This window comes from Dendrobates tinctorius, unplaced genomic scaffold (assembly GCF_039654945.1).
Source record: "Dendrobates tinctorius isolate UK_male_01 unplaced genomic scaffold, ASM3965494v1 ptg000150l, whole genome shotgun sequence".
In the NCBI taxonomy this organism is placed as follows: Eukaryota; Metazoa; Chordata; class Amphibia; order Anura; family Dendrobatidae; genus Dendrobates; species Dendrobates tinctorius.
In genome coordinates, this window is record NW_027361817.1 from 2,852,767 (window position 1) to 2,993,144 (window position 140,378).

The window sequence follows — 140,378 nt, forward strand, 5'->3', positions numbered from 1 at the left end:
TTGATTGGTTAAAAAAAAAAAAAAGTACAAGCTGTTCTCCTGCGACATCTCCTTGCACTAGTGTTTTTGGTAGCAATCATTCTTACAAAATGCAGACAGAATAATCTGCCTGAGCCCGCCTGATTTGTGATGCTGCAACGTGATGGAATTACACAGGATAGGTTAGAGCATCTGTACAAGCAGCGTCAAGTGGTGGTGACTGATGAGATCATGCAGGAGGTAAGCTGGAGTATGGATTCTTTCAAATCTGCCATTGACAGCTGATGAGGGTTGCGAGTCACCTACTCAAGTTGTCAGTAGGGACAAATATGGCATCAACAATATCATCACCCTCATGTTTATATTGGAAAAAATACTCACAAGGAAGCAATAATAGAAGAAAACAGCAACTTCCACCCTGTTATTGAGGCACAGGGACCACTGGGGGGACCTCAGCAGGAGGTGGATGTGTTGGGATACGTTGAGTTATCCCAGACACAGGTATGGGATGAGGCTGCCAGTCAGAATGAAAACCAGTATTTGATGCAAAAAAAAAAAAAAAAAAGTATAAATGTTTCCACAATATTTTCTCTATGTGTTTAGAATGTACTCTTGGTTTTTGCTATTAAAAGATTCAAAATACCGACCAAGTGCTTAGTTGCAAATAAGGCCCTTGCACATTGTTTGTCTGGAGCAAATTCAGTCATGGATTTGGTTGGCACTGAGAGATGCAATAGGGGCATCATTTTGGCAATGTCGGTTATATAGCAATCTGGTTGCTTGATAGTTGTTACGCTTACATCTTTAACGCTATAATTGTCTTAATCTACTTGGAACACTTACACCAAAAAAAAAAGAAAAAGAAAAACATTTTCTCCTTTTTTATTAGCAGTCATGGCTGCCTCAGCAACATTCAGCTTGTTGAAATATTAGGCCTGGAAGTTCTCCCAAATTGCAAAGCTGATTGTTCAACGCACTTTCAAAAGAACAACGATTATAATGGAGGCCTCTGCAGGACAATGTTTTTATTCTTAATTTGTCTCATCTATTTTTTTGTTGTTAACCTGCAGCACAGAGCAAATACGATCTATGGTGTGAGCTGCACTATTCTGAGCAGCGTCCTCCTGCAGCGGTCTTCAGCGTTGTACCATCTCACTGCGCTCGCTCCTGCATGGAAAACCATGGCTACAAAGGTGGAGCTGGAGGCTGCATTGCTTAGTGCACCCTGCTCCCAGACCTCGGGTGGTTATTGCTGTCAGTTATCATACACCCCAAAAAGTGATTTAGAAAAATTAGACTACAGAGTCCTGCATCCTTCAATAGCAACCCAATAAAAATGTGGCTGGGCTACTACCAAAGGTAATACAATGTTCAAGTGAAGCGGATGACCATAAGGAAAGGAAGACTACTCTCCAGCAATCCACTATGAAACCAAAATGGAGATCTGATTTTTTTTTTTTAGCTCCCTAAAACAGGAATTCCATGGCAGGCATCCAAGCCAAGTGACCTGATATACCCACCGCATACCCGTCGCTGAAACCATTATGTAATACAGAGAAGATAAAATATTAGCTATGTCTTGTGCACAGAAGCTTTGGAAATTCCGTACAGAAAATACCATGAAGCTGAGCAAATGCACCACAAATGTAGCAGGTCTGGTTAGACCCTTCTGCTTCTGATGTGAGAAGATCCTGCGTATAGGGGGAGCACTGCTGGATGTTGGCCTGCTGAGGTTATATGACCAGAAATAGGTTTCTAAGGATAAATTACCAGTGGTATATATCAATCAGACGGGGCTTCACTCTGCTGCTGTGGATGTCTTGGGTGGGATCATTACTGAGCCAGGCATTTCCGGAATACATGCATGTATTTTATGTTCCTTAGTATATATGAAAGAATACCAACCAGTGAAGATCTCATATTTTAATTGTATCATTATTTTCAGTGACATGAGCTTGGCTCTCTCAAAGACAAGTAACTGGAATTACACTTTTGTAGGAATATAGGAAAAATTGTTTCTATTCACGGCTAGCTGGTCAGTGAAGATTCAGCGCACGTTCCTGCATGGTGTACGGTACTGGCGATCCCGATGCTTCATCGAGTCTTATCAGTAAGGCTTCTTCATCATTTACATAATTCTCAGGCCTTGAATGTAAGGCTCCAGGGTCTAGAAGTTTGAGAACAGATGACAAGACAATTCATTTTACCAATAATAATCTATAAGGAGCAAATGTCTGAAAATACATGACAAGGCTAATCTTAAAAGACTTGTATGTACAAACATTATTACCCCTTACTGACCGGGAGATTTTTTCCCTACCCTTATTCAAAGAGGATTCACTTTCTTTTTTTCCATCCCCATGGCCGTGTTTGCTTTTTGCGGGACGAGTTGTATTTTTGAATGACACCATACATTTTACCATGAGATGTACTGGAAAGCGGGAAAAAAAATCCAAGTACAGCGAAAAAAATGCCACTCCACAATCATTTTTCTTATTTACAGTATTAATTTTACAGTAAAACTGACCTGGCAATATGATGCTACAGGTCAGTACGATTACACAGATGCCAAACGTATAGTTTTTATAAAAAAAAAATAATGATATGCGCTGCCGTTTTCTGAGTGCCGTAATGTTTTCAATTTTCGTGATATGGAGCGGTGAAGGCTTTTTTCTTGAGTCCTGAGTCTATGTTTTTTATTGATATCACTCTGGGGTGGATGCAATATTTTGACCACCTGTTATTACATTTTATTGCAATGATATTGAGGCTGAAAAAAGACAAATTTGGCATTTTGATTTTTTTTTTTTTGCTCATTATGCAGTTTTACCAACCAAAGTAATTGATAGATTAGTAATTTAATAGATCAGACTTTTATGAAAGCAGGAATACTAAATATTAGGGTTGATCGAATAGCTTCGGATAAGTACTTATCCGAATAGCTATAGCGCTTACCGAATAGCTGCCTCAGGAACCCGGATACCTGGAGCGCTCCCGATAATCAGCTGTTCGGCGCCGCAGCTGCATGTGTCACGGATGTGTAACAGACACACAACACATGCATGGAGAGCCCAACAAACAGGCATTGCATTGGCACTGCTATGTATAGTGAAAAGACCAGTCTCCTAAGAACAGCAGCTAAAGGCTGCTTTTCACAAGAGTACCGCGATGACGGGCACAGGGGTATTCAACAGACCCTTAGCTGTCATGGCAACCCATCTGTGCCCCATGATCACGTCACGGGTGTGCAGATGCGAGTGTGGAATGATGCCCCCTTGACAATGCATGTTAAATGCCGCTGTCACAAACTGACAGTGACATTTAACAGCTTAACTGCCACAGGTGGAGTGGAGCTGTTAGACGCAGATGATGGCTAAATAACACAACCATCATCTGCCAGGAAAGATGCGGGCTTGGAGTGTGAGCCCACATCAAGGTCAGGGAGCCGGCATAGGACCTACCAGTACGTCAAATGTCGATAAGAGGTTAAAGGAGACCTGTCAGCTCTCCTGTGTCCCTAAACACTGTGACAAACCATTCCACCTGTCACTTAGGGTAACATCTTTCCCGGCCATATGTACCAATGGTGGAGGAAGGTTGAACTGGATGGACCCAGGTCTTTTTTCAACCTATGTAATTATGTAAAACAGGAACAGCATAATGCAAAGTTTACAAACCCTTTAAACATATCCTTATCTTACTGAATAACCACCGAGGATCTGGAGTAGTTACAATACAGAAGCACCGACTGCTGAAACTCACCTTAAAGTCCCAAATAGTCATAGCGCCATCAATGCCCGTGGTGCAAAACTTACGGCAATCAGATTTATCCCCATCATAAATGGACACCTGGCTGCAAGACAAAAAGTCAGAATGAATTATGAAATTTGCAATACATAATCATTTAATCCACAAAATTCAATACCAATAATACCAAAATGAGCAATAGTTGCACTTTTGAATCCAAAAGATTAAATTAACCCCTTACAGACATCTGCAATATATATATGGGGCAAGTTGGGAAACACAACTAAGCTTTGCCTCTGAAAGCTGAGCTCCGTCCATGGCTGTTAACCTGTTAAATGCTGCTGCCTGTGACAGCATAATTTTTTTTTTTAATTAAACCAGTTATTTTTATTTAGGTTTCAAAAGATTTTAAACAATAAACAGTGGATATCAATATACATGTAACAATTCACATATCTTGTAATAATACAATCAAAGCCACCCTCCCCTCCCCAATACTTGACAGCATAATTTACATTGTGCCAGTGCGCTAATTCACGTGTCCATCAGCCGCTCCACAAAACGATCGCTGGCGCCAATTGTTTGCTATGGCAGCCAGGGGTCTGCTGAAGACCTTGTTTCTGCTGAAACCCAGACTGACTGGTTTCAAAAGGAAACTGTGATTTTTACTATATACAGCAATACAATTGATTTATATAGAAGAAGCAATCAGAAGATTGTCAACTCAAATTCCCTAATAGGACTATTAACTAAATCATCAAGTAAAAACAAAATATCTTAAAGATTAAGAAAATAAAAAAAAATTGGATCACCTCCTTTTCCCCCCCATTAAAAATAAAATTATTAATAAAATGTAACTGATCTTAGGTTACACCATGCATTATTTGCTTCTCTTGTATGTAATGGGGGGAGGAGGAGGGAATTTCTGAAACTAATGACCATTGTTAATGTTGTTCTCATTGCGATTTTTGCTCTATTGTTTTGTACCTTGTATTTTGGTTAAATAAAAACTTATCTGATTTAAAAAAAAAAAAATTAATAAAATGTAAACATTTTTACATCAATTTTTTTTTGAGGGGGGGTGTCAATGCAAAATAAAAAATGAAATAAGAAGTGATCAAAACATCATGGTATCAGTAAAAAGCTTGGTCAGCAAAAAACAAGCCCTCACAAAGCTCCAAGGACCGAAGAATGAAAAAAATGCTCTTTTCACCGCATGGATGACTGAAAGCGAGCGGCTGCAGGATAGAGCTTAATTTTGTCCTTGCAGCTGTGCTTCCAGGAATCCTGCCTGACATTATTTATGTTATTTCCTGCAGATTACCAGGTAAATAGCATACTGGAGGAGCTGGTCACCAGGACAGGCCTCTCTCCATCGCACATTTACACCTACGTTATGCTGTTCTGGTGGAGGGTCTCCAGGGTGGTATTGCGGTCCTCAGTGGTTGCTCGCTTGTCCATATTTCTAAAGCGCTCCATGGCAGAAATATTGCGCTGAGTGCTTTGCTTGGGAATGTCCAGTTTTGAAACGAATGTCAGTGATCCATGGTCATCATAGGTGAACAGCATGGGACAGCAATCATGCCCCTAAAGCACAAGAATCTGGATTAAACACTTACAAAGTAAAGCATGGTTCCTTTAGATCTTCAGTGACTATGTGTATTTATCCCTTTCAATTATTAAACTGTTTCTTTGGCCAAAGATTAGATTAAAATAAAATACAGTACAAAGTTAGTCTTACACACAACAACCTTGTGGTGTTGTATCAATGTGTGATGGGCAGGGGTCTGACTTCCAAAAATCATTGTGCCCATCACTGGCAGACTATTCACTACCTGGAAAAAAGCCATGGGGAGCAGTGAGGCGACAAAGTGGTATTTCCAGTGCTGCGGCTACTTTACTCTCACTTCCCATAATCAGACATCAGTAGCACATCCAGCAATAGCTAACGTCCCTCCTGACAGCAATTTTTTGGAACTGAAAAAGTTTGCGGCTTTCTAACATAAAATCCCCCCAAAAAGGTACTTACAGCTGCAATCACACTGTTCTCCGACACAAATATGACACTTAGCAGAGGCAATAATTCAGTCTTCAGCTGGGAAACACTGCAAACAGAAATAGTCCAGTAAATATGGGTATATTATACATGAAAAAGAAGGATTTTTGGTACTCCCCATAAAATCTCTTTCTTGGAGCCTTCATTGGGGGACACAGGTAACCATGGGTGTATGCTGCTGTCGCTAGGAGGCTGACACTATGCAAATAAAGTAAAAAAAATGGCTCCTCCTCCGTAGCATACACCCACTGACAGGCAGGAAGTACCTCAGTTAAGTGTTAAAGCTGTAGGAGAAGCAACCAACAAACTCCACATATGTACTGGCTCAACAACCAAGGCACGTATGCCCAAAACCAGTACAAACAAATAGGGAGGGTGCTGTGTTCCCCAATGAAGGCTCCAAGAAAGATTTTACGGTGAGTACCAAAAATCCTTCTTTCTCTATCGCTTCATTGGGGGACACAGGTAACCATGGGACGTCCTAAAGCAGTCCCCAAGGGTGGGAACGGAAGGAATGCAGAGAAAAAAGGACTAAGGCCGGCCGGTGCTTAACCGCCGCCTGTAGCACCTTTCCTTCGTAGGCCTGCATCGGACTAGACATAAGTATGATCTTTGTAATACTTTGGCATGCAAATATGACTAGGTCCCGGCCCTGCAACCTCTAAAGCCGAGGCCTAGCAAGAAACTGCTCCAGGATTTATCCAGAGTATGGACGGGAGAGGGGCAGGAAGGACCTAGAGAAGAAAGGACAATGTCTGCACTAATGTGGAATGAAAAAGAAACGGAGGACGGCAGGATAATGCTGCCAACTCAGAACTCCCCTGATATCTCCCCTTGTAGCCAATAAGGCTAATGGAACCAAATAGTCGTACTTACACCACCTGAATCAGATCTTCACAAACTGTTGTGGAAACTTGGGGATGCAGGTTTTCTTGCCCAAAGCATGGCGAGAGTGACCTGATGGGAAAAACTCCAGTCCCTTTCAGAAGTAGGCTTCAAGGTCATGGCGTTAAACTTAAACGACTGTGAAAATGTGGCGGAAGAGAGACCTTGCGGAAGACTATCTGGACGGTCTGGACAGCCCCCAGAGGCGTCCATAGGCATGTACGCCAGCTCCAGGTACCAGGTCTGACTTAACAGCTTGTAGTTGTCAGGACTACTGGAAACCCTTCTGATATTTTTTTTTTTTTGACTCTTGTGATTAAGGGAAGAGGAGGGAATGAAGAGGCATCTGAAACTGGGACCTCAGAATCACAAGTGCGTCGCAGCCAACAGCCATCGGATCCTGGAACCTGGTAACGTACCGGGGAACCTTTTGGTTCGTTCGAGAAGTCATTAGGTGGGCATCCGGAATGCCCTACCTCTGACAAATTTAGCCAAAGACGGCGGTGTTGAGAGACTACTCGCCTGACGCTAACCCCCGATACACAAAAAAAAAAAAAAAAAAAATCGGCTTCCTAGTAGTGAACCCCTGGAATGTGGACGGCTGATATGGCGGGGACATGGTCATCTGCCCAACGCAGGATCATTGCTACCTCTACCCTGATCCGTGAGTTGGGAGTCCCATCCTGGTGGCTTATGTTCATACTGATAGGGAATTTAATTTGTAAGCCTCATTGAGGACAGCGATGATGTGTGCAAACAGTAAAGCGCTGCGGAAAATGGGAATATGCCAGCGCCATACAAAAATAAATACTATTATTATTACTACTATGCAAGCCACAGCTGTGACAAAGTCCGACTGACTGCGGACTGGCTTGCCTGCTAGGAGAGACTGCCAGCGGAGGAGGGCAAGAAGAATTGCCTTGATGTCCAAGAGACAGATGGGGAGGAGGGTCTCATGAACATTCCAGTGACCTTGCGCTGCGAGAATGAGGAAGTCCGCTTCCCAACCCTGAAGACTGGCATCGATGTTGAAGATCTGCCAACAGAGCGGGAGGAGAAATGACCTCCTGTGCAGGGCAGAGATGGACAGTGTCCAGGAAGAGAGGGACTGTGTGAAGCTGGGCATAAGACACCGTTTCTATGACCGCCGCCATGACCTCTGAAGGCCGTGGTAGCGGATGCCAGGCTGAACTGGAGTGCCGTGAACTGGTAAAGATGGTCCTGTATCGCAAAACCGAAGGAACCTTCGATGCCGTACACAATAGAAATGTGCAGGAAAGCATTCTGGATGTCCACAGAGTAAAGTAAGTCCCCTTGCTCCATGGAGGGGAACACCAAGCGCAAGGACTCCGTTCTGAAGAGCGAATCGGAAGGTGGCAATTCAACTGCTCGAGGTCAAAGATCGGTGAAAGAAACGTCTTTTTCGGGAGCACGAAGAGGTTAGAGTAGAAACCAGAAAAGACGTTTGTGCCAAGGAACGGGTACAACGACACCTGAGCTTAGGCAGGGACGAGACGGCTTGGAAAACCCATGAGAGGGTTGAATTGGCGGGAAGGAAAAATGTCTTCCTGGGGCAAAGAAAATTACATCTTGTAGCCGGGTATAAAGATCACCCTGACCCAGGCGTTGTCGACCGCCGACAACCAAGTCTCCGAAAAAGAAGAAACCTGCCTTCCACCCTGGAAAGAAACCGAGGTAGGGGTGACCCATCATTAGAGGAGAATCTATGATAGGGGGATCCGGAGGACTTAAGAGACGGGTCCTAGGCCTACAGTGAGGAATAGCTTGAAGGAAGGTTTCCTTTTTTCCCTTTGTGAAGGAGAACGGTCCTGCTGGACGGAACCGCCCTAGGAAAGGCAGAGAGGTGCTTTCACCTCTGGTGGCGTCAGAAGGGATCTGGACCAGCTTGGTCCAAAAGAGCTAGATCTGCTAGCTCCTCTGTAGGAACCGCCGCCATAATCTCCCTGTGAAGAATCCTGGCCCTGGGCGATATGGCTTTCAGCCCTCAAGAAGATGCGAAATTAGGTCAGAGAGAAGTGCATGACGCCTCTAAGACAGATACAGCTAAGGCCACAATGTCTGTCCATAGCATCCTTGAGAGACGCCACATCAGGGCTGGACAGAGCAGTTTGAGAGGCTAAGCGTGAAAAAGGCAGATCCACCTTAGAGGGATCGGACCAAATGCAGACACGGTCTAAACTAAAAAGGTCTAGAACGTCGAGACGTTTTCGTCCCGGGAAGCGTTTGCCGAGAAGTTCCCAGTGTCTAGAAGTGGTAGCCTCAAACTCTTTGGGAAAAAATGTTGGATGGACGTCTCACCGCCTGAATGAAACAGAGATGTCCTGAGCAGCCGCATGCTCCACTTCTACTTCGAGAGTTTGAACAATAGCCGAAATAAGGCTATCTACCAAGTCCCGCGTCCTAAAAGTCTGATCCACCTCCGAGTCAGACAATGACTGAAAAGCTACATCTGACCCAACGTCCGCCTCCGAGGAGGGGGAACGGGTAGAGAGGGGCATTTTGGATGCCGCAGAGGAGCCCGATGAACGGGATGAGGAGCTAGACAGAGTCCGCTTCCTAATTCCTTCTCCTGATCTGTCCCTGTGAAGGTCGTGGTCGGGTGCATGTGAATCACCATGGGAGGTGTTCGGGGCACAGGTGGCGGCAGACAGATGCGCATACATTCCAGGACCTGTACCAGGGACTGTGAATTTTCTAGTCAGGTCCGAGACTGACTGAGACCTGGCAACAGCCCACTCCGGAGGGAGGGGAGTGCTTTCATCCCGAAAATTGAATCTACTGTCAGGCTGGAGACCGGCTGGGACATGGCAACAGCCCACTCCGGAGGGAGGGGAGTGCCGTCCTCCAGGCAGATGCCGAGGGACCTGGTCTCGCTTCTCTTGTTCCATACCAGATATGTCCTTGTGGACATCGCAGACAGGTGCGTGCGAAACACCATAAAAGGTGTTCGGAGCACTGGTGGCAGTAGACTGATGCAAAAGGCGCTCCAGGACGTGGGTCGTGGACTATAACACCTCTGTCACTTCGGATAATGACAGACATGGCAGCAGCCCACTCCGGAGGGGGGTGAGTGCTCTCGATCTGGACGATAGGGGACTGCTATAGGGCAGACACGGTGGAAAAGCTGCAATACGGGCAAAAACAATGCAGACTGGTCAGAAGGCTACTGCTGTTATACAGATGGTGGCCAAAGGGAGATACGAAGACTGCTGCCGGGGATAGATAAGTCCCTATAAGGTAGAAAAAAGGCAACCAGCCTGGGCTGGTCCTACCTGAACCCGAGATGGCGCTGTCGCTGCTCAGGCTGCAGTGTCTCTCAGATCCTGTGCCGGATAGAGATGGATGCCTGCTGAGCCCGCTGGAGATGCACAAATCTTCGTCCGCTGCTACAGACAGAACACACTGCCTGCTGTGCCCTCTGGGTCCTGCGGCAGATGGCGACAGACAGTGCACAAATCCACAGATAGTGCATGATGCTAACTTGCAGGCCTTGAGACGCTATACTGGGGTCATGTCTCGGGTGACAGGGAGAGAGGGCTAGAGAGGCCCACTCACTGACTAAAGAAAACGAGGCCATCGGGAGGGGGCATGGCTAAGCCCAAGGCGCATGGCCGATTGGCCTGGAAATGCTCAGGGCACACACTGATTGGCCGAGGGACACTGACTGGCATGAGGCTGGCAAGAGAGCAGGCCCAAAGCCGGGGGCTCAATTAGCAGAAGGAAGCAGATAGGCCGCGCCATCTCAGGCTAATATGCCGGCCGGCGAAAACCAAAGAAAAGAGCCCCTCCTAATGGCTGACACAGCGGGGGCGCCAGTAGTGACAGGACCTGCCAGGGAGAGACAGGTAAAGCGCCATGCTGTCGATGGGCGTTATCCGGCCGGAGCTGCGCTGGGAGGCGTGTCCTGGACGTAGCCAGGATTATCTGACCCAGCGCCGCCTCCCCTCGGGCACGAAGGAGCGCGAAAGATGAAGCCGCGGCCTGATAGGCTAACAAGTGGAGGAGGCGTGTGCGACCTGCAAACGGCCCAATCGCTGGCGCCGGGGATGATGAGCAGAAGAATGGGGGATGCCCGGCGGTGGAAAAGAGCGAGATAATAAGATGGCACGCCAAGGGGCGTGTCCGGCATAGAAGATGGCTAGGGAAACTAAACACGCCAAGCGGGGGGCGTGTCTGGTCAATAAAGGCGGCTGATAGGAGACATGCCGGAGAGGGGGGCGTGCTCCTGACTTAAAATGGCCGAAGAGAAGAAGAAAGCCTGCAAAATGCCAGGGCCGCGCGCTATGAGAAAAAAGGCGCGAAAATTGAACCTGTGGACTAGAGAGGATAGAGGCTGTCTACAGCGGGGACCTATACATCGGTAAACGGGGGAGCTGCTGCCGGAGGAAGCTGCTGTGGGGGGGCTCGCTGGCTTACCACCTGCTTGAATCCGGCTCCTCTTGATAGATGAGGATTGCATCAGGAGCCCTCGGAAGTGAGAGGGTCCTGGAAATGAAGATCCTCCTTCCCGCACCGTCTCCGGATGGTGCAGAAGACGGTATCGACCCCTTATTAAAAAGGGGGAAGGCCACCACTCGTGACCTCCGTCTTCCTCTCAGCCCTCTCCGAGGAGAGGGGTGAGGAGGGGATAAAGCAAGGACTGGCCACCGAGAGTCGCCCTGAACCACTCCAAAGGGGGGACAGGGGACAAGTCCTGCCAGCGGGTCCGAGATTGGGTGATGCGGGTGACACCACACTGCTCTCGGTCGCTTAAATGTGGGAAAACAGGGTGAGCAATCTGCACTCTGTTACCCGACGAGCTGTATCTGAAAAACAAAGGGAAAAGGATTAATAAGTTCACACAGAAACCTGTGAAAGAAATAACACTGCGGATCTGGTGTTAGATCTAGGTCCGCCTCCTACAGACACTAAGCTTAAACTGAGGTACTTCCTGCCTGTCAGTGGGTGTATGCTACGGAGGAGGAGCCAGTTTTTTTTACTTTATTTGCATAGTGTCAGCCTCCTAGTGACAGCAGCATACACCCATGGTTACCTGTGTCCCCCAATGAAGCGATAGAGAAAGTGTAATTAACCCCTTAATAATGGGTCAATTTTTCAATTTTACGCTTGCTTGCTCCACACAATCCAACATGCTTCTTCATTAATATATTTGTCATGGGAAAATAAAGCCTTAAAGAAGCCCTCCCATTAAGTTTTTACTTCATTAGATATGTGCATGTAACGTAGTGTGAGTGTATTAATATAGTCCCAGCTGCTCTCTCCGGGATCCCGCACCTTTCCGCTCCTCCTCTTAGTGATGTCACCGCAGTCGTGACTAGCCGGCTCCCACTATGTTCTACGCTTGAGCCGAAGGTCTCTTTGACTGTAAGCCTATGTAGCCTTTTTCTGACGCTCCATAGGCTTACATTGTAAAAGTCACTTCTGGGTCACGCAGAGCGCTGATGTCACTGAGAAGAGAAGCAGAACAGCACTGGGCACCGGAGATGGCAGTGGTGGGCAAGTATAGTAACACGCTTACACTACACACGTATACACAAATTTAATGAATACAAAATGTAATAGGAGTGATTCTTTAAGAGAGAAGGACAAAAAAAGTGACTGATAAATGTGGGAGTTTTTTTTCTCTAATACGATATTACAAAGCTTCCTCCCTTCACTTGTACTGCTGAGTAGTGGTTTCACAGTAATTTGCAGTCACTAGGACTTTACAACATCACGAAACAATCACTGACCTCAGGGAGACCAGTCAAAGAAAACACTGCGGCAGCCAGCAAAGGCGCTCAATCAGTGAAATCTTAGGTGCATTGCTCCCTGAGAAATACAAATATGCAAATAAAGTCCGTGGAGCCTCATTTAAGAGTATCAAACATGGGACTAGCCAGATCTTCCTCTAGGGAAGGACCCAGCCAAGGAGTGGCTCCTTTCGGAAACCACCATGGTGGGTCCTTCCCTGGAGGAAGATCTGGCTAGTCCCGCGTTTGATACTCTTAAATGAGGCTCCACGGACTTTATTTGCATATTAGGACTTTACAAGACATACAACACCTGGCAACCTACCTCATGTTTTTCGATGCATCAACTACAGACACAATGCTGTCATGGCTAACCCAAGCCAGGCGATTTCCACTATCGGAAAAGCTGACGCTATGAACCCAGCCACCACTAGCTGCTCCTCCAAACTCTGACATCAGCTGGCCAAAAGGCATTTTCGATCCCCATGGAGTACTGGCGGGCTTCTCGTCAACCTCCTTAATGTATGCAGAAAACACCCTGGAAATGCAAGCAGTCCAAATGAAAGAAAATCTATGCTACAGTCACACCCTAAAAGATAGTGACAGCTAGAAAAATATTAAGAACTGGCAGATTCTGTGAATTCATGCACACAGCGTCGTGTCTATGTCACATCTGAAGACTGCAATCTCATTGTACCTGGTCTTGAAGTCACAGGATCCAGCAGCTAGAAGCACATTATTGGGGTGCCAGTCAAGGCTCAGCACAGTGGATCGGATTGGCTTCTTGATGTGTTTACTCACCCACCTATAGGAACAAATTAAGTTAGAAAATGTGGTCTTCTCTACCACAATAATTCACAGACGTAAAGACTACCATGTGTAGTAGATGGATTACTATACCAGTCTCATGCGCACAGAACAGCAGTGCCACCATGTCTCCTTACTGAGTACAGAGACCGCACTTTACGCCTGAATATGCCAGATGCATTGGGAAGAGGGTTCTTTATAAGTTATTAACTGTACAACATCTTATTGAGACCTAGACTTATACTCTTCTGTTCAGGCATCATCCTCACCTGCCGATGTACAGATACACGAACCACGGACATGTGACAACACCATCCAATCCATTTTCAAATCACCAACCAGAACAGCAAGTACAATTCGGTGTGTCCTCACACTCTAAAATCCAACATACATTGAAACACAAATGTATTCTTCACATAGAAGCCCAGCCAGGATATACAGTGGGGAAAAAAAGTATTTAGTCAGTCAGCAATAGTGCAAGTTCCACCACTTAAAAAGATGAGAGGCGTCTGTAATTTACATCATAGGTAGACCTCAACTATGGGAGACAAACTGAGAAAAAAAAAATCCAGAAAATCACATTGTCTGTTTTTTTTTTTCATTTTATTTGCATATTATGGTGGAAAATAAGTATTTGGTCAGAAACAAAATTTCATCTCAATACTTTGTGATATATCCTTTGTTGGCAATGACAGAGGTCAAACGTTTTCTGTAAGTCTTCACAAGGTTGCCACACACTGTTGTTGGTATGTTGGCCCATTCCTCCATGCAGATCTCCTCTAGAGCAGTGATGTTTTTGGCTTTTCGCTTGGCAACACAGACTTTCAACTCCCTCCAAAGGTTTTCTATAGGGTTAAGATCTGGAGACTGGCTAGGCCACTCCAGGACCTTGAAATGCTTCTTACGAAGCCACTACTTCGTTGCCCTGGCGGTGTGCTTTGGATCATTGTCATGTTGAAAGACCCAGCCACGTTTCATCTTCAATGCCCTTGCTGATGGAAGGAGGTTTGCACTCAAAATCTCACGATACATGGCCCCATTCATTCTTTCATGTACCCGGATCAGTCGTCCTGGCCCCTTTGCAGAGAAACAGCCCCAAAGCATGATGTTTCCACCACCATGCTTTACAGTAGGTATGGTGTTTGATGGATGCAACTCAGTATTCTTTTTCCTCCAAACACGACAAGTTGTGTTTCTACCAAACAGTTCCAGTTTGGTTTCATCAGACCATAGGACATTCTCCCAAAACTCCTCTGGATCATCCAAATGCTCTCTAGCAAACTTCAGACGGGCCCGGACATGTACAGGCTTAAGCAGTGGGACACGTCTGGCACTGCAGGATCTGAGTCCATGGTGGCGTAGTGTGTTACTTATGGTAGGCCTTGTTACATTGGTCCCAGCTCTCTGCAGTTCATTCACTAGGTCCCCCCGCGTGGTTCTGGGATTTTTGCTCACCGTTCTTGTGATCATTCTGACCCCACGGGGTGGGATTTTGCGTGGAGCACCAGATCGAGGGAAATTATCAGTGGTCTTGTATGTCTTCCATTTTCTAATTATTGCTCCCACAGTTGATTTCTTCACTCCAAGCTGGTTGGCTATTGCAGATTCAGTCTTCCCAGCCTGGTGCAGGGCTACAATTTTGTTTCTGGTGTCCTTTGACGGCTCTTTGGTCTTCACCATAGTGGAGTTTGGAGTCAGACTGTTTGAGGGTGTGCACAGGTGTCTTTTTATACTGATAACAAGTTTAAACAGGTGCCATTACTACAGGTAATGAGTGGAGGAAAGAGGAGACTCTTAAAGAAGAAGTTACAGGTCTGTGAGAGCCAGAAATCTTGATTGCTTGTTTCTGACCAAATACTTATTTTCCACCATAATATGCAAATAAAATGAAAAAAAAACAGAATGTGATTTTCTGGATTTTTTTTTCTCAGTTTGTCTCCCATAGTTGAGGTCTACCTATGATGTAAATTACAGACGCCTCTCATCTTTTTAAGTGGTGGAACTTGCACTATTGCTGACTGACTAAATACTTTTTTTCCCCACTGTATATATTAAAAAAGCAGTTCACCCTTGGTGCATACTGCTACTTAACCCCTTTCCGACGTTGGGCATAATAGTACGCCCACGTCGGAATCCCTCTCTTTGATGTGGGCTCCAGCGCAGAGCCCACATCTTTCCCGGCACATGTCAGCTGTTTTGAACAGCTGACACGTGCCTCTTAACAGCCGCGGGTGGAATCGCGATCCACCTGCGGCTATTAACCCGTGAAATGCCGCTGTCAATCTCTGATAGCAGCATTTAATTGGTGCTTACCAGAAGCGCGTCTGAAATCCCACCCATCGGTGACTCCGTCATGTGATCGTGGGTCACCGATGGGTCGGCATGACAACCAGGGGTCTGAAGCAGACCTCTATGGCTATTATTGCCGGAATTCTATAAGCACCGTCCGGTGGTTGGTGCTTATAGCAAGTCAGCAATTCTGCTACATACAGGCGATCTGATAATGGCCTGTGTGTAGAAGAGACGATTAGACAACTGCAGCTTATAGTCTCCCATGGAAACTATTGAAGCATACAAAAAGTAAAAAAATAAAGTTCAAATCACCCTCCTTTCGCCCCATTCAAAATAAGACAAAAATAAAAATCAAATACATGGATTTTTGTGAGTACTCACCGTAAAATCCTTTTCTCCGAGACGCTCATTGGGGGACACAGAGACTGTGGGTGTGTGCTTCTGCCGTCTGGAGGCTGACACTAAGTATACAAAAAAAGAGTTAGCTCCTCCTCCGCCGCATACACCCTCGCCCCCAGACCGGGCGTAACTCAGTTTAGTGCATAAGCAGTAGGAGAACGCGCCTTAAACTCAGGCAAGAAATTATATGTCTGAAAAAGGGGCCACCCTAAACCTTGCACAAGGATTTGTATAACTCAAAATAAGTAAATGCCAACTGGCTGATAGGGTGGGTGCTGTGTCCCCCAATGAGCGTCTCGGAGAAAAGGATTTTACGGTGAGTACTCACAAAAATCCATGTTTCTCCTTCGTCTCATTGGGGGACACAGAGACTGTGGGACGTTCTAAAGCAGTCCTCTGGGCGGGATCTTAGCTCACCCAATTCATGCTATTTTGCGCCCCTGATTAGAGGTGCGCAACTGCTGCCTGGAGAATCTTTCTTCCCAGACTTTCATCCGAGGATGCCTGGGTATGTACGTTATAATGTTTTACAAACGTATGCAAACTGGACCAGGTAGCTGCTTTGCACACCTGCTCCGCTGAAGCCTGGTGTCGCAGTGCCCATGAGGCACCCACTGCTCGTGCCGAGTGAGCCTTGATCCCTGCCGGAACCGGCGTGCCACTGATTTGATAAGATTCTTGGACCGTCAGGCGAACCCATCTGGCCAAAGTCGCTCTGGACGCAGCGAGCCCCTTCCGCCGCCCTTCTGGGACCACGAATAGAGAGTCTGTCTGGCGGAATGGTGCCGTCCTTGTCACATACCTCCTAAGAGCTCTTACCAGATCCAGGGTGTGCAAAGCCTTTTCTACCCTGTGCACCGGTGCCGGGCAAAACGAGGGTAAGACAATGTCTTCGTTGATATGGAATGCAGACACAACCTTCGGCAAGAAGGGAGGAGCTGGCCTTAAAACTACCTTATCTTTATAAAAGGTCAGGAACGGCGGTTTACAAGATAAGGCCGCCAATTCCGAAACCCGCCTAATAGACGTTATAGCTACGAGAAAAACGACCTTTCTGGACAGATAAGGTAAGGAGACCTCTTGCAATGGTTCAAAAGGAGCCTCTTGAAGGGCCCTGAGCACCAAGTTCAGGTCCCATGATTCCGTCGGCGCCTTATAGGGGGGTACTAAATGTGCGACCCCCTGCATAAACGTCCTAACCTGCCAGACGGAAGCGACTTTTCGTTGGAAAAGCACCGACAGGGCCGAGACTTGCGTTCTGAGCGAACTCGGAGCCAACCCTGCGTCCAGCCCTGCCTGCAGAAAAGCCAGTACGTTGGGGATCGAAAAAACTAGAGGAGCCACTTCACGATCCCTACACCAACGGAAAAAAACTTCCCAAGTTCGATGATATACTCTCGCCGAGGAAGGCTTTCGGGCACTCACCATCGTGGCCGCCACATCGCGCCTGAATCCTGCCTGTGTTAACAGCCAAGATTCAATGGCCATGCCGTCAAATACAGGGCCCCTAAGTTCGGATGGCAGATCGGCCCCTGGGACAGTAAGTCCGGCCGATCTGGGAGACGCCAGGGTACGTCCGCCACTAGTTGAACCAGATCCGCATACCAGGCCCGCCGGGGCCAGTCTGGGGCCAGCAGAATTGCTGGAACCCTCTCTCTCCTTATTTTCCTGATGACTCTTGGAAGCAGCGGCAGGGGGGGGGAACAAGTACGAGAGAGGAAACTGGCTCCATGGGAGCACCAGAGCGTCTGCTGCGATTGCCTGCGGATCGAGGGATCGAGCAACAAACCTTTGTACTTTGGCGTTCTCTCTGGATGCCATAAGGTCCACGTCTGGTGTCCCCCACCGTTGGCAGATCTGCTGAAAGATCTCGGGGTGCAGGGACCATTCCCCTGCCGCGACCCCCTGTCGGCTGAGAAAATCTGCCGCCCAGTTTTCGACTCCCGGAATGTGCACCGCTGAAATTACCACGCGGTTCTTCTCTGCCCAACGCAGTACCAGCCCGACCTCGCGCATGGCTGCCTGGCTGCGCGTGCCCCCTTGATGGTTGACATATGCTACTGCTGTAGCATTGTCCGACTGAATGCGCACCGGCCGGTGTCTCAGGAAACACTGAAAATGTTGCAGGGCCAAACGTATTGCCCGTATCTCCAGAATGTTGATCGGGAGAATTATCTCCTGAATGGACCACCGCCCCTGGGCTGTGTGACTCTGGAAAACTGCTCCCCAACCCTGCAGGCTTGCATCGGTCGTCACCACCTACCACTGCTCCGGGGGAAAAGGTTTCCCCTGGACCAGAGACGAGTCGCGAGTCCACCACCGGAGTGAACGTCGGACCAGCGGAGACAACTTGCACCGATGACTGAGAGACAGCAGCCTTCGGTCCCATGCTGACAAGAGCGCATGCTGAAGCGGACGGAGATGGAACTGGGCAAACGGGATTGCCTCCATCGCTGCCACCATTCTGCCCAACACACTCATGCCGTACCTGATGGATCTGGTGCCCGGCTGTAGAAGGTTCCGTACCCCTTGCTTGATTTTTCGCGCCTTGTCCTGAGGGAGGATCACCAGCCCCCGGGAGGTGTCGAAAACCATGCCCAGGAATACGATTCTTTGGGCTGGAACCAAGGACGACTTGTTCCGATTGATCAACCAGCCTAGACGGGCCAGGGTATCCAGAGTGATACTGACATTGTCCTGGCATTCCTGAAACGACGGCCCCTTTACCAAAAGGTCGTCCAGGTAAGGTAGCACCGTTATGCCCCGTGCATGCAGGATGGCCATAACCACCGCCATTATCTTTGTAAAGACTCTGGGGGCAGTGGCTAAACCGAAGGGCAGAGCCACAAATTGGAAATGTCGTTCTCCGATCGCAAATCGCAGGAACCTCTGGTGTGGAGGAAATATCGGAATGTGTAGATATGCATCCTGCACATCGATCGAGGCCAGGAATTCCCCTGGATCCATGGCTGCAATGACCGAGCGGAGGGACTCCATCCGGAATCGCCTGACCCTGATGAATTTGTTGAGGATCTTTAGATCCAGTACTGGCCTCACAGTCCCGTCCTTTTTGGGGACCGAAAACAGGTTGGAGTAAAACCCCTGCGTCTCTTCGCCCTGTGGCACTGGGGCGATGACCCCTTTGCGCTGTAGCGTCATTATAGCCTGTAACAAACTTTCCGCCTGCGAATCTGTCTTGGAAAGTCGGGAACGGAAGAATCGCTGTGGCGGGCGTCCGACAAACTCTATCTTGTACCCGGACGATATTAGTTCTGCCACCCAAGTGTCGCGTGCCACTGCGACCCAAACGTGGCTGAACCCTAGTAGGCGTCCGCCCACTGTGTCGTCCGTAGGTACGGAGCGCCTCCAGTCATTTAGCTGGAGGCTTTTGGGATCTGGCCCCCCTCGCCTTGGGCAAACGGCCTCGGCCTCTACCCAGCGGATTGGCCCTGTAAGAGGTTTGCTTTTCCCTACTCTGGCCATCGTTTGCGGAGGAGTATGCCCTGGCCGAAGTCCCCCCCCAGGAGCTACGAAAGGGCCGAAAACGCCTCTGCGTTTGCCTGAATGCCGGGCAACTTCTCTGCTGCGGGAGGAAACTACTTCTCCCCCCTGTGGCTTCTGAGATAAGCTTATCAAGCTTCTCACCGAACAGCCGATTGCCCTGAAAAGGCAATGAGGTTAAGGATTTTTTAGAGATAGAATCCGCTTTCCACAACCTCAGCCATAATGCACGCCTAATGGCGATCGCATTTGCTGCCGCCACAGCCGAACACTCGGCCGCGTCCAGTGAGGCGCTGACAAGATAACCACTCGCTCCTGATATCTGATTTGCCACCTCCAAGATCTCCGCGGGCAGATCCCTGTCTTGGAGGGCCTTATACAGAGCGTCCCCCCATGAAACCATGGCTTTAGCCACCCAAGTTGCCGCAAAGGAGGGGGCCAGAGCCGACCCTGCTGCCTCATATACCGAGCGGGCAAGCCCGTCCATGAGGCGATCAGTTGGGTCCTTTATAGAAGAAACACTGGGTATCGACAATAGCGATCTTGATGCTAAACGTGATACCGGTGGGTCCACTACTGGCGACTCTACCCATCCCTTATGGAGCTCAGGAGGAAATGGATACTTTGCTTGCAGCGCTTTTTGCATTGTAAAACGCTTATCCGGGTGTTCTCTATGTTTCTGGACTAGCTCCTCAAACTCCGGATGCGTGGCAAACCTTCTATGTGGTCGCCTGGATTTCTTGAAAGAGACCTTGTGACCTGAGGCTGTGGGTACATCGTCCTCGATCTCTAATGTCTGGTTGACTGCCTCAATGAGACTGTCCACCGAGTCCTGGTACCCCAGGCTTTCTAGATTCCAGGCTTCCTCCTCCCCGCCCTCATCCTGATCACTCCCTGAGCTCAGCGACGGGGAAAGAGATGCCCTAAAACCTGCCGCCGAAGTTCCGGAGGGCCCGGCCGACGGGGAACGAGCCCTTTTGACATGAGCTTGCCTGGTACTGGAGCGGCCTCTAACGGTTGGAGGGTCCTGAGACGAGGACGAGCTATCTTCCGCTGGCAGACCACCATCCTTGTCCCTGCCCGGGCCTCGAAGGGATTCAATTGCCCTTGTAAGGGACAGCATAGAATTCGATAAAGACACCGCCCATTCCGGGGGGTCCTGACCCCTGGGTTCTGAAACAGTGGGGGGCTCCTGGGCGCGCTCTGACTCGCAGGCTTCACAAAATTTACCCGCCTGTGCCTTTGGCAGCCTGACCCCACAAGAAACGCAAACAGCGTAAAGGAAAGAGTGAGCTTTCCCTTTGGCAGACATATTTGCACAAGCTGAAAGGCAGGGTAGAAGGAGGAGGAGGGTAACCCCTTCCCTGACTACCAGTGCGGATCTGCAAACGGAGTTGCACTTACCCACCGGCAGTGTCCCACTCCTGCTTGAAGTACCCCGGGAAAACTCCGCATGCGCGGATGCGAGGTGGTAGGGCGGGAGTCTCCGCTCCGGGACTTGTGCGCCCGCCGCTCTCCACCCCCTGGCCTGAGCCACACGAGAAGTCAGCGGGCGGGTCTTCCGGCTGCCACCGGAAGTCGGCGGGGTCTCGCGCGATACTCACGGCCTCCTCCTGCAGCGGGGGCCGCGGCCGCCGGCGGTCCTCCGGCCGCACTCCGGAACACACGGGCGTGCGGCGTCCGGGTGCAGCGCCACTCTGGGCAAACGGCCTCCTACCGTTACTCACCGGGGGAGAGAGGCGAATCTCCCTATTATTAAAGGTGAGCAGGGCCTTCCGCCGTGTGGCTCCATCCCCGGCAGGGAGGGGGAGGTTTCTGGAACCGGCTTCTTCCTGTACTCGGCCGCGTCCAGTGTCTAGATTCCTCGGCTCACCTGCGCCTCCAACTCAACCCCTGGACTCACTACCTAGGGGCGGAAGGGGCCTCAATACATTGTGTTGTAGGAGAGGAACAACGTGGAAGCTGACCCCTGGGTTCTGCTCACACGTGCTCGCCTGTTGAAGTTGTGGGGAAACCGCATCCTCTTATCAGGATGCGTTGCCGCCTCTTTACAAAATAAAAAAAAAAGAAAAATGGTTGTCTGGGAAAAAGTCCCAGATGTGTCCCTCGGTGCGGGAGAGGACACGTGGAGGGTTACTCACACGTGGTCGCCCGTTGATGATTTGGGGAGATCGGACCCTCTCTATAGGATCCGTCGCCCCTGTCTTATCTTCATAGAAAAAGAGAAAAAAAAAAAATCTAGTCTGGAGCTCCAGACTGCGTGTGCCTCCATCAGACACTAAGCAAAAAACTGAGTTACGCCCGGTCTGGGGGCGAGGGTGTATGCGGCGGAGGAGGAGCTAACTCTTTTTTTGTATACTTAGTGTCAGCCTCCAGACGGCAGAAGCACACACCCACAGTCTCTGTGTCCCCCAATGAGACGAAGGAGAAATACACATTTGGTATCGCTGCGTTCAGAATTGCCCGCTCTATCAATATAAAAAGAGAATCCAATCGCTAAATTACACTTTTTTGGTTGCAGGTACAGTGCAATAAAATGTAATAATGAGCGATTAAAAGATTGCATCTACACCAAAATGGTATCAATAAAAAGGTCAGCTCGGCGCACAAATAAACCTTCACCCAGCCCCAGGTCACGAAAAATGGAGACGCTACAGGTCTCAGAAAATGGCGTGGTTTTTTTGTTTTTAACCAAAGTTTGGATTTTTTTTTTCTCACTACTTAAATAAAAAGGAACCTAGACACGTTTGGTGTCTATGAACTCATAATGACCTGGAAAATCATAATGCCTGGTCAGTCTTAGCATTTAGTGAACATGGTAAACAAAAAAAAAAAAAAAAACTGTGGAATTGCATTTTTCTTGCAATTTCACCACACTTGGATTTTTTTTTCCAGTTTTCCAGTACACGATATGTTATAACCAATGGTATTGTTCAAAAGAACAACTCGTCCTGCAAAAAAAAAAAAAAAAAAAAGCCCTCGCACGGCCATTTTGACAGAAAATAAAAAAAGTTATGGCTCTGGGAAGAAGGGGAGCCAAAAAAACAAAACGCATAAAGAAAATACCTCTGGTCATAAAGGGGTTAAATGGACACTGCTGTAGATCCACAGGAGAAAATCCTGAATGCTGAGACACTACAAGGAGAACAGTACGCCCGCACACCATTGCAATATTTCGGGGATATCTTCCCCCATGCTTGAAGAAGACTAACCCTGAAACGTCACACACGAGTGTGGGCGTCCTGTTCTGCCTTCCAGTGTCTCCACACGTAGGAGGATTTATAGTGGTGTCCGTTTAAGTAGCAGTATACACCAAAGGGGAACGGCTTTTTTGTATAAATCCTTACTGGACCGTATTTTTGCACTTTTTCTACATCAACAATACATTTGTCGGGTGTTTCAATTTATTTGACAGCAGCTAATGACCAGTTGTATTGTTCACCGCGGCGATCACGGATTGGCTGTAGTGGTCCCATTGTGTCCCTACCAGAAGAAATGGATTGTAGACTGAGGGAGACCTGGAGAGTGCTATAGATGGGGATTGGATGGTGAGTTATGCTTTTTTTTTTTTTATTACTGACCTGCTATACCAGTAAATATGTAAGAAAACAAAACACTACAGTACATCTCCTTTACCTAATATAGCATACCCCACCAACAATGCCCTTAAAGTAATGTTGCATTACTGTAACATTTCATGGGGGTTTCAGGTAAATGATGTGGTAGTGTGAGGCTGTCACCTGTAGGCATATATAGGAAAATACTAACTTCTAAGATTCTTACCAGTCATTTTCTGACTCAAAATAACACACAGATATGAGTCGTGCGCCACTCCCAACAGCAAACTTATTTTCTGAAGGCGACCATTTCACAAAAGTGGCAGCCCGGTTTATGCGCAGGATGACAAGTGTAGGTTTCCACACTCCGTCCTTCTGGCTCCACACATATGCATTGCGATCAGCTCCGCAGGTCACAATTCGGTCACTTTTAGGAGCCCAATCAATGCCTAAAGAAATAAAGCAGTGAAAGAACAGACTCTTCGGCGTATACGCACATGACAGATTTGATGTAGCAATTTCTGAACAGTGCTTACAGAAAACTGATGAACTTATCAATTGCAAAAAGGTATTTAACAAATCCGCTGCGTGTGACCATACCCCTAAGTGCAGCTCTGAAGTGGAGCCTATGGTCAGCAGCTTGTATTATGTCCCAAGATCACATATGGCTAAAACAGCAGCTTTGCAAATCTTCACTGGACTAACCCAACTTATAAATGGAGCCTTTTTAAGAATAGTATTGTAAGTCTTCAAAATGAGCCAAAATGTGATACGACTGGCTACAGATCTACATAGTCCTAAAAGCTTGTTCTTAAATGAATTATTGCGAAAATAATGCGGAGTGAGAGCAGATTTTGGCCAAATATTTATACAACTTAGGGGGTGAGCCTTGGAATACTTAGGTGCTTTTAGGAACATGAAAACGTTCTTCACACATAGAAAAGTTGATAAAACTTGAGTTGCTCTCATGGCTACTTCTACATCCAGAGCTGAAAACCTCTCGCTACCTTACCTGTAATGTGCCCATTGTGTTCCTTTAATTCATGCACTTTCACCCACTGGTTCCCATTTTGTTTGTAGATATGCACCTCATGGTTATTAGGACTTAATGCAATTTCTGTGGAGGGTGAGGAAAGGAGAGCATTAGTGATCATAACTACAGTAAGCCATCAAGACCATCTTTATCAGAAATGATGCCTGAGCAGCTCTGATTTTACACTTGTCACAGACCATAATGCACATGACACACTGTCCAAGTAATGTAAAGTTGACGGTGCACACGAGCTACACTTTGTTAGCGGATCTTCCCACGGGCTCATAGGCAGGCTGGAGACCCTCACACGATGACACCCATGTATCGTAGTAGGTCATATGAAATGGAGCTGTTTCGGTGAGACATGCCTTTCACCTCCACTGAACAAGGTTTTACCAGGAATAACCATCACAAAAGGACAATTAAACATTTCTTAAAAGTATGATAAATGGAGTCAAACGGCTGGAACTGCCACCAATCCTGATCACACAGGAGCTCCGATGCCCGTTATCAGCCCGCGGAGACTATTTGTGTGCAGATGCCTTCCATTTATATGGTAACACTTGACTTTGTCCACAGCACCTATCAGTGTTCCTCAACTCCAGTCCTCAAGAGCCACCAACAGGTCACGTATTCAGGATTTCATTAGTATTGCCCAGGTGATGGAGTTATTGCCTGTGCAGGTATTGCAATTATCACCTGGGCCATACTAAGGAAAACCTGAAAACATGAACCGTTGGTGGCTCTTGAGGACTGGAGTTGGGGAACACTAAGGCTACTTTCACACATCAGGTTTTCGGCGTCAGGCGTGATCCGGCGTCGTGCCGGAATGCCGGATCCGGCAAATGTTTTGTAAAACCTGATGTGCCGGATCTGGTTTTCTGCCGGATCCGTCTTGTTCTTGACAGACAAAACCGGATCCGTCTCATCCGGTTCATCCGTTTTTCCATCCGTTTTTCTATCCGTTTTTCGACGGATTACGCCTGATCCGGTTTTTAAAATTGACCCTTGTGGCCTTCCGAACGGGATTGGCTACTGGAAAACTATATATAGCATGTTCCTACAGCCCTTCTTTGACAGGTTGTAGAGAAGAAAGTGCAGGTTGGAGAGAAGAGCAAGTTACTGGCGAAGATGGATGTTGTCATTGGAAATATTACCACTAGAAGTTCTGTGACGGTTTCAGTAATGAGGGACAATTTTGCACTATACTTTATGTCACCTCAAGGCAGAGTACACTGGCAGGATGACAGAGTGTGAAAGATTTGTGCCCTAACCAAACTTGTGTACCTTCTGGACCAACAGTATATACCTTTGCCAACCAAAGTTGGCTATCTTGTCATGGTCTTACTATTTTTAGCTTTAGGCCACAGGTGTGTACCTGGTTGTGTTTTATGCAAAGTATTTCACCTTTTAACAAAAGTTGTGTACATTGTTAGGAAATAACCAACAATAAACACAACTTTTTAGGTGAAATACTTTGCTTCAAACACAACCAGGAACACAACTGTGGCAAAAAGCTAAAATTTACCCATAGTTATATACCTGGTTTTGAATACCTTTTTACCTTTGAAATACCCTGTATTTAACCTTTTTTTTAAACATAGTTCGCCGCAGAAAGAAATGACAGACAACCATTGTGAAACGATAATTTAACTTTTATTTAAAATTTTTTTTTTTTTTGTAAAATGTTTTTAAAGTGCAAAAAACTTTTTTAATAAAGGTTTTAAACCCAATGGGCATTTTTATTAAAAAACACACATTACAAATCTGTGTAGTGTGGGGTGGAAATACTGCTGGAGGGGCTGCGGGACACTTCGACACTGGGTGTGTGGAGAGAGGACTGGGATCGTGGTGGGGAAGGAACAGTTAGAGGTGAAGGTGTGGAAAAAGCTACAGAATGGGTGGACATGTGGGAGGCAGAAGAGGTGGTGGGCGGTGGAGTGGAGGGTTGGGCAGGGACTGTAGGAGCAGATGATGTTGATGGAAAGTGGTACGGGGAAGGAGTTTGGTACGGGGAAGGAGTTTGGTACGGGGAAGGAGTTTGGTACGGGGAAGGAGTTTGGTACGGGGAAGGAGTTTGGTACGGGGAAGGAGTTTGGTACGGGGAAGGAGTTTGGTACGGGGAAGGAGTTTGGTATGGGGAAGGAGTTTGGTACGGGGAAGGAGTTTGGTACGGGGAAGGAGTTTGGTACGGGGAAGGAGTTTGGTACGGGGCAGGTTGCTGGAAGTGGGGAGATGTCTGGTACTGGGGAGGTTGCTGGTACTGGTGAGGTTGCTGGTATGTAATAGGAGGGGGAGGATGGAAAGTGGCTGGAGGGGGTGCAGATGTAATAGGAGGGGGAGGATGGAAAGTGGCTGGAGGGGGTGCAGATGTAATAGGAGGGGGAGGATGGAAAGTGGCTGGAGGGGGAGGATGGAAAGTGGCTGGAGGGGGTGCAGGTGGAGGAACTACAGTGGTGGGAGGTGGAGGTTGGGAGGTAACCTGCTGTAGAGCACCGTGGCACGAATGAATTACATGCATCTGCTGGGTAGGAGATAGTGTTGCCATGCGCTCCACAACAGACCTGAAAAAGGTGTGGTTTGGCGAAGATCTTGCTTCTGAATGCATGGTTTGCAGAAGTGTCTTCACCTCCAGAATGCTGGAGTTGATCTGCTGAAAGCCTGCGGAGATTTGCTCTGACAAGACTTTTAGACAGTTCTGGAAAGATGCATTCAGATGCAAGAACTCTTGCGCATAACTCTTTTCCTGACCCCTCTGCCGCTGTCGCCCAGTACCCGCAGGTGTACTAGAGGTGGCAGGGGCAGAAAGGTGGGGTAAAGGGAAAGCGATCTCCTCACCAGCAGCTTCATGTAATGTAGGCGGCCACGATGCTCCTGTGCTGGTGGATGGGACAGATGGGTCGAATGTGTGGGAAGGCTGGGAAGGTGCAGATGTACCGGGGCGGTCGAAGTGTCCCTCGGTGCCGGTCTCCTCAGGGATCGCCTCAGAAGGGTCCAATCGTGCAGGCTCCCGAGTGCTGCTCACCGTGCTGTGGAATAAAGAGAAAAAAAAACAATTAAAATACTGACATGGTATGGCCCTGGCTGAAAAAAAAAAGTTACATCTAACATTTTTTTTCACATGTGGTGTGTAATATTTACCTTCTAGTGACCATTGTTTCCCGGAGGAACGACAGGGCTTGTGCGTACTTGTACTTGCTCCTGCGTCCTCCAGATCCACTCGGGGCCCGCATCTCTTTATTGAACTCCATCTTGAAACGATCCCTCACAGACCGCCACCGATTCACAATTCTGTTCCCTGAAACGAGAAAGGAGTGGTTAGTATACAACATCAGTGTTTCACAAACTCCAGTCCTCATGGTCCCCAGGGGTCATGTTTTCAGGATTTCCATAGTAAGTAGAAATCCTGAACACATGATCCGTGGGGACCACGAGGACTGGAGTTCGGGAAACACTGGTTTACATCAAGCAACCGGTACTGTATATACTTACGCTCTTTAATCTGGGCCCGAACATCGAGGTCCTCCCAGCGGCCCACAAGGAGCGAACAGATTTCCTCCCAGAGTCGTCGGGTAACGATAAGGTCAGCGTGGCGGCGGTCAGCCATATTCCAGAGCGGTTCCCTTTCTCTGACGAGATCGATGAGGTGGTCCACATCGAGTCCTCCATCCTCACCGTCAGAGTCGGGAGCACGCTGTGAAGGCTGTTAAAGAAAAAGACAAAAATAACATAATTAGCCTCCACAAAAGAAATGAAATAAAAAGTGCAAAAAAACAAAGCAAAAATATTTATACTTACACGCTGGTGACCGCCGCGTTGCTGTCGCCGACGACCCTGGGAGGCACTGCGAGGACCTCTTGGCCGAGCACCAGATTGGGAAGACTAGAGAAGAAAACAAAAAATGTTAGGTCTTTGGATGTAGGCATTTGTTTGCTGTGTGTGGTCTGCAGAACATTGTTTTCTATGTGTTGTGTGTAGTGTGATGTTGTGTTTCTGCGTTTGATGCAAAAAACGTACCAATTGTGAGCCCACTCCAGGTGTCTGTCCACCCCTTCCTTCTTCTTCTGGGAGCTCCTCTTCATCTTGTGATTCCTGTTTTGAAATAAAAGGCAATGAATAGACATATATTACAGAGATGATGGATTTTGGAAATAAAAACTTACCGTCAAACGCTGACGATGCGAGGGAGGGCTCCCAGAAGAAGATGTGCTGTCCTGTTGATGGCCAGACTCCATGGCTGTGGGTATTGCTGCTGCTGTTGCTGCTGCCAGTGATGCCAGTTCTGCTGCTGCTGCTGCATCTCTTGGGCGGCTGTTGAATAAAGAGAAATAAAGGGCCAATGAATATCTTGATATTCCATGGCCCTAGTTTGGAGGAATGGGGGATTTGATAATTACCGTCTCTCATCTGCTGCTGGACTCCCCTCCTCAGCATGTTCCATTTGCTGCTCCATTTGGGGTGGTGGTGCTGATGGTGCTGCAGTGGTCTCCTGCCTTCTCCTGCTGCGCTTGGTTGCTTTCTTGGGTGGCATGTTGGGTGTGGCTGTGGGTCCCACTGTCTTGCTTTTATATACAGTGGGGAAAAAAAGTATTTAGTCAGTCAGCAATAGTGCAAGTTCCACCACTTAAAAAGATGAGAGGCGTCTGTAATTTACATCATAGGTAGACCTCAACTATGGGAGACAAACTGAGAAAAAAAAATCCAGAAAATCACATTGTCTGTTTTTTTTTCATTTTATTTGCATATTATGGTGGAAAATAAGTATTTGGTCAGAAACAAAATTTCATCTCAATACTTTGTGATATATCCTTTGTTGGCAATGACAGAGGTCAAACGTTTTCTGTAAGTCTTCACAAGGTTGCCACACACTGTTGTTGGTATGTTGGCCCATTCCTCCATGCAGATCTCCTCTAGAGCAGTGATGTTTTTGGCTTTTCGCTTGGCAACACGGACTTTCAACTCCCTCCAAAGGTTTTCTATAGGGTTGAGATCTGGAGACTGGCTAGGCCACTCCAGGACCTTGAAATGCTTCTTACGAAGCCACTCCTTCGTTGCCCTGGCGGTGTGCTTTGGATCATTGTCATGTTGAAAGACCCAGCCACATTTCATCTTCAATGCCCTTGCTGATGGAAGGAGGTTTGCACTCAAAATCTCACGATACATGGCCCCATTCATTCTTTCATGTACCCGGATCATTCGTCCTGGCCCCTTTGCAGTGAAACAGCCCCAAAGCATGATGTTTCCACCCCCATGCTTTACAGTAGGTATGGTGTTTGATGGATGCAACTCAGTATTCTTTTTCCTCCAAACACGACAAGTTGTGTTTCTACCAAACAGTTCCAGTTTGGTTTCATCAGACCATAGGACATTCTCCCAAAACTCCTCTGGATCATCCAAATGCTCTCTAGCAAACTTCAGATGGGCTCGGACATGTACAGGCTTAAGCAGTGGGACACGTCTGGCACTGCAGGATCTGAGTCCATGGTGGCGTAGTGTGTTACTTATGGTAGGCCTTGTTACATTGGTCCCAGCTCTCTGCAGTTCATTCACTAGGTCCCCCCGCGTGGTTCTGGGATTTTTGTTCACCGTTCTTGTGATCATTCTGACCCCACGGGGTGGGATTTTGCGTGGAGCACCAGATCGAGGGAGATTATCAGTGGTCTTGTATGTCTTCCATTTTCTAATTATTGCTCCCACAGTTGATTTCTTCACTCCAAGCTGGTTGGCTATTGTAGATTCAGTCTTCCCAGCCTGGTGCAGGGCTACAATTTTGTTTCTGGTGTCCTTTGACAGCTCTTTGGTCTTCACCATAGTGGAGTTTGGAGTCAGACTGTTTGAGGGTGTGCACAGGTGTCTTTTTATACTGATAACAAGTTTAAACAGGTGCCATTACTACAGGTAATGAGTGGAGGAAAGAGGAGACTCTTAAAGAAGAAGTTACAGGTCTGTGAGAGCCAGAAATCTTGATTGCTTGTTTCTGACCAAATACTTATTTTCCACCATAATATGCAAATAAAATGAAAAAAAACAGACAATGTGATTTTCTGGATTTTTTTTTCTCAGTTTGTCTCCCATAGTTGAGGTCTACCTATGATGTAAATTACAGACGCCTCTCATCTTTTTAAGTGGTGGAACTTGCACTATTGCTGACTGACTAAATACTTTTTTTCCCCACTGTATGTCTTGTGGGCAGAGCTACTCAGCATGCTCAGACCAAAAAAAACGGATCCGGCCACCGGATCCGGCTTTCGCCGGATCAGGCGCATTGCGGCGCTCATAGGCTTTCATTGTGTGAAAAAGCCGGACGCGCCGGATCCGGCTTTTTCGCCGGAGACAAAAAACGTTACAGTAGCCGTTTTTTCCAGACGCCGGATCGCGACACATTGCCGGATCCGGCGAAAACCGGATGAAACGCATGGCCATCCGGCGCGATCCGGCGCAAATGCAAGTCAATGGGGGGGAAACCGGATCCGGCATTGCATTTCGCCGGATCCGGTTTCTGTCAAAAGCGCCGGATCGCGCCTGACGGCGAAAACCTGATGTGTGAAAGAGGCCTAATACAATTTAGCAGGACAGCAGACATAATAATTCAGGCATAGGGCACTGACCCGGAGAATCCAATGGTAAAGTCTATCCCCACTGATGCTGGTTACTTACCTGTTTATTTTCTAATCGGCTCTCACGCAAAATATGACAAACCTTAACCCAGGTCCTCCACTGTGCCGTGCGTGTAATGTGAATACAGCAATTTACTGTCTGAGACCTCATGTAATACTTCACTGGAGAGCTGGCTTATCTTACACATCAAGTCCCATAATAGAAGTACAATTAACAGGAGGGATCGGCTTACGGGTACGGTCTTTATTCCAGGCATGGCAGCTGATGGGTTCCAGCAGGAACTGATGAAGAGACATTCTGGTTTATCTTGTGGGGAAACCTAGAAGACTGAAGACAGAGAAATATAAATGTATCATGTAGACTCTACAAATCTGCTAGAAGTACTCATGTGATATCCAATAGTAATTGTTTAAAGGGAACCAGACAACCGATCCCACGGGCAGCATGAACCAGTCACTGGCTTTATGATCTCAGCCGGGTACGTGCGACTACAAAACACTGCGACCATACAGAGAAAAACATGCCCTAAAAGATGCCAGGGGCCGAGCTGCACAGGAGACTAGTTGGACAAGTGGGTCCCCAGCGGCTTCTCCTCACTGCCATTGACTATACACACGCATGCAGGGAGAGACCTGTAATCAAGGGCAGTGGCCAGCTCCATAAGTCCCCAGCGCTGCTCATTCATCCCAGTGCAGACCGACGGCAGGACAAAACTGCAAATCCACAGCAAAAACCCGAGGGTTTATTATTATATACTGAGCACACTGTGTATACCCCTCTGTACAGTGCCACCATGAGCACATATATACTGTACACTGGGCACACCCCTCTGTACAGGGCCACCATGAGCACATATACACGGTACACTGGGCACATCGGGAACACCCCTCCGTACAGTGCTACCATGAGCACATATACACTGTATACACCATGTACACTCCTCTGTACAGTGCCACCATGAGCAAATATACACGGTACACTGGGTACACCCCTCTGTACAGTGCCACCATGAGCACATATATACGGTACACAGGGCACACCCCTATGTATAGTGCCACCATGAGCACATATACACTGTACACACCATGTACACTCCTCTGTACAGTGCCACCATGAGCACATGTATACGGTACACTGGGCACACCCCTCTGTACAGTGCCACCATGAGCAAATATACACTGTACACTGGGCACACCGGGAACACCCCTCTGTACAGTGCCACCATGAGCACATATACACTGTACACACCATGTACACTCCTCTGTACAGTGCCACCATGAGCACATATACACGGTACACTGGGCACATCCCTCTGTACAGTGCCACCATGAGCACATATACACGGTACACTGGGCACATCCCTCTGTACAGTGCCACCATGAGCACATATACACTGTACACATGATGTACACCTCTCTGTACAGTGCCACCATGAGCACATATACACTGTACACACCATGTACACTCTGTACAGTGCCACCATGAGCACATATACACTGTATACACCATGTACACTCTGTACAGTGCCACCATGAGCACATAAACACTGTACACTGGGCACACCCCTCTGTACAGTGCCACCATGAGCACATATACACGGTACACTGGGCACACCGGGAACACCCTTCTGTACAGTGCCACCATGAGCACATATACACTTTATACACCATGTACACCCCTCTGTACAGTGCCACCATGAGCACATATATACGGTACACTGGGCACACCCCTCTGTACAGTGCCACCATGAGCAAATATACACTGTACACTGGGCACACTGGGAACACCCCTCTGTACAGTGCCACCATGAGCACATATACACTGTACACACCATGTACACTCCTCTGTACAGTGCCACCATGAGCACATATACACGGTACACTGGGCACATCCCTCTGTACAGTGCCACCATGAGCACATATACACGGTACACTGGGCACACCCCTCTGTACATTGCCACCATTAGCACATATACACTGTACACATGATGTACACCTCTCTGTACAGTGCCATGAGCACATATACACTGTACACTGGGCACACCCCTCTGTACAGTGCCACCATGAGCACATATACACGGTACACTGGGCACACCGGGAACACCCTTCTGTACAGTGCCACCATGAGCACATATACACTGTATACACCATGTACACCCCTCTGTACAGTGCCACCACAAGCACAAACACTGGTCACACCATGTACACCCCTCTGTACAGTGCCACCATGAGCACATATACACTGTACACACCATGTACACTCCTCTGTACAGTGCCACCACGAGCACATAAACACTGGTCACACCATGTACACCCCTCTGTACATTGCCACCATGAGCACATATACACTGTACACACCATGTACACTCCTCTGTACAGTGCCACCATGAGCACATATACACGGTACACTGGGCACACCCCTCTGTACAGTGTCACCATGAGCACATATACACGGTACACTGGGCACACCCCTCTTTACAGTGCCACCATGAGCACATATACACTGTACACACCATGTACACCCCTCTGTACAGTGCCACCATGAGCACATATACACTGTACACACCATGTACACCCCTCTGTACAGTGCCACCATGAGCACATATACACTGTACACACCATGTACACTCCTCTGTACAGTGCCACCATCAGCACAAATACAAGGAACACTGGGCACAACGGGAACACCCCTCTGTACAGTGCCACCATGAGCACATATACACTGTACACACCATGTACACCCCTCTGTACAGTGCCACCATGAGCACATATACACTGGGCACACCATGTACACCCCTCTGTACAGTGCCACCATGAGCACATATACACTGGGTACACAGTGCACACCCCTCTGGGCACATACAAACTATATAGCGGGCAGACTCCTGGGCACATACACACTAAATACCGGGCATACTCCTGGGCACATACACACCATATACTGGGCACACTCCTGGCACATACTCACTAATATAGCGGGCACACTTCTGGGCACATACACACTATATACTGGGCAAACTCCTGGGCACGTACACACTATATACTGGGCACATACACACTATATACCGGGCACACTCCTGGGCACATACACACTATATAGTGTATACACTCCTGGCACATACACACTATATACCGGGCACACTCCTGGCACAAACACACTATATACCGGGCACACTCCTGGCCACATACACACTATATACAGTGCACACTCCTGGCACATACACACTATATACCGGGCACAATCATGGGCACATACACACTATATACCGGGCACACTCCTGGCACATACACACTATATACAGGGCACACTCCTGGCACATACACACTATATACAGGGCACACTCCTGGCACATACACACTATATAGTGTATATACTCCTGGGCACATACACACTATATACCAGGCATACTCCTGGGCACATACACTATATACCGGGAATAATCCTGGGCACATACACACTATATACCAGGCACACTCCTGGGCACATACACACTATATACCGGGCACACTCCGGGCACGTACACACTATATACCGGGCACACTCCTGGCACATACACACTATATACCGGGCATACTCCTGGCACATATACACTATATACCGGGCACACTCCTGGCACATACACACTATATACCGAGCACACTTCTGGGCACATACAAACTATATACCGGGCACACTCCTGGCACATACACACTATATACCGGGTACACTCCTGGGCACATACACACTATATACCGGGCACACTCCTGGCACGTACACACTATATACCGGGCACACTCCTGGCACGTACACACTATATACCGGGCACACTCCTGGCACATACACACTATATACTGGGCATACTCCTGGCACATATACACTATATACAGGGCACACTCCTGGCACATACACACTATATACCGGGCACTCTCCTGGCACATACACACTATATACCGGGCATACTCCTGGCACATACACACTATATATTGTATATACTCCTGGGCACATACACACTATACACCGGGCACACTCCTGGCACATACACACTATACACCGGGCACACTCCTGGGCACACCCCTGGCACATACACACTATATATTGTATATACTCCTGGGCACATTCACACTATAAAGCGGGCACACTCCTGGGCACATACACACTATAAAGCGGGCACACTCCTGGGCACATACACACTATATAGCGGGCACACTCCTGGGCACATACACACTATATAGCGGGCACACTCCTGGGCACATACACACTATATATTGTATATACTCCTGGGCACATACACACTATATAGCGGGCACACTCCTGGGCACATACACACTATATAGCGGGCACACTCCTGGGAACATACACACTATATAGCGGGCACATACACACTATATAGTGTATATACTCCTGGGCACATACACACTATATACCAGGCATACTCCTGGGCACATACACTATATACCGGGAATAATCCTGGGCACATACACACTATATACCAGGCACACTCCTGGGCACATACACACTATATACCGGGCACACTCCGGGCACGTACACACTATATACCGGGCACACTCCTGGCACATACACACTATATACCGGGCATACTCCTGGCACATACACACTATATACCGGGCATACTCCTGGCACATATACACTATATACCGGGCACACTCCTGGCACATACACACTATATACCGGGCACACTCCTGGGCACATACACACTATATAGCGGGCACACTCCTGGCACATACACACTATATAGCGGGCACACTCCTGGCACATACACACTATATACCGGGCACACTCCTGGCACATACACACTATATACCGGGCACACTCCTGGCACATACACACTATACACCGGACACACTCCTGGCACATACACACTATACACCGGACACACTCCTGGCACATACACACCATATAGTGTATATACTCCTGGGCACATACACACTATATACCGGGCACACACACACTATATACAGGGCACACTACTGGCACATACACACTATATACAGGGCACATACACACTATATACAGGGCACACTCCTGGGCACATACACACTATAAACAGGGCACACTCCTGGCACATACACACTATATAGTGTATATACTCCTGGGCACATACACACTATATACTGGGCACACTCCTGGCACATACACACTATATACAGGGCACACTCCTGGCACATACACAATATACACCGGGCACACTCCTGGCACACACACACAATATAGTGTATATACTCCTGGGCACATACACACTATATACAGGGCACACTCCTGGCACATACACACTATATACAGGGCACACTCCTGGCACATACACACTATATAGTGTATATACTCCTGGGCACATACACACTATATACAGGGCACACTCCTGGCACATACACACTATATACAGGGCACACTCCTGGGCACATACACACTATATAGTGTATATACTCCTGGGACCATACACACTATATACAGGGCACACTCCTTGCACATACACAATATATACCGGGCACACTCCTGGGCACATACACACTATATACCAGGCACACTCCTGGGCACATACACACTATATACAGGGCACACTCCTGGCACATACACACTATATACCGGGCACACTCCTGGGCACATACACACTATATACCGGGCACACTCCTGGGCACATACACACTATATACCGGGCACACTCCTGGGCACATACACACTATATACCGGGCACACTCCTGGGCACATACACACTATATACCGGGCACACTCCTGGGCACATACACACTATATACCGGGCACACTCCTGGGCACATACACACTATATACCGGGCACACTCCTGGGCACATACACACTATATACCGGGCACACTCCTGGGCACATACACACTATATACCGGGCACACTCCTGGGCACATACACACTATATACCGGGTACACTCCTGGGCACATACACACTATATACCGGGCACACTCCTGGCACGTACACACTATATACCGGGCACACTCCTGGCACATACACACTATATACCGGGAATACTCCTGGCACATACACACTATATACCGGGCACACTCCTGGGCACATACACACTATATACCGGGTACACTCCTGGGCACATACACACTATATACCGGGCACACTCCTGGCACGTACACACTAGATACCGGGCACACTCCTGGCACATACACACTAGATACCGGGCACACTCCTGGCACATACACACTATATACCGGGAACTCTCCTGGCACATACACACTATATACCGGGCATACTCATGGCACATACACACTATATATTGTATATACTCCTGGGCACATACACACTATAAAGCGGGCACACTCCTGGGCACATACACACTATATAGCGGGCACACTGCTGGCACATACACACTATATAGCGGGCACACTCCTGGCACATACACACTATATAGCGGGCACACTCCTGGCACATACACACTATATACAGGGCACACTCCTGGCACATACACACTATATACAGGGCACACTCCTGGCACATACACACTATAAACCGGGCACACTCCTGGCACATACACACTATAAACCGGGCACACTCCTGGCACATACACACTATAAACCGGGCACACTCCTGGCACATACACACTATATACCGGGCAGACTCCTGGCACATACACACTATACACCGGACACACTCATGGGCACATACACACTATATACAGGGCACACTCCTGGCACATACACACTATATACAGGGCACATACACACTATATACAGGGCACACTCCTGGGCACATACACACTATATAGGGGGCACACTCCTGGCACATACACACTATATAGCGGGCACACTCCTGGCACATACACACTATACACCGGGCACACTCCTGGCACATACACACTATACACCGGGCACACTCCTGGGCACACCCCTGGCACATACACACTATATATTGTATATACTCCTGGGCACATTCACACTATAAAGCGGGCACACTCCTGGGCACATACACACTATAAAGCGGGCACACTCCTGGGCACATACACACTATATAGCGGGCACACTCCTGGGCACATACACACTATATAGCGGGCACACTCCTGGGCACATACACACTATATATTGTATATACTCCTGGGCACATACACACTATATAGCGGGCACACTCCTGGGCACATACACACTATATAGCGGGCACACTCCTGGGAACATACACACTATATAGCGGGCACATACACACTATATAGTGTATATACTCCTGGGCACATACACACTATATACCAGGCATACTCCTGGGCACATACACTATATACCGGGAATAATCCTGGGCACATACACACTATATACCAGGCACACTCCTGGGCACATACACACTATATACCGGGCACACTCCGGGCACGTACACACTATATACCGGGCACACTCCTGGCACATACACACTATATACCGGGCATACTCCTGGCACATACACACTATATACCGGGCATACTCCTGGCACATATACACTATATACCGGGCACACTCCTGGCACATACACACTATATACCGGGCACACTCCTGGGCACATACACACTATATAGCGGGCACACTCCTGGCACATACACACTATATAGCGGGCACACTCCTGGCACATACACACTATATACCGGGCACACTCCTGGCACATACACACTATATACCGGGCACACTCCTGGCACATACACACTATACACCGGACACACTCCTGGCACATACACACTATACACCGGACACACTCCTGGCACATACACACCATATAGTGTATATACTCCTGGGCACATACACACTATATACCGGGCACACACACACTATATACAGGGCACACTACTGGCACATACACACTATATACAGGGCACATACACACTATATACAGGGCACACTCCTGGGCACATACACACTATAAACAGGGCACACTCCTGGCACATACACACTATATAGTGTATATACTCCTGGGCACATACACACTATATACTGGGCACACTCCTGGCACATACACACTATATACAGGGCACACTCCTGGCACATACACAATATACACCGGGCACACTCCTGGCACACACACACAATATAGTGTATATACTCCTGGGCACATACACACTATATACAGGGCACACTCCTGGCACATACACACTATATACAGGGCACACTCCTGGCACATACACACTATATAGTGTATATACTCCTGGGCACATACACACTATATACAGGGCACACTCCTGGCACATACACACTATATACAGGGCACACTCCTGGGCACATACACACTATATAGTGTATATACTCCTGGGACCATACACACTATATACAGGGCACACTCCTTGCACATACACAATATATACCGGGCACACTCCTGGGCACATACACACTATATACCAGGCACACTCCTGGGCACATACACACTATATACAGGGCACACTCCTGGCACATACACACTATATACCGGGCACACTCCTGGGCACATACACACTATATACCGGGCACACTCCTGGGCACATACACACTATATACCGGGCACACTCCTGGGCACATACACACTATATACCGGGCACACTCCTGGGCACATACACACTATATACCGGGCACACTCCTGGGCACATACACACTATATACCGGGCACACTCCTGGGCACATACACACTATATACCGGGCACACTCCTGGGCACATACACACTATATACCGGGCACACTCCTGGGCACATACACACTATATACCGGGCACACTCCTGGGCACATACACACTATATACCGGGTACACTCCTGGGCACATACACACTATATACCGGGCACACTCCTGGCACGTACACACTATATACCGGGCACACTCCTGGCACATACACACTATATACCGGGAATACTCCTGGCACATACACACTATATACCGGGCACACTCCTGGGCACATACACACTATATACCGGGTACACTCCTGGGCACATACACACTATATACCGGGCACACTCCTGGCACGTACACACTAGATACCGGGCACACTCCTGGCACATACACACTAGATACCGGGCACACTCCTGGCACATACACACTATATACCGGGAACTCTCCTGGCACATACACACTATATACCGGGCATACTCATGGCACATACACACTATATATTGTATATACTCCTGGGCACATACACACTATAAAGCGGGCACACTCCTGGGCACATACACACTATATAGCGGGCACACTGCTGGCACATACACACTATATAGCGGGCACACTCCTGGCACATACACACTATATAGCGGGCACACTCCTGGCACATACACACTATATACAGGGCACACTCCTGGCACATACACACTATATACAGGGCACACTCCTGGCACATACACACTATAAACCGGGCACACTCCTGGCACATACACACTATAAACCGGGCACACTCCTGGCACATACACACTATAAACCGGGCACACTCCTGGCACATACACACTATATACCGGGCAGACTCCTGGCACATACACACTATACACCGGACACACTCATGGGCACATACACACTATATACAGGGCACACTCCTGGCACATACACACTATATACAGGGCACATACACACTATATACAGGGCACACTCCTGGGCACATACACACTATATAGGGGGCACACTCCTGGCACATACACACTATATAGCGGGCACACTCCTGGCACATACACACTATATAGCGGGCACACTCCTGGCACATACACACTATATACAGGGCACACTCCTGGCACAAACACACTATATACAGGGCACACTCCTGGCACAAACACACTATATACAGGGCACACTCCTGGGCACATACACACTATATAGTGGGCACACTCCTGGGCACATACACACTATATAGTGGGCACACTCCTTGCACATACACACTATATACAGGGCACATACAAAATATATAGTGTATATACTCCTGGGCACATACACACTATATACAAAGCACACTCCTGGCACATACACACTATATAGCGGGCACACTCCTGGGCACATACACACTATATAGCGGGCACACTCCTGGCACATACACACTATATACCGGGCACACTCCTGGCACATACACACTATATAGCGGGCACACTCCTGGCACATACACACTATATACAGGGCACACTCCTGGCACATACACACTATATACAGGGCACACTCCTGGCACATACACACTATACACCGGGCACACTCCTGGGCACATACACACTATATACCGGGAACACTCCTGGGCGCACACACACTATATACCGGGCATACTCCTGGCACATACACACTATATACCGGGCACACTCCTGGCACATACACACTATATACCGGGAACTCTCCTGGCACATACACACTATATACCGGGCATACTCCTGGCACATACACACTATATATTGTATATACTCCTGGGCACATACACACTATAAAGCGGGCACACTCCTGGGCACACCCCTGGCACATACACACTATATATTGTATATACTCCTGGGCACATACACACTATAAAGCGGGCACACTCCTGGGCACATACACACTATAAAGCGGGCACACTCCTGGGCACATACACACTATATAGCGGGCACACTCCTGGGCACATACACACTATATAGCGGGCACACTCCTGGGCACATACACACTATATAGCGGGCACACTCCTGGGCACATACACACTATATAGCGGGCACACTTATGGGAACATACACACTATATAGCGGGCACATACACACTATATAGCGGGCACACTCCTGGGCACATACACACTATATAGCGGGCACACTCCTGGCACATACACACTATATAGCGGGCACACTCCTGGCACATACACACTATATACAGGGCACACTCCTGGCACATACACACTATATACCGGGCACACTCCTGGCACATACACTATATACCGGGCACACTCCTGGCACATACACACTATATACCGGGCACACTCCTGGCACATACACACTATAAACCGGGCACACTCCTGGCACATACACACTATATACCGGGCAGACTCCTGGCACATACACACTATACACCGGACACACTCCTGGGCACATACACACTATATACAGGGCACACTCCTGGCACATACACACTATATAGTGGGCACACTCCTTGCACATACACACTATATACAGGGCACATACAAAATATATAGTGTATATACTCCTGGGCACATACACACTATATACAAAGCACACTCCTGGCACATACACACTATATAGCGGGCACACTCCTGGGCACATACACACTATATAGCGGGCACACTCCTGGCACATACACACTATATAGCGGGCACACTCCTGGCACATACACACTATATACAGGGCACACTCCTGGCACATACACACTATATACAGGGCACACTCCTGAGCACATACACACTATATACAGGGCACACTCCTGGCACATACACACTATATAGTGTATATACTCCTGGGAACATACACACTATATACAGGGCACACTCCTGGGCACATACACACTATATAGTGTATATACTCCTGGGCACATACACACTATATACAGGGCACACTCCTGGCACATACACACTATATATAGGGCACATACACACTATATAGCAGGCACACTCCTGGCACATACACACTATATAGCGGGCACACTCCTGGCACATAAACACTATATAGCGGGCACACTCCTGGCACATACATACTATATAGCGGGCACACTCCTGGCACATACACACTATATAGCGGGCACACTCCTGGCACATACACACTATATACCGGGCACACTCCTGGCACATACAGACTATATACCGGGCACACTCCTGGCACATACACACTATATACAGGGCACACTCCTGGCACATACACACTATATACCGGGCACACTCCTGGGCACATACACACTATATACCGGGCACACTCCTGGCACATACACACTATATACAGGGCACACTCCTGGCACATACACACTATATACAGGGCACACTCCTGGGCACATACACACTATATATAGGGAACACACACACACTATATACAGGGCACACTCCTGGCACATACACACTATATAGTGGGCACACTCCTGGCACATACAGACTATATACGGGGCACATACACACTATATAGCGGGCACACTCCTGGCACATACACACTATATACCAGGCACACTCCTGGCACATACACACTATATAGCGGGCACACTCCTGGCACATACACACTATATACAGGGCACACTCCTGGCACATACACACTATATACAGGGCACACTCCTGGCACATACAGACTATATACCGGGCATACTCCTGGGCACATACACACTATATAGCGGGCACACTCCTGGGCACATACACACTATATAGCGGGCACACTCCTGGGCACATACACACTATATAGCGGGCACACTCCTGGGCACATACACACTATATATAGGGCACACTCCTGGCACATACACACTATATACAGGGCACACTCCTGGCACATACACACTATATACCAGGCACACTCCTGGGCACATACAGACTATATACCGGGCACACTCCTGGGCACATACACACTATATACAGGGCACACTCCTGGGCACATACACACTATATAGCGGGCATACTCCTGGGCACATACACACTATATAGCGGGCATACTCCTGGGCACATACACACTATATAGCGGGCACACTCCTGGGCACATACACACTATATACAGGGCACACTCCTGGCACATACACACTATATACAGGGCACACTCCTGGCACATACACACTATATAGTGTATACACTCCTGGGCACATACACACTATATAGCGGGCACACTCCTGGGCACATACACACTATATAGCGGGCACACTCCTGGGCACATACACACTATATAGCGGGCACACTCCTGGGCACATACACACTATATAGCGGGCACACTCCTGGGCACATACACACTATATAGCGGGCACACTCCTGGGCACATACACACTATATACAGGGCACACTCCTGGGCACATACACACTATATACAGGGCACACTCCTGGCACATACACACTATATACAGGGCACACTCCTGGCACATACACACTATATAGTGTATACACTCCTGGCACATACACACTATATACAGGGCACACTCCTGGGCACATACACACTATATAGCGGGCACACTCCTGGCACATACAGACTATATACAGGGCACACACACTATACACTGGGCACATACACACTATATAGCGGGCACACTCCTGGCACATACAGACTATATACCGGGCACACTCCTGGCACATACACACTATATACTGGGCACACTCCTGGCACATACACACTATATACAGGGCACACTCCTGGCACATACACACTATATACAGGGCACACTCCTGGCACATACACACTATATACAGGGCACACTACTGAGCACATACACACTATATACAGGGCACACTCCTGGCACATACACACTATATAGTGTATATACTCCTGGGAACATACACACTATATACAGGGCACACTCCTGGGCACATACACACTATATAGTGTATATACTCCTGGGCACATACACACTATATACAGGGCACACTCCTGGCACATACACACTATATATAGGGCACATACACACTATATAGCAGGCACACTCCTGGCACATACACACTATATAGCGGGCACACTCCTGGCACATAAACACTATATAGTGTATACACTCCTGGCACATACACACTATATACAGGGCACACTCCTGGGCACATACACACTATATACAGGGCACACTCCTGGGCACATACACACTATATAGCGGGCACACTCCTGGGCACATACACACTATATAGCGGGCACACTCCTGGGCACATACACACTATATACAGGGCACACTCCTGGCACATACACACTATATAGCGGGCACACTCCTGGCACATACACACTATATAGTGTATACACTCCTGGCACATACACACTATATACAGGGCACACTCCTGGCACATACACACTATATACAGGGCACACTCCTGGGCACATACACACTATATACAGGGCACACTCCTGGCACATACACACTATATACAGGGCACACTCCTGGCACATACACACTATATAGTGTATACACTCCTGGCACATACACACTATATACAGGGCACACTCCTGGGCACATACACACTATATACAGGGCACACTCCTGGGCACATACACACTATATAACGGGCACACTCCTGGGCACATACACACTATATAGCGGGCACACTCCTGGGCACATACACACTATATACAGGGCACACTCCTGGCACATACACACTATATAGCGGGCACACTCCTGGCACATACACACTATATAGTGTATACACTCCTGGCACATACACACTATATACAGGGCACACTCCTGGGCACATACACACTATATACAGGGCACACTCCTGGCACATACACACTATATACAGGGCACACTCCTGGGCGCGCACACACTATATACAGGGCACACTCCTGGCACATACACACTATATAGCGGGCACACTCCTGGCACATACACACTATATAGCGGGCACACTCCTGGCACATACGCACTATATAGCGGGCACACTCCTGGTACATACACACTATATAGCGGGCACACTCCTGGCACATACACACTATATAGCGGGCACACTCCTGGGCACATACACACTATATACAGGGCACACTCCTGGCACATACACACTATATACAGGGCACACTCCTGGGCGCGCACACACTATATACAGGGCACACTCCTGGCACATACACACTATATAGCGGGCACACTCCTGGCACATACACACTATATAGCGGGCACACTCCTGGCACATACACACTATATAGCGGGCACACTCCTGGTACATACACACTATATAGCGGGCACACTCCTGGCACATACACACTATATAGCGGGCACACTCCTGGGCACATACACACTATATACAGGGTACACTCCTGGCACATACACACTATATACAGGGCACACTCCTGGCACATACACACTATATACAGGGCACACTCCTGGCACATACACACTATATACCGGGAACACTCCTGGCACATACACACTATATACAGGGCACATACACACTATATACAGGGCACACTCCTGGGCACATACACACTATATACAGGGCACACTCCTGGGCACATACACACTATATACAGGGCACACTCCTGGCACATACACACTATATACAGGGCACACTCCTGGGCACATACACACTATATATCGGGCACACTCCTGGCACATACACACTATATAGCGGGCACACTCCTGGCACATACACACTATATAGTGTATACACTCCTGGCACATACACACTATATACAGGGCACACTCCTGGGCACATACACACTATATAGTGTATACACTCCTGGCACATACACACTATATACCGGGCACACTCCTGGCACAAACACACTATATACCGGGCACACTCCTGGCCACATACACACTATATACAGGGCACACTCCTGGCACATACACACTATATACCGGGCACACTCATGGGCACATACACACTATATACCGGGCACACTCCTGGCACATACACACTATATACAGGGCACACTCCTGGCACATACACACTATATACAGGGCACACTCCTGGCACATACACACTATATAGTGTATATACTCCTGGGCACATACACACTATATACCAGGCATACTCCTGGGCACATACACTATATACCGGGAATAATCCTGGGCACATACACACTATATACCAGGCACACTCCTGGGCACATACACACTATATACCGGGCACACTCCGGGCACATACACACTATATACCGGGCACACTCCTGGCACATACACACTATATACCGGGCATACTCCTGGCACATACACACTATATACCGGGCACACTCCTGGCACATACACACTATATACCGGGCACACTCCTGGGCACATACAAACTATATACCGGGCACACTCCTGGCACATACACACTATATACCGGGTACACTCCTGGGCACATACACACTATATACCGGGCACACTCCTGGCACATACACACTATATACCGGGCACACTCCTGGCACGTACACACTATATACCGGGCACACTCCTGGCACATACACACTATATACTGGGCATACTCCTGGCACATACACACTATATACAGGGCACACTCCTGGCACATACACACTATATACCGGGCACACTCCTGGCACATACACACTATATACCGGGCATACTCCTGGCACATACACACTATATATTGTATATACTCCTGGGCACATACACACTATACACCGGGCACACTCCTGGCACATACACACTATACACCGGGCACACTCCTGGGCACACCCCTGGCACATACACACTATATATTGTATATACTCCTGGGCACATTCACACTATAAAGCGGGCACACTCCTGGGCACATACACACTATAAAGCGGGCACACTCCTGGGCACATACACACTATATAGCGGGCACATACACACTATATAGCGGGCACACTCCTGGGCACATACACACTATATAGCGGGCACACTCCTGGCACATACACACTATATAGCGGGCACACTCCTGGCACATACACACTATATACCGGGCACACTCCTGGCACATACACACTATATACCGGGCACACTCCTGGCACATACACACTATATACCGGACACACTCCTGGCACATACACACTATACACCGGGCACACTCCTGGCACATACACACCATATAGTGTATATACTCCTGGGCACATACACACTATATACCGGGCACACACACACTATATACAGGGCACACTACTGGCACATACACACTATATACAGGGCACATACACACTATATACAGGGCACACTCCTGGGCACATACACACTATAAACAGGGCACACTCCTGGCACATACACACTATATAGTGTATATACTCCTGGGCACATACACACTATATACTGGGCACACTCCTGGCACATACACACTATATACAGGGCACACTCCTGGCACATACACACTATATAGTGTATATACTCCTGGGCACATACACACTATATACAGGGCACACTCCTGGCACATACACACTATATACAGGGCACACTCCTGGGCACATACACACTATATAGTGTATATACTCCTGGGACCATACACACTATATACAGGGCACACTCCTTGCACATACACAATATATACCGGGCACACTCCTGGGCACATACACACTATATACCAGGCACACTCCTGGGCACATACACACTATATACAGGGCACACTCCTGGCACATACACACTATATACCGGGCACACTCCTGGGCACATACACACTATATACCGGGCACACTCCTGGGCACATACACACTATATACCGGGCACACTCCTGGGCACATACACACTATATACCGGGCACACTCCTGGGCACATACACACTATATACCGGGCACACTCCTGGGCACATACACACTATATACCGGGCACACTCCTGGGCACATACACACTATATACCGGGCACACTCCTGGGCACATACACACTATATACCGGGTACACTCCTGGGCACATACACACTATATACCGGGCACACTCCTGGCACATACACACTATATACCGGGCACACTCCTGGCACATACACACTATATACCGGGAATACTCCTGGCACATACACACTATATACCGGGCACACTCCTGGGCACATACACACTATATACCGGGCACACTCCTGGGCACATACACACTATATACCGGGCACACTCCTGGCACATACACACTATATACCGGGCACACTCCTGGCACATACACACTATATACCGGGCACACTCCTGGCACATACACACTATATACCGGGCACACTCCTGGCACATACACACTATATACCGGGCATACTCATGGCACATACACACTATATATTGTATATACTCCTGGGCACATACACACTATAAAGCGGGCACACTCCTGGGCACATACACACTATATAGCGGGCACACTGCTGGGCACATACACTATATAGCGGGCACACTCCTGGGCACATACACACTATATAGCGGGCACACTCCTGGGCACATACACACTATATAGCGGGCACACTTCTGGGAACATACACACTATATAGCGGGCACATACACACTATATAGCGGGCACACTCCTGGGCACATACACACTATATAGCGGGCACACTCCTGGCACATACACACTATATAGCGGGCACACTCCTGGCACATACACACTATATACAGGGCACACTCCTGGCACATACACACTATATACAGGGCACACTCCTGGCACATACACACTATATACCGGGCACACTCCTGGCACATACACACTATATACCGGGCACACTCCTGGCACATACACACTATATACCGGGCACACTCCTGGCACATACACACTATATACCGGGCACACTCCTGGCACATACACACTATATACCGGGCAGACTCCTGGCACATACACACTATACACCGGACACACTCATGGGCACATACACACTATATACAGGGCACACTCCTGGCACATACACACTATATACAGGGCACATACACACTATATACAGGGCACACTCCTGGGCACATACACACTATATAGGGGGCACACTCCTGGCACATACACACTATATAGCGGGCACACTCCTGGCACATACACACTATATAGCGGGCACACTCCTGGCACATACACACTATATACAGGGAACACTCCTGGCACATACACACTATATACAGGGCACACTCCTGGCACAAACACTATATACAGGGCACACTCCTGGGCACATACACACTATATAGTGGGCACACTCCTGGGCACATACACACTATATAGTGGGCACACTCCTGGCACATACACACTATATACAGGGCACATACAAAATATATAGTGTAAATACTCCTGGGCACATACACACTATATACAAGGCACACTCCTGGCACATACACACTATATAGCGGGCACACTCCTGGGCACATACACACTATATAGCGGGCACACTCCTGGCACATACACACTATATACCGGGCACACTCCTGGCACATACACACTATATAGCGGGCACACTCCTGGCACATACACACTATATACAGGGCACACTCCTGGCACATACACACTATATACAGGGCACACTCCTGGCACATACACACTATATACCGGGCACACTCCTGGGCACATACACACTATATACCGGGCACACTCCTGGGCGCACACACACTATATACCGGGCACACTCCTGGCACATACACACTATATACCGGGCACACTCCTGGCACATACACACTATATACCGGGAACACTCCTGGCACATACACACTATATACCGGGCATACTCCTGGCACATACACACTATATATTGTATATACTCCTGGGCACATACACACTATAAAGCGGGCACACTCCTGGGCACACCCCTGGCACATACACACTATATATTGTATATACTCCTGGGCACATACACACTATATAGCGGGCACACTCCTGGGCACATACACACTATATAGCGGGCACACTCCTGGGCACATACACACTATATAGCGGGCACACTCCTGGGCACATACACACTATATAGCGGGCACACTCCTGGGCACATACACACTATATAGCGGGCACACTCCTGGGCACATACACACTATATAGCGGGCACACTTATGGGAACATACACACTATATAGCGGGCACATACACACTATATAGCGGGCACACTCCTGGGCACATACACACTATATAGCGGGCACACTCCTGGCACATACACACTATATAGCGGGCACACTCCTGGCACATACACACTATATACAGGGCACACTCCTGGCACATACACACTATATACCGGGCACACTCCTGGCACATACACACTATATAGTGGGCACACTCCTTGCACATACACACTATATACAGGGCACATACAAAATATATAGTGTATATACTCCTGGGCACATACACACTATATACAAGGCACACTCCTGGCACATACACACTATATAGCGGGCACACTCCTGGGCACATACACACTATATAGCGGGCACACACACACTAAATAGCGGGCACACTCCTGGCACATACACACTATATACAGGGCACACTCCTGGCACATACACACTATATACAGGGCACACTACTGAGCACATACACACTATATACAGGGCACACTCCTGGCACATACACACTATATAGTGTATATACTCCTGGGAACATACACACTATATACAGGGCACACTCCTGGGCACATACACACTATATAGTGTATATACTCCTGGGCACATACACACTATATACAGGGCACACTCATGGCACATACACACTATATATAGGGCACATACACACTATATAGCAGGCACACTCCTGGCACATACACACTATATAGCGGGCACACTCCTGGCACATAAACACTATATAGCGGGCACACTCCTGGCACATCCACACTATATAGCGGGCACACTCCTGGCACATACAGACTATATACCGGGCACACTCCTGGCACATACAGACTATATACCGGGCACACTCCTGGCACATACACACTATATACAGGGCACACTCCTGGCACATACAGACTATATACCGGGCACACTCCTGGGCACATACACACTATATACCGGGCACACTCCTGGCACATACACACTATATACAGGGCACACTCCTGGCACATACACACTATATACAGGGCACACTCCTGGGCACATACACACTATATATAGGGAACACACACACACTATATACAGGGCACACTCCTGGCACATACACACTATATAGTGGGCACACTCCTGGCACATACAGACTATATACAGGGCACACTCCTGGCACATACACACTATATACAGGGCACATACACACTATATAGCGGGCACACTCCTGGCACATACACACTATATACCGGGCACACTCCTGGCACATACACACTATATAGCGGGCACACTCCTGGCACATACACACTATATACAGGGCACACTCCTGGCACATACACACTATATACAGGGCACACTCCTGGCACATACAGACTATATACCGGGCATACTCCTGGGCACATACACACTATATAGCGGGCACACTCCTGGGCACATACACACTATATAGCGGGCACACTCCTGGGCACATACACACTATATAGCGGGCACAATCCTGGGCACATACACACTATATATAGGGCACACTCCTGGCACATACACACTATATACAGGGCACACTCCTGGCACATACACACTATATACCGGGCACACTCCTGGGCACATACAGACTATATACTGGGCACACTCCTGGGCACATACACACTATATACAGGGCACACTCCTGGGCACATACACACTATATAGCGGGCATACTCCTGGGCACATACACACTATATAGCGGGCACACTCCTGGGCACATACACACTATATAGCGGGCACACTCCTGGGCACATACACACTATATACAGGGCACACTCCTGGCACATACACACTATATACAGGGCACACTCCTGGCACATACACACTATATACAGGGCACACTCCTGGCACATACACACTATATAGTGTATACACTCCTGGGCACATACACACTATATAGCGGGCACACTCCTGGGCACATACACACTATATAGCGGGCACACTCCTGGGCACATACACACTATATAGCGGGCACACTCCTGGGCACATACACACTATATAGCGGGCACACTCCTGGGCACATACACACTATATACAGGGCACACTCCTGGGCACATACACACTATATACAGGGCACACTCCTGGGCACATACACACTATATACAGGGCACACTCCTGGGCACATACACACTATATACAGGGCACACTCCTGGCACATACACACTATATACAGGGCACACTCCTGGCACATACACACTATATACAGGGCACACTCCTGGGCACATACACACTATATAGCGGGCACACTCCTGGCACATACAGACTATATACAGGGCACACACACTATACACTGGGCACATACACACTATATAGCGGGCACACTCCTGGCACATACAGACTATATACCGGGCACACTCCTGGCACATACACACTATATACTGGGCACACTCCTGGCACATACACACTATATACAGGGCACACTCCTGGCACATACACACTATATACAGGGCACACTCCTGGCACATACACACTATATACAGGGCACACTACTGAGCACATACACACTATATACAGGGCACACTCCTGGCACATACACACTATATAGTGTATATACTCCTGGGAACATACACACTATATACAGGGCACACTCCTGGGCACATACACACTATATAGTGTATATACTCCTGGGCACATACACACTATATACAGGGCACACTCCTGGCACATACACACTATATATAGGGCACATACACACTATATAGCAGGCACACTCCTGGCACATACACACTATATAGCGGGCACACTCCTGGCACATAAACACTATATAGTGTATACACTCCTGGCACATACACACTATATACAGGGCACACTCCTGGGCACATACACACTATATACAGGGCACACTCCTGGGCACATACACACTATATAGCGGGCACACTCCTGGGCACATACACACTATATAGCGGGCACACTCCTGGGCACATACACACTATATAGCGGGCACACTCCTGGCACATACACACTATATAGCGGGCACACTCCTGGCACATACACACTATATACAGGGCACACTCCTGGCACATACACACTATATACCGGGCACACTCCTGGCACATACACACTATATAGTGGGCACACTCCTTGCACATACACACTATATACAGGGCACATACAAAATATATAGTGTATATACTCCTGGGCACATACACACTATATACAAAGCACACTCCTGGCACATACACACTATATAGCGGGCACACTCCTGGGCACATACACACTATATAGCGGGCACACTCCTGGCACATACACACTAAATAGCGGGCACACTCCTGGCACATACACACTATATACAGGGCACACTCCTGGCACATACACACTATATACAGGGCACACTCCTGAGCACATACACACTATATACAGGGCACACTCCTGGCACATACACACTATATAGTGTATATACTCCTGGGAACATACACACTATATACAGGGCACACTCCTGGGCACATACACACTATATAGTGTATATACTCCTGGGCACATACACACTATATACAGGGCACACTCATGGCACATACACACTATATATAGGGCACATACACACTATATAGCAGGCACACTCCTGGCACATACACACTATATAGCGGGCACACTCCTGGCACATAAACACTATATAGCGGGCACACTCCTGGCACATCCACACTATATAGCGGGCACACTCCTGGCACATACAGACTATATACCGGGCACACTCCTGGCACATACAGACTATATACCGGGCACACTCCTGGCACATACACACTATATACAGGGCACACTCCTGGCACATACAGACTATATACCGGGCACACTCCTGGGCACATACACACTATATACCGGGCACCCTCCTGGCACATACACACTATATACAGGGCACACTCCTGGCACATACACACTATATACAGGGCACACTCCTGGGCACATACACACTATATATAGGGAACACACACACACTATATACAGGGCACACTCCTGGCACATACACACTATATAGTGGGCACACTCCTGGCACATACAGACTATATACAGGGCACACTCCTGGCACATACACACTATATACAGGGCACATACACACTATATAGCGGGCACACTCCTGGCACATACACACTATGTACCGGGCACACTCCTGGCACATACACACTATATAGCGGGCACACTCCTGGCACATACACACTATATACAGGGCACACTCCTGGCACATACACACTATATACAGGGCACACTCCTGGCACATACAGACTATATACCGGGCATACTCCTGGGCACATACACACTATATAGCGGGCACACTCCTGGGCACATACACACTATATAGCGGGCACACTCCTGGGCACATACACACTATATAGCGGGCACACTCCTGGGCACATACACACTATATATAGGGCACACTCCTGGCACATACACACTATATACAGGGCACACTCCTGGCACATACACACTATATACCGGGCACACTCCTGGGCACATACACACTATATACTGGGCACACTCCTGGGCACATACACACTATATACAGGGCACACTCCTGGGCACATACACACTATATAGCGGGCATACTCCTGGGCACATACACACTATATAGCGGGCACACTCCTGGGCACATACACACTATATAGCGGGCACACTCCTGGGCACATACACACTATATACAGGGCACACTCCTGGCACATACACACTATATACAGGGCACACTCCTGGCACATACACACTATATACAGGGCACACTCCTGGCACATACACACTATATAGTGTATACACTCCTGGGCACATACACACTATATAGCGGGCACACTCCTGGGCACATACACACTATATAGCGGGCACACTCCTGGGCACATACACACTATATAGCGGGCACACTCCTGGGCACATACACACTATATAGCGGGCACACTCCTGGGCACATACACACTATATAGCGGGCACACTCCTGGGCACATACACACTATATACAGGGCACACTCCTGGGCACATACACACTATATACAGGGCACACTCCTGGGCACATACACACTATATACAGGGCACACTCCTGGCACATACACACTATATACAGGGCACACTCCTGGCACATACACACTATATACAGGGCACACTCCTGGGCACATACACACTATATAGCGGGCACACTCCTGGCACATACAGACTATATACAGGGCACACACACTATACACTGGGCACATACACACTATATAGCGGGCACACTCCTGGCACATACAGACTATATACCGGGCACACTCCTGGCACATACACACTATATACTGGGCACACTCCTGGCACATACACACTATATACAGGGCACACTCCTGGCACATACACACTATATACAGGGCACACTCCTGGCACATACACACTATATACAGGGCACACTCCTGAGCACATACACACTATATACAGGGCACACTCCTGGCACATACACACTATATAGTGTATATACTCCTGGGAACATACACACTATATACAGGGCACACTCCTGGGCACATACACACTATATAGTGTATATACTCCTGGGCACATACACACTATATACAGGGCACACTCCTGGCACATACACACTATATATAGGGCACATACACACTATATAGCAGGCACACTCCTGGCACATACACACTATATAGCGGGCACACTCCTGGCACATAAACACTATATAGTGTATACACTCCTGGCACATACACACTATATACAGGGCACACTCCTGGGCACATACACACTATATACAGGGCACACTCCTGGGCACATACACACTATATAGCGGGCACACTCCTGGGCACATACACACTATATAGCGGGCACACTCCTGGGCACATACACACTATATAGCGGGCACACTCCTGGGCACATACACACTATATACAGGGCACACTCCTGGCACATACACACTATATAGCGGGCACACTCCTGGCACATACACACTATATAGTGTATACACTCCTGGCACATACACACTATATACAGGGCACACTCCTGGCACATACACACTATATACAGGGCACACTCCTGGGCACATACACACTATATACAGGGCACACTCCTGGCACATACACACTATATACAGGGCACACTCCTGGCACATACACACTATATAGTGTATACACTCCTGGCACATACACACTATATACAGGGCACACTCCTGGGCACATACACACTATATACAGGGCACACTCCTGGGCACATACACACTATATAGCGGGCACACTCCTGGGCACATACACACTATATAGCGGGCACACTCCTGGGCACATACACACTATATACAGGGCACACTCCTGGCACATACACACTATATAGCGGGCACACTCCTGGCACATACACACTATATAGTGTATACACTCCTGGCACATACACACTATATACAGGGCACACTCCTGGGCACATACACACTATTTACAGGGCACATTCCTGGCACATACACACGATATACAGGGCACACTCCTGGGCGCGCACACACTATATACAGGGCACACTCCTGGCACATACACACTATATAGCGGGCACACTCCTGGCACATACACACTATATAGCGGGCACACTCCTGGCACATACGCACTATATAGCGGGCACACTCCTGGTACATACACACTATATAGCGGGCACACTCCTGGCACATACACACTATATAGCGGGCACACTCCTGGGCACATACACACTATATACAGGGCACACTCCTGGCACATACACACTATATAGCGGGCACACTCCTGGCACATACACACTATATAGCGGGCACACTCCTGGGCACATACACACTATATACAGGGCACACTCCTGGCACATACACACTATATACAGGGCACACTCCTGGCACATACACACTATATAGCGGGCACACTCCTGGCACATACACACTATATAGCGGGCACACTCCTGGGCACATACACACTATATACAGGGTACACTCCTGGCACATACACACTATATACAGGGCACACTCCTGGGCACATACACACTATATACAGGGCACACTCCTGGCACATACACACTATATAGCGGGCACACTCCTGGCACATACACACTATATAGTGTATATACTCCTGGCACATACACACTATATACAGGGTACACTCCTGGCACATACACACTATATAGCGGGCACACTCCTGGCACATACACACTATATAGCGGGCACACTCCTGGGCACATACACACTATATAGCGGGCACACTCCTGGGCACATACACACTATATAGCGGGCACACTCCTGGGCACATACACACTATATACAGGGTACACTCCTGGCACATACACACTATATACAGGGCACACTCCTGGCACATACACACTATATACAGGGCACACTCCTGGCACATACACACTATATACCGGGAACACTCCTGGCACATACACACTATATACAGGGCACATACACACTATATACAGGGCACACTCCTGGGCACATACACACTATATACAGGGCACACTCCTGGCACATACACACTATATACAGGGCACATACACACTATATACAGGGCACACTCCTGGGCACATACACACTATATACAGGGCACACTCCTGGCACATACACACTATATAGCGGGCACACTCCTGGGCACATACACACTATTTACAGGGCACACTCCTGGCACATACACACTATATACCGGGAACACTCCTGGCACACACACACTATATACAGGGCACATACACACTATATACAGGGCACACTCCTGGGCACATACACACTATATACAGGGCACACTCCTGGCACATACACACTATATACAGGGCACATACACACTATATACAGGGCACACTCCTGGGCACTTACACACTATATACAGGGCACACTCCTGGCACATACATACTATATAGCGGGCACACTCCTGGGCACATACACACTATATACAGGGCACACTCCTGGCACATACACACTATATACAGGGCACATACACACTATATACAGGGCACACTCCTGGGCACATACACACTATATACAGGGCACACTCCTGGCACATACACACTATATACAGGGCACACTCCTGGGCACATACACACTATATACAGGGCACACTCCTGGCACATACACACTATATACAGGGCACACTCCTGGGCGCGCACACACTATATACAGGGCACACTCCTGGCACATACACACTATATAGCGGGCACACTCCTGGCACATACACACTATATAGCGGGCACACTCCTGGCACATACACACTATATAGCGGGCACACTCCTGGTACATACACACTATATAGCGGGCACACTCCTGGCACATACACACTATATAGCGGGCACACTCCTGGGCACATACACACTATATACAGGGCACACTCCTGGCACATACACACTATATAGCGGGCACACTCCTGGCACATACACACTATATAGCGGGCACACTCCTGGGCACATACACACTATATACAGGGCACACTCCTGGCACATACACACTATATAGCGGGCACACTCCTGGCACATACACACTATATAGCGGGCACACTCCTGGGCACATACACACTATATACAGGGTACACTCCTGGCACATACACACTATATACAGGGCACACTCCTGGGCACATACACACTATATACAGGGCACACTCCTGGCACATACACACTATATAGCGGGCACACTCCTGGCACATACACACTATATAGTGTATATACTCCTGGCACATACACACTATATACAGGGTACACTCCTGGCACATACACACTATATAGCGGGCACACTCCTGGCACATACACACTATATAGCGGGCACACTCCTGGGCACATACACACTATATAGCGGGCACACTCCTGGGCACATACACACTATATACAGGGTACACTCCTGGCACATACACACTATATACAGGGCACACTCCTGGCACATACACACTATATACAGGGCACACTCCTGGCACATACACACTATATACCGGGAACACTCCTGGCACATACACACTATATACAGGGCACACTCCTGGCACATACACACTATATACCGGGCACACTCCTGGCACATACACACTATATACAGGGCACATACACACTATATACAGGGCACACTCCTGGCACATACACACTATATACAGGGCACATACACACTATATACAAGGCACACTCCTGGGCACATACACACTATATACAGGGCACATACACACTATATAGCGGGCACACTCCTGGCACATAAACACTATATAGCGGGCACACTCCTGGCACATACACACTATATAGCGGGCACACTCCTGGCACATACACACTATATACCGGGCACACTCCTGGCACATACAGACTATATACCGGGCACACTCCTGGGCACATACACACTATATACCGGGCACCCTCCTGGCACATACACACTATATACAGGGCACACTCCTGGCAAATACAGACTATATACCGGGCACACTCCTGGGCACATACAAACTATATACCGGGCACACTCCTGGCACATACACACTATATACAGGGCACACTCCTGGCACATACACACTATATACAGGGCACACTCCTGGCACATACACACTATATACAGGGCACACTCCTGGGCACATACACACTATATACAGGGCACACTCCTGGGCACATACACACTATATACTGGGCACATACACACTATATACAGGGCACACTCCTGGGCACATACACACTATATAGCGGGCACACTCCTGGCACATACACACTATATACAGGGCACACTCCTGGCACATACACACTATATAGCAGACACACTCCTGGCACATACACACTATATAGCGGGCACACTCCTGGCACATACAGACTATATACCGGGCACACTCCTGGGCACACACACACTATGTACTGGGCACATACACACTATATACTGGGCACACTCCTGGCCACATACACACTATATACAGGGCAGACTCCTGGCACATACACACTATATACAGGGCAGACTCCTGGCACATACACACTATATACAGGGCACACTCCTGGCACATACACACTATATACAGAGTACACTCTTGGGCACATACACACTATATACAGGGCACACTCCTGGCACATACACACTATATACAGGGCACACTCCTGGCACATACACACTATATAGTGGGCACACTCCTGGCACATACACACTATATAGTGGGCACACTCCTGGCACATACAGACTATATACAGGGCACACTCCTGGGCACATACACACTATACACTGGGCACATACACACTATATAGCGGGCACACTCCTGGCACATACAGACTATATACCGGGCACACTCCTGGCACATACACACTATATACTGGGCACACTCCTGGCACATACACACTATATACAGGGCACACTCCTGGCACATACACACTATATACAGGGCACACTCCTGGCACATACACACTATATACAGGGCACACTCCTGGCACATACACACTATATACAGGGCACACTCCTGGCACATACACACTATATAGTGTATATACTCCTGGGCACATACACACTATATACACGGCACACTCCTGGCACATACACACTATATACAGGGCACATACACACTATATAGCGGGCACACTCGTGGGCACATACACACTATATATCGGGCACACTCCTGGCACATACACACTATATACAGGGCACACTCCTGGCACATACACACTATATACAGGGCACACTCCTGGCACATACACACTATATACAGGGCACATACACACTATATAGCAGGCACACTCCTGGCACATACACACTATATAGCGGGCACACTCCTGGCACATACACACTATATAGCGGGCACACTCCTGGCACATACACACTATATAGCAGGCACACTCCTGGCACATACACACTATATAGCAGGCACACTCCTGGCACATACACACTATATACCGGGCACACTCCTGGCACATACACACTATATACAGGGCACACTCCTGGCACATACACACTATATACAGGGCACACTCCTGGCACATACACACTATATACAGGGCACACTCCTGGCACATACACACTATATAGTGTATATACTCCTGGGCACATACACACTATATACAGGGCACACTCCTGGGCACATACACACTATATAGTGTATATACTCCTGGGCACATACACACTATATACACGGCACACTCCTGGCACATACACACTATATACAGGGCACATACACACTATATAGCGGGCACACTCCTGGGCACATACACACTATATATCGGGCACACTCCTGGCACATACACACTATATACAGGGCACACTCCTGGCACATACACACTATATACAGGGCACATACACACTATATAGCAGGCACACTCCTGGCACATACACACTATATAGCGGGCACACTCCTGGCACATACACACTATATAGCGGGCACACTCCTGGCACATACACACTATATACTGGGCAAACTCCTGGCACATACACACTATATAGCAGGCACACTCCTGGCACATACACATTATATAGCGGGCACACTCCTGGCACATACACATTATATAGCGGGCACACTCCTGGGCACATACAGACTATATACAGGGCACACTCCTGGCACATACAGACTATATAACGGGCACACTCCTGGGCACATACACACTATATACCGGGCACACTCCTGGCACATACACACTATATAAAGGGCACACTCCTGGCACATACACACTATATAAAGGGCACACTCCTGGCACATACACACTATATAGCGGGCACACTCCTGGCACATACACACTATATAGCGGGCACACTCCTGGCACATACACACTATATACTGGGCAAACTCCTGGCACATACACACTATATAGCGGGCACACTCCTGGCACATACACATTATATAGCGGGCACACTCCTGGCACATACACATTATATAGCGGGCACACTCCTGGCACATACACACTATATACAGGGCACACTCCTGGCACATACAGACTATATACCGGACACACTCCTGGGCACATACACACTATATAGCGGGCACACTCCTGGGCACATACACACTATATACAGGGCACACTCCTGGCACATACACACTATATACAGGGCACACTCCTGGCACATACACACTATATACAGGGCACACTCCTGGCACATACACACTATATAGTGTATACACTCCTGGCACATACACACTATATAGCGGGCACACTCCTGGCACATACACACTATATAGTGTATACACTCCTGGCACATACACACTATATACAGGGCACACTCCTGGGCACATACACACTATATACAGGGCACACTCCTGGCACATACACACTATATACAGGGAACACTCCTGGCACATACACACTATATAACGGGCACACTCCTGGCACATACACACTATATAGTGTATACACTCCTGGCACATAAACACTATATAGCGGGCACACTCCTGGCACATACACACTATATAGTGTATACACTCCTGGCACATACACACTATATACAGGGCACATACACACTATATACAGGGCACACTCCTGGGCACATACACACTATATACAGGGTACACTCCTGGGCACATACACACTATATACAGGGCACACTCCTGGCACATACACACTATATACAGGGCACACTCCTGGCACATACACACTATATACAGGGTACACTCCTGGCACATACACACTATATAGTGGGCACACTCTTGGCACATACACACTATATACAGGGCACATACACACTATATAGCGGGCACACTCCTGGCACATACAGACTATATACAGGGCACACTCCTGGGCACATACACACTATACACTGGGCACATACACACTATATAGCGGGCACACTCCTGGCACAAACAGACTATATACCGGGCACACTCCTGGCACATACACACTATATACTGGGCACACTCCTGGCACATACACACTATATACAGGGCACACTCCTGGCACATACACACTATATACAGGGCACACTCCTGGCACATACACACTATATACAGGGCACACTCCTGGCACATACACACTATATACAGGGCACACTCCTGGCACATACACACTATGTACAGGGCACACTCCTGGCACATACACACTATATAGTGTATATACTCCTGGGCACATACACACTATAAACAGGGCACACTCCTGGGCACATACACACTATATAGTGTATATACTCCTGGGCACATACACACTATATACACGGCACACTCCTGGCACATACACACTATATACAGGGCACATACACACTATATAGCGGGCACACTCCTGGGCACATACACACTATATATCGGGCACACTCCTGGCACATACACACTATATACAGGGCACATACACACTATATAGCAGGCACACTCCTGGCACATAAACACTATATAGCGGGCACACTCCTGGCACATACACACTATATAGCGGGCACACTCCTGGCACATACACACTATATAGCAGGCACACTCCTGGCACATACACACTATATAGCGGGCACACTCCTGGCACATACACACTATATAGCGGGCACACTCCTGGCACATACACACTATATAGCGGGCACACTCCTGGCACATACACACTATATAGCAGGCACACTCCTGGCACATACACACTATATAGAGGGCACACTCCTGGCACATACACACTATATAGAGGGCACACTCCTGGCACATACACACTATATACAGGGCACATACACACTATATAGCAGGCACACTCCTGGCACATACACACTATATAGCGGGCACACTCCTGGCACATAAACACTATATAGCGGGCACACTCCTGGCACATAAACACTATATACCGGGCACACTCCTGGCACATACACACTATATAGCGGGCACACTCCTGGCACATACACACTATATAGCGGGCACACTCCTGGCACATACACACTATATACAGGGCACACTCCTGGCACATACACACTATATACAGGGCACACTCCTGGGCACATACAGACTATATACAGGGCACACTCCTGGCACATACAGACTATATACCGGGCACACTCCTGGGCACATACAAACTATATACCGGGCACACTCCTGGGCACATACACACTATATACCGGGCACACTCCTGGCACATACACACTATATACAGGGCACACTCCTGGCACATACACACTATATACAGGGCACACTCCTGGGCACATACACACTATATACAGGGCACACTCCTGGGCACATACACACTATATACAGGGCACACTCCTGGGCACATACACACTATATACAGGGCACACTCCTGGCACATACACACTATATAGTGGGCACACTCCTGGCACATACAGACTATATACAGGGCACACTCCTGGCACATACACACTATATACAGGGCACATACACACTATATAGCGGGCACACTCCTGGCACATACAGACTATATACCGGGCACACACCTGGCACATACACACTATATAGCGGGCACACTCCTGGCACATACACACTATATAGCGGGCACACTCCTGGGCACATACACACTATATACTGGGCACACTCCTGGCACATACACACTATATAGCGGGCACACTCCTGGCACATACACACTATATAGCTGGCACACTCCTGGCACATACACACTATATAGCGGGCACACTCCTGGGCACATACACACTATATACAGGGCACACTCCTGGGCACATACACACTATATACAGGGCACACTCCTGGGCACATACACACTATATAGCGGGCACACTCCTGGGCACATACACACTATATACAGGGCACACTCCTGGCACATACAGACTATATACAGGGCACACTCCTGGCACATACACACTATATACAGGGCACATACACACTATATAGCGGGCACACTCCTGGCACATACAGACTATATACCGGGCACACACCTGGCACATACACACTATATAGCGGGCACACTCCTGGCACATACACACTATATAGCGGGCACACTCCTGGGCACATACACACTATATACTGGGCACACTCCTGGCACATACACACTATATAGCGGGCACACTCCTGGCACATACACACTATATAGCTGGCACACTCCTGGCACATACACACTATATAGCGGGCACACTCCTGGGCACATACACACTATATACAGGGCACACTCCTGGGCACATACACACTATATAGCGGGCACACTCCTGGGCACATACACACTATATACAGGGCACACTCCTGGCACATACACACTATATACAGGGCACACTCCTGGCACATACACACTATATAGTGTATACACTCCTGGCACATACACACTATATAGCGGGCACACTCCTGGCACATACACACTATATACAGGGCACACTCCTGGGCACATACACACTATATACAGGGCACACTCCTGGGCACATACACACTATATACAGGGCACACTCCTGGCACATACACACTATATACAGGGCACACTCCTGGCACATACACACTATATAGTGTATACACTCCTGGCACATACACACTATATAGCGGGCACACTCCTGGCACATACACACTATATAGTGTATACACTCCTGGCACATACACACTATATACAGGGTACACTCCTGGCACATACACACTATATACAGGGCACATACACACTATATACAGGGTACACTCCTGGCCACATACACACTATATACAGGGCACATACACACTATATACAGGGCACACTCCTGGCACATACACACTATATACAGGGCACACTCCTGGCACATATACAGGGTACACTCCTGGGCACATACACACTATATACAGGGTACACTCCTGGCCACATACACACTATATACAGGGCACATACACACTATATACAGGGCACACTCTTGGCACATACACACTATATACAGGGCACACTCCTGGGCACATACACACTATATACAGGACACATACACACTATATAGCGGGCACACTCCTCGCACATACAGTCTATATACAGGGCACACTCCTGGGCACATACACACTATACACTGGGCACATACACACTATATAGCGGGCACACTCCTGGCACAAACAGACTATATACCGGGCACACTCCTGGCACATACACACTATATACTGGGCACACTCCTGGCACATACACACTATATACAGGGCACACTCCTGGCACATACACACTATATACAGGGCACACTCCTGGCACATACACACTATATACAGGGCACACTCCTGGCACATACACACTATATAGTGTATATACTCCTGGGCACATACACACTATATACACGGCACACTCCTGGCACATACACACTATATAGCGGGCACACTCCTGGGCACATACACACTATATATCGGGCACACTCCTGGCACATACACACTATATACAGGGCACACTCCTGGCACATACACACTATATACAGGGCACATACACACTATATAGCAGGCACACTCCTGGCACATAAACACTATATAGCGGGCACACTCCTGGCACATAAATACTATATAGCGGGCACACTCCTGGGCACATACACACTATATACACGGCACACTCCTGGCACATACACACTATATACCGGGCACACTCCTGGGCACATACACACTATATACCGGGCACACTCCTGGGCACATACACACTATATACAGGGCACACTCCTGGGCACATACACACTATATACAGGGCACATACACACTATATAGTGGGCACACTGCTGGCACATACAGACTATATACAGGGCACACTCCTGGCACATACACACTATATACAGGGCACATACACACTATATAGCGGGCACACTCCTGGCACATACAGACTATATACCGGGCACACACCTGGCACATACACACTATATAGCGGGCACACTCCTGGCACAAACACACTATACACAGGGCACACTTCTGGGCACATACAAACTATATAGTGTATATACTCCTGGGCACATACACACTATATACAAAGCACACTCCTGGCACATACACACTATATAGCGGGCACATACACACTATATAGCGGGCACACTCCTGGGCACATACACACTATATACAGGCAACACTCCTGGCACATACAGACTATATACCAGCCACACTCCTGTCACATACACACTATATACAGGGCACACTCCTGGCACATACACACTATATACAGGGAACACTCCTGGCACATACAGACTATATAGCGGGCACACTCCTGGCACATACACACTATATACCGGGAACACTCCTGGCACATACACACTATATAGCGGGCACACTCCTGGCACATACACACTATATACAGGGCACACTCCTGGGCACATACACACTATATACAGGACACACTCCTGGGCACATACACACTATATACAGGACACACTCCTGGGCACATACACACTATATACAGGACACACTCCTGGGCACATACACACTATATACAGGACACACTCCTGGGCACATACACACTATATACAGGGCACATACACACTATATACAGGGCACATACACACTATATACAGGGCACATACACACTATATACAGGGCACATACACACTATATACAGGGCACATACACACTATATACAGGGCACACTCCTGGGCACATACACACTATATACAGGGCATACTCCTGGCACATACACACTATATACAGGGCACACTCCTGGGCACATACAGACTATATACAGGGCACACTCCTGGCACATACACACTATATACAGGGCACATACACACTATATAGTGTGCACACTCCTGGCACATACACACTATATAGTGTGCACACTCCTGGCACATACACACTATATACAGGGTACACTCCTGGCACATACACACTATATACAGGACACACTCCTGGGCACATACACACTATATACAGGGCACACTCCTGGCACATACACACTATATACAGGGCACACTCCTGGCACATACACACTATATACAGGGCACACTCCTGGCACATACACACTATATACAGGGCACACTCCTGGCACATACACACTATATACAGGACACACTCCTGGGCACATACACACTATATACAGGGCACACTCCTGGGCACATACACACTATATACAGGGCACACTCCTGGCACATACACACTATATACAGGGCACACTCCTGGGCACATACACACTATATACAGGGCACACTCCTGGGCACATACACACTATATACAGGGCACACTCCTGGCACATACACACTATATACAGGACACACTCCTGGGCACATACACACTATATACAGGACACACTCCTGGGCACATACACACTATATACAGGGCACACTCCTGGCACATACACACTATATACAGGACACACTCCTGGGCACATACACACTATATACAGGACACACTCCTGGGCACATACACACTATATACAGGGCACACTCCTGGCACATACACAGTATATACAGGGGACACTCCTGGCACATACACACTATATACAGGGCACACTCCTGGCACATACACACTATATACAGGGGACACTCCTGGCACATACACACTATATACAGGACACACTCCTGGGCACATACACACTATATACCGGGCACACTCCTGGCACATACACACTATATACAGGGGACACTCCTGGCACATACACACTATATACAGGGGACACTCCTGGCACATACACACTATATAGTGTATATTATATTCCTGTGCACATCACCCCACACTGGCATCAGACGCAGGCACTGCCTTGTCACTTATCACAGCAGGATGGCTGACATGACAGCTCTATAGGCGAGGACCCGGAAACGCTCCGCTGCGGCCCTTCCTCCTCCTCTGCAGTTTTTTTTATAAGACCCGAGGCTTTGCTTCCCCATTGTGGCCGTTCCCCGCTGCCGGCTGTGCCCGGTCCCACCGTGTCACGCTGCCCACTGTCCCTCTTACCCTGGAGATAATGATTCGCGGACTCTGGTCAGTCAACGCGAACCAAGCAATGGAATGGAGACGGCCGAAATCAGGACAGCACTGCGCATGCGTGCGGCCGGGCGGGGCCGTGTAAGCACTGTGCAGGTCAGTCATGTGCGCATGCTCAGCAGCAGGGGCGTCCTCTTGTGGCGCGATATAGGTGCAGTGTTGTAATACACGGGGAGCAGTCAGCAGTGAGCACACGGTGCCGAGTCCGAGCGTGCAGGCAGCAGTGGGAGTGTGCCGGTGCTGCAGTAGGACACATAGGCAGCAGATTATTCCCATAGTATACAATGCAGTGCTACAGCGGTGTAAGATCGATTGTGCTATGCCAACTGCGATATTGGCAGCTATAGAGTTTTCTGTAGGTTTTATATGATAAATCTGGAGCTACACGGTGAAGTTGGCAGTGACAGGACTAAACACGGCCACAGATCGTCGCCATGTGCAAACGTGTCCGGACCGGCGAGGCACAAAACGTGATTATCTGGATAGCACAGGTGGCGTCATGAATTAACCCCCCGTAATAACTATTCCCTTCATCATTTGCTCGCCAAGGCCACGGACCGGGTCACCGCTGCCGTGACATCCCCTGAAGTAACAGAATCGGCCCGATACCGAGTACCCCACGTCCCTGTGGGGTGCGGCAATTTTGGTGTCACGAACAGGATCCGTACCACGGCATTGCTGGGTACTGTGTGCCAGAGACTTTATTAAATTGTGAATTGCCGCCATTATTGTGACCCACCGCGCACGGGAAGAGAAAGGCATGTCGTCGTGGGTGGGACCTAGAAGAAGAGTGCGAAAAATCATGACCGCCCACTGCACCTATTTCTATGTGACAAGAACATGCCTCCTGGCCTGGTATCACGTACGGACTGGGACTGAAATTCAGCCCTGGCATTTGAAATCACACAGGCCTATGTTGTCCCCATCCCCAAGAATCAGATGGGATATATTATTAATATTACCCTGGATGGAGGAAAGGAAGATTTACTACAAGATCAATATTTCTAATGATACCCGTGGCCTGCTGGGGTAAGAGACAGATTAAGCTACTATGTGTCATGATCCTGGCTGGATCTGACAAGTTAAATGGACAAATTGAACTTTTTTTTCCTTTGGCTGGGTGCCAAAGTGGTGTGATTGCCCCTATTGGCCATTAGAATTATTACACGTGGTGTCGTTCATTCTAAGTTGCCCCGCTGGTGGTGAGCGGTAGTGCACTTTAGTTTCTTTGGTTTAATGTGCACGTAATTATAAAACAGGTGTGTTGCTCTATAAATGAGTGTCAGGTGTGTTTGATCACTGTTGGTGATAGTTATTCACAAGTAAGCCTGGGTGAAAGATGGAGCTGAACAGGAGTCCTGGGCAGCCCAGCCAGAGGGGACGAGTGCCAGCTATGGAGTCTGCAGGGAGTGCTGGCATGGATTGGTGGAGTCCAACGATGGGTCTGCAAGAAGGGCTGGCATGGCGTAGTGGAGTCTGTTATGAATGAGTCACCAAGGAGGAAAAAACAAAAAGCAAGCTAAGCCCAGAAAACCGGAGAGGTTGGTAACTAGCGGATTGCAGACCTCTGATCCTATCCACAACAACTAGCAGTAGCCGTGGAGCGTGCCTACGGTGGTCCTAGATGCCTCGTCACGGCTGGAGAACTAAATAAGCCTAAAGAAAGAAAGGGAAAATCTAAACTGCCCCAGAGCAGACCCCAAAGCAATAGATAGCCCCCAACATGTATTGTCGGTGAAACAAGATGAAAACACAGACACAGATAGAAAGATAGGCTGAGCAAACGATGGGGCCCTCGCTAACTAGAAAGGACAGGAAAGAAAAGCTGCTGTCTGCAATCACGCAAAAAACCCTGCCAAAAAAATGTCCAACACGTCTGATAGAAAAAGGCCCTGAAGTCGCTAGACTTCAAATCACTATATCAGCACTCAGGTATATTCTGAAGACAGAGCAAAAGAGATCAACTGATCAGAGACAAAATGGGGATTCAGCCCAGTCCCAGCCAGGGCTGGCTGAACACAAAAACTAAGTAAACCAGACAAAAACTCATATGAACAATAGCAGAGAAAACTTAGCTTTAGGAAGGCAGGAACCAAACTGAAAACCAGGAGCCACAGTCAGGAAAAATTACCAGCAAGAAACTAGGGAGTCGGCTGCCTTAAATCCAATCAGAAACTCCTGATGTCCAATCGCAGTCCTCTTCCCCAGGTGGCCGGTCTCTGCCATTTAGATCAGCTTCATTACCTCCCTTCACCAACAGAGGGAGTTCAGATAGAGAACTCACTACTCCTCTGTCAGCACAGCCAGCTCCATAACCCTCACCAGAAGCCAGAGGCAAACCCAAAAATAAGCTCACAACAGTACCCCCCCTTGAAGAGGGGTCACCGAACCCTCATCCACGCCACTGGGCCGATCAGGATGGGCCCGATGAAAAGCACGAACCAATCTATCGGCATGAATATCAGAGGCAGAGACCCAAGAATTGTCCTCCTGGCCATAACCCTTCCACTTGACCAAATACTGGAGTCTCCGTCTAGCCAGACGAGAATCCAGTATTTTCTCTACCTCATATTCCACATTACCTTCAACCAATACAGGGTCAGGAGGTGCAGCCATAGGAACTACTGGCTCAACATATCTTTTCAACAGCGACTTATGAAACACGTTATGGATCTTAAACGTAACAGGAAGAGCCAATCGAAAAGAAACCGGATTAAGAATCTCCAAAATCTTGTAAGGTCCAATAAATCTTGGCTTGAACTTTGGAGAAGCCACCTTCATAGAGATATTCTTTGATGACAACCAAACCATATCACCCACTTTAAACCGGGGACCAATGGTCCTATGCCAGTTAGAAAACCGCTGGGCCTTTTCCTGGGAGAGAGACAACTTATCCACTACTTGGTCCCAAATCTGCTGCATTCTCTCTACCACAGTGTCAACACCTGGGCAGGCTGAAGATTCCACTTTCCCTGAAGAGAATCGAGGATGAAACCCAAAGTTACAGAAAAAGGGCGACATCAAGGTGGCAGAACTAGCTCTATTATTTAAAGCGAATTCAGCCAAGGGCAAAAATTAAACCCAATCATCCTGATCAGCAGATATAAAACATCTCAAATAGGACTCCAAAGTCGGGTTTGTTCTCTCCATCTGCCCATTGGTCTGAGGGTGAAACGCAGAGGAGAAGGACAACTGAATTCCCAGCTTGGAACAAAAGGCTTTCCAGAATCTGGAAACAAACTGAACTCCTCTGTCCGATACAATGTTCTCAGGAATCCCATGCAACCGAACCACCTGTTGTAAAAACAAGGGCACCAACTCTGAGGAAGATGGCAACTTTGGGAGTGGTACAAGATGGACCATCTTAGAGAATCTATCACAAATCACCCAGATAACAGTCATTCTCTGAGAGACAGGAAGATTGGAAATAAAATCCATTGAAATATGGGTCCATGGCCTCTTAGGCACCGGCAAGGGCATCAACAACCCACTAGAGCGAGAACAGGGTTTAGACCGGGAACAAGTCCCACAGGACTGCACAAAATTCCTGACATCACGAGATAAGGTGAGCCACCAAAAAGACCGACTCACCAAATCTCTGGTACCAAAAATACCTGGATGACCAGCCAATGCGGAGCAATGAACTTCAGACATCACTCTCTTCCTCCACTGGTCAGGAACATACAATATTCCCATAGGACAACGCTCAGGTTTGTCCTCCTGGAATTCTTCCAGAGCACGTCTCAAATCGGACGAGATGGCAGAAAGAACTACCCCCTCACCTAGTATGGTAGTAGGCTTGGTCACAATAGGAGAATCAGCAAAGAAACTCCTAGAAAGGGCATCTGCCTTAACATTCTTAGTGCCTGGAAGAAAGGAGACCACAAAATCAAAACGCGTAAAAAACAAGGCCCACCTAGCCTGTCTAGGATTCAAGCGTTTGGCCGACTCAAGGTAAATCAAATTCTTGTGATCAGTGAGGACCACAATTTGATGTCTAGCTCCCTCCAACCAATGTTTCCACTCCTCAAATGCCCATTTCATGGCTAACAATTCCCGATTCCCCACATCATAGTTGCGTTCAGATGGGGAGAACTTTCGGGAAAAGAAGGCACAGGGATTCATTTTAGACGTCACCGGATCTTTTTGGGACAAAACAGCTCCTGCACCAATCTCTGAAGCATCTACCTCCACCTGAAAAGGAAGTGAGACATCAGGTTGCCGCAAAACCGGAGCAGAAGTGAACCTCCGCTTCAGCTCCTGAAAGACTGAAGCAGCCTCTGAAGACCAATTCAGCACATCAGCACCCTTCTTAGTTAAATCAGTCAGTGGTTTAGCAATACCAGGAAAATTAGCTATAAATTTACGATAAAAATTAGCAAAACCCAAAAACTTCTGGAGAGCCTTCAAAGAACTGGGTTGAACCCAATCATAAATGGCCTGTACCTTTGCCGTGTCCATTTCAATAGTTGACGGAGACAAAATAAATACCAAAAATGAAATTCTCTGTACACCAAAAAGGCACTTCGATCCCTTAACATACAAGGAATTCTCCCTCAAAATCTGGAACACAGTCCGAACATGTTCCACATGAGAATCCCAATCCCTGGAAAAGATCAAAATATAATCCAGATAGATGATCAAAAACTTATCCACAAAGTCCCGGATAATATCATTCATGAAGGATTGGAAGACAGAAGGGGCATTAGTGAGCCCAAAAGGCATCACCAGGTACTCCAAAATGTCCCTCCGGAGTATTAAACGCCATCTTCCATTCATCCCCATGCTTGATGCGAATAAGATTATACACCCCCCTGAGGTCAAGCTTAGTAAACCAGCAAGCACCTTTAACTCTGGAGAATAAATCATAAATCAGGGATAACGGATACTGAAATTTAACCGTAATTTTGTTGAGGGAACGATAGTTAATACAAGGCCTTAATGAACCATCTTTCTTGGCCACGAAAAAAAACCCAGCACCTAAGGGCGAAGAGGATGGTCTAATATGACCCTTCTCCAACGACTCCTTAATATAAGATCGCATAGCCTCGTGTTCGGGTACAGATAAATTGAAAAGTCGACCCTTGGGAAATTTACACCCAGGTCTCAACTCAATTGCACAGTCATAACTCCTATGAGGAGGCAAAGACGCAGACTTGCTCTCACTAAATACATCATAAAAATCAGCCAAATAGTCAGGAACATCGTGCGACTGGGGAGAGGTGGAGAAAACAGGAGTGTCGCCAAGAGCACACCGACAACCCCAACTCACCACAGACACAGATTTCCAATCCAAAACCGGATTATGGATTTGCAACCAGGGAAAACCCAGAACAATGGTATCATGTAAATTATGCAACACCAAAAATCTGCAATTTTCTTGGTGGTCTGGGGCGACCCGCATTATTATTATTATTATTATTATTATTATTATTTATTCTTCGCCAAAGGAGTAGCATCAATACCCCTCAAAGGAATAGGCGTCTGCAGAGGTGTCATAGGAAAACCACAACGTTTAGCAAAATCCAAGTGCATTAGATTCAAGGCTGCTCCTGAATCCACAAAAGCCTTCGCGGAAAATGTGGATAAGGAGCAGATCAGAGTAATTGCCAAAAGAAACTTAGGTTGTACACCACCCACAGCAAATGTGTGTGCAAAACGTTTCTCTCGTTTAGGGCAGACAGAAATAACATGAGAGGCATCTCCACAGAAAAAACACAGCTTGTTACGCCTTCTAAACTCCTGACGTTGCGCCCTAGACAAAACTCCATCACATTGCATAGGTTCAGACATTTGTTCAAAATGTGGCAGCGCCTCCCGTGTAGTCTTGCGTTCACATAAATGCCGATCAACTTGAATGGCTAATGACATAGAATCATCAAGACCAGAGGGAACAGGAAATCCCTCCATAGTATCTTTTAAAGTCTCAGACAAACCCTTCCGAAAGAGAGCTGCCAATGCACTATCATTCCATGTAGTAAGGACCGCCCACTTTTGGAATTTCTGACAGTATAACTCTGCAGGATCCTGACCCTGGTTCAATGCCAATAGGGCTCTCTCAACTTGATGAATAGCATTAGGTTCATCATATAACAACCCCAAGGCTTGAAAAAATGCATCCACATTAGTCAAAACAGGATCTTCAGGTGTCAAAGAAAACGCCCAATCCTGGGGATCGCCGCGCAGCAAGGAGATGACAATTTTAACATGCTGCGCAGAGCTCCCTGGTGAGTTAGGCTTCAAGGCAAGAAATAATTTACAATTATTCTTAAAATTCAAAAATTTAGACCGATCCCCAGAAAACACATCAGGAGCAGGGATCCTTGGTTCAACAACATGTGAATGAGTGAGATAGGCAGAAATTCCCCGCACTTCAGCAGCGAGCTGCTCCACACGATCAGACAATTGCTTAATCTCCATCAAGGAGAAAAAGAAAAAAAAAAGAATCCTCCTACGGCCCCAGAGAAAAAGTGTAGAAAATATACATAAAAAAAAAAAAATTCTGACACTTTTTTTTTTATTTTTTTTAAATTTTTTTTACAATTCTCTCCTGCTTTTGAGTACCCTAGAATCTGCGGTATGGCTGGTGATTCTGTTATGAATGAGTCACCGAGGAGGAAGAAACAAAAAGCTAACTAAGCCCAGAAAACCGGAGAGGTTGGTAACTAGCGGATTGCAGACCCCTGATCCTATCCACAACAACTAGCAGTAGCCGTGGAGCGTGCCTACGGTGGTCCTAGACGCCTCGTCACGGCCGGAGAACTAAATAAGCCTAAAGAAAGAAAGGGAAAATCTAAACTGCCCCAGAGCAGACCCCAAAGCAATAGACAGCCCCAACATGTATTGTCGGTGAAACAAGATGAAAACACAGACACAGATAGAAAGATAGGCTGAGCAAACGATGGGGCCCTCGCTAACTAGAAAGGACAGGAACGAAAAGCTGCTGTCTGCAATCACGCAAAAAACCCTGCCAAAAAAAATGTCCAACACGTCTGATAGAAAAAGGCCCTGAAGTCGCTAGACTTCAAATCACTATATCAGCACTCAGGTATATTCTGAAGACAGAGCAAAAGAGATCAACTGATCAGAGACAAAATGGGGATTCAGCCCAGTCCCAGCCAGGGCTGGCTGAACACAAAAACTAAGTAAACCAGACAAAAACTCATATGAACAATAGCAGAGAAATCTTAGCTTTAGGAAGGCAGGAACCAAACTGAAAACCAGCAGCCACAGTCAGGAAAAATCACCAGCAAGAAACTAGGGAGTCGGTTGCCTTAAATCCAATCAGAAACTCCTGATGTCCAATCGCAGTCCTCTTCCTCAGGGGTCCGGTCTCTGCCATTTAGATCAGCTTCATTACCTCCCTTCACCAACAGAGGGAGTTCAGATAGAGAACTCACTACTCCTCTGTCAGCACAGCCAGCTCCATAACCCTCACCAGAAGCCAGAGGCAAACCCGAAAATGAGCGCACAACAGGAGTCGCAGTTTATGGTGTCAGCAGGAAGTGCTTGCATGGCTTGGTGGAGTGGCGACTATGGTGAGAGTTGCACTCAGCATGCTGGACTTGGTTGCTGAAAACTGGACTCAAGCATGCTGGACTTATTGGCTGAAAAGTTGGACTCAAGCATGCTTGACTTTTTGGCAGAAGCTGGACTCATCTTTGGGACTCTGTTTACTGGGCAGCTGCAACTGGTGGTGGACTCTGCTCCAAGGCTGCACTAAGGTGATGGATCCGGTTATGGTGATCGATCCGGTTGGAGAAGATGCACGCAGGTGGTGGGCTCTGTTGCTGGGAGCATAAGCAACAATGCAAAGCTAAGTGGTGTCCCCCTGTTTTGTCATTTTCCCTTATGTGTGTTTAGTGCAGTGGTGGGATTAGTTTCCGCACCGACCAATTCCCTAGTGAGGGTTTAGGTGCAGGGCGAGTCAGGGTTTTGAGGTACGCGTGCGTCGCCTGGTGCGGAACCGGCTTAGGGAACGTTAGGAGTGCAGGGACTCTGGCTCAGGGGAGTACAGGAGGTCTCCACGTCCCTATTCCCTATCGCAGGGCCCACCATTGTTATTGTTACCCAGGTTTCCCCTTTATTATTTAAATTCGCCTTTCTGGAGGCGGGGTTTCCAGACTACTGTATATATAATGTGTATTACCTAAATTCGCCAGTTGGAGGCGGTGTATCCAGCTGCACGTTTTATTATTTAAATTCGCCCTACTGGAGGCGGTGTATCCAGGGTCGCGCGTGTCATGGGTTCGCCTTGCAGTACTCGCTGCGTCCAGACACACGTGACCGTGACACTATGTGCTCCGTCACAACTGTTGAGAACACCAATTTTGTTGACAAGGTAGAAGACAAGGTGGCCCATGACCAGAAAGACCCTTCAGGCATTTGCCAGATGGCCAGTCCCAGCCTTGCCTCTGATGGTGAAGAGAGCGACAACAGCATCCACGTTAGCAAAAAGCATCTTCTTTATTAATATATCACGTAATGCAGAGCAACGATGTATTGTTGCTACAATGGATGCTCTAGCCGCGCTCTTCTTCTTAGCACTTTATGAAGGATCGGGATCATCCTCTTGCAACCACTAGCTACAGATCAATTTATTTGTAGTGAGGTGCTGCCCTAAACTTGCTATTTTTCAGCACTTTACCTCTGGACTCTGCCCAATTCTGATAGATCCACTTGTCCACAAATGTGATACATAACATGTACAGGATGACAGGTTTTGGTGCAATGAAGCCAGAATTCTGGAGCTTTCAGCTTTGGTGGTGATATGCAGGTAAGGACTGGGGCTGAAATTCAGCCCTGGCATTTGAAATCACACAGGCCCATGCTGCCCCTGCCACCCCGAGCACCAGATGAGATATATTACTAATGATACCCTGGATTAACGAAAGCAAGATTTACTACATGACCAATATTTCTAAAGATACCTGTGGTCTGCTGGAGTTAACAACTTTGTGCTCCATCACAACTCCTAACAGTATGGGTATCTTGAGAACACCGATTCTGTTAACAACGTAGCAAACAAGGCAGCCCATGACCAGACAGGCCCTTCTGGCATTTGCCAGAATTGCCAGATGGCCAGTCTGGCCCTGCCTGGTGTCAAAAGAAGGAACCGCCCACGAAGGTCAGCTCCTTCACCTCATCTCCAAGGAGGGCCGGGTCCACTGCAGGCAGCTGGTCGGAGCCTTCATCTTGCTGACTGGGGGAGCCCACTGCTTCCACCCCGTGCTCTTGAGGCCTCCGCTCACCACTCGCCATGGCGTCCATTGGGTCCAACGCCTTCTGTTATGAATGAGTCACCGTAGGAGGCAAAAGCAGAAATACAAGCTAAGTCCAGAAAACCAGAGAAGTTGGCAACTATCAGATTGCAGACCCCTGAACCTATCAACACAACTAGCAGTAGCCGTGGGGGGTTCCTACGATGCCCTAGACCCCTCGATCACAGCCGGAGAATTAACTAGGCCTAAAGAAAGAAAGGGGAAATCTAAACTGCCCCAGAGCAGACCCCAAAGCAATAGGCAGCCCCCAACATATAATGACGGTGAAGCAAGATGAAAACACTAACACAGACAGAAAGATAGACTGAGCAAAGACGGGGCCCAAAACTACCTAGATAGGAAAGGACAGGAAGGTTGCTGTCTGCAATCTGCCAAAACCCTATCAAAGACATAAGCCAACAAGCTGATATGAAAAAGGCCCTGAAGCAGCTAGGCTTCAAAAACTAAATCAGCACTCAGGTATTTTCAGAAGACAGAGCTAAAGGAATTCAGCACACCCCAGCAGGGAATGGCAGAAATCCAGAAAAACAAAGCAAAACAAAGTCAAAGCACAAATGCAAAAGGCCGAGCAGCAAACTTAGCTTTAGAGGAGCAGGAATTCAGACTGGTCTCCAAGGATCCCACAGAGAAATCACCCGCAGGGCAGAAGGGCGTCGGCAGCCTTATATCCAGTCAGTAACTCCACTCAGCCAGTCATCATCATCAGCCTCAGGTGTTTGATAATCAGGCTCACTACCTTTCTTTACCAGAAGAGGGAGTTCCTCGGGCCTCAGTAATGAAGGGGAAAATGAACTCACAACAGTACCTCCCCCTTGAGGAGGGGTCACCGAACCCTCAACTACGCCACCAGGGCGATCAGGGTGAGCCCGATGAAAGGCACGCACCAATCTTTTGGCATGAATATCAGAGGCAGAGACCCAGGAATTATCCTCCTGACCATAACCCTTCCACTTAACCAAATACTGGAGTCTCCGTCTAGCCAGACGGGAATCCAGTACTTTCTCTACCTCATATTCCATGTTACCTTCAACCAATACAGGGTCTGGAGGTGCAACCCCCGGAACAACAGGTTCAACAAACCTCTTCAACAAAGATTTATGGAACACATTATGGATTTTAAATGTGAGAGGAAGAGCCAAACGAAAAGAGACCGGATTAATAATCTCCACAATCTTGTAAGGTCCAATAAATCTAGGCTTAAACTTAGGAGAAGCCACCTTCATAGCAATTTTTTTTGATGATAACCACACCATATCACCAACCTGAAACTGGGGACCAATGGTCCTATGTCGGTTGGAAAACCGCTGGGCCTTTTCCTGGGAGAGAGATAACTTATCCACCACTTGGTCCCAGATCTGGTGCATTCTCTCCACCACAGTGTCAACCCCTGGGCAGGCAGAGGGCTCCACCTGCCCTGAAGAAAATCGAGGATGAAACCCAAAGTTACAAAAAAAAGGTGACATCAAAGTGGCAGAACTAGCTCTATTATTTAAAGCAAATTCGGCCAAAGGCAAAAATGAAACCCAATCATCCTGATCAGCAGAAATAAAACATCTCAAATATGACTTCAAGGTCTGGTTTGTTCTCTCTGTCTGCCCATTGGTCTGAGGGTGAAAAGCAGAGGAGAAGGACAACTGAATTCCCAGTCTGGAACAGAAAGTTCTCCAAAATCTAGACACAAACTGGACTCCTCTGTCAGATACAATGTTCTCAGGAATCCCGTGCAAACGAACCACCTGTTGTAAAACAGGGGCACCAACTCAGAGGAAGACGGCAACTTAGGGAGTGGTACAAGATGAACCATCTTAGAGAACCTATCACAAATCACCCAAATAACAGTCATCCTTTGAGAGACAGGCATATCAGAGATGAAATCCATTGAAATATGGGTCCACGGCCTCTTGGGGACAGGCAAAGGCATCAACAACCCACTAGAGCGAGAACACGATTTAGACCGGGAGCATGTCCCACAGGACTGCACAAAATTCCTGACATCACGAGACAAGGAGGGCCACCAAAAAACCGACTCACCAGATCTCTAGTACCAAAAATACCTGGATGACCAGCCAAAGCAGAGCAATGAACTTCAGACATCACTCTCTTCTTCCACTGGTCAGGAACATACAACTTTCCACTGGGACAACACTCAGGTTTGTCCTCCTGGAACTCTTCCAGAGCACGTCTCAAATCGGGCGAGATGGCAGAAAGAACTACCCCTTCGCCTAAGATGGTAGCAGGCTTGGTCACCACAGGAGAATCAGCAAAGAAGCTCCTAGAGAGGGCGTCTGCCTTGACATTCTTCATTCCAGGAAGAAAAGAAACCACAAAATTAAAACGTGTAAAAAACAAGGCCCACCTAGCCTGTCTAGGGTTCAAGCGCTTAGCCGACTCTAGGTAAATCAAATTCTTGTGGTCAGTGAGGACCACGGCTTGATGCTTAGCTCCCTCCAACCAATGTCTCCACTCCTCAAATGCCCATTTCATGGCCAACAGTTCCCTATTCCCCACATCATAGTTACGTTCAGATGGAGAGAACTTTCGGGAAAAGAAAGCACAGGGATTCATTTTAGATGTTACAGGATCCTTTTGGGACAAAACAGCCCCTGCACCAATCTTAGAAGCATCCACCTCTACCTGGAATGGAAGTGAGACATCAGGTTGCCGCAAAACCGGGGCGGAGGTGAATCTTCGCTTCAGCTCCTGAAAGGAAGAAACAACCTCCGGAGACCAATTTAACACATGAGCACCCTTCTTAGTCAAATCAGTCAATGGCTTGGCAATACTAGAAAATTTTGCTATAAATTTCCGATAAAAATTAGCAAAACCCAAAAACTTCTGGAGGGCCTTCAAAGAAGTGGGCTGAACCCAATCGTAAATGGCCTGTACCCTGGCCGGGTCCATTTCAATAGTTGACGGGGACAAAATAAATCCCAAAAAAGAAATCCTCTGTACTCCAAAAAGGCATTTAGATCCTTTGACATACAGGGAATTCTCCCTCAAGATCCGGAACACAGTCCGAATATGCTCCACATGAGAATCCCAATCCTTGGAGAAGATCAAAATATCATCCAGATAGATAATCAAAAATTTATCGACAAAATCTCGGAAAATATCGTTCATGAAGCACTGGAGAAAAGACACACGAACACTGGATATTTATGATATATCTACACAAATTATTTAAATAGTAGTCATAATAATAAGTGTTATATTGTTTATATATACTACCACCAGTGTTCAGTGAAAGTAAGTGGTGAACCCACTAGTTACAAAAGACCAAACAAGAGAATACCGAAGAGGACCCATGGAAAAGAGAAAACCAGACAAGATATAATCTTCAATAGATACCTTTATTAATAATAAATCACTGGTGGTATAAAATACCATAAAATTAATATAGAAAACACTGAGCACAAGTGGGACAATTTTACACAATAGTAAAAAATTATTATATTGCTTGGACCAATTATATGGTATTTGCATATGCATTCATACAAGAATATATATTTTAATATTCCTAAAAAAAAATTTTATATAAAAAAAAAAAAAAAATATTAAATTCCTTTTAATAAAAAATGTATGATACTGTGAAGGAGTTTTGTGTTTAAAAATAAAATAATACAGTGAAAATTTGTAACAAATAATAATCTCATAAACAGTGAAATAGTGCAACGTGAATCAGCTTCTAGAAACACTGCTAACTAAAGTGCAGTGTGCCTGTGCAAAAAAAAAAGGGGGAAAGTTAGCAACAATTTGCTGTTCAAAACTAAACGTGGTATAGTATGTGAAGTGCCGTGCACCAATATGGAGTTTAGATAAAACCACTGCTTGCTGAAGTGCAGTGTGCAAAAAGGCTTCACTACATTACTGTGCAAATAAACGACTAGGAATAAATGAATGCTTGAATAAGAATGCCAAAGATTGATATACCTTTAAGGTCCAGCACGTCCCACAATTGTGCTCCCCGACGCACGTTTCGGAATTAATCCTTCATCAGGGGTGATGAAGGATTAAGTTTGAAACGTGCGTCGGGGAGCACAATTGTGGGACGTGCTGGACCTTAAAGGTATATCAATCTTTGGCATTCTTATTCAAGCATTCATTTATTCCTAGTCGTTTATTTGCACAGTAATGTAGTGAAGCCTTTTTGCACACTGCACTTCAGCAAGCAGTGGTTTTATCTAAACTCCATATTGGTGCACGACATTTCACATATTATACCACGTTTAGTTTTGAACAGCAAATTGTTGCTAACTTTCCCCCTTTTTTTTTTGCACAGGCACACTGCACTTTAGTTAGCAGTGTTTCTAGAAGCTGATTCACGTTGCACTATTTCACTGTTTATGAGATTATTATTTGTTACAAATTTTCACTGTATTATTTTATTTTTAAACACAAAACTCCTTCACAGTATCATACATTTTTTATTAAAAGGAATTTAATATTTTTTTTTTTTTTTTTTTTATATAAAAATTTTTTTTAGGAAAATTAAAATATATATTCTTGTATGAATGCATATGCAAATACCATATAATTGGTCCAAGCAAAATAATAATTTTTTACTATTGTGTAAAATTGTCCCACTTGTGCTTAGTGTTTTCTATATTAATTTTATGGTATTTTATACCACCACTGATTTATTATTAATAAAGGTATCTATTGAAGATTATATCTTGTCTGGTTTTCTCTTTTCCATGGGTCCTCTTCGGTATTCTCTTGTTTGGTATGAAGCACTGGAAGACAGAAGGGGCATTAGTGAGCCCAAAAGGCATCACCAGGTACTCAAAATGTCCCTCCGGAGTATTAAACGCCGTCTTCCATTCGTCCCCATGCTTAATGCGAATAAGATTATACGCCCCCCTGAGGTCAAGCTTGGTAAACCAGCAAGCACCTTTAACTCTGGAGAATAGATCAGAAATCAGGGGTAACGGATACTGATATTTAACAGTAATTTTGTTGAGGGCACGATAATCAATACAAGGTCTTAATGATCCATCCTTTTTGGCTACAAAAAAAAAAATGGCACCTAAGGGTGACGAGGATGGTCTAATATGACCCTTCTCCAACGCCTCCTTAATATAGGATCGCATAGCCTCGTGCTCGGGTACAGATAAATTGAAGAGCCGACCCTTGGGAAATTTACACCCCGGGCTCAGTTCAATTGCACAGTCATAACTCCTATGAGGAGGCAGAGACGCAGACTCATTCTCACTAAATACATCATAAAAGTCTGCCAAATAATCAGGAACATCATGCGACTGAGGAGAGATGGAAAACACCGGAGCCTCACTAAAGGCACACCGACAACCCCAACTCACCACAGACACAGATTTCCAATCCAAAACTGGATTATGAATTTGTAACCAGGGAAACCCCAGAACAATAGTATCATGCAGATTATGCAACACCAAAAATCTGCAATTTTCTTGATGGTCTGGGGCGACCCGCATTACCACCTGGGTCCAAAACTGAGGTTTATTTTTAGCCAAAGGAGTAGCAATCCCCCTCAAAGGGATAGGCGTCTGCAGAGGTGTCATCGGAAATCTACAACGTTTAGCAAAATCCAAGTCCATTAGGTTTAGGGCTGCTCCCGAATCCACAAAAGCCTTGGCGGAAAATGTGGACAGGGAGCAGATCAGAGTAATAGCCAGAAAAAACTTAGGTTGAACACCCCCAACAGAAAACGTGTGTGCAAAGCGTTTCTCTCGTTTAGGACAGACAGAAATAATATGCGTGGCATCTCCACAGAAAAAACACAACTTATTACGCCTTCTGAACTCCTGACGCTGCTCTCTGGAAAAAACTCTATCACATTGCATAGGTTCAGACATTTGATCAACAGGTGGCAACACCTCTCGTGCAGCTTTGCGTTCGCGCAAACGCCGATCAACCTGAATGGCTAATGACATAGAATCGTCAAGACCAGAGGGAACAGGAAATCCCACCATAGTATCTTTTACGGCTTCTGACAACCCCTTCCGAAAGAGAGCAGCCAAGGCATTATCATTCCAGGTAGTAAGTACTGCCCACTTTCGGAATTTTTGACAGTACAATTCTGCAGAATCACGACCCTGGTTCAATGCCAGCAGGGTCTTTTCAGCCTGATCAATGGCATTAGGTTCGTCATTCAACAACCCCAAGGCCTGAAAAAATGCGTTCACATTAGTCAGAATAGGATCATCTGGTTTCGAAGAAAACGCCCAATCCTGGGGATCGCCACGCAGCAAAGAGATGACAATTTTAACCTGCTGCGCGGAGCTCCCTGACGAGTTAGGCTTCAAGGCAAAAAATAATTTACAATTATTTTTGAAATTCAAAAATTTAGACCTTTCCCCAAAAAATACATCAGGTGTAGGAATCTTTGGTTCAGCAGCATGTGAATGAGCAAGGTAGGCGGAAATTCCCCGCACTTCCGCAGCGAGCTGCTCCACACGATCAGACAATTGCTTTATCTCCATTGAGAGAAAAAAAAATTCCCCCTACGGCCTCAGAGATATAGAGGAAAAAATATAGACTTCTTTTTTTTTTTTTTTTTTACAATTCTTTCCTGCTATTGAGTACCCTAGGATCTGCAGTATGGCGGGTGATTCTGTTATGAATGAGTCACCGTAGGAGGCAAAAGCAGAAATACAAGCTAAGTCCAGAAAACCAGAGAAGTTGGCAACTATCAGATTGCAGACCCCTGAACCTATCAACACAACTAGCAGTAGCCGTGGGGGGTTCCTACGATGCCCTAGACCCCTCGATCACAGCCGGAGAATTAACTAGGCCTAAAGAAAGAAAGGGGAAATCTAAACTGCCCCAGAGCAGACCCCAAAGCAATAGGCAGCCCCCAACATATAATGACGGTGAAGCAAGATGAAAACACTAACACAGACAGAAAGATAGACTGAGCAAAGACGGGGCCCAAAACTACCTAGATAGGAAAGGACAGGAAGGCTGCTGTCTGCAATCTGCCAAAACCCTATCAAAGACATAAGCCAACAAGCTGATATGAAAAAGGCCCTGAAGCAGCTAGGCTTCAAAAACTAAATCAGCACTCAGGTATTTTCAGAAGACAGAGCTAAAGGAATTCAGCACACCCCAGCAGGGAATGGCAGAAATCCAGAAAAACAAAGCAAAACAAAGTCAAAGCACAAATGCAAAAGGCCGAGCAGCAAACTTAGCTTTAGAGGAGCAGGAATTCAGACTGGTCTCCAAGGATCCCACAGAGAAATCACCCGCAGGGCAGAAGGGCGTCGGCAGCCTTATATCCAGTCAGTAACTCCACTCAGCCAGTCATCATCATCAGCCTCAGGTGTTTGATAATCAGTCTCACTACCTTTCTTTACCAGAAGAGGGAGTTCCTTGGGCCTCAGTAATGAAGGGGAAAATGAACTCACAACAGCCTTCCTTCCTGATGCACGCTTTTCCGCTAGAACTGGTTCCTGTTCCTGTTTAATTGTTACTCTTTTGCAATGCATTGCAGAAAATTTTGCATGTCTGTAACATCTGTTTTGCTTTCTTCTAGCCCGAGGATGTGCTGTGTTTAATGGGGGGAATGTGGCGCCCCTGTGGTCTCAGTCACCACAGGGTACTGCACTTCATCCAGAGGTGTGGTACTCTGCTTTCTGGTGAGGAAGGGGCACTGCCAGGACTCATACACTAGAGGGTGTGGGTGGAGGAAGTAGATAAGGGTAGGACAGCTGGCGAGAGAGCTGACAGTTGGGAGTGCAGAGTTGTCATGGTAACAGGACTGACAGTTGTTGGGAGGAGTTAGTGCTAAGGTAAAGAGATTGTTCTGGAAAGAGTCAGTCAGAAGGGAGAGAGGAGTCATTTGTGGAGATTGAAGCTGAGTGCAGCTTGTCTCCAGACTAAAGAGAGTGAGAGAGATGGAGTGAAGATGGAGAAGAAAGGAAGGAAAGCTCCAGGAGGAGAGGAAGAAGAGGTATTAGAGACACGGATAGTGAGCAATCCAGCCATGGGGCCCGCATCCACCGGCGTGGTCGGTGGAGGGAACAGGTCGCAGTTAGGGGACCGACACCAAAACTAGTGGAGAAACTAAGCACTCAGGTAGGAGACCGGAGGTGGCAGTGTAAGTGCTGCAGCCGACCCCACACTCATTCGCCGAAAAGGCAGACATATAGGATCCAGAGGTCTGACCAACGTCGCCCGACAAGATCTGAGTCTGCTGGCTCGGGACACTGTGTGTGAAGACGCAGGGCAGGATAGGTGGTTGCCAGCGTAGTGAGACGGCCAGGAAAGGAACATCAAAGGGAGCCCTGGCATCGTGCAGCCCAAGCTACCTGAGAGCTGTCTGGACCACAAGCCTGGAGGACACAGCACCCTGGCTGGGGACTGTAACAATTGAACTGTGAGTAAAAGTGTGAAAACTGCACTCTGTTGTGTCCTCAGAATTATTTACTGCGTCATCCACCCTCCACTGCACTATCACCACTACCACCATCTTAAATCATTTCACTGCAACTGCCCTGGGGCCTAGCTCTGCCTGTGGATAGCTGAACCAACTCTGCTGCATCAACAACGGTCCCAGGGGATGGATTCTGCAGCGTCGGCTAACACCTTATTTGCCAAATATCACAGGTGGTGTCACGAATTAATCCCCCATAATAACTATTCTCTTCATCATTTGATTGCTAGCCCAGGGCCATGGACCGGGTCACCACTGCCGTGATATCTCCTGAAGTAACAAAACCGGCCCGGTACCGAGTACCCCACGGCTCTGCGGGGTGCGTCACTGACACCCCCCTATTTTTAACCCCCCCACAACCCTTATATACAGCATGAGCCTCACAAAGCCCACTGCATATGTGGCATGAGCACCACAAGCCTCCCCCATATGCGGCATGAGACCCACATAGCCTCCCCCATATGCGGCATGAGCCCCACATAACCTTCCCCCATATGCGGCATGAGCTTCACACAGCCTACTACATATGCGGTATGAGCCCCACACAGCCTTCCCATATACAGCATGAGCCCCACATAGCCTCCCTATATACGGCATGAGCCCCACACAACCTCCCTATATACAGCATGAGCCCCACACAGCTTCCCTATATGCGGCATGAGCTTCACACAGCCTACTACATATGCGTCATGAGCCTCACACAGCCTTCCGATATACTGCATAAGCCCCATACAACCTCCCTATATGCGGCATGAGCCCCACACAGCCTCCCTAAATACAGAATGAGCCCCACACAGCCTCCTTATATACAGCATGAGCCCCACACAGTCTCCCCATGTACAGCATGAGCTCCACACAGCCCCCCCATGTACAGCATAAGCCCCACACAGCCCCCCCATGTACAGCAGGAGCCCCACACAGCCTCCCCGTGTACTGCATGAGCCCCGGTTTCCCCATATACTGCATGAGGCCCCACACAGCCTCCTCATATACTGCATGAGCCCCACACAGCCTTCTTTGTTGTGAGTTCATTTTCCCCTTCACTACTGAGGCCCGAGGAACTCCCTCTTCTGGTGAAGAAAGGTAGTGAGCTTGATTGTCAAACACCTGGGGCTGATGATAATGACTGGCTGAGTGGAGTTAATGACTGGATATAAGGCTGCCGACGCCCTTCTGGCCTGCGGGTGATTTCTCTGTGGACTTCTAGGAAACCAGTCTGATTCCTGCTCATCTAAAGCTAAGATTTCTGCTTTGCCTTTTTGCATTAGTGTTTTGTTTTCCTTGCTTTTCTGGATTCTGCCATTCCCTGCTGGGGTGAGCTGAATCTCCTTTTGCCTGTTGCTCTGTCTTCAGAATATTCCTGAGTACTGACATAGCTTTTTTGAAGCCTAGCGTCTTCAGGGCCTTTTTACTGTCAGTTTGTTGGCTCTTATTTTCATAGGGTTTTTCACGGATTGCAGACAGCAGCCTTCCTGTCCTTTCCTATCTAAGCTAGCGTGGGCCCCATCTTTGCTCAGTCTATCTTTCTGTCTGTGTTTTGTTCTTTCTTCTTGCTTCACCGTCATTATATGTGGGGGGCTGCCTTTTGCTTTGGGGTCTGCTCTGGGGCAGTTTAGATTTCCTTTTCTGTCTTTAGGCTATGTAGTCCTTCGGCTGTGATCGAGGGGCCTAGGGCATCGTAGGAGCCCCCCACGGCTACTGCTAGCTGTGTTGATAGGTTCAGGGGTCTGCAATCCGATAGCTGCCAACTTCTCTGGTTTTCTGGACTTAGCTAGCATTTCTATTTTTGCCTCCTACGGTGACTCAATCATAACAGAATCACCCGCCATACCGCAGATTCTAGGGTACTCAATAGCAGGAAAGAATTAAAAAAAATGTATAAAAAAAAAAAAAAAGTGTGTATATTTTTTCCTCTATATCTCTGAGGCCGTAGGGGGAATTTTTTTTCTCTCAATGGAGATAAAGCAATTGTCTGATCGTGTGGAGCAGCTCGCTGCGGAAGTGCGGGGAATTTCCGCCTACCTTGCTCATTCACATGCTGCTGAACCAAAGATTCCTACACCTGATGTATTTTTTGGGGATTGGTCTAAATTTTTGAATTTCAAAAATAATTGTAAATTATTTTTTGCCTTGAGGCCTAACTCGTCAGGGAGCTCCGCGCAGCAGGTTAAAATTGTCATCTCTTTGCTGTGTGGCGATCCCCAGGATTGGGCGTTTTCTTTGAAACCAGACGATCCTATTCTGACTAATGTGAACGCATTTTTTCAGGCTTTGGGGTTGTTGTATGACGAACCTAATGCCATTGATCAGGCTGAAAAGACCCTGCTGGCATTGAACCAGGGTCGTGATTCTGCAGAATTGTACTGTCAAAAATTCCGAAAGTGGGCAGTACTTACTACCTGGAATGATAATGCCTTGGCTGCTCTCTTTCGGAAGGGGTTGTCAGAAGCCATAAAAGATACTATGGTGGGATTTCCTGTTCCCTCTGGTCTTGACGATTCTATGTCTTTAGCCATTCAGGTTGATCGGCGTTTACGCGAACGCAGAGCTGCACGAGAGGTGTTGCCACCTGTTGAACAGATGTCTGAACCTATGCAATGTGATAGAGTTTTTTCCAGAGAGCAGCGTCAGGAGTTCAGAAGGCGTAATAAGTTGTGTTTTTTCTGTGGAGATGCCTCGCATATTATTTCTGTCTGTCCTAAAAGCGAGAAACGCTTTGCACACACGTTTTCTGTTGGTGGTGTTCAACCTAAGTTTCTTCTGGCTATTACTCTGATCTGCTCCCTGTCCACATTTTCCGCCAAGGCTTTTGTGGATTCGGGAGCAGCTCTAAACCTAATGGACTTGGATTTTGCTAAACGTTGTGGATTTCCGATGACACCTCTGCAGACGCCTATCCCTTTGAGGGGGATTGATGCTACTCCTTTGGCTAAAAATAAACCTCAGTTTTGGACCCAGGTGGTAATGCGGGTCGCCTCAGACCATCAAGAAAATTGCAGGTTTTTGGTGTTACATAATCTGCATGATACTAATGTTCTGGGGTTTCCCTGGTTACAAATTCATAATCCAGTTTTGGATTGGAAATCTGTGTCTGTGGTGAGTTGGGGTTGTCGGTGTGCCTTTAGTGAGGCTCCGGTGTTTTCCACCTCTCCTCAGTCGCATGATGTTCCTGATTATTTGGCGGACTTTTATGATGTATTTAGTGGGAATGAGTCTGCGTCTCTGCCTCCTCATAGGAGTTATGACTGTGCTATTGAACTGAGCCCGGGGTGTAAATTTCCCAAGGGTCGGCTCTTCAATTTATCTGTACCCGAGCACGAGGCTATGCGATCCTATATTAAGGAGGCGTTGGAGAAGGGTCATATTAGACCATCCTCGTCACCCTTAGGTGCCGGTTTTTTTTTTGTAGCCAAAAAGGATGGATCATTAAGACCTTGTATTGATTATCGTGCTCTCAACAAAATTACTGTTAAATATCAGTATCCGTTACCCCTGATTTCTGATCTATTCTCCAGAGTTAAAGGTGCTTGCTGGTTTACCAAGCTTGACCTCAGGGGGTGTATAATCTTATTCGCATTAAGCATGGGGATGAATGGAAGACGGCGTTTAATACTCCGGAGGGACATTTTGAGTACCTGGTGATGCCTTTTGGGTTCACTAATGCCCCTTCTGTCTTCCAGTGCTTTATGAACGATATTTTCCGAGATTTTGTCGATAAATTTTTGATTATCTATCTGGATGATATTTTGATCTTCTACAAGGATTGGGATTCTCATGTGGAACATATTCGGACTGTGTTCCGGATCTTGAGGGAGAATTCCCTGTATGTCAAAGGATCTTAATGCCTTTTTGGAGTACAGAGGATTTCTTTTTTGGGATTTATTTTGTCCCCGTCAACTATTGAAATGGACCTGGCCAAGGTACAGGCCATTTACGATTGGGTTCAGCCCACTTCTTTGAAGGCCCTCCAGAAGTTTTTGGGTTTTGCTAATTTTTATCTGAAATTTATAGCAAAATTTTCTAGTATTGCCAAGCCATTGACTGATTTGACTAAGAAGGGTGCTGATGTGTTAAATTGGTCTCCGGAGGCTGTTTCTTCCTTTCAGGAGCTGAAGCGAAGATTCACCTCCACCCCGGTTTTGCGGCAACCTGATGTCTCACTTCCATTCCAGGTAGAGGTGGATGCTTCTGAGATTGGTGCAGGAGCTGTTTTGTCCCAAAAGGATCCTGTAACATCTAAAATGAATCCCTGTGCTTTCTTTTCCCGAAAGTTCTCTCCATCTGAACGTAACTATGATGTGGGGAATCGGGAACTGTTAGCCATGAAATGGGCATTTGAGGAGTGGAGACATTGGTTGGAGGGAGCTAAGCATCAAGTCGTGGTCCTCACTGACCACAAGAATTTGATTTACCTAGAGTCGGCGAAGCGCTTGAACCCTAGACAGGCTAGGTGGGCCTTGTTTTTTACACGTTTTGATTTTGTGGTTTCTTTTCTTCCTGGAACTAAGAATGTCACGGCTGACGCCCTCTCTAGGAGCTTCTTTGCTGATTCTCCTGTGGTGACCAAGCCTGCTACCATCTTAGGCGAAGGGGTAGTTCTTTCTGCCATCTCGCCCGATTTGAGACGTGCTCTGGAAGAGTTCCAGGAGGACAAACCTGAGCGTTGTCCCAGTGGAAAGTTGTATGGTCATGACCAGTGGAAGAAGAGAGTGATGTCTGAAGTTCATTGCTCTGCTTTGGCTGGTCATCCAGGTATTTTTGGTACTAGAGATCTGGTGAGTCGGTCTTTTTGGTGGCCCTCCTTGTCTCGTGATGTCAGGAATTTTGTGCAGTCCTGTGGGACGTGCTCCCGGTCTAAATCGTGTTCTCGCTCTAGTGGGTTGTTGATGCCTTTGCCTGTCCCCAAGAGGCCATGGACCCATATTTCAATGGATTTCATCTCTGATATGCCTGTCTCTCAAAGGATGACTGTTATTTGGGTGATTTGTGATAGGTTCTCTAAGATGGTTCATCTTGTACCACTCCCTAAGTTGCCGTCTTCCTCTGAATTGGTGCCCCTGTTTTTACAACAGGTGGTTCGCTTGCACGGGATTCCTGAGAACATTGTATCTGACAGAGGAGTCCAGTTTGTGTCTAGATTTTGGAGAACTTTCTGTTCCAAGCTGGGAATTCAGTTGTCCTTCTCCTCTGCTTTTCACCCTCAGACCAATGGGCAGACAGAGAGAACAAACCAGACCTTGGAGTCATATTTGAGATGTTTTATTCCTGCTGATCAGGATGATTGGGTTTCATTTTTGCCCTTGGCCGAATTTGCTTTAAATAATAGAGCTAGTTCTGCCACTTTGATGTCTCCTTTTTTTTGTAACTTTGGGTTTCATCCTCGATTTTCTTCAGGGCAGGTGGAGCCCTCTGCCTGCCCAGGGGTTGACACTGTGGTGGAGAGAATGCACCAGATCTGGGACCAAGTGGTGGATAAGTTATCTCTCTCCCAGGAAAAGGCCCAGCGGTTTTCTAACCGACATAGGACCATTGGTCCCCAATTTAAGGTTGGTGATATAGTGTGGTTATCATCAAAAAATATTGCTATGAAGGTGGCTTCTCCTAAGTTTAAGCCTAGATTTATTGGACCTTACAAGATTTTGGAGATTATTAATCCGGTCTCCTTTCGTTTGGCTCTTCCTGTCACATTTAAAATCCATAATGTGTTCCATAAATCTTTGTTGAAGAGGTTTGTTGAACCTGTTGTTCCGGGGGTTGCACCTCCAGACCCTGTATTGGTTGAAGGTAACATGGAATATGAGGTAGAGAAAGTACTGGATTCCCGTCTGGCTAGACGGAGACTCCAGTATTTGGTTAAGTGGAAGGGTTATGGTCAGGAGGATAATTCCTGGGTCTCTGCCTCTGATATTCATGCCAAAAGATTGGTGCGTGCCTTTCATCGGGCTCACCCTGATCGCCCTGGTGGCGTGGTTGAGGGTTCGGTGACCCCTCCTCAAGGGGGAGGTACTGTTGTGAGTTCATTTTCCCCTTCACTACTGAGGCCCGAGGAACTCCCTCTTCTGGTGAAGAAAGGTAGTGAGCCTGATTGTCAAACACCTGGGGCTGATGAAGATGACTGGCTGAGTGGAGTTAATGACTGGATATAAGGCTGCCGACGCCCTTCTGGCCTGCGGGTGATTTCTCTGTGGACTTCTAGGAAACCAGTCTGATTCCTGCTCATCTAAAGCTAAGATTTCTGCTTTGCCTTTTTGCATTAGTGTTTTGTTTTCCTTGCTTTTCTGGATTCTGCCATTCCCTGCTGGGGTGAGCTGAATCTCCTTTTGCCTGTTCTGTCTTCAGAATATTCCTGAGTACTGACATAGCTTTTTTGAAGCCTAGCGTCTTCAGGGCCTTTTTACTGTCAGTTTGTTGGCTCTTATTTTCATAGGGTTTTTCACGGATTGCAGACAGCAGCCTTCCTGTCCTTTCCTATCTAAGCTAGCGTGGGCCCCATCTTTGCTCAGTCTATCTTTCTGGCTGTGTTTTGTTCTTTCTTCTTGCTTCACCGTCATTATATGTGGGGGGCTGCCTTTTGCTTTGGGGTCTGCTCTGGGGCAGTTTAGATTTCCTTTTCTGTCTTTAGGCTATGTAGTCCTCCGGCTGTGATCGAGGGGCCTAGGGCATCGTAGGAGCCCCCCACGGCTACTGCTAGTTGTGTTGATAGGTTCAGGGGTCTGCAATCCGATAGCTGCCAACTTCTCTGGTTTTCTGGACTTAGCTAGCATTTCTATTTTTGCCTCCTACGGTGACTCAATCATAACACTTCTTATATACAGCATGAGCCTACAGTCTCTCCACATACTGAATGAGGCCCTACACAGCCTCCCATATACTGCATGAGGCCCCCACAACCTCCCCATATACTGACTGAGCCCCACACAGCCTCCCCATATATTGCATGAGCCCCACATGGCCTCCCTATATACTGCATGAGCCCCACACAGCCTTCCCATATACTGAATGACAGTATACAGCCTTCCCATAGTCTCCCCATGTGCAGCATGTCACCCCAATAGATCCCCATGTGCTGCAAGTCACCCCCATAGAGTCCCCATGTGCTGTACATCAACCCCATAGAATCCCCATGTGCTGTACTTCACCCCCATAGAATCCCCATGTGCTGTACGTCACCCCCATAGAATCCCCATGTCCACCCCCATAGAATCCCCATGTCCGCTCCCATAGAATCCCCATGTCCACCCCCCATAGAATCCCCATGTTCACCCCCATAGAATCCCCATGTTCACTTCCATAGAATCCCCATGTTCACCCCCCATAGAATCCCCATATTCATCTCCATAGATTCCCCATGTTCACACCCATAGAATACCCATGTTCACCCCCATAGAATCCCCATGCTCACCCCCATGGAATCCTCATGTTCATCCCCATAGAATCCTCATGTTCACCCCCATAGAATCCCCATGTTCACCCCCATATTCATACACATAAATAAACACATACTCACCTCGGCAGGGCCGGCTCCAGGTTTTTGAGGGCCTCGGGCGAAAGAGTCTCAGTGGGCCCCCCCTTTAACACATACCAGGATTCATGCCGTGTGACATCCGTATGCCGGACAAAAAACAGACTTGTCTCTGTGTTGATCGCACGGACACGCATGTGATCTACATGGACACATGCTCTGTGGCAAAACACGTTTATGTGAAGGCGGCTATTGATTAGTAGTGTACGTATAAAAGAAAGAATGAAAAGAGAGAGAACACAGAAAGAGAGAAAGAAAAGGAAAGAATGAAGGGAAAGAAAGAACAGAGAAGGAAAGAAATAACAAAGAGAAAGAAAGGAAGAACAGAGAGAAAGAGAGATTAGAGAGAGAAAGAAAGAGGGGAAAGAAATAAAGAACAGAGCGAAAGAAAGAACAGAGAAACAGAAAGAACAGAGAAAGAAAGAACAGAGAGGGGGAAAGAACAGAGAGAAAGAAAGAGTGGACAGAAAAAAAGAACAGAGAGAAAAAGAGCGGGAAAAAAGAACAGAGAGGGAGAGAGAAAGAAAGGGGAAAGAAATAAAGAAAGAACAGAGAAAGAAAGAACAGAGAGACAAAGAAAGAGGGGAAAAAAGAATAGAGAGAAAGAGAGAAAGAGGGGAAAGAAATAAAGAACAGAGAGAAAGAAAGAGTGGACAGAAAATACAACAGAGAGAGAGAAAAAAGAAAGAGGAGAAAGAAAGAAAGAACAGAGTGGTAGAGAGAAAGAAAGAGGGGAAGGAACAGAGAGAGAAAGAAAGAGGGGAAAGAAAGAAAGAACAGAGAAAGAAAGAGAAGAAAGAAAGAGGGGAAAGAACAGAGAGAGAGAAAAAGGTGAGAAAGAAAGATGAGAAAGAAAGAAAGGACAGAGAGAGAGTAAGAAAGAGAAAGTAAGAACAGAGAGAGAAAGAAAGAACAGAGAGAGAGGAAGAGAGGAAAGAAAGAACAGGGAGAGAGAGAAAGTACAGAAAGAAAGAAAAAGAAAGGAGGGAAAATAAAGAGAACAGAGAGAGAAAGAACGAACAGAGAGAGAGAAAGAAAGAGGGGAAAGAAAGAAAGAACAGAGAAAGAAAGAGAAGAAAGAAAGAGGGGAAAGAACAGAGAGAGAGAAAAAGGTGAGAAAGAAAGATGAGAAAGAAAGAAAGGACAGAGAGAGAGTAAGAAAGAGAAAGTAAGAACAGAGAGAGAAAGAAAGAACAGAGAGAGAGGAAGAGAGGAAAGAAAGAACAGGGAGAGAGAGAAAGTACAGAAAGAAAGAAAAAGAAAGGAGGGAAAATAAAGAGAACAGAGAGAGAAAGAACGAACAGAGAGAGAGAAAGAAAGAACAGAGAGAAAGGAAAAAAAAAGATTATAGAGAAAGAACAGAGAGAGAAAGAAATATTATATAAAGATACCATAGCAGCCCGGTTCCGATTGTAGTGCCCACCTGAGCCTCCCAATGCAGGGCATATCATGATCCGCTCACATGGCCGGCATCCCGATTCCAAGGCGATCCCGCTTTTTGCGCTGTCGGAGGAGGACACGGTAATGGATCTGAAGCATTCCCTGAAGTGCCTCCATGGTTCCATCAAAATCTCCCGAAATTACCTCATTTCCGCTCAGCTTCTAGCACGTCACTTCCGGTAGAACATCACATGCGAGTTTTAAAGTGCTCCTTGGTGCTCCGTCGTGTATTCCTCTGTCCGCGGGAAAAGTAAGCTCTCAGCTGGGGCAGTCTCTCTCTCAAAATTGAGACTGTCCCGCTGGATCCGGGATGGTAGGGAGGTATGAATGCTCCCCACCATATACCTCGTACACGCACGGCTCCGCACACCTCATACACACACTGTTCCGGTTTGTATGCCTTGTGCCCACACGGCTCCGCTCCGTACACCTTGTACACACACAGCTCTGCTCCGTACACCCCGTACACACCCCGCTCTGCTCCGCTATGTAATTACACTGCTCAATTCCGTACACTTTGTACACACAGGGTTCCGCTCCGTACACCTCGTACACACACGGCTCTGCTTCGTACACCTTGTACACACACGGCTGCGCTCCATACACCTTGTACACACGTGGCTCCGCTCCTTATACCTCGTACACACCAGGCTCCGCTCTGGTACACCGCGTACACACACAGCTATGCTCTGGTACACCTCGTACACACGCGGCTCTGCTCCGTACACCTCGTACACCTCATACACACACGGCTCTGCTCCGTACACACAGCTCTGCTCCGTACACACACAGCTCTGCTACATCCACCCTGTAAACCCCTTCTGACCCCACACAGAACTTTACCTCATCCAGCACCATGACAACCAGCACAGCAGAGTTCTGCAGACATTGAGGCTTCTGATCATGTGACCGCTGACTCCTCAACTCCTGTGACCTCATCACAGGTCCTGTGCCAGGAGATAACAGGCCAGCAGCGATGACTCCTTGCTGGCTGCGGTGGGGTGCATGCGGCGGGTATCCCAGACAGCGTGAGTGGGCCTCCCGTCTCGCAAGGGCCCCGGCACTTGCCCAGGTGCGCCGGGTGCTGACACCGGCACTGCACCTCGGTCCCGTTCCCAGGTGCCCTGCTTCTATTGCTGCCTCCAGTGCACTGACTCTTCGGCAGTACACAGCTGACGCGATGAAATGACGTCATCGCGTCTGCTGTTTCACACGCTGATTGGTGGAGGAACTGGCTGGAGGCCCCTCCTCCACGAATGATGACTGCAGGAGACAGCAAGAGAGCGGGTAGGCATGGTGCGCCCAGCGGACCTCAGGTTTCCAGCCCCACGGCTGTCTCGGTCCGCAGGCCGGACTGAGACAGCCAGAGGGCCGAATGTGGCCCGCGGGCTGCACTTTGCAAAGGTCTGCTCTAGACGCATGTGTACTGCCCTGTACAGATTACTCCTTTTTACCTACTGATCATTGTAACTAATACAAGATTTTGAAAGAAAACAGCATAATTTCTCCTGGTCTTTCTACAGTTTGCAGTGGCGGTTGTTAAAACTATCTGCAGATGCCTGGTGGTGTGAGTACGAGTTACACAATTATCTAAGAAACTGATAATTATAACACTTAGCATTTGCAGCCATTAGGAAGAGGCAGAATAGTAAAAAGGAATAGCTGTGACCAGGAATAGTATACAGCTGTAATCCAAGAAGAGGATTGTTTATAAGGCTAACTTAAAGCAACAACAGTAGCTTATATGGTTGCATACATTTTCTGTGCTCTTCACCTCAGAAAATTGCACAGTGAACCTGTTACTATGAACAGTTCACAGCCTGTAGTCCAGAGAAAGGATCATCTATAAACTATTGAGAGGCTGCAGTTTTCATAGACTTGTAACACTTTCTCTGTGCTCTTCAGCTCAGTTATTTGCAATTTTGTATTGGTCTCCTTGACAACCAGGAGCTGAACAGCCCCCACCCTTCACTCCTGCGCTATGTCCGAGACTAAAGGAACCCTTTCACTGCCAGTCCTACAGCAGCAAGAAATGGAAACAGAACTTCTCACAGTTCTCAGTGAAAGATCCAAACGATCAACCAATCCTACATGGAAGGTCAAAGAGAACCTAGAATCCACCAAAAGTGAATTGCTACACCACACAACTTCCCTATGGAAAAGAGTGCTGAACCAAGTGACTGTCTTAACTGTGCCCGGCTCTCACAAGTTACCCTCCAGAGGGAGCCTTTGGACAATTGTACACTGCATACCAGTCTTATAAAGACACTTGTAAAAAAAATACATCTCTACTCTGCTGAAATTAAATATGCCAGAGTCTCTAAAGGAACTCCAGGACTTCCAAAAGCTCAATGCCGAACGAGACTGCACCATGCGTGAGATTGTGGACAATACAGAAGAAAAAAAATCGCACAGATGTCAGAAGCGGCATCACAAAGATTCAGGTCCACTAGGAGCTCAAAGCACTGAGTCAAGTCAAGCTCATCTAAGTGCTCAACCATCAGTGAGCAATTCATGCCAAAGCAGAATCTACGAAAGGGCAAGCTGTTTTCACTCAAAAGAAGGCAGAGAGGGAAACAAAATCTGCACACAAGAAAGCAGAGATGGAGGCTGAATCCACATGCAAGAAAACAGAGATGGAAGCTGAATCTTCACGCAAGAAAGCAGAGATGGAAGCTGAATCTGCACGCGAGAGGGCGGAAATAGAAGCCCTGCAGAAGGAATGTGAACATGCAGCAGCCATGGCAAAGCTAAAGGTCTTCCAGCAAAGCTCTAGGTGGGAGACAAGGAGACAGCTTCAATTTGTGTGAGTTCGACATGGAAGACTTACTTAAGCGCACAAGAAACTACGTGCTGAGCCAAGCCAACGAACCCCTGTCCACCAACAATATTCCCGTCAGTACCGAACCCTCTTCAAAGCATCAAGAAGTCAATCCGCCTGCAGCTCCCAGCTTTCAAGGTCAATCCAATGTGCCACAAACATTCAAACCCGAACCTCCTTTATGTTTCAATACACAGCCAGATCCTACACCCCAGCAAAACCATACAGTTCCAGTCACATCTATGGCTAAAACTATTCTCAGTAAACCGGTTACTGCACTAAATGCTTATGCAGCACCATACTATCCTATGTTTCTAAGCCAAGATGCTACAGACCATATGAACTGCCAGCAATTGTCTTCCCAAAGTCAGAGAAAACAGACATGTCTGACTTGCAAGGTTTATGGTTCGCCGTGAACTTACTAAGACTGGTCTCACAAGGTTCAATGATCAACCAGAGAACTATAGAGGTTGGAAATGTGCCTTTAAAGCTGAAATTAGTGACCTTGGCATCACTGCCGCTGAAGAGCTGGATCTGCTAATCAGGTGACTCGGACCTCTATCCACAGAGCAGGTCAAGAGGCTCAGATTCGTCCACATCAGTAATCCAGCAGCTGGTCTCATGGCTGCATAGGAAAGACTAGAACGTAGCTTTGGCAGTCAGGAAGCTATAGAGAATGCATTGTTCAAGCGACTACAGGATTTCCCCAAAATATACAGCAAGGACAGTTCAAAATTCCTAGAGCTCAGCAACCTGCTCTTAGAGCTCCAGTTAGCCAAGGCATACACGCACCTAACTGGTCTCAGCTACCTGGACAATGCTCGTGGGGTGAAACCCATAGTTGCAAAGCTACCCTACAATACAAGAAAGGTGGACCATACAAGGGTCACACTACAAAAGACAATACCAAGTCTCTTTTCCTCCATTTTCCTATTTCTGTGACTTCATCAAGGAGATTGCAGAGTGCAAAACCGACCCCAGCTTCTGCTATAAAGAACCCAGTGGCTCTATGTCACCTCCTAAGTATGGGAGTTCGTGCTCTCACAACTGTAACCGCAGCGGTCCGGTGTCTGCAAAATAGACAGAAGTTCTGCCTACACCGACATAAGCGCCAGACAAAGGCAATGAAGGTGAGAAGGTGGAAAATCCAAACAGCTAGTGTCCAATTCACAAACTGCCACATCCCCGGAAGAAGTGCATCGGCTTCAGGAAGAAATCCCTTCAAGAACGAAAGGAGCTCTTGAAGAAGTTTGGAGTATGTTTCAGGTGCAGTGCCTCTACTGAACATCTTGCTAAGGACTGTGTTATCGCCATCAAGTGTCTAGAGTGCGGCAGCGAAGACCACGTACAAGCGCTCCTTCCATCACAGCCTGACTTTGCATCTACATCTTATCCCACCACAAGCCATGGCGGGGAGAGTTCAGACCAAGCGACAAGCCATGTTGCGGTATCTTCCTCATGCACTGAAGTATGCGGAGAAGGTCTTCGAGACAAGTCTGGCATGAAGATATGCCTGGCAAGGGTGTATCCTAAATGTCATCCAGAGAAGGCAGTCAAGGTGTACGTTAGTCTGGACTACCAGAGCAACAAATCACTGGCCAGGTCTGAATTCTTCGACTTGTTCGACTTAAAAGGAGACATCTATCCCTACACCTTGGGCACCTGCAGTGACGTTATAAAAACCTCTGGAAGAAGGGCCGGTGGCCTCATAAAAACTTCTCTTGAGAAGGACGCCATGGAGATACTACTACCCACGCTTGTCGAGTGTAACCAAATACCATTCAACGGGGAAGAAATCCCAACACCAGAAGTGGCTCTTCAGCATCCTCATCTCAGAATGATAGCCAAAGAGATGCCACGCCTGGACGACAAGGCAGACATCCTAATTCTCCTGGGCAGAGACATTATATGACTGCACAAGATGCATCAACAAATCCACGGACTACTCAATGAACCATACGCCCAGCACCTCGAGCTAGGCTGTGTGATCATTGCCAACGTCTGTAATGATTAGACAAAGGATTCAAGCAACATCTCCTCTTACAAAACCCTTATTGTCATGTCCGTCATGCCGGCCATGCTGGCTTGCGCTGCATGATCCCCATTGTCATGCCTGTCATGCCTCATTGTCCCCAGTTCTGGGTCCCTGCGGGTGCCTCGCGGGTCTCCAGTGTGCACATGCACCTCATGACTGTTATGCTGCAAGATCCCTGGAGCAGTGTGCACACGCACCTCATGACTGTTATGCTGCAAGACCTCTGGAAGCAGTGTGCACATGCACCTCATGACTCTTATGCAGCAAGACCCCTGGAAGCAGTGTGCACACGCACCTCGTGACTGTTGTGCTGCAAGATGCCTGGAGCAGTGTGCATGCGCGCCTCATCTCATGGCTGCCTGCCATTGCCAGTGCGCATGTGCGTTTTACCTCATGGCTACACGCCGTTGCTGTGTGACCAGCCGTCTCTGCTTTGCCTGCAGCGGTCCTCTCTGTGTTCCTGGATTCCCTGATCATGTGACCCTCTCTATGTCCAGCAGTATCTGATCCAGCAATTCTTCCTATGGTCCTGGACTCCCTGATCATGTGACCCTCTCTATGGTCCAGCAGAATCTGATCTAGCTAGCCTCTCTATGATCCTGGAGGACTGAACCGGAAGTCCTCTCCTGGTCCTGACCCGGAAGTGCAGGTGCTAAAGCCCTATATCAGGCCACCCCTTCCTATGGTCGGGGCCTGAGTATCGTGTTACTTCCCTGCATGGCTGCTTGGTCTGCTCGGTCGCTCCCTGTATTCTGTGCCCCTGCACGTTGCCTTGTAGTGCTTCTCTGCACACGCTCTGTGCTTGTATTCTGCCTCTTGTCTTGTGCCATGTCTTGTGTCGTCTTTCATGCCATGTTTGTCCTTGTTATCCTTAAACTTGTAGTACTTCCTCTGTTCTCTGCCTTAGCCTGTTTCGCTATGTCTTGCCTAAGCTCTTCTTTGCCTTGTTGTTCCTCCTATGTTTCCTGTCTAGTCTCAAGGCTCTGCCTTGACCTGGCTCTGGGTTTTGGCCTACATTCCGCTGCTAGCTCTGTTCTCTGCTTTATGTCTCTGCTATGGTGCTCTCTAGCACACTCCCTGACTAGTCTCAAGGCTTTGCCTTGACCCGGCTCTGGGCTTCGGCCTACGCTCCGCTGCTAGTTCTATGTCTCTGTACCCGGCTCTGGGCTCTAGCATACTCTCCGCTTCTCTTCTCTTGTACCCAGGTCTGTGCTACTGCCTACGTTCTGCTCTCTCTCGAACTCTGCTCCTGGCATGCCCTCTGCATGCGCAGGACCTTGCCTTGAACTCTTTGTCTAGTCTCCATTTTTGTGGGCTCTTGCACCTCTCGTACTAGGCTTTGCTATGCTGTCTCGCACGGGTCTCTGTCCTGTACCTTTGCCTAGCCCTGCCTTGTGGCTGCGTGCCCTCTTGCACGTGCCTGGTCGCCCTGTGCCCGCCTATTTGTGCCTCAGCCGTGCCGCTCTAGTCGTGCCCGCCTGTTTGTGCCTCAGCCGTGCTCGCCGTCCAGTGCTATTGTGGTTTCCGCCTGTCTGTGCCTCAGCCGTGCCGCCTCTAGTCGTGCCCGCCTGCCTGAGCCTCCAGCCGGTACGGCCTGCCGGTGCCCCAGTCGTGTTTCCCGTGCTCCTTTGCACTCACGCTGTTTCTCACACTGTGCGTTTTCGTGCTACTCTTGCACAAGTCTTTCGCTTCCCTTGCTCTGTCCTGAACCTAGTCTTTCTGTCGTGTTCTGAGTTCCATGACCTGTCTTGAATCTTTGTCTTGCTTGTACCTTGCTCTGTGCTCTGCTCTTTGTCTTGAACCCTAACCCTGGCGTGCCCCTCTGCACACGCAGGACTTCGGTCCTGAACTTCAAAGCCCAACGTGTTCTCTAGCACGTGTGGGACCTGCCGTTAACCTTGTACCCTGGCGTGCCTCCCAGCACGGCCAGAACCATTCTTTGTATCGTGCCTCTGGCGTGCCTCTAGCACAAGCAGGACCTTGAATCTTGAATCCTGGTGGCTTCCTTAGCACGCCCAGGACCTTGGACCTTGAACCCTGGCGTGTCCCCTATACAAGCACCATGCCTAGTGTGTTGAACTTTGCCTTGCACCTTGCCCTGGACCCTGGTGTGCCCCTAGCACGCACCCTGCCTTGAACTTAGACTTGGACCCTGGCGTGTTCCCTAACACGCACCATGTCTTGAACACTGTCAAGCCTCCTTGCCTGAATCCTGGTTTGCTTGCCGGATGCCCGGATCCTGCCGATCGCCATCAGAGCTCCGGAACCTGATGACCTTGTTGATCATTGCCTGCTGTCCGAGTCCGACGTCATCGTGCCTTTGCCTGTACCCAGGTGGGTCGCCCTCCCAGGGCTGTGGGGTACTCGGTACCAGGCCGGTGTCAGGGGGATGTGTCACAGCAGCGGTGACCCAGTCCGTGGCCCTGGGCACCCAAGTCAATGGCGATATGTAGTTAATGGAATGGAATAGTTCGTGACACCACCTGTGGTGTTTGGCAAGCAAGATGTTAAGCCAACGCTGCATGCAGATCCTCTGGGGCTGATAGTGTGTTGCAGCATAGATGGTGTAGCTCCCCACAGGTGAAGCTGTAACCCCAGGGCAGTGTAATTGCAATAGATGAGGATAGGCGCAGGCGGTGTGAGGAATGCTGGTACCCAGATGTAGCGGTGCTGATGGTGTTAGCGCACAAATGAATAGAAGACACCAGGGCTTGCAGTTCCAAAGCTTTACTCACAGTCTGTGGTACACACTGATGCCTGCCTCCGTGCCATGTCCTCCGGGGCAGAGACTCAGTCAACCTCCCGGGCAAGTCAGGATTCTCCTCTCCAACACTCCGCCAACATGTACCTTTCCCGAACGACTCCTCTATTGCGCATTAAGGTGTGAAAACTCCAGTACAGTGGTACTCTGGAGTTCCTCCTGTCAGATGTTCCTAACAACTCTACTCGTATGGCAGACAGCTGTAGCCTCTCTCGGGGACTCCCTTCTCCGGAGTCCTGGCTCTCTAATCAGTTGCTGTTGTGCCCCGAGTCTTAGTTGGGAGTAGTGCATTTACAGCCTACTACTCCACCGGTGTCTGCTGCAGAACCATAAGTGTCCATACAACCTCGGGGACCGGGCCCCGGCCTTGCGCTGAGAATCTATAGGCAGGGTTCCTCTTCCAACCCACGTCTCCTCTCTGTTCTCCTACTCCTTCGTTCCGCACTGTTCTCTCTCTTATGGAAGTTTAGGTTGCAGTTCTACGTCTTTCTCCTTCTGTTCCTTTCCCGTGCCAGCTGGCTCAGATCACTGAGGCAGCTGCAGCACCCCTTCTCAGACCCGTCCTCAGACTCTCCTGACTGACTGTCCTTCCCTCGTCTGACCTCCCGTCAGACTGACCTCTAATTCTAAACCTTACCACTCTTTTATATGGATCTCAACTCCACCCACCTCCCAGTACATCCAGTGTTCCAAGCAGGGAACCACCAAGGCACTCCTAATGTCTAGGAGGAGAGAGAGACCTCAATGTGGTTGTGCAGAACTACCCTGTTGTGTGGGGAGCGAGAGTTGGAGTGTGGAAAGGAGTTCCCACCTTACCTGGATGGTGGGGCACTACACCTTAGGAGAAGGTGCAGTACCTCTGTGGCAACTGAGCCTCAGGGGCGCCACACAGGCATGCCATCTAGCACGTACCATGCCATGGACCTTGGCGTGCCCTCGCACGCACCTTGCTGTGTTTTCCCTGTGTTTTCATGTCTTGCACCTGATGTTACCCTGAAGTTTTCCTTAATGAAGTTACCTTGAACTCACGTCTAGTCTTGTCTTGTTTCCTGCACGTCCCTTGTCATCAGACACTCACATTGTGTCTTCCTTGAGCCGGCCGTCTGGTCCCAGCAGTCGTGGTGGCTCACCCCCTTGGTCTTGCCCCTGACACTCCCTGTATAGGGGGTGGTTCCTCACAAGGTCAGCTCGCCCTCGGTGGGTGGGTGCCACGACCCAGAGGGTCCACTCTAAAGAAAAAGTCGACTCAGCTGAAGCTGACTCGTCACACTTATCACATCAGATGACCATGACTTGTCCCCCCTGTCATACCCACGTCACTACTGGATGAAGGAGAAGTCAAACGACACTAAGTGGCAACATCCACCATCTGACAATTCAAGTTTGCTTTATCCTCAAGGCTACAACCTTGAGACAACAGCACTTGATCCTACAACCATGGACAACAACTCATCACCTACAGAGGAAGACAAGGGGATCATCAGGGTCACGAGCATCAAACCCACCGAAGACAACTAACACCTGGGTAGCTCCCTCACCTTCTCTTCCAGCAAAGACTGAGTTGCCAAGGGATCCGCAGCAAGTAACTGCTAAGTTCCCAACCTTAGGTGCCTATCTCCATCACAAGCGTGGTCAAGCCAAAGCCATGCTAGACTTCTAGACTTCAGTGCTCAGAGTGAGAGCCCCTCTCTCAACAGCCTACCTCTTACCGATGGTGCTAGCGTTCTCCCCACGCAACGCAGCCTTAGCACACTGCCGGATGTCAAACAAGACACGTTCACTTCCCAATCACCCTGTGATGAACTTGCTACTGAATGAGGAACCTCGCCTGTTGAAAACAGCATCCACGGTCCTCTTGGGTTCAAAACACCCATTGCAGTTCAAGGTAGGGTACCACTGAGACAGTTTGCTACTCAGGGCATCAACAGGAACCCTATGTTACCATCTCAGAGACAGCAAAAATGGGAAAGGGGGTAGACGTCCCTAAAGGCCTTACATCAACACCAAGTCCTGCACTGTAGTTCTTTAAAGACTCTTTCAACCATCATCAAGAGACAAGTCTACGTTTCCTACAACGCATCTACGAAGACTACAGCTGTAGGAGCCTCTCCAAATGCTTCAGAAACCAGCAAAAAGCTATGTTGCAGCTTCAACTTGGACAAGGTGAAGTTTACTTCAAAAACCTGCATTCTCTGCATTACAAGTTGTTTGTCCAAGGTGCCAGTACAGAAGCTGAAATCTCATCACCCTGGACATCCTTCAAGCTGGTCAACTATCGTGCTTGCTGACATCCATTTCAGGTTCATCATCTGCTGGCTCCTTCGAGCAGTAGTCACATGAACTTGGCTTTGTCACTGGACTCTGCCACAGCGGGAAGCATACCTTCGCATACTACTGCCATGCTAGGACTTAGGATTATCAGCTTCCTACTGAACTTAGAACTTCCCCTTGTGGACTGGAACTTCTACTGTTGGGATTGTGGAAGAGTTGGCATGTTGCGGCTTCCCCAATCCGTAGATGGGTTTTTCTATTCGACTCATTTTTCTATTTTTCATTCAAGGACTAAGTTTTACTGCAAGTATGGACTTGATTACTGCATTATTGTTGCATTATTTTTCCTTCTCTCCTCCCACTGCAGTTTTCATGAGTCGACTTCTTACGTCGCACAAGGACTTATGAAATCTGACGATTTCAGACGGGGAGTATTGTGTCCCACGAATGGGAACAACTTGTAATGTATATTTTTCTGTGTTGAGTTTTTTTTTCTCCAATCAGCAAAAATTCCTGTTGTTGCTAGGCAGAATTAGACTGTGTGAAAATTGTCCCTCCTGTAGTTGAGCTCTGTATTAGGTTGCTCCTCTCTTCTTCCTCAGTTTTAGTCTACAGCAGCCATTATTCTAGTTGCATGTGTACTGCCCTGGATAGATTACTCCTTTTTACCTGCTGATCATTGTAACTAAAACAAGATTTTGGAAGAAAACAGCATAGTTTCTCCTGGTCTTTCTACAATTTGCAATGGTGGTTGAGTTAAAACTATCTGCAGATGCCTGGTGGTGTGCGTACGAGTTACACAATTATCTAAGAAGCTGATAATTAGAACGCTTGGGATTTGCAGCCATTAGGAAGAGGCAGAATACGTATACTGTATATGTGTGTTGTGTACTGTCAGTGTGTTAATTTAGTCACCTATCACTATCTTCTCTGGTATCCAGTGCCGCTCCGCTCCTCTTTAGTCACATGATGGCGATTTACACCCTCTAGATCACACGGTGGTCTTTTATAATGTGAGAATATAGGGCCTCATTCTGACACTCGCCTGCGCAGAAGATCCCTGAATGCAGCGCTCACAGAAGGGAGGATGAGGTATGTATTTCTGAGGGAGTGCAGGATGCAGGATTCCGGGGCCATAACAGATGCTGATGGGAGGGCCTTGTGAAAGTATTCGGCTCCCTGGAACTTTTCATCCATTTCTCACATATCATGCTTCAAACATAAATATTCCAAATGTAAATTTTTGGTGAAGAATCAAAAACAAGTGGGACACAATTGTGAAGTTGAACAAAATTTATTGGTTATTTTAAATTTTATTATTCGGCCCCTTTAACTTAATACTTTGTTGCACCACCTTTTGCTGCGATTACAGCTGCAAGTCAAATGGGGTATGTCTCTATCAGTTTTGTACATCGAGAGACTGAAATTCTTGCCCATTCTTCCTTGGTTGGCAAACAGCTCGAGCTCAGTAAGGTTTGAAGGAGATCGTTTGTGAACAGCAGTTTTCAGCTCTTTCCACAGATTCTCGATTGGATTCAGGTCTGGGCTTTGACTTGGCCATTCTAACACCTGGATACGTTTATTTGTGAACCATTCCATTGTAGATTTTGCTTTATGTTTGGGGTCATTGTCTTGTTGGAAGACAAATCTCCGTCCCAGTCTGAGGTCTTTTGCAGACTCCAACAGGTTTTCTCCAAGAATGGTCTTGTATTTGGCTCCATCCATCTTCCCATCAATTTTAACCATCTTGTATGCATGGCTCCTCATCCCCATCCATGTATGCATAGCTCCTCATCCCCATACTTGTATGCATGTCTCCTCATCCCCATCCTTGTATGATTGACCCCCATCCCTATCCTTGTATGCATGACTGTAGAAGTCACAGGAACGTGGGATGCAGTGATGGAAAGGAGGCAGAGAAAGGGTTAACAGGTTTATTTACAGGGGAATATTCCACGCAGTTCATTAGCGCATGCGTCAGGAAGTCCTTAAACTGCAGCTCCTGCTGCAAACTCAATAGTGCCGGCAACGATGGGTGGTGTCTTTTCCAGAATGATGCTGTAGTCGATGGTCCATCTTCTGGCGGTAGTGGTAGGTCTCAGGTACCTTCCACTGCCCCTAGTTCATATTCTGATGTGGCTAACAAAGGCACAGTTCTGAACGAGCCCAACGTGGCTCCTAAACTATCTTCACTGGAGAAGTCAGGTCACAAATGTCAGGGCAACCATCTGCTGACAACGTCAAGGCGCAAGTGTCAGTCTCGTATGCGGTCTCTCTTGGGCAGTGCGTATGTGGTACTCATGGTCACGTAGTGTACAGCACTCGGTTCTCTGGCAACCACTAGATACACACTGCATTTACGCTCTCTGTGTGGCAATAGTGCTCCCAGGATGGAGCACTTCTCTCTGTGGCTGCTGCGACACCCAACTCGGCTCTCCTCTGTGTACATGGCTCTGCTCTCTCTGGCTCTGCTCCACTCTCTGGATTACTGTTGGGCACACTGCTTCCCTCAGCACAGCCGTCCCTGCCCTTCTGGTCGACTGCAGCACTGCCTGTCGCAGCGCCGGTAGTCTGTGTCGGGCTGGGGAGCAGAGCACACCGCTCACCTGACTTTGCGCTGTTCTGCCCTGGCGCCCAAACTCACTTTCTTCATGCGCTTTTTCTTTCTCCTCTTCCGCCTTCCTCCGGCAGCAGGAAGCCCCTCCTCTCCAGAGCTTCCCCCAGGCAACAGGGGGTGGTCCGCCTCACTCAGGCTTCCCCCTGGGAACAGTGGATGCAGCCTCTCTAGTTCCGGACCCAGCATGCAGGTACCCGCTACCTCGTCAACCCCCCCTACATGATCCCCATCAAAAACATAAAAAAAAAAAACATTCTACTTACCTTCCTGCACTCCCTCGCAGTATCTTGTTCCGGTGCCAGCAGCTGCTTTATTCTTGTAAGTGTAGGGGGTTTAGCAGGAACGCGGATGCAGTGACGAGCAGGAGGCAGAGCTAGAGATAAAGGGTATTTTATGCAGAAAAAGGAAATCAACAGTAAATGCTCTGCGCATGGAGCACAAGAGTTTGACTGGTTAAGAGGAACACAAATTGTAAACAAAATATGGTGGATATTATGAACAGTATTAAACAAGTTAACTTATCAGTTTGGGGGTCATGGAAGGAGGAGGTTGGAAGCTCTGTTAGGCGTCAGGTTCCAGGTGCTGCACAGCGGGAATCCCGAGCCTTGCCATCTGCGGTCTCCCATTCCCTTCCGGCCGCAGTGTAATCTGCTCAGCAGACTCCATGATCCCAGCGTTCTGCCCACACCAGCATCGTCGGTTCGGTTGCTGCTACTACCTCTGGTCCAGTTATGGCAATGCAGACTGTCCAGCAGCAAAAGACTCGAGTCTAAGTTCTCCCTTCGCTCCACTGAGCATGCTCAGGAGACGATCTCCCATTGGGGATCGGGAGTCACATGCTCAGGTCCTCCAGTTCCGATTGATCCTTCTGGAGAATCAGGAAGGTCCCGGAAGGGCACGGCTATAAAAGGCGCGCATGGCCGCCCCGCCATGATAGACTCTGAGGCTAATGCATTTAGTGTATGTGTGATGATGGATGAATGAGCCTGGTGACTGACACATTATAATTCCCCCCTCCTTGGATATTACTTATGTGTTAGGGTGAGGGATTAGAGTCAGTACGTTAGCTCTACACTGCATAGCGCCGCAGTGTTGTTCCACATCCACCCCTAGCACCTGGGGCGTCGGCCAGTATAGGCCTCCTTGGCCACTGCTATCGCAGCGTCCGCTAGTTACGCTGTGCACTTTAGTAGCACTTTCCAGCCCGGTTATTAGGCTGGTTAGTGGCGTCCGTCAGGGCGGATACTGCACACGTTGCAGCAGTGATTCACACCCCGTGACCTGTGACGTTAACAGGTTGCGGTTGTTCGCCGGCAGGCACGTGTTATGTGAAGTAATGGCGCACGAGTCTGTTAGCACCGGTTCAGTGGTTGCGCACCGGTGTCCGGCTTTACCCCTACACGCCTTTTCCTCATTGTTTAGCAGCAGTTGGTCACCTCTGCACGGTGGGCCCTGGGCTGCGAACGCACTTTACATATTATTTCATCATTATTATTTGGTGTGTTCCGCCAGCCCTGTAACAAGATCCTACGATGGCGCCGAAGGTGGCGCGAGACATAGTTGAAGCAGTCCCGGATAAAGTTGTAACACCGTCTCTGAACTGAAGCGGTGGTTGCTAGTTGTCCCTGGCGAGATCTCTCGGTCCTGGCATATGTCATGAAACAGGAGGAGCTCTGTGACACAGAGAGCGGAGTACGGAGTCCTGGAGCAATAGCTGCGGCTGCACCTTCTGAAACCGCGTGGTGAGGAGGCCTAGCACTGCGTTGCATGCCCGGTATAGTCGGGGGCAGCGGTCTGTCTGGACCCTTACCGTTACACGTCGGAAGGTTCCTAGCATCTGGAGCTGTACAGTCAGTGCGCACAGTGGAGGATAGGCTACGGAGCGAGCTGAATCTTTGGTCAGGGTCAGCAGAGACGGAGTCAACCTTCTCCCTCTGGGTAAGCTGTCTTCCCGCCAAGAGACCCGAACTCGTGTGCTTGCCTCTATTTATCTCTGACCCGCCCCCTTCAGTCAGGTGCTCAGGTTTGCTCTGGATAGAAAGTCCTTCCCCCGGCCACACTGGTGACCGGCTCGACAGTTCCGGCCCAGAGACTCAAGGACTCGGAGCAGCCCTAGCTTGTTCCAGCTTCCCATCTTCCTACATTCCCCCACTCCTTTCACTCGCCATTCCACGGATGAGGATTCTTGAGGGCTACGTGGACTTTCTCTTTTCTTTTGTACCTTTTGTTGCCAAATAAATTGCTCTTGTTCATAACGATTGGGGGGTTTACCAGCAGTTGTTCTTTTGGAGAGTCGTAAATTGGATGGAGTAGTGAAGTCGTCTGGAGTGGTAGAATCTGGTTGCACTGAAGAAAGCCTGGAAAGATCCGTATCCTCCAAATCACGTTCTTGGGGAGCTCGGGCTCTCTGATCAATGTCTTCTTCATCTTCTTCTTCTATCACCACAGGAACTGGTTCTGGGGGCTTTGGTTCCTCTTCCACTCATACTAAATCTCTCGATAGGCAGGGCCGCAGCATATTACTGTGTACCACCTGAGTGGGAGAGTTTTCTCCCCCTTCTAGTTGAATCTCCTACACAGGCCCTTCAGAATTGACTCGACGTTTGACCCGATACGTTTCTCCCAGCGATGCTCAATTTATCTCGAGGACGTTTTTCCCTGACCAAGACATGGTCCTCCACCTGAAGATTCGTTGTCACAGCGGAGTTCTGTCAGTATGTTCCAGCTCTCGAAGATAAGTCTGTACTAGTCTATGCAAGGTTTGCAGACGATGACAATGTTCCCGTACCCACGAAGACACCCCAGCTCAAGAACAATCTTCCTCTGGATCCAATTCCAACTGGTTGATACTTTTTCCTGGTCTACCAAACAGTAGGGAATAAGGCGTGTGCCCCGTGGTTCGGCATACCCGATTATTGTACACCCAGACCAATTCTGATATGTATTCGGGCCATCTGGCCTTTCAATCTTCTTCTAAAGTTCTTAGCATTTGAATCAAGGTACGGTTGAACCGTTCATATGCGCCATTTCCCTGAGGATGGTATGAAGTAGTCCGTGACTTGTCTATTCAGTATATTTGATGCAACTCTTCCATTCCTTTTCCCAAGAAGCAGGCTCCTTGATCAAAGTGGATCCATTTTGGACAGCCATAAACTTGAATAAAATTTTTACATATGGCATGTGCGGCCGATTCTGCAGTTTGATTTCGGGTGGGAGTAACGACCGCGAACTTTGTGAAATGGTCTATCATTATTAAACAATGATCATATCCTTGGTTGGCTGGACCAATGGTCAAATAGTCTATCATTAATAGTTCCAGGGGAGCGAACGTCACAATGGTTTGCGTGGAGCTCTTTGCTCTGGTGGTTTGGTCAATTCACACATACGGCAAGCCCTACAAGTCTCTTCAACCACTACCTTAAGCCAGGGATGATAAATGAACAACCACTGAAAAGCAGCTCATGCTGCTGGTGTAATACAGTCAAAAGCGAAAGTAAAACTAACCAACAACTAGAGAGCTTCCCTCCCCACAATACAGCAAACATATAACTTCACACTATCGCCATCTGCTGTCAGGCTAGTGTAAAGTCCTCCTTTATATAAACAATAAGTCCGTTTCTGTTGCATATGCCAACACGTAGACACCAAACTTGCGGGACTTCCACTACTCCCTCGCATCTGTTATGGCTCCGGGCGGCATCCCTCAGCTCGGAGCCCTTTAGTTTAGCGGACATCGGGGCTGAATCCTCCCTCGGCGGGGACACTCCCACACGAAATGTCTGCTTCCGCCATAATTAAAGCACGTGAGAAGACTCTGCGGGTGGGGCATTCTTGTTTCACGATGGGACTCAGGACTTTCTACGGCCCTGGAAGCATTTGTAGCAGCCTCAGTTTTCTTTTTAACATCTGCTAATTCTCCTTTTATATTTTGGAGTTCCTTCCTCATTTCTTCCACTCATTGGTGTTCAGCAATTGCGTTCATGGACACTTCTACCCTCCGAACATTCCCTGCCGAGACTGTCACCCCCTGGCGCTTCACTTCCTATTTCGGAAAAAGTCAAACGAGGGTTCACGCGCTCGCGCAGGGCCTGCTTTGTCAGCGTGTCCCGCAAGCCTATCACTAATAAGTCTCGCAGCATTATATCCGTTTGTCCTATTCCAACGGATTCCTATTTCATATACTGCATCACAGTCTCCCCCTCCCTCTGCATGCAACTAAAAAGACACTTTCTCAGTTCCCCTACATCAGTGGGGTCTCCTCTAAAATCTGAAGTAATTTATTAAAAGTATTTCGCTCCCTGGGGGCCCGTAACATAACTGAATCTCTAGCTTCACCATCTAACACCATAATAGCCACCTCAGCCTCCAGGGCAGGGGTCATGGAGTGCATCCTCATCATACTCCGTATGTGTTCAGTCCAGCTCCACAACTTGGTATTACCACCTTTAAACTTTGGCAGATTAGACAACATTGACCCCCAGCGAGATACTAGACCTTGGGCCACCCCCAACTGCTTGGTCTGCCGCTTCCATGCTGTTGGACTGCATCCTGCCAACTAAGCCAAGTGTAGAAGTTTAGCAGGAAGACGGGATGCAGTGACGAGCAGGAGACAGAGCAAGAGTTAACTGGTATTTTATGCAGAATAAGGAAATCAACAGTAAACGCTCCGCGCAGGGAGCACAAGAGTTTGACCGGTTAAGAGGTACACAAATTGTAAACAAAATACGGTGCATATTATGAACAGTATTAGACAAGTTAACTTTTCAGTTCGGGGGGTTCTGTAAGGAGGAGGTCCTAGCGTGGCTGGAGCTGTACAGTCAGTGTGCGCACAAGGCGGTAGGCTGCAGAGCAGGATGAATCTCTGGTCAGAGTCAGCGGAGATGGAGTCAACCTTCTCCCTCTGGGTAAGGCTTCTTTCAGACATCCGTCTTTAGTGTTCCGGCGCCTTGCGGTGAAAAGCCGTACTGCCGGATGCGGCGTGGAGCGCAGACACCGGATGTATGTGTACGGCTGGATACGGTGTTGTGAACATTTAAGGGAGCCAGAGCGCAAAGAGGGCGAGCAGACAAGTATGATGATCAGGGGGACGAGAGAGAGAGAAAGAGAGAGAGAGGGACGAGAGAGAGAGGGATGAGAGAGAGAGAGACGAGAGAGAGACGAGAGAGAGATGAGAGAGAGACGAGAGAGAGATTTTAGCTATAGATGGCAGTCACTTATGGGGTTAAAACACAAAGTGTCCGGGCATGCGCTGTTCTGAAAACCGTTCCGGCACTGTCAAAAAACGTTACAGGGAACGTTTTTTGCAGACGCCGGACGGCGCATTTTTGCCGTCTCCGGCAGAAACCTGACACGCCGCATGCCCATCCGGCACGATGCGGCGATAATGACAGTCAATGAGGAAAAAAACGGATCCGGTGCCATCCGGTGCCGGATCAGGTTTTTTACATTTTCGCCGCATCGTGCCGGATTCCAGAAAACGAATGTGTGAAAGTAGACTAAGCTGTCTTCCTGCCAAGAGACCCGACCTCACATGGTTGCCTCTATTTATCTCTGACCCGCCCCCTTCAGTGAGGTGCCCAGGTTTGCTCTGAATAGAAAGTCCTTCCCCGGGCCACACTGGTGACAGGCCCGACAGTTCCAGCCCAGAGAGGCAAGGAGCAGTCCTAGCTTGTTCCATCTTCCTGTTTAACTTGGGAGCCTTTTAAGTTTGTGTTCACCTCCAACCAGATGGTCCTTAAGTGATGTATGGATTTCTCTACCCCCGGGAGCTCTGACATCTTAGCCGAAAATGAACCAAAATGTGGGTGCAAACCATGATTGCAGAAGAACGGGGTGGTTTTGATGGATTCTTGGTATTGATTATTAAGGGCAAATTCGGCTAACGGAAGATGTTCCACCCAATCGGACTGATGTTCCGAGACATAGCAGCGGAGTTACTGCTCTAGGGCCTGGTTGGTGCGCTCAGTTTGACCATTGGTCTCAGGGTGGTAAGCGGAGGAGAAGGATAATTCAATGCCAATGCGTTTGCAGAATGCCTTCCAGAATTTAGAAACGAACTGGGTACCTCGGTCGGACACGATATTCACCGGAGCGCCATGCAGTCGTATTACATGAATGACGAACAACTTACTCAAAGTTTCTGAATTAGGTTGTCCAGACAGGGGAATGAAATGGCACTGCTTGCTGAACCTGTCCACCACCACCCAGATACATGTCTTCCCTTCTGAGGGCGGCAGGTCAGTAATGAAGTCCATGGAGATGTGGGGCGGGCAAGGACTGGAGCCAGCCGGCAGGCCAATTATGGGGGGGCTAGGCGCGAGCACAGGTTTCGCAAGCTAGTACGTATTCTTTACAGTTCTTAACCACCGTCGGCCACCAAAAATTCCTAGTCAATAGTCTGGCGGTATTATTGACACCATGATGGCCTGCCAGGACAGAATCATGCGACTCCTTCAGAACTTGTAGACAAAACGGGGCTGGAACGAACAATTTCTGGGGGGATGTCGTGTCCGGGGCTGGTTCTGAGGACCTACGGATCTCCTCCAGAAGGTCCAGAGACACTGCCGAGACAATGATCCCATTGGCCAGTATTGGAACTGGTTCCGAATCCTCAGCCGTTACATTTTTAGTCCCTGGAGGAAACGTGATCACAAAGTTAAACCTTGAGAAGAACAAAGCCCACCTAGCCTGCCTAGGATTCAGTCTTTTAGCTGACTCCAAGTAACTCAGGTTCTTGTGATCTGTGATCACTGTAACCTTGTGTTCAGCACCTTCGAGGAAGTGGCGCCATTCCTCGAAGACCCACTTTATGGCCAACAATTCCCGTTTCCCTATATCATAATTTTTCTCAGTAGGAAAGAATTTTCGGGAAAAGAAGGCGCATTGACGGAGTTGAGTGAGGGAGGCAGTGCCTTGGGAAAGCACTTCCCCTACTCCAACCTCAGAGGCATCAACCTCTACCACAAAGGGGCGGTTTAGATCAGGCTGGATTAATATTGGGTTGGCAGAAAAACAATCCTTTAAAATAGAAAATGCCTGAAGTGCCTCAGGCTTCCAATTAACCACGTCTGCCCCCTTCCGGGTCAGATCCGCGAGCGGTTTGGCAATCTCAGAGAAGCCTTTGATAAATTTACGGTAGTAATTTGTAAACCCCAAGAATCGCTGCAGCGCTTTTAGAGTTTTGGGTTGCACCCATTCTCTAATGGGTCGGATCTTGGCAGGATCCATGCGGAATCCCTTAGCAGAAATCATGTACGCCAAAAATTGTACCTCCTCAGCCATAAAAACACACTTCTCCAGCTTGGCAAATAGAGAATGTTTTCTAAGTCTCTGGAGCACAGAACGGACATGTTGCGCGTGTGAAAGAACATCAGCAGAGTAGATCAGGATGTCATCTAAATAAACCACTACATATACCCCACAGATATCCCTGAAGATATCATTCACAAAGTTTTGGAACACGGCAGGTGCGTTACTTAACCCAAACGGCATAACAAGATACTCAAAAGGACCAAGGGGTGTGTTAAACGCGGTTTTCCACTCATCTCCGTCTCTGATGCGGACAAGATTGTAAGCTCCCCGGAGATCAAGCTTAGTGAACCAACGGGCTCCCAGTAGCTGATTAAACAGATCAGTGATGAGTGGAAGCGGATACTGATTTTTTACAGTAATAGCGTTCAGCTCACGATAATCAATACAAGGTCTGAGTCCACCATCTTTTTTTTCCACAAAGAAAAACCCAGCCCCTACAGGTGAAGTGGAGGTCTAATAAAACATTTTCGTAAGCTGTCTGTTATATAGTCATTTATGGCTACACGCTCTGGACCAGAGAGATTAAATATTCTCCCCTTAGGGAGACGAGCACCTGGGACCAAGTCTATAGGACAGTCATACTCTCTATGAGGAGGTAATTTCTCAGACTCCACTATGGAACAGACATCCTTATAGTCCCTGAATGCATATGGTATAAAGGGGGTTTTAATTTTAATTTGGTTCACTGACAGCGACATACAGTGATTCTGACACTGTGGACTCCAGTGCACGATATCACCTAAGTGCCAGTCAATAACAGGATTATGCTGGCACAATCATGGCATACCTAAAACAACCGCATTTGATAAATTGTGAATAACAAAAAATGACATATGTTCTCTGTGTAATGTCCCCACTGACATAGCAATTTCTGTAGTAACAAATTCCACTCCACCCTGGACAATAGATGTACCATTAATTGCAGTGGTGTGAATAGGGGCATTAAGCTTTAGCAAAGGTACACCAAGGTTCTTTGCAAGCAAAAAATCCATGAAGTTGCCTGCAGAACCACATAAGCCTTCACACACAGAGATTTCTTAGAAAGCGAGAGAGAGACGGGTAACAAAAGTTTAGCCGCATTTGTGGGCAATACCTGAGCCTCTGGGCCAGCACGACCAGAGCTGCCCAGAGGCCGATGTCCCAGGAATGTGGATTTCTGACGCTAAGCATTTCCCTTGAAGTCTCCAGGCTGCAGCATGCTGGTATAGGAAGATGGGAGTGTTCCTTCAGGCTGTGCACTGAAGCAGGTGTTAGGCCAAGAAATCAGTTCAGGCAGGAGAAGAAGGGAAAAAAAAGTTCAGCAGACTGCTTTTATATATGATGGACATATATACAAAAAGCAGTTTTTTGGGCCGGATATAATGTGACGGCCGTCTGCGAATCTGGGCTGCGGTAGGTACAGCACCCCGAGTAACCCTGAGACCCTTAACCCTTATACAGGGATCTGGAATTGTAGCAAGGCCCAGGGGGTAGCTGTCTGGTGGAGCAGTGGACCAGAGCAGGACGGCCGCCAAGGGGTCAAAACTAAAACCTGTAATCGTGGTCAGGAGGCAGGAGTCGGAGACCGGAGGGTAGCAGAGGTGCAAAGTCAGCAGGCAGAAAAAGAGTCAAAAGTCCGGGCCGAGGTCAGTAAAACCAGAAGGGCAGCAAAGGTACAGAATCAGCAGGCAGCAGAAGTGTCAGGAATCCAAGCGAAGGTCAGCGTCAAAAAATCGGAAGAGAGGCAAAGGTACAAAAACGGCAGGCAATAGAATGGTCAGAAATCCAGGCTGAGGTCAGAGTTAACTATAGCAATTCACACAGTAACACGCAGGGGAACCAAGAATATATTCGGCGGCTTGCAAGACGAGTCCCACGGTATTTGAGGGATCAGGTCATCCCTCACAGGTTCCCGGACTGATGATGTAATTAGGACTGCCCCCAGGACCAGGCCAGATGGTGATGCAGTAAGCCCTACATGACTGACAGAGGGGCAGAACCTGCGCCCACCAGATGCCTGTGCAGGAGCCTCTTCTCTGTCACCACCCTCACCCAGGGGCGAACCAGTGGCCGAGGCAGGAACAGCCATCCCCGAGTCCGATGGCGACGCGACGGTCTGGCGCCTCCTAGTGGCTGAGACCGGAACAGCAGGCCCCGAGTCTGGCGGCGACGTGTCAGTCCGGCGCCTCCTAGTGGCAGAAGCCGGACCAGCAGGCCCCGAGTCTGGCGGCGACGTGCCAGTCCGACCCCTCCTAGTGGCCGAAGCCGGAACAGCAGGCCCTGAGTCTGCCAGCGACATGACAGACGTCATGCGCTGCTCACAAGCAGAGCACAGCTGCTGGAATACTCACCGCTCCCCACGCTGGCACTATGTGAGGGAGGGCACATCTTTCTGGGGCGGCTCAGAGCTGATGCTTTTAGCCGGGGGGGGACATGGCCCCTTCCTAGGCAAGTGGGAAGAGCCGGGCAAAGCGCCAGAATTGGCGCATCGCATAGATGTGCCTTTTCTGGGCAGCTGCGGGCTGCTATTTTTAGGCTGGAGGGGGCCTAAATCAATGGACCCTTATCAGCCTGAGAATACCAGCCCCCAGCTGTCAGCTTTAGGAAAGCTGGTTGCCGGTTACACATCGGAAAGGTCCTAGCGTCTGGAGCTGTACAGTCAGCGCGCGCAGAGGGCTTTAGGAAGGCTGGTTGTCAAAAATTATTAAACAAAACAGCATGGGGACCCCTCTATTCTTGATAACCAACCTTGCTGAAGCTGACATCTGAGGGTTGCAGCCCCCAGGTGTGAGTTTAGACTGGCTGGTTATAGAAAATAGAGGTGAATCCATGCCGAGTTTTTAACTAATTAATTTATTTATAGCGCAAGCTGCGGCTGATGAATACTCCCATCAACCGCTCCTGGTGTCACTGTTATTAGTGGCAGCAGGCGTAGGCTGATGGGAGTAATAGCACCATCAGCCACTGCCTGCTGTCATTGTGATCACTTGAATCACTCTCATCATTCTCACCTTCTCACACTGATTGCCGGCAGTGCATGGGAGAATGATGAGAGCTGTGTTCAGCGGAATAGCGGTTACTGTACTGCTGCTTCTCAGGCATCGGTGCGTGTCATACTGATGACATCCATGTGTGTCATTTGAGTGTACAGTATGTGTGAGGGACATTTTGCGGCCCCTGCTGACTGTAAACAATGGATATGTCAGCGTTTTTTGCCCACAGACACACGGTCCGTGGAAACACACTGACATGTGCACACTTGAATGGGTTTACATGTGTCAGTGTCTCCAGTACATGTGAAAACTGTCACCACACGTACCGGAGACACGGACGTGTGAAAGAGCCCTTAGGGCTGTAGTGATCTCAGTGCCTTTTTCTCACAGTGCTGAGGTCACCACAGTTCAGCCCGAATGGGAACGCAGCCTCAGTGACCGGCGGTAACCTCGATTAGGTCACCGCTGCTCACTGATGCTGTGCTTGCAGCAGCTCATTCTTCAGTGGTTCTCAGCCTGGATGGTTGCATCTTGACACCGTCCCAGTTGTTCTGTCCCTGCATGAGGCGAATGAAGATGTGGCTGGTGACTAGGAGCTGGGAGAGGTCCTACCTTCGTTTCCTTAATGCAGGGCAGACAGGACCATATTGCTCAGCGTCCGGAGAGAAAATGCACACCAGGGATTGTGAAGTCCAGAACTTGTTTAATTGGAAATCTGGACATACAGCGTATGATTGGTAATACAATAGGTTCTCCAGATATGCAGAGTGTTATCAACAAGGTGTGAGCAACGAAGTGTGGTGAAAAACTGATGCCTTTCACAGCTCGGTACAAGCATGTCTCTCCCAGAGAAGGTGAAACTGACAAGTGGCTGGAAAGAGGAAGAGAAGGCGTAACCTCTGAACCGGAAGTGAAAGGCATGTACAAAAATTAATTAACTGCAGGCTGCCATACAGAAAAAAGACAGCACGTGGCAGCAGAGCAAATGCAAGACAATTATACAAAGCATATAAGCATAACTTAGACGGAATAGCACACTCCCTGTCTGAAATTCCGTAAGGGATTTCACTATATTGATGTTTTGTTTTTTTTTAAATAAAGTTCAATAACCTAGAAAACAAACACAAATATAATGCAATGCAATAATAACTTCAAAATGAGGTAGATGACTCACAGTTCCTGAGACGATCCAAAGATACCCATCTTCGGATCGGAGGAGCCGCACTAGGCCAAACTGTCTCCGACCCAACAGTAATCCGATGAACAACGTACTAGGGCAGTGTTCTGTTCATGGTTCAGCCTACTGGAATGTCCTCAGCAGAGGGTGGTTTATGGCAGACATGCCAACCGTGATAGTCTTTGTCTCCACGTGAGTTGTGATAAGATCTTGCAATGTGGACTAACCTTGTGATAGTCATGACGAGTTTCATCCAATTGGAGAAGCGTTCGAAGCACTGGCAACCGAGGTTGGAGGTTGGTTTAATGTTTGTGGCCAAAGCACTGACCTCGGAGCTGACTTCTGGATCGCCATCCGGATCCTGGATGCTGAAGACTTCCTGGACACATTCACTTCCCTTCTGTTCCAACAGAAACTTAGGACCTGAAAGCCAAGAAGAGTTAGCAAAGGACCTTATAGACATAGGTCTAGTGGCATGGTCAGCTGGATTAAGTTCAGATGGGATATAGAGCCATTGTTCAGGCTTGGAAGACCTCCTTATTCTCTCGATGTGGTTACTGACGTACACGTAGAAGCGCCTTGTTTGGTTGTAGATGTAACCTAAGACAACCTTACTGTCACTGTAGTATTGAACATCATCTATGTTGGTGTCCAGCTCATGCTGTATAAAGTCTGCGAGTTCTACTGCAATCACCGTTCCACAGAGTTGAAGCCTGGGAATAGTGTGATCAGGCTTGGGAGCCAAATTAGCCTTGCTGAAGACGTACCCAATATGATCTTGATTGTCGGGTCCAGTCACCTTCAGATAGGCAACGATAGCAATGGCCTTCGTAGATGCATCTGAGAACACATGGAGTTCCTTCCTAATGCTGGCAGCAAGTGAGGTTCTGACATAGCATCTCTGTATGTGGATCTCATCCAAGGCACACAAGGACTGCTTCCAGGTTTCCGATTTTGGTTCCTTATCAGGAGGGAGTGTGGCATCCCAGTCCTTGACGGTTTTGGAAAGCTGTCTCAGAAGGCATTTACCTTGTATGGTAATTGGTGCTACGAATCCCAGTGGGTCGTAAAAGCTATTCACCACTGACAGGCCACCAAGTTTAGTGAATGGTTTGTCTGCACAGTTGATTTGGAAACTGAAGGTGTCGACTGACAGGTTCCACCTCAAGCCTAAGCTTCTCTGCACAGGCGGACAGTCTGGTCCCAGGTCTATGTCCTTGAATCCTGGTGCATGGTCACTTGACTCAAAGGCTCTCATGACAGCCTGGCTGTTTGAAGCAATTTTGTGCAATCTAAGTTTAGCTCGGTACAGCATACCTTGGGTCCTCTTGAGTAGGTCGATCGCCGCTTCTTCTGTGGGTAGAGATTTTAGTCCATCATCTATGTAGAAGTCTTTCTCTATAAAGTCTCTGGCGTCTGTTCCATATTCGGACTCTCCTTCTTGAGCGGTTCTCCGCAGGCCAGGTTGCCACTGCGGGGGAAGGGCTGTTCCCAAATACGTGCACCCTCATGCGATACTCCACCATCTCTTTGCTGAGGTCATTGTCCTTGTACCATAGGAACCTGAGGAAATTCCTATGGTCCTCTCTGACTATGAAACAGTGGAACATCTGTTCAATGTCGGCAGTGATGACGATGGGCTCTTTCCGGAACCTCATCAACACTCCTACTAGGTTGTTTGTAAGATTAAGACCCGTGAGGAGGACATTGTTGAGAGATACGCCTTGATGTTTGGCGCTTGAATCAAAGACAACTCTAATTTGCTTAGATTTCCGTGGGTGATATACTCCGAATGAGGGTAAGTACCAGCACTCCTCATTTTCCTTTAAGGGAGGCGCTGGCTCCGCATGGTTATTCCGGAATATCTCGCTCATAAAGGTGACAATGTGTTCTTTCATCTCCAGTTTGTTGCTAAGTGTGCGCTGGAGAGAGTTGAATCTGGAAAAGGCTTGTTCACGATTGTTCGGGAGTCTAACCCTGGTAGCTCGGAAGGGTAAGGGAAAAACCCAGTGATTAGTCTCGTCCTTAAGGAATTCATTGTCCATTATCCTGACAAATTCCTTGTCTTCCATTGACGGGGCTAACTTGTTGTCATCCTTAGTTGTATGAAACACTGATCTTCCCAAGTCGTCTGCATAGGGAGAAGGAATGACATCAGGCAGGTGTACGGGATCTGGAGGCTTCTCTTCCAACTCATAGTGATGAGGGCATGGTTTGCAGAAAGCAGAATTTTCCCCGAGGACCACTCTATATGAGGAGAGTGAAATCGTAGCCAGGGAACCCCTAAGAGGATCTGGTCGATACCTTCGGGCATAACAAGGAAAGATAACATCTCCTGATGAGAAGGAGACAGTGAGAGCCTCAGTGGAGCCGTCTGGTGGGTGATCTGGGACGGCAGTGTGGCACCATTCACCACTCTGATTGTGACTGGTTGGGGTAGCAAGACCAGGGGGGTTGCGTGCTGTTGGGCGAAGGCAGATAACATGAAATTGCCCTCCGCCCCGGAGTCCACGCAAACCTCCACGACCAGAGTGGAAGAATTGAACTCCAGCGCCCCTTTAATCAAGAGCTTGGAGGAGAAAGTCGCTGTGTCTAGTAGGCTCCCTCCGATAACCACTAGACACGAGTGTTTCCCGACCGCTGTGGGCACTGGTTGGCAAGGTGGCCAGTCTGCCGACAATGGAAAGAGACCGGGGGTACCCGCACGGACCGGAACTTGGAACCCGTGCGGGACACCTCCATGGCCTCTGGGGACTCGGGTGCCTGACCGGGAGGTTCCAGCGGTCTAGCAAAAGTTGGGGCCAACCTATACCGTTGACTGGACTTGGAGCTCTTCAGCCCTCGCTCCATGAAACGAAGGTTAATTCGGGTGGAGACAGTAATGAGCTCATCCAGAGTGGTGGGCACCTCCCTGCTGGCCTGGGCGTCTTTGACATGATCAGCCAGACCTCTCCAGAATATAGGTATGAGAATCTTATCTGGCCACTCCAGCTCTGAGGCCAGAGTCCTGAAGAGGATGGCATACTGGCTGACCAGAGACGAACCCTGAGTTAGAGCCAGCAACTGAAGAGCGGTGTCGTGCGTGACCTGAGGCCCCAGAAAAACCTGTTTCAGAGTGACCAGAAAATGGGTGGCACTCTGTACCAGAGGATCCCCACTCTCCCACAGCGGGGTGGCCCACTCCAAGGCCCTGCCCAACAGGAGGGAGATGATGAATCCCACCTTATCCCGCTCAGAGGGAAATCGTGTGGCCAGCAACTCTAGGTGAATGGAGCACTGACTCACGAAACCCCTGCATGATGCATTATCACCCGAGAACTTTTCGGGCAGTGGGAGGCGGGACAAAGTCGGAGCAGGGATGGCCTCTGTGGCTGCTTGAACAGCGACCGTGGTAACATCCGCAGCTGAGGTGGAATGCTCTAGCGCTGTCAACCTGCCCTCCAGCTGCTGGATGTACCTATGCAGTCGCTGCTCATCCGCCATTACTAGCCAGACCCTGGTGCTAGTATAATGTTAGGGACTGTGGAATGCACCAAATAATATGAAAGGAGATATGAGGTGCGTTCAGTGCCCGGGGTCCACCATGCAGAGATGGAACCTGCTGCTGAGTGATGGCGGAACATGATGGTGGCTAAACGCTTGCTTACACGTGGATTATATTCACCCAGTGTGAATAGAGGCGAACTCTGTTACTCCACAGAGCCGCTGAAACAAACGCCGGAGCCTGTTGAACTCACAGAGCTCGGCTGAGCGAGCGCTAACCAGGGTCACAGAGCCCTGTCCTAGGGACACCGGACTAGCACACTAGCATCCGACTGTGCCTCCCTGCTACGGGCACTGTCGTACCGCACCAGGTAGCTGTGACCGCTGTGCGACGCCGTGCACACCTCTAGTGCTTTCCTTCCCATCCTGGGTGGTTAGTGGCGTCCGCCGAAGCGGCACTGTGTGCATTTGGTGCGATTAAATATATTATTAACTTTTGCTGGCATCGCAGCGCCGAGCGCTGAGCGCCGAGGCTGTGGTGCCAGCAAAAGTTAATAACATATTTAATCCCACCAAGTGCACACAGTGCTGCTTCGGCAGATGCCACTAACCACCCAGGATGGGGAGGAAAGCACTAGAGGTGCGCACGGCGTCGCACGGTGGTCACAGCTACCTGGTGCGGTACGACAGTGCCCGTAGCAGGGAGGCACAGTCGGACGCTAGTGTGCGTAGACTACTGGGAGCACAGTGGCTTGAGCATAGCCACCCATTGGCGCTGACTCTCACTCTGAATCCCTAACCAACATGCGTATCAAAGGGAGGGAAGTCTTAATGAGTCAGTCACCAGATACATGTATCCATCATCATACACACAAATCAGCACAAGAGTCTATACTAGCGCATGACCGTGTGGCCATGCGGCTCTTTTATAGCAGCGTCCTTCCGGGACCTTCCTGACCTTCCTGATGGTCCAATCCGAGCTGGAGAAGGACCTGAGCATGTGACCTCCGATCTCCAATGAGAGATCATCCCAAGAGCATGCTCAGTGGACTTAGTCCTTGGAGTAGCTCGCTGCTGACCAGCATGCGTTGCTATAGCTGGACCAGAGATGGCAGCAGCAACCAAACCTACAGAGCTGGTCTGAGCAGAGCCCCTGGATCGACGAGTCTGCTGAGCAGCCTCCTCTACGGCCGGAGAGGAATGGGAGACTGCCGGATGCAAGGCTCGGGATCTCTGCTATGCAGCTACAGAAACCCGAAGCCTAACACATTTCCTATGATTACCTACCCCAAGCCGAGTCTCTGTGCATAGGGGCATAGTCAGGACCATTGCACTGTTGGCGGACCTTATGTATCCTTAAATTGTCTCTGCCGAGCAGAAGTAGGATTTCAGCATCTGTGTCCATAGGTGGGATAACGCTGACTAGGTGCCTTAGGTGTGGTTGGTGGAACGCAGCTTCTGAGGTAGGAATCTTATCCCTTTGGCTGGGTATTTGATCTCATTCGATTAGCGTAGGTAGGGGTATTTCTACGACTCTGTTGACAGGAGAAGCAATGAATCCTTGTGCCCTCCTGCCGCTAGTCTCTATGCGACCTGAGCAAGTGTTCAGAGTATAGGGCGTTGCTGGTCCCTTGATTCCAAAGGCTTCAAAGAACTTAGGTCCAGCTAGTGATCGATTGCTCTGATCGTCAATGATGGCATACATTTTTACTGCCTTCTCTGGTTTCCCTTCTGGATGAACTCTGATTAGGCATATCCTGGCACAGCATTTATCACATTGGCTCTCCCCACATCCCTCTGAGCATGAGCAGAAGACAGCCGTAGTAAACTTGGCGTTATTCTGTGGCTCTCCGCCATGGCTTGTAGCCGGACTAGAGGTAACTGGGACTGCTGGATCGCTTGTGGCTGAGGTTGGATGCAAAGCTAATGGGTGTTTGTCACTATGACACTCAGCACTTAATGGCAGATTTGCAGTCCTTTGGCTATGTGTTCTAATGAGGCACAGCACTTGAAACACACCCCAAGTTCACAGAGGATTTTCTTGCGCTCCTGCATGGTTTTGGACCTGAAGCCTCTACATTTGTTCAATGAGTGTGGTTTTTTGTGAATGGGACACTCACGATTGAAAGACTTATCTCTCGACTGAATAGTGTACTGTTTATCAGCAGTTACTGCATGTGGTGGCAGGTTAGTCTTTCTGACGCTTACACTATTTCTCAAGTCCTTGTGTCTATGTGTGACGCTTTCATACCTTGATGACGGTGTTGCTGGAGCTGTAGTGTTAGACTCCAGGAAGTCTAGGCTAGGGTCGTTCCCCATTAGGGACTGTTCGTCGACAAACTTGCAGAACTGATTGAACGGAGGAAAGGTGACATCATGGGACCTTTTGTACCTGGAAACGCATACTGCCCACTTCTCTTGCAGACTATGCAGCAGCTTTGAGACGATTGGGTTCACCCCATGGGTAATGTCCAGGTAGCATAATCCAGACAGACGAGGGTCTCTTTTTGCAAGTTCCAGCTCCATAAGCAGATCGCTTAAGTCCGGAAGCATGTGGGCTTCTAAAAGGTTGATCCTTGGAATGTTCTGCAGTCTCTTGAATAGGGACTTTTCTATGGCTTCAGCGCTGCCATAGGTTCTTTCGAATCTCAGCCAGGCAGCAGCAAGACCTGCTTCAGCTTGCCCCACGTAGACGGTCTGAAGACTGTTGATATGGTTTGTGGAGGACCCAACCATTTAATCATGAGGTCGAGCGCCTGGTCTGCGGATAGGTTGAGGTCAGCAATGGTGGCCTTGAAGGTTGCTTTCCAGGCTCTGTAGTTCTCTGCACAGTCGTCAAACTTTGAGAGGCTGGTGCTGATTAGCTCTTTGCTCACCATAAACCTGGCAAACTCGGGCATGTCTGATCCTTCACTCCTTGTTACCATGTTAGCTTGTGGTGCCCCTCGGGCGTATAAGCTGTGTGGCGTGGAAGGGTGAATTGTTCCCGGGTAGAATCATGTTGGTGCAGGGTTGAGCTGTGGTTTAACCTCTGTAGATTTCGATGCCTGCGGCTTGAACTGTGGAGATGGACTGGAATGCGTCTTCTCGTTGTCACGCTCGCGCCTTGGCTGAATGGCGCGAGCCGGGGGGTTGTGGCCCCACTGTGCCACAAACCAGACTACCCTGGAAGGGGCGTAACTACGGCAGCTTCCTTGGTCTTCACTGGAGCCTCTGATGGTGAGGTCAGGCTTGTGCGGCAGGTAGCTGCCGGGTGCCACTCCAGGGTGGTGTCTGGCTGTGGCTGCTGATCCCACTCGGGAACAGGACACCTTGACAGAGGCTATAGACAGGCAGGCAGGTGGACATGGCAGGCACGGCTGAGACACAGGGCAGGCGGGCACGGCTTGGAGACACAGGACAGGCGGGCACGGCTTGGAGACACAGGACAGGCGGGCACGGCTTGGAGACACAGGACAGGCGGGCACGGCTTGGAGACACAGGACAGGCGGGCACGGCTTGGAGACACAGGACAGGCGGGCACGGCTTGGAGACACAGGACAGGCGGGCACGGCTTGGAGACACAGGACAGGCGGGCACGGCTTGGAGACACAGGACAGGCGGGCACGGCTTGGAGACACAGGACAGGCGGGCACGGCTTGGAGACACAGGACAGATTGGCATGGTATGAAAAGGAGCAGGTAGGGACCTGTTCACACAGCAGGTGTAGGCAGGAGGGAGTAGTGTATTCTGGAACAAGATCTGGACCTGTTCACACAGGAGGTACAGGTATGGATATAGGCAGGAAGGAATGGAGTATGAAGGAACAGGTTTGGGCCTGTTCACACAGGAGGTGCAGGTAGACAGAGCCGCAGGAGTGCGGAGCAGGCAGACAGAGCCGCAGGAGTGCGGAGCAGGCAGGCAGAGGCGCAGGAGTGCGGAGCAGGCAGAGCCGCAGGAGTGCGGAGCAGGCAGAGCCGCAGGAGTGCGGAGCAGGCAGAGCAGCTGGAGTGCGGAGCAGGCAGAGCAGCTGGAGTGCGGAGCAGGCAGAGCAGCTAGGGAGCTGTGCAGACAGAGCTGCGAGCGTGCAGATGCACAGATAAAGTGGACACAAGGAAAGACACGGCAGGGAATGAACCACAAACAAGGAGACTGACAGACAGAGGTAAGACTGAGTTCAGACAGAGGCACAGGGACAAAGACACTAGGACCAGGATATTCAGCCTCCTGGTAGGCAGACAGGGTACAAAGCAAGACTAGAGAATCCTCCAGAGAAGGAGACACACAGAACAGGGCCTGGCTTCCTCAGCAGCGAGATACTAACTGAGTATAGACATTGCTCAGGCAATGTTTCAGTGGGAGTGGCGAAACTAAATAGTCAAGGGCTCCAGGTGATTGGTCAGGGACAGATTACACAGGTGCACCCAGACTGCATAAGAACCAGAGAGTTCAGGCGCCGCCCCCCTATACACACAGTCTGGAAACATGGAGAGCAGAGGCACAGAGCTGGCAACAGACAGAATTCACAGCATGGCTTGAAGCAGAAAGTAAGTTGGTGTGCGAGGGATGGGAGACCATGCAGTGATGCCAGCAGGGTTGTTACAGTACCCCCCCCTTTACGGCCCCTCTTCCTCAAGCCTGCCAGAATGACCAGAAGAAGGAGTACGGGACCACACACAGTCCAGGTTGACATGACATCCTTCAGGTAGGGTGGAGTATGTGTGCCATCAGGAATCACAGATTGCCCGGTTTCTTGGTGCCTAAGGGAGTCAGTTTCCAACACAGAGGGTACAAAGACTTCTTCCTCCTGATTGACAGAGAGCAGGGACCTGGAAGCTTTGACCCCTACATCAGCCGGCCAGCTAGAAACAGCAGACACCTTCACCAAGTCCGACTTCAGCCCGACATGCCAGAAAAATTGGACCTCCTCCTCCCGGTTGGTGAGAATCGGAGATATGTGGGTCACTGTTCCAACCTCTTCACCCACCTGCCAAATGGAAGCTGGAGGCATACATACAGGGAGCCACTTCCACCTGTTACCCTGAAAAAACTGGGCCTCCTCTACCAGGTTAGAGGGTGAGAAAATCTCTGTCTCAGTATCTTCACTCACTGGCCACACAGGGGTTGAAGGCATATATTTAGGACCCATCTTCAGCCTGAAATCCAGGGGAGGACAATCAAGAGACAGGGATGCTCCTGGGAGCAGATCACTGGTATAGTCGCTGGAGACGTGTGAGGAGACTGACACCGCCTCCCCTTCTTCGGAGACGTCATCACCCCTTGACTCGACGACTAGCAGACCAGATGAAGAAGGTGACATTGCTGACCGACTCTGACGTAAGGGAACCAGACACTTCTTGTCACTTGATTGTTTCAAGCGTGGTGCCCTACTAGGTTTCCAGACATAGACGGGTACTAGAATCTCTGGATCAGAATGACCCATGGGCATACCAGTCAGCAGATGGAAGATGAACTTCTTCATGTATAAAGCTCCGACCTGGAGCTGTAGTTATCCCTGCAGGACTAGACTGTTTTCCAACAGGGCTCGGCCACCTCGAGACAACGCCCACGTCGGCTTCGGGAGCTGTATGACAGAGACGACACACTGACTCCGTATGGCTGGCGGTTTATACACACCAAAGCTCCCAGAAGGCAGAGAAACAGTCATTGGCTTCACAGAACAGAGACCGTCGGGATGTTCCTTCATGAGACCAGATTGCGGCTGTAAGCTTGCCAGCCACTTTTTCTTAGACCTCTTGGACCTTACACGGGAGGCCGCCTTAGCAGGCTGAGGAACAGGAGTGTCAGGGACGGTCACAGACGGATGAGAGGATTCACCCATAGGTTCCTCTTGTCTGGTCTGTATCTGGAAGCTTGAAGAGGAAGACTTTTCAAGAGCAGCTGGACGAGGCACGTCGAACACTTTACGGAAGGCCACCAGGAAGGCCCCCAGGCTCATGACGACAGGGTCCCCTGCTTCCCAAAGGGGACAAATCCATATCAAGGCATCACCAGCTAGGTAGGACATGATGTATCCCACCTTGACCCGGTCAGAAGGGAAACAAACTGCATTCTGCAGGATGTAGTGCAGGCATTTCTTCAGGAACCCTTGGCACTCTTTAGGGTCCCCATAGAACCTAGGCAGATCTGCTGGGTTGTGCTCTTCATAGGCCAGGAGCTGATTGTAGAGGGCATTGGAGACGATGATTGGTTCAGAGGTCTCCACAATCGGAACCACGCAGGACGGAACAAATTCCTCTGGTTGCTCATACTGGTGGAACACAGGTTCATGACGCTCTGCGAGCGTAAGGACATGGGACTCAGCGGGGACCATGGCCTGAGCAAACTGTCACGCTCGCGCCTTGGCTGAATGGCGCGAGCCGGGGGGTTGTGGCCCCACTGTGCCACAAACCAGACTACCCTGGAAGGGGCGTAACTACGGCAGCTTCCTTGGTCTTCACTGGAGCCTCTGATGGTGAGGTCAGGCTTGTGCGGCAGGTAGCTGCCGGGTGCCACTCCAGGGTGGTGTCTGGCTGTGGCTGCTGATCCCACTCGGGAACAGGACACCTTGACAGAGGCTATAGACAGGCAGGCAGGTGGACACGGCAGGCATGGCTGAGACACAGGGCAGGTGGGCACGGCTTGGAGACACAGGACAGGCGGGCACGGCTTGGAGACACAGGACAGGCGGGCACGGCTTGGAGACACAGGACAGGCGGGCACGGCTTGGAGACACAGGACAGGCGGGCACGGCTTGGAGACACAGGACAGGCGGGCACGGCTTGGAGACACAGGACAGGCGGGCACGGCTTGGAGACACAGGACAGGCGGGCACGGCTTGGAGACACAGGACAGGCGGGCACGGCTTGGAGACACAGGACAGGCGGGCACGGCTTGGAGACACAGGACAGATTGGCGTGGTATGAAAAGGAGCAGGTAGGGACCTGTTCACACAGCAGGTGTAGGCAGGAGGGAGTAGTGTATTCTGGAACAAGATCTGGACCTGTTCACACAGGAGGTACAGGTATGGATATAGGCAGGAAGGAATGGAGTATGAAGGAACAGGTTTGGGCCTGTTCACACAGGAGGTGCAGGTAGACAGAGCCGCAGGAGTGCGGAGCAGGCAGACAGAGCCGCAGGAGTGCGGAGCAGGCAGGCAGAGGCGCAGGAGTGCGGAGCAGGCAGAGCCGCAGGAGTGCGGAGCAGGCAGAGCCGCAGGAGTGCGGAGCAGGCAGAGCAGCTGGAGTGCAGAGCAGGCAGAGCAGCTAGGGAGCTGTGCAGACAGAGCTGCGAGCGTGCAGATGCACAGATAAAGTGGACACAAGGAAAGACACGGCAGGGAATGAACCACAAACAAGGAGACTGACAGACAGAGGTAAGACTGAGTTCAGACAGAGGCACAGGGACAAAGACACTAGGACCAGGATATTCAGCCTCCTGGTAGGCAGACAGGGTACAAAGCAAGACTAGAGAATCCTCCAGAGAAGGAGACACACAGAACAGGGCCTGGCTTCCTCAGCAGCGAGATACTAACTGAGTATAGACATTGCTCAGGCAATGTTTCAGTGGGAGTGGCGAAACTAAATAGTCAAGGGCTCCAGGTGATTGGTCAGGGACAGATTACACAGGTGCACCCAGACTGCATAAGAACCAGAGAGTTCAGGCGCCGCCCCCCTATACACACAGTCTGGAAACATGGAGTGCAGAGGCACAGAGCTGGCAACAGACAGAATTCACAGCATGGCTTGAAGCAGAAAGTAAGTTGGTGTGCGAGGGATGGGAGACCATGCAGTGATGCCAGCAGGGTTGTTACACTCGTCTTGTGATGATTGCTGCTCCTGAGGGGACACATTATGGCGTTGGTCTTGGGTCTCTGCAGATGCTGTGGGTAACACTGGCACAGTAAGTTGGGCTGACTTGGACGTTTCCACATTGTTGGGTTGAACGTCGCTGGAGAAGGTATGTGCTGCAGATATCTGTTTCTGCATGTAATCACTGGTACGAACAGCTGGGTCATCTTCCAGTGGTGGTAGGCAAATCGGTTCGAGGGTTTGGTTCAATGCTTGCTCAAGTATTTTTACTTCGGCTAGCGCGATTTCTTCCTCCATTTGTGTTTGAAGAATCTTTGCTTGAGCCTCTGCTTCTGCTTTCTTGGCTTCTGCCTCTGCTTCAGCTTTCTTGGCTTCTGCATGTGCTTCAGCTTTCTTGGCTTCTGCCTGTGCTTCAGCTTTCTTGGCTTTTGCCTGTGCTTAAGCTTTCTTGGCTTCTGCCTCTGCTTCAGCTTTCTTGGCTTCTGCCTGTGCTTCAGCTTTCTTGGCTTCTGCCTCCACTTTTTTGGCTTCTGCCTCTGCTTCAGCTTTCTTGGCTTCTGCCTGTGCTTCTGCTTTCTTGACTTCTGCCTCTGCTTTGTTTTCTGTGTAGGAACATCTTAGTTTGGATCGCTCTGCGTTTAAACGGGCCTCTAGGATTCTGTCGCTGAGGGTTGAAGTTCTTGAGCAGAATGATTTGTATGACTGAGTAGAGTGCTTGGATGAACCTGACCTGTGAGATCTAGCTTCTTGCAGATAAGCGATACGGAGCCCCGCTTTATCTATGGCATCTTGCACAGTGGCGTCCCTTTCTCTGTTTGTGGCATCTGCTTTGCTTAACTCTGATGAGGCTTCGTCAATATTAGAGTCTTTTAGGAAGGCAACGTACCTTGCGGACAGTCTCTTGTATCTTCTGTGGGCCGTGTCTAGCCATTTTATAGTGTCCTTTAGACTTGCTGCATCATTTTTGTGTCACTGGATGCTTGACATGAGGGAGGCGACGCGTTCCCATAGGTCGTCCATGTCATTGAACTCATCCTTCATGGAATGGTAGTTCTCAAGGACCTTTAACATTGGCTTAAGGGAGCGTATTGGTCGTGAGTCTTGGCCTGTCTCTGAAGCTTGCTCTGTTTCCCGCTCTTCATAATGGGCATTATCGGGTTGCATTTGCTCTGTTTCGACACTGGGGAACAATGCAGAGTCTTTTTCGGCCATTTTGATTTAAGGTGCTCTGTCTTTTTAACCCCTTCCCGACCAATGATGCCACATAGGCGTCATGAAAACCTGTGCCAATCTGACCAGTGACGCCTATGTGGCATCATGACTTTAAAGCCCCCTCTGCGGGTCGGGTGACCGGGGTCACTAAAAGGTCACCCGACCCGCAGATACAGGGGGCTTTGTTCTTCACCACAGAGGGCGTGGCTTCGCCCCCACGTGGCTACAATCGCTCTGATTGGCTGTTAAAAGTGAAACAGCCAATCAGAGTGATAGTAGTATTTCATCAATGAAAATTGATGAAATATTACAATTCAGCAATGGCCGATGCTGCAGTAGCATCGGACATGGCTGGAGACCCAGATCCAATCCCCCGAATGACTCACGGGGCAGATCGGCCCCCGATACCGACTGACAGCGGCAATGTGCAGCCGCCGTCATCATCTGCTCCCCTCCCCTTTCTCTCCGCTCCCCCCACCTTCCGACCCCCCCTGGTACCTCCGATGTCCCTCTCCTGCTCCCAGTGTCCCGCCATCCTGCTTCATGGGTGCCGCCATCTTGGAAAATGGCGGGCGCATGCACAGTGAGCCCGCCAGCTGCAGATTCATTCATTCATTTTGATCACTGTGATAAACTCTCACAGTGATCAAAATAGAATGAAAAGTAAATAAACCCCCCGTTTATCACCCCCATAGGCAGGAACAACTAATAAAATATTTTTTTTTTCCATTTGGGTTAGGGTTAGGGTTGGAAATAGGGTTAGGGCTAGGGTTAGGGATAGAGTTAGGGTTGGAAATAGGATTAGGGTTGGAATTAGGGTTAGGGTTAGAACTAGGTTTAGTGTTGGAAATAGGGTTAGGGTTGGAATTAGGGTTAGGGTGGAATTAGGGTTAGAGTGGAATTAGGGTTAGAGTGGAATTAGGGTTAGGGTTGGAATTAGGGTTAGGGTTAGAACTAGGTTTAGGGTTGGAATTAGGGTTAGGGTTGGAGTTAGGGTTAGGGATAGAGTTAGGGGTGTGTTGGGGTTAGGGTTATGGTTAGGGTTGCGATTATGGTTAGGGCTGTGGTTAGGGGTGTGTTGGGGTTAGGGTTGGAGTTAGAATTGAGGGGTTTCCACTGTTTAGGCACATCAGGGGGTCTCCAAACGCGACATGGTGCAACCATTGATTCCAGCCAATTTTGCGTTGAAAAAGTCAAACGGTGCTCCCTCCCTTCCAAGCCCCGACGTGTGCCCAAACAGTTGTTTACTCCAACATGTGGGGTATCAGCGTACTCAGGAAAAATTGCACAACAACATTGGTGGTCTAATTTCTCCTGTTACCCTTGGGAAAATAAGAAATTGGGGGCTGAAAAATTATTTTTGTGGAAAAAAAATGTTTTTTCTATTTTCACGTCTCTGCGTTTTAAACTTCTGTGAAGCTCTTGGGGGTTCAAAGTGCTCACCAGACATCTAGATAAGTTCCTTGGAAGGTCTAGTTTCCAAAATGGGGTCACTTGTGGGGGGTTTCTACTGTTTAGGCACATCAGGGGCTCTGCAAACGTAACGACGACCGCAGACCTTTCCATCAAAGTCTGCATTTCAAAACATCACTACTTCCATTCTGAGCCCTTACGTGTGCCCAAACAATGGTTCCCCCCCACTTATGGGGTATCAGCGTTCTCAGGACAAACTGGACAACAACTTTCGGGGTCCAATTTCTCTTGTGAAAATAAAAATTTGCGAGCTAAAAAAAAAATAATCATTTTTTGAGGAAAAAAAAATATTTTTTATTTTCACAGCTTTGCGTTATAAACTTTTGTGAAGCACTTGGGGGTTCAAAGTGCTCACCACACATCTAGATAAGTTTCTTGGGGGGTTAGTTTCCAAAATGGGGTCACTTGTGGGGGGTTCCACAGTTTAGGCACACCAGGGGCTCTGCAAATGTAACATGACGCCCGCAGACCATTCCATCAAAGTCAGCATTTCATAATGTCACTACTTCAGTTCCGAGCCCCGACGTGTGCCCAAACAATGGTCCCCCCCACATACAGTATGGGGTACCAGCGTACTCAGGACAAACTGGACAATAACTTTTGGGGTCCAACTTATCCTGTTACCCTTGTGAAAAAAAAATTGTGGGCTAAAAATCATTTTTTTTTGAGGAAAAAAAATTATTGTTTATTTTCACGGCTCTGCGTTATAAACTTTTGTGAAGCACTTGGGGGTTCAAGGTGCTCGCCATACATCTAGATAAGTTCCTTGGGGGGTCTAGTTTCCAAAATGGGGTCACTTGTGGGGGGTTTCCACAGTTTAGGTACATCAGGGGCTCTGCAAATGTAACATGACGCCCGCAGACCATTCCATCAAAGTTAGCATTTCATAATGCCACTACTTCCCTTCCGAGCCCCGACGTGTGCCCAAACAGTGGTCCCCACCCACATATGGGGTACCAGCGTACTCAGGACAAACTGGACAACTTTTGGGGTCCAGTTTCTCCTGGTACCCTTGTGAAAATAAAAAATTGCGCACTAAATAATAATTTTACGAGGAAAAAAAAATATTTTTTATTTTCACGGCACTGCATTATAAATGTTTGTGAAGCACTTAGGGGTTCAAAGTGCTCACTATGCATCTAGATAAATTCCTTAGGGGGTCTAGTTTCCAAAATGGGGTCATTTGTGGGGGTGCTCCAATGTTTAGGCACACAGGGGCTCTCCAAACACGACATGGTGTCCGCTAACGATTAGAGGTAATTTTCATTTAAAAAAGTCAAATGGTTCTCCTTCCCTTCTGAGCCCTGCCGTGCGCCCAAACAGTGGTTCCACCCCACATATGGGGTATCGGTGTACTCAGGACAAACTGGACAACTTTTGTGGTCCAATTTCTCCTGTTACCCTTGTTAAAATAAAAAAATAGTGTGCTAAAATATCATTTTTGAGGAAAAAAAAATGATTTTTTATTTTTACTGCTCTGCGTTATAAACTTTTGTGAAGCACTTGCGGGTTCAAAGTGCTCACTACACATCTAGATAAGTTCCATAAGGGGTCTAGTTTCCAAAATGGTGTCACTTGTGGGGGGTTTTCACTGTTTAGGCACACAGGAGCTCTCCAAACGCGACATGGTGTCTGATAACGATTGTAGCTAATTTTTTATTCAAAAAGTCAAATAGCGCTCCTTCCCTTCTGGACCCTGCCGTGCACCCAAACAGTGGTTTATGACCACATATGAGGTATCTGTGCACTCAGGAGAAATTGCCCAACAAATTTTAGGATCCATTTTATCCTGTTGCCCATGTGAAAATGAAAAAATTGATGCTAAAAGAAAATTTTTGTTGAAAAAATTAAAATGTCCATTTTTTCTTTCCATGTTGCTTTAGTTCCTGTGAAACACCTGAAGGGTTAATAATCGTCTTGAATGTAGTTTTGAGTAGCTTGAGGGGTGCAGTTTTAAGAATGGTGTCACTTTTGGGTATTTTCTGCCATATAGACCCCTCAAAGTGACTTCAAATGTGAGGTGGTCCCTAAAAAGAATGGTTTTGTAAATTTTGTTGTAAAAATGAGAAATCACTGGTCAACTTTTAACCCTTATAACTTCCTAACAAAAAAAAATTTGTTTCCAAAATTGTGCTGATGTAAAGTAGACATTTGGGAAATGTTATTTAGTAACCACTTTGTGTCACATAACTCTCTGGTTTAACAGAATAAAAATTCAAAATTTGAAAATTGCGAAATTTTCTACATTTTTGCCAAATTTCTGATTTTTTCACAAATAAATGCAAAAATTATCGACCTAAATTTACCACTAACATGAAGCCCAATATGTCACGAAAAAATAGTCTCAGATTCGCTAGGATCCGTTGAAGCGTTCCCGAGTTATTACCTCATAAATGGACACTGGTCAGAATTGCAAAAAATGGCCTTGTTATTAATGTCAAAATAGGCTTGGTCATGAAGGGGTTAAGAAACTGAACTTTTGAATTGGGGTCTGGATATCGCAGTTCAGCTTAGTTAAGATGTCCTGACGAGATTCCCAAGCTGTTTTTGGAGAATTGTGGGGTTTTGCAGTCCGACAATCTGCAGCGATGTTGTATAATATACAGAGAGTCTCTATACACAATGCGGTCTGGCGTGATGCTGCAGTTTTTTTAGCAGAGCAGAGCTGCAGTATGTGAGCAGGCAGATGGGTTGGGAAATAAGGGTGATTTTTTGCTGTGCTTCAAGGCAGTTTTTCGACTGTTCTGTCCCTGCATGAGGCGAATGAAGATGTGGCTGGTGACTAGGGGCTGGGAGAGGTCCTACCTTCATTTCCTCAATGCAGGGCAGACAGGACAATGTTGCTCAGCGTCCGGAGAGACAATGCACACCAGGGATTGTGAAAGAGAATTGGAGTGATCCAATGGCTGGATATTCTTAAGGACAAAAATGTCCAGGAAGGATGGGAAATCTTGAAAAATGAAATTATCAAAGCATAATTGTTAACAATTCCGAAAAGAGGGAAGAATAGGAAGCATTTAAGGAAACCAGGATGGATGAACACAGAACTTAAGTACATGCTAAAAAGGAAGAAAGAAATGTTTATGAAATGGAATGAGGGAGGCATATCTAAAGAAGAATATAATGCTGTCTGCAGAACCTGCAGGGCACAAATCAGATTATCTAAAGCTGACAATGAATTGAGGCTTGCAAGAGACGTCAAAAGCAATAATAAAGGATTTTGGGGATGTGTCAAAAGTAAAAGAAAAGTCAAAGATGCTATAGGATTTTTACAGGATGAAAATGATGAAATGGTAAGACAGGATGTTGAGAAGGCTGAACTTTTAAATTCCTAATTTGCATCTGTTTTCTCTCAGAAAGGGAATGTAACATCAACTGTTCTTCACTGTCCTATTAAGGGAATAGAAGACTCCAGGATATCTATAAACAGAAGTATAGTGAGGAAACACTTAGCTAACCTAAATGAATTCAAGTCTCCAAGTCCAGATGAATTACACCCCAGAGTACTGAAGGACATAGCAGAAGAAATTTTTCAACCCCTCTCCATAATCTTTGAAAATTCTTGGAGAACAGGAGAAGTCCCAGAAGACTGGAGAAGAGAAAATGTTGTTCCTATCTTTAAAAAGGGGAAGAAGGTGGACCCATGCAACTATAGGCCGGTGAGTCTAACTTCTATACCAGGAAAGATCTTTGAACAAATTATTAAACAACATGTATGTAAGTACCTGGATAAGAATGAAGTGATTAAACAGAGTCAGCATGGGTTTGTAACTAATAAGTCATGTCAGACTAACTTAATTTCCTTCTATGACGGAATCACTGATTGGGGGAAATGCTGTAGATATAGTATATCTTGACTTCAGCAAAGCATTTGACGAAGTATCGCATACAATCCTTATTGAGAAAATGACTAAGTATGGAATGGACAAGGCAACTGTTAGGTGGATTCAAAACTGGCTTAGTGATAGGACTAAAAAAGAGTGGTTGTAAATGGCTGCACATCCAGTTGGAAGAATGTCTCAAGTGGGGTACCACAGGGCTCTGTCCTGGGCCCTGTATTGTTCAACATCTTTATCAACGATTTAGATGAAGGAATTGAGGGTAAACTGATTATATTTGCTGATGACACAAAGCTTGGAGGGATAGCTAATACTAGAGAAGAGAAAGAGAGGATTCAAAAAGATATAAATGAACTGGAGCAGTTGGCAGCAACTAACAGAATGGTTTTTAACAGGGAAAAATGCAAAGTACTACATCTGGGCAATAAAAATGAAAATCGCATATACAGAATGGGAGGAATAGGGCTCAGCAACAGCACATGTGAAAAAGACTTGGATATACTAATAGATCACAGACTGAATATGAGTCAACAGTGTGATGCAGCAGCAAAAAAGGCAAATGCAATTCTAGGATGTATTAACAGAAGCATACAGTCTAGATCACGTGAAGTCATTATTGCCCTCTACTCCTCTTTGGTCAGACCTCATCTGGAATACTGTGTCCAGTTCTGGGAGCCACATTTTAAAAAAGACATCAACAAACTGGAGCAAGTTCAGAAAAGAGCGACCAGAATGGTGACCGGTCTGCAAACCATGTCTTATGAGGAAAGGTTGCAGGATTTGGGAATATTTAGCTTGCAAAAGAGAAGACTGAGAGGAGACTTAATAGCTGTCTACAAATATCTCAAGGGCTGTCACATTGTAGAAGGATGATCTTTACTTTCATTTGCACAAGGAAAGACTAGAAGCAATGGAATGAAACTGAATGGGAGGAGACACATATTAGATATTAGAAAAAACTTTTTGACAGTTAGAGTGATCAATGAGTGGAACAGGCTGCCACGAGAGGTGGTGAGTTCTCCTTCAATAGAAGTCTTCAAACAGAGGCTGGACAGACATCTGTCTGTGATGACTTAGCAAATCCTGCTTTGAGCAGGGGGTTGGACCAGATGGCCCAGGAGGTCCCTTCCAACTCTACGATTCTATGATTCTAAGTCCAGACTTGTTTAATTGGAAATCTGGACATACAGCGTATGATTGGTAATACAATAGGTTCTCCAGAAATGCAAAGTGTTAACAACAAGGTGTGAGCAACGAAGTGTGGTCGAAAAACTGATGGCTTTCAGAGCTCGGTACAAGCATGTCTCTCCCAGAGAAAGTGAAACTAACAATGGCTGGAAAGAGGAAGAGAAGGCGTAACCTGAACTGGAAGTGAAAGGCATGTACAAGAATTAATTAGCTGCAGGCTGCCATACAGAAAAAGACAGCAGGTGGCAGCAGAGCAAATGCAAGACAATTATACAAACCATATAAGCATAACTTAGACGGAACAGCACACGGGTTGAAAGCTGTTTATCCCCATACAAGGATTACGGAGTGGAACAGAACACTGGATGGACAGGTGCAGGATACAGTTGTTTTTTTTACAGGAGATGAGGGATTCAATGGAATGGTTGTTAGTTGAGTATAACTGTGTTAGTTATTTTTTTTAAAGAAAAAGTGTGTTTTGTTTTTATTTCTAATAAAAGACTTTATTCTGGCTGTGTCTTTATTTACCATACAACTGTAGGATTAGTAATGGATAGATGTCTTATAGACGTCTCTACATGACTAACCCATGGGCTTGATGTCACCGAACAATACAAAGGTGACATCAATCCCACAAATATGAACCCCACTTGCCACCGCCACAGGGCAAGTGGGAAGAGCTGGGCAAAATGCCAGAATTGGAGCATCTAATAGATGAGTCTTTTCTGGGTGGCTGCAGGCTGCTATTTTTAGTCTGGGGGGCCAATATCAAAGGCAACTTACCAGCCTGAGCAGGGGACAGTGATGTGAGTTATCTTCAGCACCCAGCATCAGGGAACATTGCAAACAGAACTGCTGATTCCGAGGTACGTGTGATACTGATGTGGCACACAGGTGGAATACTGTTGCCACACGTATGCTACAATTAGTAAACACACTGACACGATATCTCCGGTACTGTTTTTTCCAGTAATGGAAATATCAGGACATGTGAAAGAGCCGTTAGGCTATGTGCTCACGTTCCGGAGGTAGCAGAGAATGTTCACTGTTTCCAAAACGCTGCGTTCTATTGAACGCAGGTAAATCCGCAAGTGTTCACTGTAAATTTCTATTTCTCTTGCATCTCTGCAAGAGAAATTGACATGCTGCGGTTTTGAAAAACACGCCGTATGTCAGTTTCCACAGGTAATTTACAGGTGCACAGTCACATAGTGGGCATGGGATTTCTAGAAATCCCATCCACTATGCTGTAACATCTGGCTGCTGCAAGTTTGACACTGCACACAGTGTACGTGGAATCAGACCCTTAGGGCTCATACTAATTTGTGAGAAAATCGGACGATTGCAATCCGAGAAGAAAATTGCATTGCACTCTGACCAATGTTATTCAATGGGTGACATTTCATGTGCGATTTTGTTCTCAGCTGAAATTGGACTGCCAAAAAAAATCTCAGCATGCTGCGATTTGCAGCGTATCTTGGACAAGACTCGCCAATGCAAGTCAATGGGTGCAAGAAAAAAATCACACAGCACTCTCACCATGCGCATGCCGTCCGTTTATTACAGATACCTTACCACTACCATTCTGTGCCATAGAACACTGTAAATGGTCCTGTAAATGATTGTAGAAAAATAGTTGCTGAGAAAAAAACCCACATTGTATATGTATGTCATACGGATGTCATAAGGATGCTATGTGAGAAAAAAAATCGCATTGTACTCGCATGACACTCGTCTGTTTTTTCGGTCCTGATATCGGACCATTTTTTTTCTTGCATATGGACATGAGCCCTAGGACTCAGCATAATCTGACCTGCGGTGCAAATTTAAAATCTGCAACATGTCAAGTTCTCCTGTGGTACGTTGAGCTTTCTGTGCAGATTTTCCCTATATAGTTGCATTAGATGCGGAAAATCCGCAGGTAAAAAATGTAATTTACGTGCATGTAAAACGTGTGTAATCCGCACATGACTCACTGTATCAGTAACATTTTGTCAAAGCCAAATAGCACAAAAAGAAGAGAAAAAAAAGCAGCATAATAGAACGCTCGCAAAAACATCACGAAAATAATGCAAGTAACCTAATTTACTAAATAAGTGCCGAAAATCTGCAATATCAAAAACTCACCAAAAGCTTATTTGTGGGAATGTAGTCTGAAAAGGTAAAAAAATTAAATATCTCCTACAAGTTTGTATA

General features: G+C 48.1%; 1 protein-coding gene across 1 annotated transcript; it reads right to left on the reverse strand.

Annotated features, from left to right (window-relative positions):
• Nucleotides 1-1,887: 1,887 nt before the first annotated feature.
• ARPC1A (actin related protein 2/3 complex subunit 1A) lies at nucleotides 1,888-68,707 on the reverse strand. The gene is made up of 10 exons (XM_073546677.1): nucleotides 68,550-68,707; nucleotides 30,860-30,954; nucleotides 23,989-24,093; nucleotides 23,203-23,425; nucleotides 13,118-13,225; nucleotides 12,746-12,958; nucleotides 5,756-5,831; nucleotides 5,120-5,313; nucleotides 3,742-3,832; nucleotides 1,888-2,146 (listed from the first exon to the last, which is right to left on the reverse strand). The coding sequence occupies exons 2-10, from the start codon at nucleotides 30,921-30,923 to the stop codon at nucleotides 2,108-2,110; spliced, it is 1,113 nt and encodes a 370-aa protein (XP_073402778.1). The 5' UTR covers nucleotides 30,924-30,954; nucleotides 68,550-68,707; the 3' UTR covers nucleotides 1,888-2,107.
• Nucleotides 68,708-140,378: the final 71,671 nt, after the last annotated feature.

Excerpts from the sequence above, each read along its gene's own strand:
- ARPC1A (XM_073546677.1), bottom strand. The coding sequence starts at position 30,923 with ATGTCTCTTCATCAGTTCCTGCTGGAACCCATCAGCTGCCATGCCTGG. Across the intron at positions 5,314-5,755 it reads AGAACAGTGTGATTGCAGCT|GGGCATGATTGCTGTCCCAT; the intron begins GTAAGTACCTTT and ends CTTGTGCTTTAG. Across the intron at positions 3,833-5,119 it reads CTCCACCAGAACAGCATAAC|CCAGGTGTCCATTTATGATG; the intron begins GTAGGTGTAAAT and ends TTTGTCTTGCAG.